At 37.5% G+C, this 128,792-nt stretch overlaps 1 protein-coding gene across 6 annotated transcripts; it reads left to right on the forward strand.

The window, feature by feature from the left end:
- The first annotated feature begins 50,695 nt into the window (after positions 1 to 50,695).
- On the forward strand, positions 50,696 to 121,661 carry ZNF395 (zinc finger protein 395). Of its 6 annotated transcripts, XM_031950935.1 has the most exons (11): positions 50,696 to 50,865; positions 78,531 to 78,583; positions 96,196 to 96,463; positions 98,877 to 99,106; positions 103,380 to 103,489; positions 109,426 to 109,661; positions 110,477 to 110,577; positions 111,748 to 112,033; positions 115,450 to 115,542; positions 116,843 to 116,946; positions 117,563 to 121,661. In XM_031950935.1, the coding sequence occupies exons 2-11, from the start codon at positions 78,531 to 78,533 to the stop codon at positions 117,672 to 117,674; spliced, it is 1,593 nt and encodes a 530-aa protein (XP_031806795.1). In that variant the 5' UTR covers positions 50,696 to 50,865; the 3' UTR covers positions 117,675 to 121,661. The 6 variants fall into 6 exon arrangements, with proteins under 6 accessions (XP_031806795.1, XP_031806796.1, XP_031806797.1 ...); XM_031950936.1 differs by lacking the exon at positions 78,531 to 78,583; XM_031950937.1 differs by lacking the exon at positions 78,531 to 78,583 and having other exon boundaries at positions 96,201 to 96,463.
- The last annotated feature ends 7,131 nt before the right edge of the window (positions 121,662 to 128,792 follow it).

The following is a 128,792-nucleotide window of genomic DNA, read 5'->3' on the forward strand; positions in this document are numbered from 1 at the left end:
ATTCAGTCAATAAACATTTATTAAGTTCCTCCACTATTTCTGGTACTGGGCTAAGATGCTGGTGATATAAGCCAATCTGCTTTATTGGGGGAGGGGTGGAAGTGGGGGTGGAGGTAGTTCTAGCTAAGACTGTTGTCTCCAGTCACCTACATCAACCCCTCAGCTGCTTCTCTTTAAGGCCACCCCATCTCCCCAAAAAATCAGTGTCCCAGATTTTGTTAAAAAAGAAGACAGATCCTCTACTAAGCAAAATGGCAATAGTTCGGCCTGAGGCTGGGGGGGGGGGGGGGAATAAAAGGAATGCAGATTAGCCAGAAGAATTTTAATCTCTGGGTCAGGGGCTTGATAAATGAAGAGACTGGACACTAAAGAAATCAAAGACAAAGAGCAAGCACCTGGAAGGGATTATTTAATGCTTTAAACTGGAGTCAAGTAAACACAGTACTGTGTATTTACACTTGTGAGATTCCCCAAATGTGTCTATTTTTTCTCTCCTTTTTTAATTCTCACATACACTAGTAGTAAAGTTTTTATGCCAGGACCAACTGGGTATATTGGACTACAATGGAGAGAGTATTATTTAGGTCATTAACTGTGTTTCTGAAGTCAAAAAGAGTGGGCAAAGCCCGAGAGACAAGGCTTTGTTGTCTAATAAGTCCAGCTCATAGCAAAGGAATGTGGCCCCTAGTTAATGCCTTCTTTCCCCAACTAGCAGCTCTAGAGCAGAAGGAATGTCTTTATCAAGAGACTAGTGAGGATTCTGAGATCTCCTTGCTCAAGACTAAGGGAATGCTAGATCCAAACAGAACAGGAACCACTGAGAACCCATTGGTTGCTAAACTTTCAATGGAAGTATTTTTACTTGTGTGGTTGTTGTTGAGTTATTTTTAGTCATGTCCAATTATGTATGATGCCATTTGGGGTTTTCTTGGCAAAGACACTGGAGTGGTTGGCCACTTCCTTCTCCATCTCATTTTACAGATGAGGAAACTGAGGCAAACAGGATTAACTGACTTGTCCAGAGTCACACAGTGTCTGGGGCCAAATTTAAACTCAGAAAGATGAATGCCTGATTCCAAGTATCAAGCTCTATCCACTGCATCACCCTCACCAAATGCTACAAATAAGGGCTTGATTGGTTGTTTTGTGGAGATTTGATGAGAAAATGCTGATAAAATAGATTAATTTTAAAGAATGTATCAGGAGTTATAGAGAGCCAATTGTTAAGCTTTTATTAGCACCTTGCACCAGGATCACTTCTCCCACCTCCACCTCCCATGGAAATTGCACCTAATTTATCACTCAATCAATATTTATTAAATAGATTCCATAATGGATAGAGCTGGGGCCTGGTGTCAGGCAGTGCTGAGTTTTAATCTGGCTTCAGACACTTGTCAGCTGTGTGATCCTGGACAAGTCACTTAACCCTGTTTGCCTGAATTTCCTCATGTATAAAATGAGTTGGAGAAGGAAGTGGCAAACCATTCCAGTGTCTTTTCCAAGAAAACCCCAAAATGAGGTTAGGAAGAGGCAAACATGACTGAAAAATGACTGAACAAAGATGCCAGCTGTTGTGTTAAATACTAAGAATACAAAAGGAGCTCACAACCTAATGGAGACAACACATAAACAATTTTATACAAAACAAGCTATATACAGGATAAATAGGAAATATTTAACAAAGTACCACAGCCCTCCCTCCATTTCTACCAAATGCCTATTTAAGCACTTTAAGGCTTTCAAATATTTAAATATTCAAGATATTTTATACATATTTCCTCATTGACCACCATAACTCTGTGAGGTATCACATCATTCCCATTTTAACCTATCAGGGGCTGATAGTTTAAATGATTTGCCCAGGGTCACACATCTAATAACAAGTTTTCTGGGATAAGATTTGAATTAGGTCTTCCTGATTACAGGCATGTTGGAATCCTTACAAAGTGTTAAGTCATTAGAATTGATAGAGACAATAATTATCTAATTTAGCATGGTTCAGTATGATTGATCTGATCCTACAAGGAGATGGTATGGGCCAGAACTTGAAACAAGGTACTAAGTGGAATTGAGGAGACAATGTTTAAATCTAGTTTAGCATTAATCATACAACAAATAATGGTTTCCCAGTGATATAATGATTGGTGTGTACTCAGTGTATAGCATATAAGCAAGAAGCTCTCAGGGCCAGGGACAGAAACCCATTCTTGGAGGCAGAGACAGAGTCATTCCATATCCCACCTTTATGCTGGCTGGAGACATTCGGAGGGAGCTAGGGGCTGAAGCTCAAGACTTTGAAGGACACAATAAAGGACTGGATTTTAACTCTTGGCTGCGTTTGAAGTGATTATTACTCTGAACTGAAACTAAGGCTGCCTCCAGAGAACCTCCCCAAGAAACCTGCTCCCAGAGAGAACCATTATATATTATAAAATAGAAGAGAACACCACACAGGCATATCAATCTTTCCTCTTCACCATTTAGTTGGTTCTATAATAATGGCAATAGCCTGCCATGTTTAAAGATCTAACTATCTCTTCCCATGAAACTCTTTACTGATATGTAAATAAAATGACCACAGATAACACCTAAATCCCCTATCTGTTACTATTTCCTCCATCTCTTTTACTGGATCTGAGAGTTTGGAACTCTAACCTTGCCTTTTTCAGGATTTTGGAAGCCCCTTTATTAGAGATGCATCTCCCAAACATAGAGAGGCACTGTTTCATCCTGCAATGCCTTAGTCCTTTACGACTGTTGAGTGTCCAGACATTAGGCCCCTTGATACTAGGAACTTCCATAGAATTAGAGTATCCATGAAAGGCATCAGGCTTTACAGGATCCATGTACACACTTCACATTCAGGTAATCATCTGACATAATCATTATCACCCATTATCTTCAGATGAAGCAAAAAACAAACAAACAACAACCCCAAACTCCCATGATCCTGAATATAAATTTGATTAGACCATTAGGGACCTGACCCCTAGCTATTTAATAACCCAGACTCCAATCTCATTTCCCTGTTGATTCAATCCCTACTTTTCTGTTCTTTGAGAGAAAACAAACTCATCAACACAGAATTGAGAATAGGAACTCCAGTTTGTTCAGTTCCTAGTCATATGCAAACCCCTTTCCCCTCCTCCTCTAATTACTGTCATTCAAAGACATTGTAGAATCTGTCAGTGGAAGTAAAAACCTGTTACTAGGCCATCACACTTGGATCTCTCATCCTCACCTTTCTCAGGCTTACCCCTATACGGCTCGGTTCTTTCTTCCCTTGTGCTCTGCGGAATTTTATGCTACTGTTAAGAAACTTCCCTTCATTGTAGACATTTTTCACGAAACTTCTTTTTTTCCTCTTACATGCATTCTTTCTATTTTCTTGCATTCATTGAAATCTGGTTACTTCTGGATGACAATGTACTCTTAGCTCTCCTCTCCAGCACTGGATATTCTTTCTCTCATCCTCCCTTCTACCTCCCTCCCAATATTCCCCCCACATATATCCTGGACTAAAAAAAGAAATAAATATACCTTGTGCCCCTTGTCACAAAATACAAACTGAGACAAGAATACAGGAAGTCAAGGGTCACTTAGATTTTACCGACTTTAACAGCTGGATACCATATTGAGGAAAAGGAGGGAAGAAGTAATACTGTGATACACATGCTTCTCTTCTTCAAACAACAGGAAAAGAACTGTTTTTAAGTGGAAGTAGTTAATCTAGGTTCTAAAAGTGAAAAGGAAAGAGATGACATAAGGTTTCAAAATGGCTAAATAGTGGTGCAATTGACAGAAATGTAATAGGCTTGAAAAGTTCAGTTTTGGACACTTTGAATTTGAAGTGGTGTGGGACCTCCAGTTAGAGATGTGGCTCTATATCTCCAAACTTTCTGCAAGTTTTTCTCCCCTTTTACTCTCTTCTGACAATTGGGCTTTCTGACTTATCATTCCAAAACTACTGAGCTCTCCAAAATTACTAATGATGTCTTAGTTGCCAAATCCAGTGACCTGTCCCGAGTCTTCATTCTCCTTGACTTCTCTGCAGCCTTTAAGACTTGTTGAGATTCTCCTCTCCCTGATGTTCTTTTTTCTTTGGGTTTTCAGGACATCCTTCTCTCCTGGTTTTCCTCCTATTTATATGACCACTCTTTCTCACTCTTCTTTGCTAGATTCTCCTCCCATGAAGTAATTTGTCCTTCAAGGTTGTCTTGGGCTCTCTTCTCTTCTCCCTCTATACTACTTCACTTGGTGATCTCATCAACTCCCAAGGATTTAATTACCCACTCTATGTTGATGATTCTCAAGTCTACCTATCCTGCCCCAAACTCTCTGCTGACAACCAATCTTGCATCTTCAACTGTCTTTTAGATATCTCAAACTGAATTCAGACATCTCAAAGACAACTTAAACTCAATATGTCCAAACCAGAACTCATTCTTTCCCTTTAAACCCTTCCCCAATTTTACATTCTTTGTTACCATAGAGAACAATTCCATCTTCCCAATCCTTCAGGATCTAAACCTAGGAATCATCCCAGATTTCTTACTTTCCCACCCTACCCCCTAATCAAACAGTTGCTAAAGTCTATGATTTCACTTTTGCAATATCTTTTTTATAGAGTCCCTTCTCCTTTCTGACACTGTCACCATTGTAGTGTAGGTCTTCATCACCTCATACTTGGATTATTGCAATAACTGATGGTGTATTTGCCTGCCTCAAGTCTTTCCCCAATCCAGAATATCCTCCATTCAGCCACTAAATGATTTTCCTAAAACACAGGTCTGATCATGTGATTTCTGGTCCCTCCCTCAAGAACTTCATTGGCCCCCAAGATCAAATACAAAATCCTTTATTTGGTATTCAAAGCTCTTCATATCCTACCCCTTCCTGCTTTTCCAGTTTTCTTACACCTTAACTCACCAAGTCATGCTCTTTTATCCATTATCACTGGATTTCTGACTGTTCCATGAACAGTCCATGAATAAGATACTCCATCTTCCAGCTTCTGACATTCTCTCCAGCTGTTCCCCATGCCTAGAAGGTTCTCCTTTCTCCATGCTGACTGCTGACTTCCCTAGCCTCCTTTAAATCCAACTAAAATCCCACCTTCTACGAGAAGCTTTCCCCAATCCCTTTTAGTTCCATTGCATCCTGAGCCATTGCCAGTCATTTTGACCTTTGCCTGACATTGTACTTTCATGACTCTGGAGGAGAGAATAAGGCTGATGAAGGACGAACAATAACAACAACTACCTGCTTAATTAATGAATTAAATTACTTCCCATTTATCTTGTAATATCCTGCTTTATATATATTTGTTCATATATAGTCTCCCTCATTAGATTATAAACTCCTTGAGGGGAGAGACTGTTTTTTTACTATTTTTGTATCCCCTGTGCCAAGCATAGTGCCTGGCACATAGGAGCCACTTAATAAATGCTTTTTTTTTCATTGATTGATTGATTCAATTTCTGTATCTTTAAATATGAATAATATTTATATTATCTACCTTATGGGGCTATTGTATAAAAGGTGTTCTGTGAAAACTCATATAGATATGAACTGGTTATTCAAGTTATTCAGTTCCCTAACATGTGTTAGGCCTTTTTAATCTCTTTAGACCATTGGATAAGTACCTAGCATGTAGTGGGGTACTCAATAATTGGGTGTTGATGATCTCACATATAAATGAAAAAATAGAGCAATCATTTCAGGATTAGGTGATCAGGAAAAATAATACAGAAGGAGTATCTGAACTGACTTCAAAGGGCAAGATTTCAATAAATGAAGTTAGGGTGGAGACATGAATGAGGGTAGAAGGTAAAGCATTCCAAGAGAAAGAAATGACACAATTGATGACTTGGAAATGGGAAAGCATAGGTATATTCTGGAAACAGTGGTAAAGCTAGAATGGCTAGAATAAAGAGTTAGTGCTGGGCAGTAAGACAACAATAATAGCTAGCTAGAATTTTATGTAACACTCTGAGAACTACAAAGTACTATCAGAAAGGGAGGGCTGAAGGACTTCAATGTCAAGTTAAGAAGTCTGCACTTGAGAGTGTGCAACTGTTCTTTCAGCCACTTTTCTAAAGGTCTTGTAGTTGTTATAGAATTCTCTTCTTCTGGAGTTCTATCTTGGAATTTTTAAGCCAGAAACTTTCAATTTTTCTGGCCCCAGGATTCTTTTACACTAAAAAATTATTGAGAACTCCAAAGAATTTTGTTTTATGTGAGATATATATCAATATTTATTATTTAGAAATGAATACATCTTAGTATTTTTTACATCAGGAATTCCCTGAGAGAGTTTCAGGGGAGCCCTGATAATGCTTTGAGAACCACCATTTCATACATACTATTTTTTTCTTTTCTTGCTCCTTTCTTTAATTGTGATTCTGGTTTTGGCTCTATCATTTTTCTGCATGGATTTAACTCATGGATTTCCTTCTGTAGTGTAATGGAAAAATCTTCAGTGAGCAGAGAAAAGAGACTAGATGCAAATGATACTGAAGGAGTAGAATCAACAATAATTGGCATCTGAGCTTCAAACTAGGCTGCAAATCTGTTTGCTGAGGAGATTTAGCTGTTGACTTCAAGCCTCTCCTACAAAGTTCTGAAATCTCAACTTCTCAGCAAAGATAGCTGCAACTGTTACCTGCTTAATTAATGAATTAAATTACTTCCCATTTATCTTGTAATATCCTGCTTTATATATATTTGTTCACATATACTCTCTTGTTGGGGGGTTTCACACTTGCTGATAGTCACAGGAGTCTCCTAGAAGTACCTGGAACCCTGGCTACCCCTATCCAGAGTACTGATTTGAGAGTAATCAGAAGAGTGGAAACCACAGAGCACCCCTTTCCTGTATTTTTCTCCACTGAAAGATTTACTTAGTAATCATTTTTTCCCTCCCCTTTATTTTTGTTGTTCTTTTAAAATGTTAATTGGTACATTTCTTATGGTTCTGAGGTTATGACTGGGAGCTGGGTTTAGGCACAATCTCTCACTTAGCCATAACTTCCTCACTCAGGTTTTTTTTCTAGTGAGGGAAGTGGTACTTTAGGAAAGTTAATCAGGATGAAGTATGGAGCATGGAATGGGAAACAGTCTGGTGACAAAGCAATCAGTTAAGAGCTTCTCGAAATTGTCTAGACATGGAACTGATCTTAGTTGGTGGTACTGGGAATGGAAAAGGACAAGATATATAAGAGATTTAAAAAGAACTGCTGGTACTTGGCAATTGCTTGAATGGATGAGGGATAGAGCAAAGAGGGGAAGTTCAAAAGAAAAGAAAGAATCTAAAATCATTTTGAGATTTCCTTGCTTAGCTGACAGGGAATGCTTACTCAATGAATAGAATTGGGAAGTCATAACTGCTTGCTGTTTTGGAAGGGGAAATGAGTTTGGTTTTAGATGGCTGTTTGGGGTATCAACAGAACATCCAATTGGAAATAAATGTTTAGTTGGAATTATAGGGCTGGAATTCAGGAGATAAAGCAAAGCTGGCGATAATAGATTTTTGATTCATGTACAAAGAGGAAATGTTTGAAACCCTGGATGTTATCTCTTCAGGGAAGTATTATAAGGAAGGCAAAAGAAGACCAAGAATAGAACTTTGGAAAAAGAAAAGGAAAACACCAGTGAAGACTGAAAATGAGCAATCAGAAAATAAAAACATTTCAAAGAGGGAATTGTGGATGAGACCATGATGAAAAAAGATCAAATGAAATGAAGGCTATTATATTTATGGGAGGAAGTGATTGTACAGGGAACAGATTGGAGAGTCACTGACAACAGTGTTAATGCAAGAGACGAGGTGCTGTTGTTGTGTCCAATTCACTGTGATCCCATTTGGGGTTTTCTTGGCAAAGATACTGGAGTGATTTATCATTTCCTTCTCTCCAGCTCATTTTTGCAAATGAGGAAACTGAGGCAAATAGGGTTAATTGACTAGCCCATGATAATATAGCTAAGTAAGTGTCTGAGCTTAGATTTGAACTCAGGAAGATGAGTTTATCTGACTTCAGACCTGGAACTATCTACCTTACTGCCTAGGTGGCTAGAGACAAGATAATATAAAGGGAAAAGCATTCTCATTTGGAATTATTAGGATGTGGGTTCAAATCCTACCCCGATACTTAGTTTAAAAATCCTGAACAAGTCACTGACCCTCCATATCCACAAAACTCCAAGGATTGTCATGAGACTTATATGAGAAAATGTTTGAAACCTTAAATCACTCTACTTTCTTTAAGAATGAGAATGTGGTAAAGGAAAGGTAAATGAACATTGCTTATAGAAATAGAATTCTAAAGCTGAAAGGGATTCTAGAGGTCACAAAAAAAAAAAAAAAAAAAGAATTTCCTGGAGAAATTTGGCAGTGAAAAGAAATGGGATGATGTTGGCCTGGGGAAGTAGAAGGGTCAAAGAAATGTTCTTTAGGACAAAGGGATTCTTTGTATTTCCTCCCTTAGTAATCTCACTAGCAATCATATCTTCAACTATCATCTCTCTCTAGAAGATTTCCAATTGCAGCCCTCATATCTCATCTCCCTGCCAGGTCATATTTCACCTACCTGGATTCCATGTAGGTACTCAAAAGTGAAATGTCCAAAACAGAACTTATTTTTTTCCCTCAGCCCCTCTCAGCCTCCACCTCACCTGGGACTCACCAGTGACAATCCCAAGTGAACCCTATACCCCATCTACCATAATTAAATGTCCTAGTCATCCAGCCATCGGATCATTCTCCATAATACAGTTGTGCTCTGCCACAACTCAAAGCCCCTTTTCTAGGATTTTGAGATACTGCAGACATAATCTTATACTTGAGAGCCCTATTTATACCCTTCAGGATCTGTTGGCCAAAATTCTAGAATTTGAGCTCCTATACATTCCTTGGTCACCACTCCCAGCTATCCCTTCAGAAATACCAAATGGCTTCAGCTTTCTTGGGATTCTCATAATCACAAACCCAGGGACCCTCTTGTTCCTAAGCACTTAAGAAACACTGTTTGACATCAGAGCTCCATTAAAGGAAGGACTGAGTCTTTGCATATCTTCTCTATTTCATCCCCAAATTCTGGCCATTGAGAGTGAAAGGAAAAAGCTAGAATATAAACTGAAGCTTCAAGTCTCTTGAGTCTCTCTGTTTTACTTTGGGTTAAGGGTCCCAGAACAGGGCAGGAGGAGGGATTCGAGAATTCAGAATTGAGTTCCCAAGGTCTTACTCAGGTATCCCTGAGCCAGAGGCTAGCACATTTTATCCTTTTGTTCTGTCCATAGTTTCCTTCATCCTCTCCAAGGGACAACCACTTGGGCCTACATCACAGGGCTAGACTTGGTGTCTGACACATTCTCCCAGTGCTTCCCTTTAAGTTTCTGTTCAAGTACCTTGTCCAAAGGCCTTAGTTGATTCTGCTCTTCGTCATTTCACTTGTCCCTACTCATAATCATTTTGCATTTACTTAAAAATTGTGCTTTATAGTAGAGAGTATAAATCCTTTGAGGGCAAAGTTAGTTTCACATTTGTCTGCCACCTCAAACTCAGCCCCCTGTAACATAGAGGAACTTACTTTATCCTCTTTGATTGACTAACATAGACGGATAAAAGTTGATGGAAAAAACTTCAGCCATGTCCAACTTACTATGATTCCATTTCGGGTTTATTTAGCAAAAAATATGAGAGTGGTTTGCCATTTCCTTCTTCAGTATTTTGACAGATGAGGAAATTGAGGCAAACAGAGTTAAGTGACTTGCTTGGAACTACTCAGCTAGCAAGCATTTGAGACCAGATTTATCTCAGAAAGATAAATCTTCCTGATTTCAAGTCTGGTATTCTCTGCATTGTGCTACTTGGCTGCCCCAGTGGGAAGATGGATTAACTGATATAAAGTTTCTGAAAAAGTAGGAAATGAGGGCTCAAGAGCACAGGCAGAAGTAGAGACAAGTTCAAATGTTTTCATTCAACAAATATTTAAGCACCTACTGTGTGTCAGGTGCTGTGCTATCAACTAGGGTTAGTCACAAAGACAAAAAAGGGAGTCTTTATTCTTTGGGGGGAGAAATACATGTATGCAGATAAATAAATATAAAAATAATTAGTGAAAAAGAGTTCTAGCAGCTGGAGTGGGGGTGAGCAAAAGGATCATAAGTTAGCTGAGCTTTGTAATTCTTCAAATTTGAAATGAAGGAGTCTATTTCTCTGACAGGAGATAAGAAGACATTTTGAAAATACAGTGCTAATAAAGGTCTCTGGTCCCAGGTGGCAAAACTACTTGCTGTACAAAGAAAACATTTCTGGGGCCTGTTGCTGAGGCCTGACCAACAGACCATAGCCAGGCTCTGGCTAGCACCCCAGGGGGCTGCAAATTCCTTCAGACGCCTACACACTGCTTTGTAAATCCTAGCACACTACAGAAGTGTGAGCTATTCCTATCCGCTCAAAAGAGGGAAAAACTGACAAATGCTTTTTCTTCCCATAGCAGAGACCCCCTAACCTCCACATACGAAAAGATTCTAACTCTTATTTAAAAAAAAATCATTCTAAGGCTCAAAAAAGGCGTTTCTCTGGACAAAGGCACAAAAAGAAATTCTAAAAACAACATAGACTTCCCATTAGTGGCAAGAGACAGTTTTCCTGGCTAGCCATTCCTGCCTGCTTCCAACCCCAACTCTCCCCCACCCCACCCCCAGCCTCCCAAGAGTGGAATGAGCAAGGGGAGAGGGGGAGGTTGGAATGGCAGAAGCTCCCTTCCTCTGTCCCAGCCCGCTTCTAAGAAGGAGCCGGACAGAACAGCAGAAGCAGCAGCAACAACGTGACGGAGCGCGCGTGCTCGCAGCTTCCCTCTACTTCATTCCTCCCCCTCTCCCAGCCCAATCCTGGCCCTGCCAGGAGCAACCCGGAGCGGGTAGGGCGGAGGCAGGAGGGGGGCTGTGGGATGTCCTGGCGAAGTTCCTGTGTCTTTCACGTGGTCCCCAGCACGTCTGCCGCGAAATTCCCTCTTTTGCTCTGCTGGTATCCTCTTCGGTCAGCGCAGCCGAGTGCGTAGGGAGCGTTGCGCGTAATTTCTTCTTGGTGGGGCTAGTGTTTGTACTAGATTCCTTCCAACCTCCAACTAAGTTCGTGATTCTCCTCCTTCTCCTTTCAGGGTTCTGAACATAATGTTCCCTTATCCCAACCCCCAGCCCCAGAGAGTGGAAAATGATCGGAATGAAACCGTGTCCAGACTCCAATCTAACATGGAGAAAACCATCTCGCAGCAAAGCCTCCCTAGTGAGGGGAAACAGGCAGCTAGCGTCTCCACCCCCTGGCTGGTGTGGTGTTAGGGGGAGGAAGTGAGGGCAAGGCTTGTTGGCTGCCAGAGACGGAGCGTGAACTGGTGGGGATCCCGTTCCATTCGATAAGTACATTCTAAACCGCCTCCTTTGAGTTCAAGGCACGTATGGAATAAATAAGACAGCCCCTGGCCTCAGGAAGTTGTAAGATGCAGAGCGTTCTTGAAAACCAGCCCTGCGTAGAAAGGGGGTAGTTTGTGTACAACTAAGAGAATAGGGCTGCTTTAAAACAGACTCTGCCCACTTCACTCCCAGCTCCTTTACCCTGAGGAGGTAGGAGGGGCCAGAAATTGGATCGGAGTGGCAGTCCTCCTCCGCCTCCTCCTGCTTCGTTCCTTACTCCGCTGTTCTTCCTCCTTCTCCTCCCTCCGCCATCCTGTTTTCTATTGGAAGCCTTTTTTTTTTTTTTTCCAGCCACCCCCACAGGGACTCAGTTCAGCTCCCCTAATTTCACTTCATACCCCAGACGACTTGAACTGAAAGGAAGTGTAGGCTTTGGAGAGAAATTACATCCTGAACCCAGGAGTTGGAGAAAAGATTGGGCATCCACTGAAGTGGATTAGGATCGAAAGAATATAAGAGTAAAAGTCAGATACGCTGGATTTGAACCCTGGCACTTGCTCTCTGTGTAATATCTAGCTAGTCAAACTCAATCTGACCCAACATTTATAAAGCACCTACTTTGTGCAAAGCGTCCATAGTTCAAATTATATTTGGACCTTCAGGCTCTCTTTTCAGCTGCCACAGCTGGAGCAGATGAGTCCAAATGACTGAAGCACCTACGCATTATGTGTTAGTTAAAGTAAACCTCCTCCATCACCACCTCCTGTCACACCTGGTTAGACACATCACAGCACCCGGTGCAGAAGAGATCAAAGATAATAACAGCGGCCCTCCCAGACAGCCCTGCTTTTAGATGGGCCCGAAGTCATTCCAATCCAGGAGAACAATCCCTGTAGCAATACAACGATCAACCTGCTGCTGCAGTACACCTGGAAAGAAAGTTCTCACCAAAGTCCTTGGTTTTGCCAAATGATTCAGAAATGGAATGTTTTGCTTTTTTTTTTTTTTTTAAATCAATGGAAATGGTTTCTCAATGGAAATGAAATTAACAAATTTGGTGAATATCTCCATATCTTCTCCCTGCACAGCAAGGACCACAGATGGATCCTTTTCATCTTTTTTACTGCTTAAACATCTGTTTGGGAATCCAATGACTCCTGAAGAATCCTCCATTAGATTGTAAATTCCTTCCTTCCTTCCTTCCTTCTTTCCTTTCTTCCTTCCTTCCTTCCTTCCTCCCTCCTTCCCTCCCCCCTTCCCTCTCTTCCTTCTTCCCTCCTTTCCTCCCTCTCTCCTTCCCTCTCTTCCTTCCTTTCTCCTTCCCTCCCTCCTTTCCTTCCTTCCTTCCTTCCTTCCTTCCTTCCTTCCTTCCTTCCTTCCTTCCTTCCTTCCTTCCTTCCTTCCTTCCTTCCTTCCTTCCTTCCTTCCTTCCTTCTACTATATTTGTGCCAGATTTAAAAAGGACATTCAATAGTATTAGCCTTCTGCTGCACAGAATTGATAAACCACCCTTCTCAAATGAGGAATTACAAGTGTTTGATGCCATTCTCAACTACAATCTTACGTTTCTAGTCAAAGCTGGAGCTTTTAAGCAGAGTGCTTTGCACATAGTAAGAGTTTAGTTTTTTTTTCAATTATTTCATTCAGTCTATGAAATTTTACTATTGAATGATTGCTGATTGAACACTGCCTCATATTTTCCTTAAGATGAGTTAGGGAGATTATAGACCAATCTCCCTAATGAATATTGATGCTAAAATCTTAAATAAGATATTAGCCAAAAGACTACAGAAAATAATCCCCAGGATAATACACCATGATCAAATAGGATTTATACCAGGAATGCAGGGTTGGTTCAATATTAGGAAAACTATTAGTATAATTGACCATATTAATAACCAAATTAACAAAAACCATATGATCATCTCAATAGATGCAGGAAAAGCATTTGATAAAATCCAACATCTATTCCTATTAAAAACACTTGAGAGTATAGGAAGAAATGGACTTTTCCTTAAAATAATTAGTAGTATCTATTTAAAACCATTAGTAAGCATATGTAATGGGGATAAATTGGAACCATTCCCATTAAGAACAGGAGTGAAACAAGGTTGCCCACTATCACCAATACTATTTAATATTGTATTAGAAATGCTAGCTTTGGCAATAAGAGTTGAGAAAGAGATTAAAGGAATTAGAGTAGGTAATGAGGAAACCAAATTATCACTCTTTGTTGATGATATGATGGTATACTTAGAGAACCCCAGAGATTCTACTAAAAAGCTATTAGAAATAATCCACACCTTTAGCAAAATTACAGGATACAAAATGAGTCATTAGCATTCTTATATATCACTAACAAAATCCAATACTTAGAGTTACAAAAAGAAATTCCATTTAAAGTAACTACCAATAGTATAAAATATTTAGGAATCTATCTGCCAAGGGAAAATCAGGAACTATATGAGCAAAACTACAAAACACTTTCCACACAAATAAAGTCAGATCTAACCAACTGGAAAAATATCAAATGCTCTTGGATAGGGCAAGCAAATATAATAAAGATGACGATACTACCTATTTATTTAGCGCTATACCAATCAAACTCCCAAAAAACTATTTTAATGACCTAGAAAAAATAACAACAAAGTTCATATGGAAAAACAAAAGGTCAAGAATTTCAAGGGAATTAATGAAAAAAAAAATCAAATGAAGGTGGCCTAGCTGTACCAGATCTAAAATTATATTACAAAGCAGCAGTTACCAAAACCATTTGGTATTGGCTAAGAAATAGACTAGCTGATCAGTGGAATAGGTTAGGCTCAAAGGACAAAACAATCAATAACTTTAATAATATAGTTTTTGACAAACCAAAAGACCCCAGCTTTTGGGGAACTTACTGTTTGACAAAAATTGCTGGGAAAATTGGAAATTAGTATGGCAGAAACTAGGCACTGACCCACACTTAACACCGTACACCAAGATAAGGTCAAAATGGGTTCATGACCTAGGCATAAAGACTGAGATTATAAATAAATTAGAGGAACACAGGATAGTTTACCTCTCAGACCTGTGGAAGAGGAAGGAATTTATAACCAAAGAAGAACTAGAGATCATTATTGATCACAAAATAGAACATTTTGATTACATCAAATTGAAAAGTTTTTGTACAAACAAAACTAATGTAGACAAGATTAGAAGGGAAGCAATAAACTGGGAAAACATTTTTATAGTCAAAGGTTCTGATAAAGGCCTCATTTCCAAAATATATAGAGAATTGGCTCTAATTTATAAGAAATCAAGCCATTCTCCAATTGATAAATGGTCAAAAGATATGAACAGACAATTCTCAGACGAAGAAATTGAAACTATTTCTAGCCATATGAAAAGATGTTCCACGTCATTATTAATCAGAGAAATGCAAATTAAGACAACTCTGAGTCTGATTCTTTTTGTACAGCAAAATAACGTTTTGGTCATGTATACTTATTGTGTATCTAATTTATATTTTAATATATTTAACATCTACTGGTCATCCTGCCATCTAGGAGAGGGGGTGGGGGGGTAAGAGGTGAAAAATTGGAACAAGAGGTTTGGCAATTGTTAATGCTGTAAAGTTACCCATGTATATATCCTGTAAATAAAAGGCTATTAAAAAAAAAAAAAAAAAAGACAATTCTGAGATACCACTACACACCTGTCAGATTGGCTAGAATGACAAGGAAAGATAATGCGGAATGTTGAAGGGAATGTGGGAAAACTGGGACACTAATACATTGTTGGTGGAATTGTGAATACATCCAACCATTCTGGAGAGAAATTTGGAACTATTTCCAAAAAGTTATCAAACTGTGCATACCCTTTGATCTAGCAGTGTTTACTGGGCTTATATCCCAAAGAGATCTTAAAGGAGGGAAAGGGACTTGTATGTGCAAGAATATTTATGGCAGTCCTCTTTGTAGTGACCAGAAATTGGAAACTGAGTGGATGCCCATCAATTGGAGAATGGCTGAATATGAATATTATGGAATATTATTGTTCTGTAAGAAATGACCAGCAGGAGGATTTCAGAAAGGCCTGGAGTGACTTACATGAACTGATGCTGAGTGAAATGAGCAAGATTAGGAGATCATTATATACTTCAACAACAATATGATGATCAATTCTGATGGACGTGGCTCTCTTCAACAATGAGATAAACCAAATCAGTTCCAATAGAGCAGTAATGAATTGAACCAGTTACACCCAGCATAAGGACTCTGGGAGATGACTATGAACCACTACATAGAATTCCCAATCCCTCTATTTTTGTCTGCCTGCATTTTTTATTTCCTTCACAGGCTAATTGTACACTATTTCAAAGTCTGATTCTTTTTGTACAGCAAAATAACTGTATGGACATGTATACATATATTGTAGTTATACTTTAACATATTTAACATGTATTGGTCAGCCTGCCATCTGGGGGAGAGGGTAGGGGGAAGGAGGAGAAAAGTTGGAACAAAAGGTTTTGCAACTGTCAATGCTGAAAAATTACCCATGTATATATCTTGTAAATAAAAAGCTATTTAAAAAAAAAATGAGTTAGGAAGACCAGATGTGGATACCTCCTTTTTATAGATGGGGAAATATGCCGTGATGAAGCAATGTCTGTAAAGTACTTTGAGATTCAGTTTGGTTCAATTGAATTTGCTAATTTAAGTGCCCAATAAATGCTAGGTATTATGCCAAGTGCTAAGGCTACAAATAAGAAAGAGAGAGAGAGAGAGGGGAGAGAGAGAGTAGAGAGAGTGTGTGTGTTCTGTCCTCAAGAAGAGAGTAATATTGTACTCATCTCTTTTTGGAAGAAAGTTTGCCTACTAAATGTAGGACTGCTCTCCCCTATAGTAGTACCTCTCTTTTCATAGACATTTATATTGTCTTAAGGCTGAGGGGAAAGTAGTGCCAACATTATTAGCCCCATTTTGAAGATATGGAGACTAAGGGTAATAAAGTTTAACTGACTTGCCTAGCATCTACATAGTTATTAAGTAGCAAAACTCCAGGTCTTGTGACTTCAAGGTCAGTGCATTTTCAGGACCTGGAAAAGCATCTCACTTAATAGTAGCAAACTAGGACAATATAGGCAGGATTACTAAGGTGCATGGGGCCCCTCCTAAACTACATGTCCCAGAATCTCATATTCTTCTGCCCCACTATCAATTTCATCCAGCCTGACACACAGGCTAGGTGAGGAATCTCAAACCAGGAATAAAAGGTAACCCATAACCCACCAATTAGATGGATGGTGGTGTGATAGTGGGCATCTTCCTGTTTCCCTTAATTTTGGTTCACATTCTCTGCCAGGAGAGCACCCAGAGTCTCATACGTCTAGTCTCAGGGTCATAACTAGGAGCACTTCTGAAAGCTAACACCAGAGGCTATGAGAATAGAAAGGGAGTGTTGAAAAAGAAATTGTGTCTACAGAGAAGTGCTATATGTGTTTAGATTCCTTTCCAAAATGTATGCAAATTAATGAAGCACATACATGTTTCAGATGTGTGTGTGTATGTAAAATATAAATTTGAACCAATTAGAAAACATTTGCCTAAGGGCCTATTCGGTTTAGGTGTCTACCCTAATATATGCCTTCAGTAGCTCCCATAACTTGCAGATCACATAATTGAAAGTGGAAGAAACCTGTAAAAAGGAACAAAAAGTTCCTCTATAACCTCCAAGAAATGGTCATCCAGTGTTTTCTTGGACAGTGGGTGGAGAGGATTCCATTCCATTTTTTTGATAGTTCTAATTGTCAGGAACTTTCCCTCTTAAATATACTAAATCTGTTTCTTTATAGTTTTCATCTATTTCCCTCTGGGCTCAAACAGAACAAGCCTAATTTCTTTTCCACATAACAAACTCTTTAAATATCTCAAAATTGCTACTATATTCCTCTCCGTTATTTTCTTTTTCTCCAAGATAAATATCTTCAGTTTCTTTAATTGATCTCTCATCATAGCATAGCTTGATCTCTAGTTCTCATATCATTTTTATTATCTTATTCTGTAGTTTTCTTTTTTTATTTTTTCATAACTATAACTTTTTATTGACAGAACCCATGCCTGTGTAATTTTTTACAACATTATCCCTTGTACTCACTTCTGTTCTGACTTTTCCCCTTCCTCCCTCCACCCCCTCCCCCAGATGTCAAGTAGTCCTATACATGTTAAATATAGCACAGTATATCCTAGACAATATATGTGTGCAGAACTGAACAGTTCTCTTGAAGAATTGATTCAGAAGGTAAAAATAACCCGGGAAGAAAAACAAAAATGCAAACAGTTTACATTCATTTCCCAGTGTTCTTTCTTACGGTGTAGCTGCTTCTGTCCATCATTAATCAATTGAAACTGAGTTAGATCTTCTTTTTGTTGAAGAAATCCACTTCCATCAGAATACATCCTCATACAGTATCATTGTTGAAGTATATAATGATCTCCTGGTTCTGCTCATTTCACTTAGCATCAGTTCATGTAAGTCTCTCCAAGCCTCTCTGTATTCATCCTGCTGGTCATTTCTTACAGAACAATAATATTGTTCTGTATTCATTCACATTCATATACCACAAATTTACCCAACCATTCTCCAATTGATGGGCATCCATTCATTTTCCAGTTTCTAGCCACTACAAACAGGGCTGCCACAAACATTTTGGCACATATAGGTCCCTTTCCCTTCTTTAGTATCTCTTTGGGGTATAAGCCCAGTAGTTATTCTGTAGTTTTCCAGCTATCTATATCCTCAAAATGTTCTGCCTGGAAGCATGAATTGATATTTTGCTGAAATTTAAGTATATTGTGTCTATGGTATCTATTGTCTGACCTACTATTAGTCAAGTTATCCCATTCCGGCAAAAATAAGATTAGTTTAGAATAACCTGTTCTTGATGAAGTCATCACAGCTTTTAGTGATCACTGCTGGTTCATCTCCTTTTTGGAAAAAATAATTCATTTTTATTAACAATCAGCAACAAATATATTTCCATGTGCAAATAAAAACAGGAAAGAGGATTAATTACATATTACTCTTTAATATCTTTCATATCACTTCTCTTACAAAATTCAAGGTGCCTTCTCATGCCCAATATGCATTTTGCCATTGTTTGCTGGGTGATTTACAATTTCAATTCTTTGGAGACTGTGGAATGGGAGTCTATGTTTTATATCCATCTAATCTTATATCATAGTCTGAATAATAGCCATTCTTCTTTACCTTGGTTTTTTTTTCCCCTGTGGATAATTATGCTTAATTGGCTTATTACTATTCAAAAAAGTGATCAAGAAAATGTCATAGGCTTATAGCATAATAGATCTAGAACTGGAAGGAATCTTAATTAATGACCCAAATTCATTTTCCTGTCTCAAAATCTTTATGAGGCGTTAAGGGCATTCCTTGGCAGAGATCTGAAATAGGAATAGGCAGACTTTCACAAACAAGATTCTGTGACAGACAACATCTTTATGGTCATACAATTGATGAAAAGATGTAAGGATATAAGATCCCACTTTGCTAATTGCTTGTTGAGTATAAGAAAGCATTTAATTCAGTAGAAGAAAATATTACCTTAAAAGTTTTTTTCCATCAAGATGTCTTTCATACATATATACAAATTATAGAAGATTTCTTGGACAGAGGTGACTTTGGTGATGTTTTGATTATTAATGAGAAAAAAGGCATAAAACAAAGATATATATTCAATAAAAGGTGTTTGTCACTATCCTATAGAATATCCACCATAGTGTCCAAATCTAAGACAGATTTCCTATAGATGATAAGGTCCTCCCAATCTCCTATTTGTGGATAACATTATGCTGATTGAATCAAATTCTGGATTGTCCTAGAACCTCCCTACCATTAAATACACAAGAAAAAACAAGTAGATGAACATAATACTTATTGTACAGACTACAAACTAAAGTTGGATAGGTAATCTATAGAGTTTGTTCATAAATCTTTTTTTGGAAATCTGTAGTATCTTTGATAGACACTGTAAATGGACAATAAACTAGACCCTAAATCGAACAGGAGTAGCAGTACAAACTAAAATGCTTTGAAGGAAATAATACTTTTAACGACTTAAAATTTCTCCCTGGAACAAAGGTGATGTATAGCTGAGTCAAGGAATACCTTGGGCTCCAAAAAATTGAATCATATGTTCACTCAAAGGATCTGGGAAGAGCAGACAAAGGGAGAAATATATAACAAATGAAAAATTGTACGGAGGAGATGCCTTGGTCATATAAGAGCAAGAGATGACTGGTGAGTAACTTGCGATGTTAAGAGCTCTAGAGAAAGTAGCCCATATGACAGATTTACAGGTTATGAATAAGAGATGTACGTAATAGAAAGACATGGAGGGGATGCAATCTCAATCACTGGAGGAAAGTTACATTGTTGAAATCACAGATCCATCAAGGATTAATATAAAATGGAATGAATGATTAGAGCTTTCGTTTCTTTATTTGGTAATCTTTTCTTTTTGAATCACCATTACTTCCCCCCAAACTCCTCTTCTTTTGTATCCCTTACTCCCTATTTCAGAAATCTTTCTTTTTACAAAGAAATATTAGTCAAGCATAACAAATCAACATGTTGGCTAAGTCTGAAAATGGATCTCTCATTCTACAACTAGAGTTGATCAACTTCATCAATCAACAAACATTTATTAAGCACCTACTATGTGTAATACTGTGGGATTTGGATACAAGGGAAGGTACAAAAAAACCCAAAACAACAACAAAAAAAACAAGGCAAAGGAAAGTCCCTGCCATCAAGGAGATTAGAATCTAATGGGGGAAGACAACATGCAAATAAACATATACAAAGCAGGGTATAAACAGATAAACAGGAAATAATAGGTCATAGGTCAAAGTTTTGAACTTTTTCAGAACTTTTGCTTTTCTTGTTTTCTCTTGGTTCTGATCATTTTACTCTGCATCATTTCATGCAAGTCTTTCCAAATTAATAATTCAAGATTCAAGGGAAAGTGATAGTTAATTGTTCCGTGTTAAGACTTTCTAATCTCTTTCCTAGATATAACTACTGCCACTGCCTAATCCTTCTCCTATCCATTTTTCTAGACCTAGCCTAGGAGCAGTATTATGTGTTCTTCAAAATTTACCTTATTTCTTCCCTCACTGTATGATCTAGTAACATGGGTTTTCTGAGTCTTTTTCACTACCTGTCCTTTCATTTTTAGAATGTTTGCCCTCTTCACTTCTGCCTTCTGGCCTACTTTTTGAAGAAGCCTTTCCAGGTCCCCCAGTAATGATAATGCCTTCTTCCTGAGATCATTTTCCATTTTCATTGTAAATATCAAATATATTTATAACATGTTGTCTCCTCTATTAGAATGTAAGTTCTAGAGAACTTGTTTTTGCCTTTCTTTGTATCCCCAGTATTTAGCACAGTACCTCATACAGTAAATGCTTCATAAATGCTTATTAGCTTACTTATACCAAGTACCAACCACACACATCTTACCCATTCCGATACAGCCAAGGCCATAGTGCCCTATAGACAGTGTCTCTCCACTGGATTCCAATGCCAACTATCTGCTCTAGTCTGGTTCAAGGTGAGCCAAAAAATATTTTAGAAGAACTGACAGTGAGCAGAGGGGTGAGGTGGTAATAATGAATCCCTACCATCAAGGGGGAGAGGAGATACAAAGTTTAAATAATAATGAATCCTTACCATCAAGGGGGAGAGGAGATACAAAATTCAAATAATAATGAATCCCTACCATCAAGGGGGAGAGGAGATACAAAGTTTAAATAATAATGAATCCCTACCATCAAGGGGGAGAGGAGATACAAAGTTTAAGTAAGAATGAATCCCTACCATCAACATTCTAGGAGAGGGATAAGACACATAGGCTAATGGGTTATCTCACATTTCATAGTGCTTCTGGATTTACAAAGATCTTTCATCTTACACATCCTTAAGAAGCAGGCAGTACAATTACTGTAATTTTACAGTTAAGGAAATTGAAGCTTAAACATAGGTTAAGTCACTTTCCTTTGGCCACACAGCTAGTAAGTATAGTATCCAGGTATGATTCGATTCTAATTTGCCTTTTCTGACTTCAATTCTAGATTCTGTATACTACACCAGGGATCATAGGTGCATTGAAAGAGTGCAAAACAAAGTATTATGTGATATCTGATCTGGAAAGCCCTTACCTTCTTCTGTCTGTTTCAGACCTTTCTTCAGCAGTCTCTCCCTCCTGATTCCAATTCCCAAAGTCCAGATCTTCTGACTTAGCTGCTGGCTGCCGAGTGCAGACGGCCCTGATGTTGCCTCAATAGAGGCATCTGGAGATGCATTATCCTGTATATATCTCCTTTATTACATATAATTGTTTACAGAAATAATGAGAGGATTATTTTTTTCCAAAAAGGAGCCATTTGGAAAATGTTCTTAGGGGTGGACTATTCACTTCAATCAGTCAGTAAGCACTTATTAAATGCCAGATAGTCGTTAAACACTGGGGATACAAAGAAATGCAAAACTAGTCCCAGTCCTCAACAATCTCACTTTCCAAAGGACTCCCGGTCCAACTACTATGTATAACGAACAAGATATATACAGGGTAAATTGGAGGCAGTATTTGAGGAAAGATATTAGCATTGAGGGTTAGGGAGGAATTTTTGCAGGACGGATTTTAGCTGAGACTTGAAGGAAGCCTGGGAAGGTGAACCGCGCCCACCTCTGAAAGTCCTACTGTTTTAACGTGACTTCGGGAAAATTGGAGCCACCTCCTTCAGGGTGATATTCTGAACTAGCAAAGTGTAGACGTGGGTTCAGGACTGGTCTGTGCCCTGGGAGCCTTCATATGCATCGAGGCTGGAAGGCAACTCATGAATGCAGCAGGAAGAGCTGCAAGTTGGCTTAGCTTCGGGGGAGGAGAGCCTATTTACATGTAGAAGTTTCGTGCAATGTCGGATGCTTGCATATGTAGCGGGGACTCCGGCGGGCGAGGAAGAATCCTCTCTGCGCGGTGGCCGGGCGTGGCAAGGCCTGGCGAGCTATAGGGACGTGAATAATGTGGCCTGTGTGCCCACCACTGGAGCGCACAAGGGACAGGGTGTGTGTGTGCGCGCGCGCGCGTGCGGCGGGGGAGCAGAGGCCCGAGCCTGATGCCAGCGGGCTGGAAGCCAGCGCGGGGGCCCAGGCAGGCCAGCAGGCCGCAAAGGAGGGAAGAACGCTAGGCCCCAGGCGGGCTCTAGGGAATGTAAAGGGGGGCAAGGCCAAGGACGTGCCCCCGCCCCTTCCTGCAGCTGGCGCTCCCGACCCCCCACCTCCCGTCCCCAACCCGGAGAGGGAGGGAGGGAGGGAGGGAGGGGGGCAAACGCGGCCTGGGGGAAAGCGCTTGGACACCCCGGGGAGGAGGGCGGGGCTCTGCCTCAGTAGGGCTGGGGGGTGGGGAGGGGAGAAGAGAAGGAGGGAGAGACTGGCGGCTACTCCGAACCGACGCGGGAGCGCTGGGGAGAAGGCGGCGGCGCGCGCTGGACCCGGAGGGTGCCCCGCCTCCTGCCCGAGACGGGCGGGAAGGCGGGGCCTGTAGTTAGGGGCGGAGCCTGTTGCTAGTTTTGGGGCAGGAAACGGGAAGAAAGGGGCAGGTCCAACCGGGCTGCTTGGTTAGACCGCTTGTTTACTCCCGGCGGGGGAGCTTTAACCCTGGGGGCGGAGAAGGCTGGAGAAAAGCAAAACGCGGATTCCGGAGCAGATGGGATTGGCTGGAAGGCGGGGAAAGGAGCTAGAGTTTATAGAACGGTGCTATGGCTGGCTGGATGTCTCGATAGAGGCATGCATGGATGGACGCATGGATATTCAGCCAGTCTTTCCCCCCCCCTCTCCAGCTACAACTCTTCTTGCCTTTCTGTAAAGGATGCGTAACAAACTGTCGCAATCTTTCCCATCATGAGATTCCTTCTCCTTAAGATGGGCTTTGGGAGGAGGAGTGACACAGACAACCCAAGCTGCTGGCAGTACCCCTTGCCTTATGTGGGTGGATGCCCGTGAATGTGTCCCTGAACACGTTTTTACTGCTCTTCAAATCCAGGAAATTATTCAACTGCAGTTTCCTCACCAAAAGATGGCATTTTAAGTAGCTCAGTGTGGCCACAGTTTGCGCAAATTGAATTCCTCATTTTTCATACCTGGAAGTCTCTTGACCTCAGTTTTTGGACTAAAGCAACTCGTAGCAGTCAACAGAGTACAGACATTCAAAACAAGAAACAGGCTGCAGGCTGCATGCATAGTCTGTAACACTCCAATAGTTGTATTTAGAGGGTAATTTTAATTCCAAATAAGCTGAGTCTTCATCACAGACTTGTAAATTACATTCCATTAGCCCATACCGCACTATGCACCCATGGAACAGGTACTTTCAGCTTTGTGGGAGGAGGGAAAGCTTTTTTTTTTTTTTTTTTTTGCAGCAAAACCGTATCTGGATATAAAGATAAAAACATTCAACTTGTAAATGACTAGTGTGTAGCAACATTGCTCTCTGGCATGGGAAGAAAAAGGGGGATCTTCAAGTTCAGTAGTAGAGGAAGATAAAAATATGTCAAGGAGAGGAACAACTAACTAAAAGAAGCTAACTTAGTGTTAAACTCTTGGTCAAAGTTGACCTACCTATCTGGTGGCCCCCCTGCCCCAAAATATGTTTTATCATATTGCCAGAATAATATCATTTGATTTTCTCCTTGGAGTTTTTGAACTTTATTTTTTCCATTTTGATAACTCTCTTAATAGAAGTAGATGCATAGTCTGTAACACTCCAATAATTTTTACATTTAATACTTTTTTATATTTACATTTTTATACATTTAAAATTTTTTAGAAAGGGTTATTAATTAATTAATATTATTATTAGAGGTTTATTTGTTTTGATACTGTTTAAGGTCTTAATCAACCACACTGAGTGACTGGATAAGTGTATATAGATTATTTTCCTCCTCATCCTTGGAAAAGATTGTCCTTCATGGAAGGAATGAGAAAGAAAAGTATTGTCATACCTTTCCCATTTTTTGACTGTCCCCATCTCAGATTCTGATATATTGAGGGTTGGCATAAGAAATTAAATGGGAATTTTTTGGGTGTTTTTCAGAAGTCACAGTTGATATACAAAGGCCAGCAGATAACACAGAAAGTTTTTAGAAACTCAGAAATGTATAGTATATGTGTATCGTATTAAATAATATCAATGTATTTAATCTTTGAATACCATAATAATTCAGACTTCTTCTCTGGTACAAAGGAAGGGTCAAAAAATTTACTTACATTTTCTAGATCACAAGCCCCTAGCATATGGAAGGTATAACTGTAGTTGATATTGGAAAGAAGAAAAATAGGTGATTTTGGAGCTAGGACTAGAACCCAAGTCTCAACTCCTAATGATGGATAAAGTAAAGGCTAACTGAGATGTTAAACTGAGCAGAAGGAAACAGAGGAGCAGTCCCTTCTTCCTAGACTGTGAGAGAGCAGAAATAGATCTTTCAGAACAAGGTCATATCATGGGAGAACTCAATGGTAAACTCAATGAGTGAGAATTAATGGTCAGAACTGCTAATTGGCCCTCAGTGGCTAAATTTCATCTCCACTGCTTCTCTAGATTGAGTTAGCTATCTTAGGTCTTTGTTAGCACCAATCTTAGTCTCTGTAACTGTTTCTGCCTGTCTTCCACCTCTACTCTTTCTTCTGGCTTGTTTGGTTAATATTATTTATTTTTCCCACAAGTAGTGATAGGAGTTGGATGGGGGCCATGGCTAAAGTCTGTTCAATCTCCCATTATACTTGATGCAGTCAGGTATAGTGAAAAGAATATTGGACTTCAAGTTAGGGGTTTAAATTCTGCATTTATCATTTACTATGGATCTTGTATAAAATTGTTTAACCCCCTCTATGCCTCAGTTTACCCTCTGAAATGGAAATAGATATTCCTATTTCCTGTATCCTAGGGATGTACCCTAATGTCTGAGGAGAGAGCAAGAAACTAGATTCTATCACATGATCTCATGCCTCACCAGGCAATTTCCTTTTACTTGGTGCAATGGGAGACAAATGACTTGAATCAGTGAAACCCACTAATACTAAAACTCATTTAAATTGATAGTTTCAAATTTTACCTGAAGTGTTAACTTGTAACAAAACCAACAATTTTGTGTCTCCTTTCCTTTTCTTTCCTTTATCTATTATCTGGAGAAGGTATTAATGAATAAAGCAGAAAATAGGAAACATCCAAATTAATGGAGTAAGCCTAAATTAAATAACCTCAAACAATCCCAGAACTACAAAATCCTAAGAATTTGAAAGGACCTTAGAGGCCATATCTTGTCCGACTCTCACACAAAAGGAATCCCCACTATAACATACCAGACAAAGGGTCATCTAACTTGTGCAAGAAGGCCTCTATGGAGAGCCACCACTTCTCAAAGTAGCTACTAATTGGACAGCTCTAATTGTTCAGAGGCTTTTCCTGAAGTTTAACCTAAATTGACCCTTTTACATCTTCCATTCATTGCCCCTAGTCCAGTGTTCTGAGGTCAAACAAAGCAAGCCTAGTCATTAGTTGATTATAAATGAGCTATGGAGCTATGAATTGTTGAGATAAGGCATGTAAAACTATGACTTGACTGATCTAGGTGGGATGCAAAAGTTTTGCTTCTTCTTCTTTTTTTTTTTTAATATGTCACAGCTGGAAACAAGACTGAGAAATACTGATGTGATAAGATTGTATGAGGGAGACAAAGGAATGAATGATCATAGGGAATTGGAGGATATGAAGAGAAGAGTGGAACTAATGGATTTCCAATCTAAAACCATGCTGCTTTGCTTTTGCAAAGCTTCTTAAATTGTGGGTTGTGGGTTGCAAGTGTAGGACCCTGAGCAAGTCTGTTTGCTCTGTTTGCTTTAGTTTCTTCACTTATAAAGTGAGCTGGAGAAAGAAATGACAAATTATTTTAGTGTCTTTGTCAAGAAAACCCCAAATGAGGTCTTAAAAAGTCAGACACAACTCAAACAGCTGAACCAAAAAAACAAAACTAATACTCTAAAATTAATTACATAGCTTACATTCCAAGGGACTTCACACTTTACTTGAGCACAAACTATCCAGACGTCTTTGAAGGGAACTCTGATCTTGAAAAGTGGCTTGATAAGTGAGGCAGAAGCTATCCTAAAAAGGTAAAACAAAAAAACAAAACAAAACAAAAAAAAAAAGAGGAAGAATCTGACCTTGGTAAAGGTAAACCAGAATGGTATCTCAGCTGGAGTCTGCATGCTGAACTTGATCACTATGCTTTGAGGTGAGTGTTTCTCTCATGTAAGTCCCCTCCTCTCTACTCACATAGCTGCCATCCTGGTACAGGTCCTCAAAACCTCACATCTAGACCATTGCAGTGGCCTTCTGATTGGTCACTGCCTCAAATCTCTCCTCAATCTATTCCATCTTTCACTTGACTGCCAAAGTGTTCTTCCTAAAGCACAAATCTGACCATGTCACCACTCCCCCCACTCAATACATTAATTACCTCTAGGATCTTGAAATAATATTTAGCTTTTAAATTCTTTTATAACCTGTTCCCTTCATATCTTTCCAGTCTTCTTTCATTTTATTCTCTTTTACATGCTCCATTGGTTTACTCATTATTCTTCTCAAGTGATAACTCCTGTATGCCAATTCCATGACTTTTCACAGGTTGTCCTCCCCTGTTTAGAATTTTTTCCTTTCTCACTTCTGCCTCTTCCCTTTTCAGGCTTCAAGACTCTGCCCAAATTCTACCTTCAGCAAAACAAAATAAAAAACTGGCTTTCTTCTTTCCCATCCCAACCTAAGTGCCTGCCCTCTGAGAATATGTTTTTACATCCATTATTGTATTTTGGATATTCTTTTTTTTTTGTATATTAATTTTTTTGTCTTACCCTTAAAAAATGAGCTTCTTGAGGATAGAGGCTCTCTTTTTCCTTTTTCTGTATTTCCAATACTTGTTGACTGACTGACTTCTGTCAGACATTGAATTGACTCAAGAATAGTGTTCAACTTTGGAGACCTCAAATTAATGTGATATGGTGAAAAGACTACTGGTTTTGGAGTCAGTGTTTAATCCTGTTCAGGAGCTCTCTACTGCTAAACAGAGGTGAGGCTTTCTGTAGATTAGCCTTAAGGAAGAGACTACAGGTTGACTCCAATTCTCCATTAGGAAAAGATCCAGCATATTATTATTAAATAATTATAAGTAATGTCTTTTGTGGACTTAATTATATGGGCTCCTAAGCCATATAACTTCCTGGATTATATCTTTTCTAATTTTCTGATTGGAAATGTTTCCAGTGGTGTTTCAGGGAGTTGTGCCGACAATGAAGGATCCTTTACAGTTACTCAAATCTTTTGTTTATTTAACATTTCATATGTTTATGGCTGTGGTTATAATTCAAAGAGACTATGAGCAGTACTATTTTTATTTCCTTATATCTCCTTAAAGTACATAATTCCATGTTTTGTTCATAGTTGATGCTTAATATTTGTCTAATTGAGTTAGGGTCCAACGGAGCAAGATAGGATTCTTGGATCTCTCAAAGACCTAGGTTAAGGAGAGCAAGAAACACCAGAGTTCTGGGGTAGGTGAACAACCTAACTTTATGAATTTGTTGTGGAGAGTGTCACATAATGTGAAGCTTTTTTTTTTTTTTTTTAATAAGACTATAATCTTGGCCTGAATTTCCTCTTCACCTCTACCTGGCCTTGGTTTCTTTTATGCTTTTTTTTTCAGCATGTATCTGAAACTTTGTGGCATCTCTTATGCAGCAAATCTCAAGTCTGGCAGATTATCATGTCATTGAAATGCAGAATGTAAAAATATTTCTGGCACAGTTGGTCTGGGTTTTGAGGATCAGGCCTTCTTACCAGGCCCCATTTTAAGGGTCCCATATAGATAGAATATCTTGAATTTAGCTGTGTTCTGAATTCTACTCTGATTAAAAAAATGTTCAAATTAGAGTACTGAATCTGGGTTGGTGAGCACAATTAGCATTTTCCTTTGCCCAATTTGATTTGGGGCCAAGGTTGTGTTTAGTTAATCTTGCAAAATCAAACACAATTTCAGAGACTGAAAAGGCATTAGGGGCCACCCAGTTTAACTCCTACTTGACCAAAAATTTCCCTCCACAATGTTCCCAGTAAATCATCTAGTCTTGAAGGGGAACCCCCTAGTTCTTGAAGTTCTATTCCACTTTTAGATAATATTGATTATTAGGATGTTTTTTTTCTTTCATAAATTCTAGATTTGTTCTCCGCAAACCTTTTGCCCATTACCATTAGATCTGCCTTCTGGGGGTTAAGTAGAACATCTTGTTTCCTTCTTCCACATGACAGCCCTTCAAATATTTAAAGACAGTTATCATCTTTCCATTATTTTACCCTTCCCCCCCAAACTTCTCCAACTATCATTAGTTCCTTTAACTGAACTTCATATATGGCATGATCTTAAGATACTTTACCATCCTGGTTGCTATCCATTAATGCTCTCTAGATAATCAATGTTCTTACCAAAATTTGGCACCTAGAACTTAATATGATATTCCAGGTATAATGTAAGAGCACAGAATAATGATCAGAATGAAATGGGATTATCTATCACTTTGCCCATTCAGGAGACTGTTTTTTTTTTTTTTTTTTTTTTTTTTTTTTTTTTTTTTTTTTAACGCAGCTCAAGATTACATTGGTTTTTTTGTCTATCATCTTTTTTATTTTCTTTTCAGATGAACTGCTTTTTAGTCAGAGTTCTTATATTGTGTAAAGCTGATTCAAAAAAACAAATCTCAGGCATAAGCCTTTGCATTTATTTCTATAGTGGAGGGCTTGATTAGAACATTTTTAATGGGGCTGAGCATGCATACTTTGGTTTCATGGGAAGGGATTCATGTTTCTTGGCCTTTTGCTAAAAAGGGCATGCCGGACCAGAAGCTCTTGGTTGGGTCACATGGTTCTTGTAACTGGGCTTTCATATCAATGAGAAATCAGTGACTAAATCAGGGTGAACAATCTATTCATTGAGTTTTTAAAGGAAAGGATAAAATAATATGCCTATCTTTTTTTTCTCCTTTGTTTTGAGCATTTTACTTGGGATTTGTTTAGCTCTCTTCTCAAAGTCTACTGAGGGAAGGAATTTTCCTTTCATCTCCCTGGTAGCCCCTATGGTAGTTACACACATGTAGCAATGTGAACACGTTCTTTCCTAGATGAGCTTAGAACTGAACCTCAAGCCCCTAACTGCCTTTTCTATTGCCTGTTTCTTCCTCTGGGCATAAGTGACAGAACAAGCATCTTGAAAGATGGATGTTTCTAGCCCTTAAGGCTAATTTGAGAGTTTGAGAGGTCAGCAGTTCTTGGGTGCCCCAGTCATGAAGTTTCAACTATAGCGCTTCTGAGAGGAAAAAAAGAAAGTATTACATCAAGAGGATTCTGTAGCCCAAGAGATAAAGTCTCAATTATACCCTGGCTTATCAAGAAATCTGGACTTGTGAGCAGTATATATTGTGTTGGTCACAGGTGAAAGTGAAATCCTCACTCAGCAACCCTACAAAGGATTTAATCTTTTAAGTATTTGCTAATATGAACTTATGAATATTTTGTATTTTAGACACTTTTTAATGAGAGAAATAATTATCTTATACTTGATATTTAGTATAGTTTTATATCTTTCTGAAAGTGAGCCTGCTAGTATTTTTTGAGTAGATCGTAGATATGAGACATTTCTAAGCTTTGTTTAACAGATTTTCCCTGGTATTCTCCATATGGGCTTAATGAACCAGCCTAAGAAAACCCTTGAATCACATTCTTTTGTGATCAATTCTCCTAGGACTGGATCCAGTCTACTCAAATTGAGAGCTGAAGTCTTTTGTTGGATAAAGTCATCCTCTGAACCAGTGGGTAATATCTTTGTTAAATTTAATCTTGTTAATTAGAAGGGAAGCAATAAACTGGGAAAATTTTTTAATTTTTTTTCTGTCTGGGTGGGGGGAGTTTGGTTCTCAAATAAATATGTTGTTCAACCATTCCCTAGTCAAAGAAATATGCACTGACTTGGTCTGTGTGTAGTTTATTCTTTATTTGCTATTGTGTGAGTGATTTTGTCATTTGAAAGAGCTGTATCAAAAACACATCTATAGCATCACTTGTCACATTGTCAGTAAAGCTTTTTATTTTCAAAACATATGCATGGATAATTTGATATCATTGATCCTTGTTTCAGATGTTCTTCTTCCCCCCACCCCTTCCCCTATATGGCAAACAATCCAACATAAGTTAAACATGTTAAAATACATGTCAAATCCAATATGTATAAATATATTTATACAATTCTCTTGCTGCACAAGAAAAATCAGGTAAAAAAAAAGTAAATGAGTAAGAAAACGAAATGCAAGCGAATAATAAAAAGAATGAGAATGTTATGTTGTGATCCACATTCAGTTCCCACAATCCTCTTTCTGAGTATAAATGGCTTTCTTCATCACAAGATCATTGGAACTGACATCAGTCATCTCATTGTTGGAAAGAGTCATGTTCATCAGAATTGATTCTCATATAATATCGATGTTGCCGTGTACAATGATCTCCTGGTTCTGCTCATTTCACTCAGCATCAATCATGGAAGTCTCTCCAGACCTCTCTAAAATCATCTTCCTGATCATTTCTTATAGAACAAAAAAATTCATTCATATGCCATTCATATACCATATTCATATACCACATTCATATACCATAATTTATTTAGCCATTTTCCAACTGATGAGCATCCACTCAGTTTCCAGTTTCTTGACACTATGAAAAGGCCTGCCACAAACATTGAAAAATTTTTTACATCCAAGGGTTTTGATAAAGACTTCATTTTAAAAATATATAGAATTGACTCAAGTTTATAAGTCATTCTTTAATTGATAAATGGTCAAAGAATATGAACAGACAATTTTTAGATGAGGAAATTAAAACCATTTGTGGTAATATGAAAAAATAAATCACCATTGATCAGAGAAATGCAAATTAAGACAATCCTGAGGTATCATCACACACCTCTCAGACTGGCTAAGATGAAAGGAAAAGATAATGATGAATGATGGAGGGGATATGGGAAACCTGGGACACTAATACATTGGTCAAGTTGTGAACTAATCTAGCCATTCTGGGGAGCAATATGGAACTATACCCAAAGGGCTATCAAACTGTGCATACCCTTTGATCCAACAGTGTCTCTACTGCACCTGTATCCCAGAGCTCATAAAGGAGGGAAAGGGACTCACCTGTACAAAGATGTTTGTAGCATCCCTTTTTTGTAGTGGCAAGAAACTAGAAATTGAGTGGATACCACCAATTCAGTATGGCTGAATAAGTTATGGTATATAAATGTTATGTTATGGAATATTATTGTTGATCTTCAGGATGATTTAGCAGGATGATTTAGAAAGCCCTGAAGAGACGTATATGAACTGATGCTAAGTGAAGTGAGTAAAACCAAGAGATCATTGTATACTAGTAAAAAAAGATTATATGATAATCAATTCTGATGGAAGTGACTTTTTTCAACAATGAGGTCATTCAGGACAGTTCCAAAGGTCTTGTGATGAAAAGTCATCTGCACCCAGAGAGAGGACTGTGAGGACTGAATGAGTATCACAACATAGTATATTCATTCTTTTTGTTATTTGCTTGTATTTTGTTTTCTTTTTCATTTTTTTTTCCTTTTTGATCTGATTTTATAGGTTATCTAGTCTAATCCTCTCATGTATAGAAGGAACTCATTGAGTTTAGGGTAGTAAGTGGCACAGAACGAATGTAAAATTGTTCCATTGACTTCCAAGTTCAGTAGTGCTTTTTTCCATAGCACCTACCTCCTAAGGTTATTGTCTGGATCAAATGAGACAATACATATACATCATACATAGTAAGTATTTAAGAAAGGCCTATTTCCCTCTTCATTCCTTTTGTTCATTTTTTCCTATCTTCTTGCCTGCTTTTACCTTCCGCTATTCTACTTTTTCATTATCCAAGTCATTGGTACAATTATTAAAGGAAGGTCAGATTTTGAAATTCCCTTCTAGAAATTAAGCTGCAACTGGGCTTGATCTGATAAGTTTAAAAGTCTGGTCCCAGTTCTGAATTTACCTAATTGTACTATCATCTAGCCCAGAATTGTAGAACACTCAGGCTCTGCCAAATATGGCTACAAAAGTCAGGGGTGCTGCTGAGCCAGATTAAAATGTAATTGAGAAATATTTTTAAAAATAAATAAAAGTACAATAGAACATAGATAATGTTAATATGTGGTTTTCTAAGTCAATATGTGGGCCAAAGATATCCTTTGTTATTGTTTAATGGTTCCTTTTTCTGTTGGAATGGCTCCCACTTCTACTTGGGGCAGCTAGGTAGTAGAGTGAATGAAGTGTCAGTCTTAGAGTCAGAAAGACTCAATTTTCTGAGTTCAAATCTGGCCTCAGACACTTATTAGCTTTGTGGCCCTGGGCAAATCACTTAACCCTATTTGCCTGAGGTTTCTCATCTGTAAGATAAGCTGGAAAAGGAAATGGCGAACTACTTCAGTACCTGTCCAAAAAAAAAAAACCAAAATGAGGTCACAAAGAGTAGACATGACTGAAGAAATGACTGAACAACAACAATTTCTATTTGAATTTGATATCACCGGCCTAGCTCATTTATTTTTATTTTGTTCAAAAGGATAAGAGGGACTTTGTTAGCCGGGTTTTTTGTTTTTTGTTTTTTGTTTTTTAACCCATCTAGCTGTAAACCTCTCCAATCAAAGTCAAAGTTACATTCCTCTGGGAAATCTTAAGCCTGACACAGAATACTATCAAATTAGAGAATCATAAATGTTTGTATTACAAAGTAGCTCCTTGGGGCAGCTAGGAAAGTGCAATGGATAGAGTACCAGCCCTGAAGCAGGAGGACTTGAGTTCAAATGTGACCTTAGACACTTAATACTTCCTGGCTGTGTGACCCTGGGCAAGTCACTTAACCCCAATTGCCTCAGGGAAAAAAAAAAGAAAGAAAGAAAAGAAAAGAAGGTGCTTCCTAGATCATTTAGTTCAATTCTATCATTTACAATTTAGGAAAGAGTCAGGAAGTTTTTTTTTCCCTTAAAAGCCATAGTTATTAGAATTGTAAATAGAAAAGTTAATATCAGAATTGTAAGTAGAAATGAAGTCTCTTGACTTGTTTTATGTACTGTATTCTTTATTATTTATTCCAAGAGCATGCCAAATTCTAGCTAAAAGCATTTAGGGACATAGCCTACTATAAAGTCCATATTCCTTCATCTTCCTCATAGACCTCATCCTACTCTTAGTAGAGAGAGAAATCCTAATTTGTTTCCTATTTCATGCCTAAAAAACTAGAAATGTTTTACGGCAAATTTCTTACTTCAAAGACCTAAGTAAGCTGAGACATAAATGGAAAAAAAAATGCTAATATGCATACAGATAAATATTCTGTCAATTAGTCAATCATCAACAAGGGTTTATTAAACTCCTGCTTTGTATCAGGTGCTAGGTACTGTACCTAAGCTAAGGTAAGGTGCTATTTGCATTTATTTATTTATTCGCATGCTCAACAAGATACGTAAAAATGAAAACTTAATTATCCAATGTATTTAGTTTTTCTCCTTATCTGAGTTTACATACTTATGTCATAAGAGCATAAATATAACTAACAATTTTTCTGCCTAGGGCAAGCAGCATGAAGTATCCCCTCTGTGGGTGTGTAAATTATCTCATGAGTTCAGTTAATCAACAAGGATTTATTAAATATCTGCAGTGTTAAAAGCATTGTGCTAGGTGCTGGAGAGATAGATAAAACAGCTCCTTTGACCAAAGAGCTTAAATTCTATTTGGGGAAAGATGTGTGTTTGTATATGTGTGTGTGTGTGTGTGTGTGTGTGTGTATACATACATATATACACATACAGACATATGTATATATATACATAGAAACATGCACACAAACATATGTGACATAAAATAATAATATAAAAATATAGACATAAAATAAATATATAAGTACAAGAGGGAAGGGGGAAAGTACTAGCAAAATGGGGATAAGGAAAGGTTTTATGCAGAAAGTAATGCTTGTGCTGACTTTGAAAAAAAACTAGTGATTTATGAGGTGGAGGTAAAGAAAGAGTACATTTCTGGAAGGGGAGGCTGGCCTATGTGAAAGCACAATTACGGGACATGAAATGTCATGCATTGTTGTTTTTGTTCATCCTTTGTTCTCAGAGAGAACTGATGATGTCACATGGGTGATGTTTTGACTTGCAAATGAATTGCATTTAAGTGAGGCAGAAGCACATTGTCATCTCTCTCTCTTCCAGAGTAATGGAAGTCTGGTGGCAAGACAAAAATAGAGATAACTGATGGTGGCCAGGATGCAGTGGGTAATCTTGACCTTTCTAAATTAAAACCTCTCTTAGATCTCATTGTATCTGAGGCAACTTCTATTGAATAATTGAGGGCTAGGTAAGAATTGAGACAAAAGATGGCCTACTTTACTATCATAAAAATATCAGTCTGGGAGAAGACCCTCAGAGTTGTAGGGCCAGGAGGACCGTTGACCTACAGTGTACATGAAAAGAAATAATGTAAAATCTGAAACAGAAATTCCAGGTCATTGGCACAAAGCTGCTGTGGAAGCCATTAAGCAGAAGATGGATGAGAAAGGCAGGGATGAGGAAGAATTCTGTTTTTTTTTTCTTTCTTAATAGCATTTTATTTTTTCAAATACAGGTAAAGATGGTTTTCAGCATTCATTTCTGTAAGATTTTGTGTTCCCAATTTTTTTCTCTCTCCCTCTTATATCTTCCCCCTCCTCATGACAACAAATAATCTGATATAGGTTAAATATGTACAATTTTTAAAAACATATTTCCATATTTGCCACGTTTTTAAAGAAAAATCAGAACAAAAAGGAAAAAAATTCGCGAAAGAAAAAGCAAACAATAACAACAACAAAAAAAATTCTATCCTTCAGTCTTAATAGTTCTTTCTCTGGATATTTTCCATATCCAGATGGTATTTTCCATAACAAGTCTCTTGGAATTGTCCTGGATCACCACATTGTTGAGAAGAGATAAGTCATAGTTGATCATCATATAATCTTGTTGTTACTGTGTACAATGTTCTCCTGGTTCTTCTTTCTCCATTCATCATCAATTCACATAAGTCTTTCCAGTCTTTTCTGAAATCAGTCTGTTCATTATTTCTTATAGAACAATAATATTCTATTATATTTATATATCATAACTTAGCTATTCCCCAGTTGATGGGCATCCACTCAATTTTTAATTCCTTGCTACTACAAAAAGAGCTGCTACAAACATTTTTTGCACATGTAGGTTCTTTTCCAATGATGAAAAATTTTTAACTCAATGTCCTGGCTGCTAGCTTCCTATTTTAATTATTTTTCTTGCTATTTGGTGTTAAGTTCTTTTTTTTCCCCTAAATTTTAGTATAGTTAATAGTCCCAAATTCTGAATACTTCCTTAGTGATTTGAGGAGATTTAAACATTGTTTTTTTTTTTCCCAGTATTTGTTGACAATGTCAAAAAGTGCTAAAAAGCTTTACCATATCCCCATTCTAGTAATAATAATAGCAATAGTATTAACATCTCACATTTCTATAATGCTTTAAGTAAGGTCTACAGAGCACATCTTAGTTTTCATAAGCAGGACCCAGTTGGTGACATTTTTTCCTGCCAGAGGATCACAAGTGCTGCAATGTTGAAATTGGGTACTTTTGCCATAAGTACTTGAAGTTCCTGGGGACAATGGATTCAAGCTTAGAAAGCACCTGTGACCAAAAGGTAAATTCACATCTCCTGGTTATTGGAAATCTTTTTCTTTAGTTTGGTGGGATCTTCATCCCACCAAAGTGTTATTAAGTTAAGTATTTATTTATTTAAGTATTTATTATTTAAGTTAAGTTATTATGTTAAGTATTAATAACACCTTAAGTGTTATTCTTTTTTGAGATCCATGCATTGGTTTCTTTATAGAGTCCTTGGTTTATCTATTTTGTTCTTGGTGTGCACTCAACTCTAACTGCAGATGTGATTGTCATCTCTACTTGCTCCAGGGTAGTCATTACTGACTACTTGAAGACATTGCAGCTGACATAAATGGGAATTCTGGGTTTTCTAACTTTTCAAATTATAAAACTCTCTTTTCTCTTTTCTTTTTTGGAATAAATCCCTCCTTAGGATTTTTCTGCTTCATGTTTTGGCTGCTTATCTCTTTAACCAACCATAAGATATTTCCTATGTGGTATTATCTGCTTTTATCCAATGACTTTAAACCCTATAGTCCTTTTAAATTGATTGAAGACTTATTCATGCCCAGTTTACTTTTGATTGATTATTGATTGATTCAGTTGAGATGTCTGGAATTTTGTGATTTATTAGAGGCTTAAGAGCTCTCTTATATTCTCTTCCCAGTTAATCATTTCCTGCCCTCAGCTAATCAACTGAAGTATTTTTAGTATAGTTAATAGTCCCAAATTCTGAATATTTCCTTAGTGATTTGAGGAGATTTAAACATTGGTTTTTTTTTTTTTTCAGTATTTGTTGACTTAATGTCAAAAAGTGCCAAAAATCTTTACCATATCCCCATTCTAGTAATAATAATAGCAATAGTATTAACATCTCACATTTTTATAATGCTTTAAGTAAGGTCTACAGAGCGCATCTTAGTTTTCATAAGCAGGACCCAATTGGTGACATGAAAACAGGATCTTAGGGTTGAAAGTGACCTCAGATATTATCCCATCCAACCCAAACTTAAAAATCACCTCTATAACATTTCTCCAAAGGAGTCATCCAGCCTTTCTTTGGAGATCTCCGTGAAGAGGAACAAACTTTGTATTGAGGCAGATCATTCTATTTTTAGACAACTCGTTATTAGGAACATTTTCCCTATATAAAAACTTTTTTAAAAGTTTTTTCCCTTTGCAATTTCTCCCCATAATTCCTATTTTTTCCCTCTGGGGCCCAGCAGAGCAAGTATAATTCTTCTAAGTGTCAGTCCTTTAAATACTTGAAGATAGCTATCATGTCCTATCCCTCCCCCATTCTACACCCCCAATCTTATCTTCTCCAGACTAAACATCCTCAGTTCCTTTGACTGAATCTCATATCATATGACAAGATCTTGATGTCCCTCATCCCTCTGATCTTTTTCTCCTGGGTTCTCTCTAGCTATCAGTGACCTTCTTGTAATGTCCAGTTTTCAGGGTAATAGGAATTGCACGGAGTTTTCAGTGAGTGACCTTTTGTCTTTCCAACCTGGTTCTGGATTATCCCTTATAAAGGACCCTTCCCCCCCAGGAGAACAGATTAATTCTAAGATGGTCCCAAGGATTGCAAGCCTAGTTTAGATGAGGTTTAAGGATTTTGTTAAATTTGTAAACTTCAGAGCCAACTTATACTAGTCTTAAAATTGACTAGAGGCTCTAAGATAGCTTTGAATTAGCTTTCCAGCTGAGGGAAGGTAGGATTTCCTAGAGCCCTAGGAGGGTGTCCTGGAGCTAGCTCGAATAGCTCCTGAAGACTGATTATTAAAGTTAGTGTGAAAGTTTATACCTTCAGAAAATCAGCAAGAATGTTTAAGAAAGGCAGCATTGGGTTTGGAATCAGGAAGTTTTCCTGAGTTCAAATCTGGCTTCAGGCATTTCCTAGCTGTGTAACCTTAGGCAAGGTATTTAAAACCCTGTTTACCTCAGTTTCCTCATCTGTAAGATGAACTGGAGAAGGAAATGCCAAAACACTCCAATATCTTTGCCAAAACAACAACAACAACAACAACAACAACAACAACAACAACAACAACAACAACAAAACTCTAAATGGGATCATGAAGAGGCAGACAGGGCTGAAATGACGAACAATAAAATTTTAAGAAAATCGCGGAGAGTGTATAATTATGCAGATTAAAAATTACCTACTCCACAGAACTGTTTTGAAGAGAATTCTTTGAAAACCTTAAAGGACTCTATGAGAAGCAGTTGGGGTAGTAAGTAGAGAGGATACCTTGAAGCATGCTTGAAAAGATCATTGGATTCGAAGTCATCCTACTGTCTGTGTGACCCAGGCATTTACTCAGCTTCTGGGTGATTTCCAGCTCTTAAGAATATAAGTTCCAAGTGTTGATTTGCTTTGGCAGGGGAGTTTCCTATGCTAAAGAAATTGAAGATCTAGTTTTTTTAAGTGCTTTGTAAGCAGGAGTTATTATTATTATTCTAGGAGGGAAGTGGAAAGAGGCCCAGATTTTTTCTAGCCTTCTATTTTGTCATATTATCTATTTTCTCAGAAAGGATAGAGACTGTTTTGCTTTTGTATTTGTATGTCTAGTAGCTAGTTCAATTTCTGGCTTATAGTTAGATTGAATAAATGCTTATTGATTGATTGACTGATTGAGATACAAGACAAAAAGTTCCTTCTAGCTCTAGACTTATAATGCCATTACACAGATTGCAATGTGTTGAGCAAGAGTGATTGCATTTGCTGGGAAGGCAGAGATGCTCACAGTACAGAATGGGAGCATAAATTTGTGTTGATTTATACAAGTATTCCTTACAGGAAAATGCTATTTTGTCTGTTTCTCTTTTGATTTGTGCATGTGACCGGGAGATGATTGGTACTAAGCTTTTGTGTCAGCAAGAGCTTCCCATCTTCTGATTCTGACAAGCCCTGAGAAAGTGGGAACAGTTCAGAGGGGACTATTAGGGATTCAGGCTATGTTGACCATAGGACAGAGATTCATAAGATTATAGCCAAAGTTGGAAGGGGCCTTGAACATCATCTTCCTTTTTCATCATCTCTAGCTGGCTTCAAGATTGAAAGCCTCCAGTGAAAGAGAATCCATTATATTTTGAGGCAAGCTGTTCTGTCTTTGGACAGGAAGCATTTTCTTTATATTGCGGGCCACTCTGCCTTTTATATCTGTTGCTCTAGGGTCCCTTGGGCCCAAGAAAAACCAATCAAATCCTCCTCTCATATAACAGCCTTCCAAATATTTGACCACATTTACCCTGTCCATCCCAAGTTTTCTCTTCTCCAGCCTAAACAGCTCCAATTCCATGAACATATCTTTGTATTGCAAGGTTTCACATCCCCTTATTATGCTGGTTGCCCTTCTCTGGAAGTTTTCCAGCTTATCAGAAGCCTTGATCAATGCCATGCTGAACACAGCCAGAACTGAACACAATACTTTAGATAGGATCTCACCAGGAAAGCTATAGAGTGAAGCTATCACCTCAGTCATTCTGGACACTGTTTCTGTTAATGTAGGCTAATGTCATGTTAACTTTGTTGTGATATGACTCATTGAGTTAGGAGCTTGCTGAAAATCTCCAGGTGTTCTATCTCCCAAACCTAATCTTTCCCTTCTTAATCTCAGATAAACTACAGTTTAAGCAGCTTCTCATTTACTTTAAAAAACCCCACAAACCTTCAAGTATAGCAATATTGTAGAATAGAAGGAGTGCTGAATTTGGACCCACAAGATTTGAGCAAGCCTCTGACTCTCAGTTTGCTCATCTGCAAAATGGGGATAATTCATTCGTTCATTCATTTTTATTTTTTTTCTAGTAAATTTATTTATTTTTAATACATATTGCTTTGTGAATCATGTTGGGAGAGAAAAATCAGAACAAAAGAGAAAAATCATAGGAGTGATAAAAAAAAAATCCAGAAAAAATGAAGTGAACATAACATGTGTTGATTTACATTCAGTCTCCTTATTTCTTTTTCTGCTTGCAGATGGTATTTTGTGTCCAAAGTCTGTTGGGATTGTTTTGGATCACTGAACCACTGAGAAGAACTAAGTTTTTCAGAGTTGATCATTGGACATTCTTGTTCTTATTGTGTACAATGTATTCCTGGTTCTGCTTGTTTTGCTCGGGATCAGTTTGTGTAAATCTTTCAGGCCTTTCTAAAATCAGCTTGTTCATTTTTATAGAACAATAATGTTCCATTACCTTCATATACCACAATTTGTTCAGCCATTCAAAATAAGGATAATATTTCTACATACCACAAGACTTATGGGGCAACTGGAGGCCATCTCCAGTTGTCTTGACCTAAGCCTTGCTACTGGACTTTGATGACTTTGTAGGAGAAAGTGAGGTTGGTGACTTTGCACAGTCCTCCCTCAATTACATCCAATTCACTTGAAAGTCAAAACTTCACTCGCCTGATGTCATTAGTCCTCTCTGACTTCAGTTTCCTCACCAGTAAAAATGAGTTGGAGAAGGAAATGGCAAACCACTCCAGTTGGATACAATTGAAAATGACTAAACAACAACAACAAAACAGGACTTAACAGTGTGATTAGGAGGTTCAAATAGAAAATGTAAAGCACTTTGCAGAGCTAAAAATGTTCTATAGAAATATTAGTTATTTTTCTCCAATGGGACCTTGAACAACTAGATTAATTTCTCTGGGCCTCAATTTTTTAGAAGTATAAAATGAAGACATTGGACCAGATTTCTGAGGTCCTTTCCAGCTCAGTCTATGTTAGTCAATCAGTAAGCACTTATTATGTGCCCACTATGTGCCAGACACTGTGCTAAGTATTAAGAATATAAAGAAAGTAAAAAACATAGCCGTTGTCCTCAAAGATTCATGGTGTATGATGCATATACCTCTATTAAATTGATCTCATTAGATTTCAGTTCATTGTTCTAGCTTATCATTTTTGGGGTATAAGGGAGATTTTGATTTTGTCATCAATTGTATTAGCTTTATGTCATCTATAAATTTGATAATAATGTTATCTAAGAAAATAAAGTTAGACTTAAGACAAAGCCCCATGGTGGTCTACTACAGTGGGGTGCTTCACCTTTTCTTGTGTTACGGATCCCTCTGGCCAACTGGTGAAATCTACAGGCCCCTTATCAGAATAAAGATTGTTGCTTACATTCATAATAGAAATAAATGCTAAACTTCAGTTAAAGGCTAGTAGAAATAAAGATATAATTCCCCCCTCCCTGATCTGAGTTCATGGACCCCTGAAATGTATCCACTGACCTAGAGATCCCCTGTACTGGGGATTTCCCTTCAAAGTTCACACTGCACCATTAATCACCGCTGTCTAGGTCTGGTCATTCAAACAGATCTGATTTCGCCTAGCTCTACTGGCCTTCAGCCCATATCTCTCCACTTTGGGCAAGAGTATGTTATTAGAGACTTCTAGGATTTAAGATCATTAGCATTAGAGCCAGCGGGAAGCTTAGAGGTCATTTAGTTCACTCCCTCATGGAATAAATGAACAGGAGACCTAGGAAGTGATATGAAGCCCAAGATCACAAAGATAGTATAAATTGCAGGACTGGGCTTGAACCCAGGTCCTTTGATCACAAATATAGTGTCCTTTCCACTGTTGGAGGAGTCTTTAGTGGTCATCTGATTTTATTCAGCATCATTGTTTTATACATGATGAAACTGAGTCCTAAAAATTTTAATTAAAATGTCCAAGGTCACATAGTGTAAGAGTCAGGAGTAGAATCCAGTTCCTTTATCTCCTAATTCCTTCCTTTTAATGTCTCTTTTCCCTATACTGCACTTGCCTCTTTGTCAAATGTCTTGCTGACACTGAGGCTTATTTAAGCCATAGTATTTTCATCTACCAGTTTAATAACACTGTTGGAAAGGGAAATAAGGTTAAACAGTCACTACACATTCTTGATAATTGTCTAAGTGCATTGTGATCATCTCTTGCTAATCCAAACCCTCATAAATATTCCCTTTAATGATGTATCCTGGAATTTTGTCAGGAATGAAAGTTAAATTTGACAGTCTAGAATTGGAAGATCCATTCTTTTTTGAAAATTGGCCCATTTGCTGTTGAATGTCATCCATGTTCATCCTGCCTGCTATATGTATGTTAGCTCCACCCAAGGCTCTTCCCTTGAATCTTTTTTCCCCCTTCCCTAAACATCCTTTTTTGTTTTTTAGTGCTCTCAGTAGCTTCCATGGTTCATTTTGATTATCTCTATACAGTTGATTGTCAAGTCTTCTTAGCCTTCATCTCTCTCTTGAACTGCAGTCCAGTATCATCAACTGCCTGTCCTGGACTCAACACATTTAAAACAAAAGTTATCATTCCTACTCTCCCACTCTCAAAGAGACCCTTTCCCAGACTTTGTTATTTCTGCCAAGGATGCTGCCATCTTTCAAACCAGTCATTCTGGTATGCATCCTTTATATCATCTTTCAAACCATCTCTTTCTCCCCTCACAAAGCCCTTATTCTAGTTCACCCTCATTACCTCTCATCTGGTTTATTGCAATAAATATCCAGATAATTGGTCTCCTTATATCTAGCCTTTCCCCTTTCTAATCCATCTTCCACGCAGCTGTGAAGTTGATATTCCTAAAGCAATATCTGACTACATCATGACTATCACATGGTTTCCATTGCCTTGAGGATAAAATGCAAACTCATCTGTTTGGTATTTAAAACTCTTTACACCATAGCTCCAAACTGTCTTTCCAGATTTAATATGCTTTAACTCTTCCTCATTCAGTCTATGTCCTACCAAATGGAGCTTGAGGTTCCCTATCCATGATATTAGTACCTGGTATACAGTATTGTTGTGAGGATCAAATGAAATCATAATTGTAAAGCACTTAATACAGTGCCTGACATGTGGTAGGTGCTTAATAAATGCTTATTTCCCATCCCCTCATTTATTTTTGAATCAGCTCATTATATTTCTAATTAAGATTTACAAATTAAGCCCTATTCCCTTTCCTGTGTTCTAGCCTCTTATTACCAATTGCCTATTGAAGATTTCAAAATAGATGTCTCATATTCAACATGTCCACAACAGAAGTAATAATCTTCACCATAATCCCCCAATCCACTTCTCCTTTCCCTTTTCCTTTTCCAAACATTAATTTCTGTTGAGGGTCCTTTTACCTACTTTCTTTGTTTCATTCATGATTCCTTATCCTCACCCCACTTATCTATTATCATTACTGCCCCTACTTTGCTCACATTTAGACAGCTACCAGCCTTAGTCCAGGCTCTCCTCATCTCTCTCTAGAATTATTGCCATAGCCTCCTACTTGGTCTTCTCACTTCAAGTATCTCTCCACTCCAGTCCATCTCCACACAACTTCTTAAGTGATTTTCCTAAAGTGCTCCTTTACTTTATAAACTTTAGTAGCTTCTTTATTGCCTTTAGGATTAAATATAAACTCCATTTGCCATTTATATCCCTTACCAACTTGGTCTGGATCTCTTTTTCTAATCCAGTTATTCATTACTTCCCTTCACATACTCTACAATCCAGTTAGATTGGCCCTATTGTCCTATAGGAAGCCTTTCCTGATTCTCACAACTGCCCCATTATCTCATATTTTGTGTGTGTGTGTGTGTGTGTGTGTGTGTATGTGTGTATATATATATATATATATATATATATATATATGTTTTCTTTTCAATTTTGAAAATTCAGTTTTAATTGTTTTGTGGTGGTTGTTCTATTCAATTACATATATTATACAGATTTGGTTGTTGTTCTTTATTTTTATATTGCCTACTTTTTTCTCTGTATAACTCCCCTTCTCTTTCCTTGAAAACCCTCTCTTATAATAAATATCGTTTTAAAGGAAGAATAAGAGAGAAAAAAGATCCTCAAAAACTACACTGAAAATTATCTGACTTTATACATGGTACTTCATACACATGGATCCCAACCTCTTCAGTGAAGAAGTGGGCAAGGTGTTTTCTCATATTTTTTCTTTAGGATCCAAGTTTTTTCTTTTCAATTTTGAAAATTCAGTTTTAATTGTTTTGTGGTGGTTGTTCTATTCAATTACATTGTTGAAGCATATGGTTGTAGCATCATTATGCATAATAGTTTCCTGGCTAACTTTCCTTAATGTTAATTTACAGATCTTTCAGTATATTTGCTATGTATTGACTACACCAATAGAATGTAAGCTCCTTGATGTCTGGGATAGTTCCACATTTGTATTTATATCTTTGAATAGTAACTGGCATATTATTGTTTAGCCAATTCACATCTGACTCTTTGTGATCCTATTTAGGGTTTCCTTGACAAACATACTAGAATGCGTTGCCATTTCCTTTTCCAACTCATTTTACAGATGAGAAAACTGAGGCAAACAGGGTTAAGTGATTTGCTCAGAGTTATACATCTAGTAAGTGTCTGAGGCTAGATTGGAATTTCTAATTCCTGGCATGATAGTTTATCCATCTCACCATTTAGCTGCTCTGACTATATAGTAGACAATAAATACTTGTTGATAGATTGTCTAGTCTATAGTGGATGTTTAATAAGAACTTCATTTTAAATGAATTTAGAACATCTAGACTATATCTGGATAGTTGAAGTTGCTCATCATCCTAAGTGCCAATTTTGGGATCTGCTTCTAAGGTTTATTATCCACTTTCTTTTTCTAGAAGGCCTGTAACATTTTCATATCTCAGTATCATTTCTATTATCCCCCCATTGACCCTCACCCAAATGGACTCCACCATGCTTCTATATCCCTGTTTCATGAATTTTCCTAAATGAATATATCTTAGAGAAATCCCAGTACCCTATCAATGACTCTTTTTATCTAATCTCTTCCTTTGGAATGCTCTACCCTTCTGTGGCAAAATTCCAGTAGTGAGTCAGATTTTACCAAGTCTTAGTAATGACACTTTTGAGGTCAAATTCACTTTCTTGTGTTAAAATCTCAAGTGGCCCTTGAGACAGGGTTTACTCTTCAGAGTTATTCACCACAACTGTCGCCTCCTTGTCTTCACAACTCATCAGTACGCTACCATTTTTATTTAATGGTGCCTGTGATTAAAGAATAGGTATTCTATGTGTAATGGAAGAATCTATTCCTTCAGTGTGTATTCTCAGCATAGGACTCAAACTTAATAAAAACCTCCTTTGATCTGGGACTTGGAGACTTTCAGGATATTTTGACATTCTCATTTTGTTGTTTTAGTATTGTTTAGAAAATGTATAGGCCATGCCTCATAATGAGTAGAATTAACCTTGGATTCTCAAAGGCTACATAGCCTTGGAGGCAGCGAGGTGGTATGGTGGATAGAGTTCTGGACCTGGAATCAGGAAGACCTGAGTTCAAATCCAGCCTCCTATATCTCTTAGCTGTGTGACTCTGGACAAGTCATTGAACCTCTGGTTTGCCTTGGTTTCCTCAACCGGAAAAAGGGAACAATGATTCCTACTCCCCACAGTTGTTGTGAGGATTAAATGAGCTAATATATGTAAAGCACTTAGCACAGTGCCAGACACATAGTTCATTCTTCATTTTCAAAGAGGATCAATGACATCTTGAGTGATGTCTTGATTTGCTTGTGAAGCAAATTTAAATGAGAGAGAGTCTCTTCCTAAGTCATTGAGATCCAGGGGCAGGACCAAAGTCAAGATGACTGATGATGTCCCAGGCTGCAGTGACGGTATCTTTGATGTCTGACCAAGCTCTAAGTGCTCCACAGAGCCTGCTTAAGCTGCCTTCATGGATGTTGGAACAAATTAATCTCATTTACCTATTCTGCTGGGGCATGTCTTCACATGCTAATTCTCCCTGAATATTCCATACATTCTTGGCACATAGTAGGCGCAATATAAAAATGTTTATTCCCTTTCTTTCTGTCCTTCCCTGATATCAGTAAAGTAGATGTCCTGACTATTCTTACTAAGGTGAAAAAGGTTTTGACTATGGGCTCAATAAACTATCGTACATTTGTTTCTTAGGATCAACTTGGATAAATTTGAAAAGTTCTGGTTGGTTATAAGGTACAGAATTTTTTGTCCATAATCAGAATCATAGCTCAAGTGGATCAACATGGTCTTTCCCCTGGGCAATGATATCTGGGTGGCTTTCCAGTCTCTCAGCTCTATACTTCATGATGCTTTCCTAGCCATATTCTTTGGCCCTCAGGCTACCATTGCTAGTCTTATCACCATTTGGACCCCTCTCCTGGGGCCATGTCCCCTCCAGCCAACTTTCTTTACTTTCTCCAACTGAATTTTGTTATAGCATGGAAATAACTAGTTATAGTTAGTTTATCCATGTGGACAAAATTAAAGAAACTGGAAGTTTTAAAATTTACATATTTTGTGACCAGTTCAAACTGATTTTATTTTTGTCTCCTTAAATTTTATATATATAAAAAAAAAATCATTGACAGACAGGCACGGAAGTTCATTTGCAAGATTACATGTTTTTTTCTTAAAGAAAGTTTTATTATTTCCTTTTGTTTTTATATTACAATCATTTTTAGAAATATTCTTCCTCTCCTCTGACTTTCAATGGGTCTCCCTTTTAACAAAGAAAAAGTTAAATGAAACCAGCTGACATAGTGAATGTTTAACAACATATGGAATGTTCCATACACATAGTTCCCACCTCTTAGGGGAAAAAAAGGAGTATGCTAATTGGTCTCCAAGCCTTCAAGGTGGCACAGAAGGTAAGAGTATGGGACCTGAAGTCAGTAAGACCTGAGTTCAAGTCCAGCCTTGGATATTTACTAGCTTTGTGACTTTGGGCAAGTGACTTAATGTTGTGTGCCTTAATTTCCTCATCTGTAAAATGAGGTGCAGAAGGAAATAGCAAGCCACTCTATTATCTTTGCTAAAAAAAAAACCAAAAACCAAAAAACAAAACAAAACAAAAAAAACAAATGGAGTCACAAAGGTTAGATACGTTTGAAAATGATTAAACAACAACTCCTTGCCTTCAGTCACTCCCCTCTCCAATTCATCTCTTAACTGATATTCTTAAAACACAAGTCTGACCATGTGATGCCCTCTTCTCAGGAAGCTACAGTACTTTCCTTTTGCTTCCAGGATCAAATATAGATTTGTTTATTAGATGTTTGAAACCTTTAACAACTTGGTTTTGGACTCCCCTTCTGGACTTAATATACATTAGTCCTTTTCTTACTCTCTATTGGGACCAGACTGGCTTATTGGTGCTTTTGAGAACATGAAATTCCATCTCTTATCTCCATACATCTGCATAAACTGTTTCTCTAGAATCGGAAGACACTCCTCACTTCCATCTAGTAGCATCCCCAAGTTTTTTCAAAGCTCATGTTAAGTGGTATCATGGAAAATAATGGAAATAGGGCTTTTTCTGATTCCCTCCCCAAGCTGTTAATTGCCCATTCCCCAATTACTTTATATTTTGTATCTACTTATGATGGGTAAGTATCATTTCCTTGAACAGAACGTGAGCTTCTTGCTGACAGGAACCATTTAAATGTCTTGATTAACTTAGTCCCTATCTAGTACAGGGCCTGACTCTGTAATTCAATCTTCATGATAAGTTTGTTGATTGATTATTCCTATATTGGGTTTTTGTTTTGCTTATTTTCATGTTATTTTACATACTGGTTGTATCAAATCACACCTCTACCACAACATTCTATTCACTGGTGTGTGTGTCATCCTAGGCCCTCTTCAATATTATTTTCATCTTTTGTCATCTTCTCTTGATTTGCATGTGGGCAAAACCTCAGTGTTGTTTTAATGGGCTTTTCTCTCATTATTAATGATTTGGAGTAATATTTCATAGTTGCTGATAGTTTGCAATCATAAAAATCATTTGTACATATCCTTGGATCGCTTATCTAATGGGAAGATTAGATAACCTTCTTTCTGGTCTAGCTGTGGTCCTGCTTTTCCGGCCAACCTGGTAGTGATTGAGTGTTCCTTTCTCTGAAGAGCTTTTAGAGTTTTAACATTGAGCTGTGCATCTTTTGGGTTCTACTTTAATTATTACTTATCTTCAGTCTTCTCTCTTCAGCTAGACAGGGAAGATCCATGAGTATTGAGAATGTGCCATACTCCTTCTGTATCCTCCTAGCACCTTAACACAGTATCTATCCCTTAATCCAACTGGAAAAATATCTGATAACTTAAGGAAAACTTGAGAACAAGGAACCTAAAATGCAAATTAGTCAATAAGGAAAAATAAACTAATATTTGAATGATAAATAATAAAAATAAACTTCAGTTCTATTGTGGGCAGCAGGGAGATGTAGTTGGTTTGGAATTGTTAGTTATTTAATTGGTGTAGAGTATTCCCTAATTTAGAGTAATAATTTCTCTAATTTAGTTTTATATAGTTGGCTGGGGGGCATTGTAGATAGAGCCCTGGGCTTGGAATAAGGAATACTAATCTTTCAGAGTTCAACAGCCTCAGACACTTAACTAGCTATATGACTCTGGGCAAGTTACTTGACCTGTTTGCCTCAATTCCTCATCTGTAAAATGAGTTGAAGAAGGAGATGGCAACAATTCTAATATTTTTGCCAAGAAAACCCCAAATGGAGTCATAAAGAACTGGACATGACTGAAATGACTGAACAACTGAGAAGCTAAATGATTTGTCCATGGTCTCACATCTAGTGTGTGCCAGTTGAGGGATTTGGACTGGTTATTCCTGACTGATGAAGCAGCTAGATGGCTCAGTAGATATCGTATTAGGACTGGAGTCAGAAAGACCTGAGTTCAAATATGACCTTACTAGATGTGTTACCCGGAAGGTCTTTTAACTTCCGTTAATTAAATGACAAACCATGCCAGTATCTTTTTCAAAAAAATCCCATGGACAATACTGGTGTGATTTTTTTCCCCAGAGACATGACTGAACAAATTCCTGATGCCAAGGCTATGTCCACTAATGTTGCCTCTCAATTCTATATTTTGGTCAAGTAATGGAAATAATATAAAATGAATTACCTTAATGCTTGCCTTATCGGGGAATGTTTTAAACGTTTGTTTATTCAGGATGCTGTCTTAAGTTTGCACTGATTCCCTTGATGACAGGAAGGAAAAAAAAAACCCACTCCTCTTAACTAGTAATTTGCTAAATGATAATAAATCCTCCTTAGGAGTTTAGGCTCTGTCCATGTTTTTCCTTTTTCTTTTGGATCTGTGACTATCATTTGGGAAGCCTTGATATGGAATTCACTCCCTTATAGAGAAAGGCTGCTCATCTGTAGTTCAGCCTTTCATAGTTGCCTTGGGCCCTGAAAAAGGTTAAGTGATTTGCCCGTAGATACACAGTCAGCATATTACTTCCAAAAAAAATTTTTTTTAGGGAGAAAAATAACATGCAAAACACTGAACTAAATGGTTTGCATATAAAGAGTGTTCCCGAATTTTTGCCAAAGTATTTCTTAAGGGGTGGTGGTGGTGGTCAATATTTTGTTAATTGTAGTGAATGATTTGTTTTTATTTAAGTATTCACCTGGACACCCGAGGGGGGTCCCCAGCTGTTTGATCTGGTCTGGTCTCTGCAAAGCGGAGAATCGAAGTTACTTCTGCTAGTGGCATCAATTCTCTCTAGGTCACAAATATTCCCGTCACACGTTGGGGGGGAAAGGAACCAATATTGTGTATGAAAAGGCTTCCTTTCCCCTCTCCTATCGGTTCTAGAAACACTAAAGGAACCTCTCTGGAAAGGGCAAACGAGTCAACCCGGCCTGATTCTGTTAGGGAAAGAGAAGGAGAGAGAAAAGAAAGAGGCTGGTTAGCCTTCCACCCACCCCCGCCTCCCTAAATCACCCCTCCCCCCACAGCTGGCCAGCAGCCCAGGTCCAGCCCGGTGGCCTGGGCCCCTCTCCCATCCGAGACACAGTTTCTGGCTTTCGTCCTGGCCCCGAGCCTCAGCCCCATACTCGGGGAAGGAAACGCCTAAGCACGACCATTATTATTTTTTTTCTTTTCTTTTTTAAACACTAAACTGGACAACCAACTTTGGTCGGGTTTGTGATTCAGCCAAAAAACAACCACCACCCGACACTTTGCTGAATTCAGTTAGGGGGTTCAGCAAATCAACACGCCTCCTTCCGAGTTTTGGCTCCCAGTGCGGGCAGGTTTGGGCTTAGGTTTCAGCGGGAGGGGCGGGAGGAGAGGGGGCCGAAGTCGTGCGTGCAGCGCATGTGCAGGAGGAACCGGGAACACCAGCACTTATTGAGCGCCCGCTGTGTACCCGGGAGCCCGAGCCGGGAGCTGCTTCGGGGGGAGGTGTGTACGAGCCGCCAACTGCGTGCGTGCGTGTCCGGAGGAGGAGGCGTGGGTCTCGCTCGCGCGGGGCGGGGAGGAGGTGGAGGAGGAGGGATAGGGAGCAGACAGGGGGAGGAGGAGGAGAGGGGTGGGTTGGGGGTGTGTCTCTCCTCCGCTCCCTTCCCGGGGCGGGAAATCCGGGCCGGGTTGTGGCCGCGGCCGCGTACGTGAGCACTGTGTCCCGGCGAAAGGCTGGCCAGGTGGGCGCGCACGGAGCCGAGGCGGGCGGGCTGCGCGGGGCCGGGCCGGCGGCGCTGGACGAGCGGGGCGAGCTGCGCGGTAACTTCCCACGCTCGGGGACCCGGGGAGTGGCGCGGGACGGCACAGGCCCGGCGTGGCCGGAGCAGAGGCAGACTGGGATAGGGGTCGGGACTGGGGTGGTTGCTGGGGGGGAGGGGGGGCGATGCGGCGGTGCCCCCGACAGGCGGAGAGGTGGGGGGGGGGGTGCCTGCCCCTCGCCTGCCGCCCGCTTCTCTCTCCTTTGGTCCCCGACACCGGCTTCCTCCTCCTCTCCAACTTTGCGCCCCTTTTCTCCCCCCTCCCCCGACGACTAGCGTTCAAGGGCGCCCCCGGCCCCCAGGCGCAGCGCTCGCTCCTCCCGCCCGCTGCTTCCAATCTCCACCCACCCTCGGGAGCCTGGCTCCTGGATGCCTCCCGCCGCCGGTCCCACCCTCCTCTCCCGCCCTTCCCTTCGCTCGGGGTCCCCTCCCCGCCCCCACTGTGCTCCCCCTCGGCCCTCCGCCGCGCTCCCCGCTAGCTCTGCACAGTTTCCTCCTTCCTCCCTGGCCCCTCGACTCTCGGCCCGGGCGGGGCGGGGGCGGGGGGGGGAGTTGCTAGAAGGGAGTTTGTGCGGTGCAAACAGCATTGGAACCATAGAATTCCCCTGCTCTCCCTTCTGGGGGGGATCACTCCGAGTTGGAGGTTTTTAACTCCTTCACCTTGGGCTTGGCTCTGAACGTGGGCAAGTGTGGGTGGGGGAGTGGGGTGTGTGTGCTGTGTGTCTTAGTGTTTTCCCTGCAGGACGAGGCAATTTGTAACAGCTAACTCCCGCTCCCAAAGGGGCTGATAGCATTTTGACCAAGCAGGCCGGTCCCATTCCCATGATATTAAGGCACCGAGGTTACAGTACTGCTTACCACTTTTCTGAAAATGAGCAAAAAGTCCATTCCTTCCGTCAGTCATCTGTAGATCCTGGGTAGAAAAAGCATTTATTAAGCACACTGTGCACAGAGAGACTCCTGAGAGCATACTCTGGGCAGAGTCCTGGGCTGGGGAAATGGAAGGCCTGGTTCCTATTGTCAAAGGAATTTACAATTCAAGATTCTGAATTAGGCAGCTTGGCTCCAATATTTATCGAGTGCCTACTATGTGCCAAGCCCTGTGGGGGTACCAAAAAAAGTATTAAAAACCTCAACCTCTACGTGAGTACACTATTTGAAGCAGACGAGGGAAACGGGGAGGGAACAGGTATTTATTAAGTGCACAGTCTGTGTCAGGCGCGGTGCTAAGGGCTTTATGGATAGTCTCCTGACAAGACCACTGCAAATGATGAATGCATAAATAACTTGAGGAAATAAAAAAAAGAGAGAGAGCTCATTGGAGTGAGTTTTATTTCCAGGAGGAGGTGAATTTTGAAAGATACACAAACTGGAAGAGCAAAATAATCTATGGAGGAGATGGTAAACAAATTTATTTATCAGCAAGCATTTATTAAGCACCTCCTCAGTGCCCAACTTGCATTAGGCTTGGAGGATACGATGAGAAAAATTAAAATATTTTCTTTCAGGGCATTTACCTTCTATTGGTGAAAGGACAGGTACATGTATTAAATAGAAAGTCATTGTGGTGGGGAAGCACCAGCAAACTGGGGGAGGAGATTAGGAAAGACCTCATGGTAAGAGTTGAAGAGCTATTCATTTATTTAACAAATGAGGGCTACAAAAGAAGTATTAAGGCATAGTTACAATACTTGAGGAGTTTATAATCTTATTGGGGAGACAATAAATGTAGTACCAATTAACATTAAAAGGCATTATAAAATTAAATGTTAAAACTATGTTACCAGAATGTGCAACAGCAGTTAAAGGAATGGATTGATTGTTATAGGTAAAAAATAGACACGTTATTGCCTCAGTTTTTCAGCAGTTAAGCAAAAATAAGTACCTAATATATACAGAATACTAGGCACTGGTGGGAGATATCAATATAAATAAGACAAGTTCCCACCCTTCTTGTAACTTATGGTTGAATAGGTGAATGTAACACCTACATATGTGATCTAGCCTTTTCCAGATTTAAATGTATAAAACTATAAACTAAACAACTAATGAAAAAATAGAATGTATTAAAAGGACATGAAACTTGGAGGAAGGTGAGAGGTAAACTAGGTCTTTAAGGATAAATGAGATTTCATTAGAGATAGGGAGGAGGTTGTTTTTTGGTGTGTTGGGTCTTGTGGAGGTGGAAATAAATATGACTACTTTGGGGCACAGTGAAGTGACCACCTTGGCTGTAACAGAGGATACCTGTTGAATAGGTACTTTGGGACTAATTTGAGAAGGTACTTGAATGCCAGACTGAAATTTTGAACTGTATAAGTCACAGTGAGCCATTGAAGGTTGTACAGTATATGGGACCAAATGTAAGAGGAATAAATAAGCATTTATATAGCAGCTACTATATGCTAGGTGTGCCTGAGTGCTTTACAAATATTATCTCATTGGATTCTTAAAATAATCCTGGGAGATAGGCAGTATTATTATCGCCATTTTACAGATGAGGAAACTGAGGCAGATAGGTTAAGTGATTTGCCCAGGGTCATACAGGTAGGAAGTATTTGAGGCTAGGTTTGAACTCATATCTTCCTGGTTCTAGTATTAGCTTTTGAACTCTGACTCATTTAAAGGAATTGTTTGTAGGATATTCCCCTGAAGGCTTCTGATTCCTCATTGTGGCTGGGCAATGACCTTGGGTTCTAGAAGGCATTGTCAGAGGACAAATTTTTCTGGATAGGACTCTTAATCTAGAAGGCATTCCCATTGACAGGCTGTATGCTTGTCACCCAAAGATCAGCCTTCTTTGGGGAGGCTTAGTATCAGTTGACAGTAGGAGAATGTAATTTTTAAAATCTATAACAAATCATGAGGTATTTATGGGGGCAAAAAGGGTTACCATCTGCCTTGTCTAATCTCCCTGCACTAGAAAAAGCATTGATCCTTGTATTGCTTTTAGGACCAATTTGAACAGCAAGATCTTGGAAACAACCAAGAAGGAAAGAGATTATTATAATATTCTGGGTATAAGATAATAAAGCCTTGGAGTAGGGTGAAGATTGTAGAAATGGAAAATTAAGGCAAGAGAGAAAGTGCTGACAATGAGTAAAAATTGGTTTCAAACCTGGGAGACTAGGAAGGTGGAGTTACTTTTGGAGGTAATGGGGAAATTAGGAAGGCATGTCTGTTTGGGGGAGGTATGATTGACTTGAATTTTAGAAGTTTCAGCTGTTTGGCAAAGCATTTACATGGAGGGAAGTTTTTATTAGGCACCAGGAGATGTCATCCTGGTGAGAAGACAGAACTGCAGATGTCAGTTTTTTGAGTGGCATTTAAACTACATGAGTAGATGATGAGCCCTTGAAAGGGAATATATGAGATGTATGGGATAGTACAGCCCAAGTCAGATTCATTAGGGCCAAATTTCAGCTTGCTTTTAGCTCCAATCCCAGGTTCAGTGTCAGCTCCCAAAGGATATACCTGGCTGAGACATGGAAGTGAGGCAAGAATAAGAAAGTTAAGTTGAAAAGGAGAGGAACCTAGAGTCAGGAAGCTCAGCAACTGCCTTGGGATTTGGGATTTCCTGAGAGAAAGTTGATTACATCGTTTGGAAGTAGATTGGCTTTAGGTGATCTTGGCTGAGTCCCTAACATCCCCAAATTCTTAATGCATGCTTGCAGTTCATTGACAATAGTTCCACTTGATCCTATCTTGGGAAGTAGAGTTAGGAGGTTTGGTCAAAGGCAAAAGTTGGTGGGGAGAAAAATAAGTAATATTCCATACAGTTTTTGTTCCTTTTAGTCTTTAATCCTGAAGTGTTTATTTTCTCAATGGGAAGATTGTTATATAGGTATATGTGTATGTGTTTATATATCTTTCATTATGTGTGTGTGTATATATATATATATATATATATATATATATACACATACATACACATTTATGATCTATGAGGGACATACTTTACTAAAGACCTACTGTAGTTAAGGAATCTAGAGTTCTTTGCTTTTTCTCCTTTTAAAGATTTGAGAATCCTTATATTGGACTGGGCACCCCACCCAGATTGAAGGGTTGGAAAAGGATCCTAAGTCTAGGAAACACTGTACTCTCCAGGGCTGGTGTCTTTCCTGTTCCACACTGTTTGCTTATGAACTGGGATTGGGGCGATCAGTGGCTTAAACACAGAGGGGGACTGTACTTCCTGTGGCCTGAGCTCTGCCAACCTTTCACTAGGTTGATTTAGTATTGCTTAGTTGCTTCCTTCAGTCTCAACTTGCAACATCTGAGAGTTGAGGGTTGTGGGGGGATGTTTAAGAAAAGATTGCGGAATAAAGATCAAGGACTTTTGCTGATCCTAACTTCGGCTGATTCTAAAATATCCAGGGTGCTAACGGCGTCACCACAATTGCGGAGTTGCAGGATGAGTAACATGCTATCCTGTTGTGGGGTTGGATATGAATTTGTGGCTACTAATCCTCTTGTCTTTCTGAAGACAAGGGCAGTGAATTGTCAAGTGAGAAGTACTTTATACAGTCATATGTTACTCAGTATTATGAAAAAAAGTATTACATGAATGGCAAGAAATATAAGTCCTACTGAATTACTCATTGTAAGAAATTTTCATTCCTGTTTGAGTGTCTGTTGCTATTCTTCCTGGGTGTTGTGAGAGAGGAAATATAAGAAAAGGGCCCTCCCCTCGATGAGTTTACATTCTGATTTGGGTTGTATCACACTCTGGGACTCAGTTTCCTCATCTGTAAAATGCACAGATTGGAGTGGATTGTTTCTAAGTTAAGGATTCAGTGATTGTACTGTAGAAGTTAAGGGAAAGGGTAGAGAGAACATTTTCAAGTTAAAGTCTTATAGAGGTGGTAAGATTTGAATTGATTCTCTGAAGAGTAGGTTTAAAGTCAGGGTTGGGTGTAGCATATATTTGAATCAAGAAATAGAGCTGAAATACTTGTAAATAGTAACAAGTAGCATTTATGTTAACCTTTAGTTTGCAAGTTTGCAAAGCAGTGTCCAGATGTTAACAGATTTAATCCTCAACAATAACCCTGGGAGGTAAGTATTAACACCCCCATTTTTCCAGAAGAGAAAACTGAGGTCGGTGGAAGTTATGACCTGCCCAGTCACACAGTAAGTGCCTGAGGATATTTTGACCCCCGATCTTCCTGATTCCAGGACCAGTGCCCTAACTACTGTACCCTCTAGCTGCCTTTCTGGGGAATGATGGGAAACAAAATTAGTATGATTGGTGAAAGCTGCATCACAGAAGGTCTTGAAGGCTAGGCCAAGCTTTATTTACTTCATCTGCTAGGAATGAGGAGAATATTAGAAGTTCTTTAGTGGTAAAGTAATTTTTTGAAAACTGGCTAGAGAGAAGAAGGAAAGGAAGAGAAAGGGGAGGAAAAAATGAGAGAGAGAAAGAGTGAAGAGAGAGGGAGAGAAAGAGAAAAAGAGAGAAGGAGGGAGAGAGAAAAAGAGGGAGGGAGGGAGAGAGAGAGTGTGATTGATTGATTGTGTAGGATTGATATGTTGTAATCAGATCAGTGGAACACTGAACCATTGGTTGAGATTTTTGTAATGTTTTTAGTTTGAAATTTTCATTCGAAGTGGTCATTCTAGGGGGATTTGATCAGCACTTTGTATTTTAAAGGTTGCCTCTTGGGTGCTGAAGTTACTCTGTCTTTCTTTCACATGTTCATAGAATGATTCTTGTTGTGCACCAACTCTGTGAGGTCGTTCAGTTGCTTGGTGTGTCCAGATTGCTTGGCATTAGATTCTCAGGAGTTATTCAGAAGGTATGAAATTCACCAACTCCTAACCCCCCTTCCAGCATGAAAAAAATGAAATCGGGAAAGATGATTATATGGCCATCTCTCTCTATATCCCCTAGGAACTGTTTCATTACAGGGTAAGTGAGGATTGAAGTCCTGCAAGGCAGACAAATATAATTACATAAAAATTCAGAGTTTCTTCAGGATATCTGATTCAACCCTAGGTTATTTCTGGTCAGGAAACCAGATTAATTTTGGTTTGTAATTAGGTTGGTTTAGAGTGGAACTGCTGTGGCTGTCTAGAGAATCAAAATCTTTTCCGTGGCTCTAGAATTGATGTCATCTTCCAGATGTTGTGATAGAGGCACATTGTTCATGCTGCCATTTGTAAGGCAGAAAAACTGAGGGTTTTAAAAATTGGATTTTTAAACATTTTCATGAGAATATCTTTTAAAAATTATTTAGTTAAAAATACCCCAGTAGTTATGAAGATGGGATATAAAGCTAGATCACTAGAAACTAACATGGGTACATTAAGAACAAATCAATGCTACACTAACTCATTTCTTCTAAAATTTATAAAGGACCTCATTAAATTGTTAGATTATGGAAAAGACATAATGGGTTTTGTTTTGAGCAAGGTATTTCACAAAATTGTAGTTTTAGTCATCAAGATGACTAAAATATATGTAGACTGATAGTATCTTTAGGTCAGGATCAGCATCTGTGCACTAGCCATGTAGAGTTTTGTTTTTTTTTTTTTTTTTTTTAAATGTGTATCTCTTTTAGTCTATCTGTGGCTATTTTAGTTAAACATGAATTAGTAGTTCTGCTCATTACATTAACAGGGAAATGAATTACTTTGAGCATTGGGTTGCCAATATATTAGGTAAGTAAAGTCTTAGGATTGGACTACTACCACCCTACCACCATTAGATTGTTGTACATGGGCCTCTTCTTAGTTGTTGGCCCTATTTACATGTGTTCCTCTCCCTTTTCCACCTTGGCTTCCTTCTTACTTTCATTCTCTCTTGTTCATATCTCATAGATGGATGCCTAGGTTCTCTCTGCTTTTCAAAGTGACAATTAGCTAATTTGATTACTTCATGGAGAAGGATCTATTACCTCTCCCAAATTCTTGATTAATTCCTGAGCAGCACATTCATATTATAACAAGGACCTTTTGGAGTCGATCAGTAATTGATTTGGCTTTATTGTCATATTAACTTGTATAAATTAAACAGAAAAATAAAAAGCTATAACTAGGTATAAATAAGATGGTAAAAAATTTTTTCTGGTGCTGTTTGGAAAAAATATAAAACATAATATGGCTTTTCAAAAAGACTTACTTTGGGGGAAGGCGGGGAGAGGCAGCTAGGTGGTGTAGTGGATAGAGCACCAACCCTGAAGTCAGGAGGAGCTGAGTTCAAATATGTCCTCAGACACTTAAATATGTCCTAGTTGTGTGACCCTGGGCAAGTCACTTAACCCCAATTGCCTTAGCAAAAAAAAAAAATTACTTTTGAAGAACAGTATAAACTCAAGTGAGTTGCTGATAGCTTTGTTAGGGGAATTCAAAACTTGTTTAATTCAGTAAGTTATACTCAAAAAATATTGATTAACAATTCTTTGTCAGGAGAGAGTGATGTTTCCCTATCAGAGTGTGACAGAATTCTTTATCTGCTCCTTTTTTGTTTGACAGTTTTATTATTGACTCCCTTAAAAAAAAGAAGAAGAAAAAGAAGAAGTTCTGCTTACCAGATTGGCAGTAGACAGAAGGTTGAAAGGGCTGCCTGATGACATATTAGAGGTAGTTGATATGATAGATGGCTGAATCAAGATGCAAAATGATCCCCGCAGAATGGAATGTTGGGTCGAAACCAACATGGAATTGAGCAGACCTAAATAGAATATATCTAGTTCATGTGGCACAAATCTGGGAGGTATGCTCATGTATAGATCACAGGAAATAATAGTTATATGGCACTATTATTTTGTTTAAACTACACCTGGTTTCTTGGGTTGAATTTTGAGATATACTTTTTAAGATGAAAATGCACAGAGTTCTGAGAAGAGTCATGAAGAAAGGATGGAAGAACTGGGAACGTTTAGAAGAAAAGGAGTTGGTAATTAACTTCAAGTACTTGGCAGGTTGTCTTGTAGAAGACAGCTCAGAATTGTAGGCTGTCAGGGCTGCAAGAGCTCTAGATATTGAGATTAGGATCAATGGGTGGGTTTTGACATAACTAAATTTCCTTTCAATGTAAGGAGGAAAAAGCTTAAAATATCATCAGAGAGATGAATAACTAGAAAAGAGAAGATTATGTAGTGAGAGACAAGATGACTGATGGAAGAACTTTAGTAATGGGGAGCCTACAACCTCCTTGGACAACCTGTTTCACTTTGGACAACTCTCGTTTTTAGGAAGTTTCTTACATTTTGGAAGGATGTTGATGAGTTTTTGAGAGTGTTCAAAGAAAGGCTACAAAGGTGGTGGAGGATCTTGAGTTCTTGCCAGATGAAGATCAGTTGAAAGAACTAAGAATTATAATTGCCTTCTATCCTGGAGAAATGAAGACCTGGAATAGTGTGATTGATAGCCATAGTAAAACATTAGAAGGACTGTTATTTGGAAAGCATGCATTAGGCCTACTCTGCTTGGCTCCCAGATTGAATCTAGGATTTAGAACTGGAATCTTAGGGGTCATATAATTCAATCCCTTCATTTTACATATGAGGAAACTGAGGCTCAGAAAGGTTTTGTTGATTTGTCCAGGTATCAGTAGTGGCAGCTGGTTCCAAGTCCATCATTATTTTTACCCTTGTCTCCAGATGTGAGCTAAACTAAGGTAAAGTACAACAGAACTACCACCTTTCACCATATATATCTTTGTAACAGATTTGAGTTAGCTTATTTGGCTGCTGTATCGCACAACAAATACAAGTACTTTATACCTTGAGTTACCTTACAAATGTCACTTCCTTGTTGAAATCCATCAGAATATATTGGAATGACTACTTTTGGTCTTGAAGTTGGGAAAGATTAGATTCAAGTCTTGCCTCCTGAAAGCATATTGCAGAAAAACTTACTAGGTTGGAATACAGTGGGGCAATTTCCTCTTTAGTCCTAGTGGGCCTCTTTGCCACTCTGTTTATAGCCTAAGGTCACATTAGGTTTTTTTGGCTCCTGTATATGCCACTGTTCACTCACATTAAACTTGTCATCCTCTCAAAACTTTCAGATCTTATCTAGCAAACTGATATCCAGTCAGACCTCTCCTTCTTGTATACAGGAAGTTGTCTTTTTGACAGGATAAGACTTCACTTTTATTCTTGATAAATTTCATTCTGCTAAATCTAGCCCAACATTCTAAATTGTCAGGATGTTTTTGGATCTTTGTGCTATCATCCAGTATGTTAGGTATATTTCCTAGGTTTGTTAAAGTGAAATGTGATAAAATATGCCTAGATCTTTATTCAAATTTTTTATTATGACAACAGAGAAACAATTATAGATCCCTGGGACAATCCACTAGAGCCTGTCCCATATTTCCCTTCCCTTAATCATTAAGGTTTGGTGATTCAGTTGCTTCCAAATCTATACAATTAGACAGGTAGACCATCATTGGGGTGGTGCTGTGGATAGAAGACTGGGCTGGAAAGCAAGAAGATTCATTTTCATGAGTTCAAGTCTGGCCTCAGACACTTACCAGTGTGACCTTGGGCAAATCACTTAAACCTGTTTACTTTAATTCCTCTTCTGTAAGATGAATTAGAGAAGGAAATGGCAAACTCCTCTAGTACCTTGTCAAGAAAACCCCAAATGAGGTCATGATGAATTGGATATGACTGAAAAACAACTGAACAGGTAGCTCACTATTTTCTGTGTTGTCTTCAAGGATATCATGAAACCTTTGTCATGTTTTGCTGTAATCTGGGTAAACTTTATCCTAGAGAGCAGCTGCTAGATGGCTCAGTGGACAGAATACTGGACCTTGAGACTGGAAGATGGAGTTCAGATTTGGTCTCAGACACTTAACACTGTGATTCTGGTCAAGCCACTTAATCTGTTTGCCTTGATTTCTTCAACTATAGGATGGGGACAATACTTAGAACATACTTCACAGGCTTGTTGTGAGAATCACATGAGATAATATTTGTAGAAGTGTTTGATACAGTGTCTAGCACATACTGTAGGCACTATGGAAAAGCTTATTTAAGTTTCTGATGTGGAAGCAGGAAGACCCATTCTAAACTTGCCTCTGATGCTTACTAGCTATGTGATCGTGGGTAGGACATTTATTTAACTTCTTTGAATTTCAGTATCCTCATCTGTAAAAAGGGAATAATATCAGTATCTTTAGCAGAGTTATTGGAAAGGTCAAATGAGATTATGTTTTTCCTCATCAAAAAAGAGACACAGTTAGGCTGGCATGATCTGTTCTTGATGAAGCCATCTTGTTTCTTTACCATTACAGTTTTCATTTCTAGATGTTTGCTAATTTAATAATTACATTCTAGGATTTTGCTAGAAATTAGATCCAGATTCATTGGCCTATAGTTTGTAGACTCCACTTTCTAACTTTAAAAAGAAACAAAAAACATGACATTTGTACTGCAGCACCTTATGTTTTTTGCATTATTCCAAAGGTCACTGACATTGTCTCAGCAAATGTATTTGTCAATTTTTTCCCCCTGTAAGTATCTTGGATTGTAGTTTGTCCTGCCTGGTCAATGAACTCATTACTGGCTAAATGCTTTCATATCACTTCACTTATCTTGGGTTTCAACTCCCTGTTAACCATTTTCTGCCCAATTCTTTCTAGTCTATTGGGAGCCAGAACTCATCAATTATATAATGGGAGTGGATAGCCTATAGTCAAAGGCTATATTTGCTATTTTATAACGTTACTAACTTAAAGTTGCACCAATACCTTCAGAACAGTCTATGTTTGATTTCTTAGGTGACATGTCATTTCTGCCTCCCTACTTTGTGTATAAGTGGTCCCGCATATCAGATATGTGCTCCTTCCTCCTATCAGTCGGATGGGATCCTTAGATTCCTTCGAAGCACACAGCACCGATGCCACCTGATGTAATCCACATGCATTCATTAATTGCTTACTATATGCCAGGCGTTGTACTGTAGATAGAAATACAAAAGTGAGAGTTCTGCCCTCAAGGAACTTACATTTTGTCTGGAGGTGGGGGCAATATATTTGGGAAAATATAAACAGAGACTTTATACAAAATAATTTGGAGGAAGAAAAGATAACAACTAGGTAAATCAGGAAAAGCCTGTTGAGAAACATGGTTCCAATGGGGGTACGCCTTGTGCAAAGATATCTTGTATGGGTTAGACTGTTTTGGCTGGGATGTCGAACATGAGCAAAAGTAATGCATAATCAATTGGGAAAGATAGGCTAGATTTTTGATTGTGAAGGGCTTTGAATGCCATTCCAGGGAGTTTGAGTTTTATCCCAGATGTAATAAGGAGCCTTTGGAATTTTTTGAGCAAGAGAATGATATAGATTAAACCCATGCTTTAGGAAAATCACATTAGCAACTTTGTATTGACTTGATTGAAGAAAGGAAAGCCTAGACGCAGAGAGATCACATAGGAGCCTCTTGTAATCATCTGAGTGGGAGGTGATGTGGAATTGAGGAATTGTTTGTGGAATGAATGAAAGGAAATGGCCAGACTTGGCAGCACTGATTGAGGCGGTAACAGTGACAGTAAATGACATTGGCGGTAACATTTGCCAGTTGGTTAGATGAAGGAGGCTTTCCCCCACATTTGTTAAAACTCTTTCTTGAAATTACTTTGTATCGCTTTCTATATACTTTGTTTTCATTAAACATATGATGTATCTTCTCTTCTTTTTACCAGAATATAAATCCTCTGAAGGCAGGGACAGCTTATTTGTTTGTTTGTTTGTTTATTTATTTATTTGTTGTGTTCCCTCTCTATAAAAGTATCTTACATAGAGATGTGCCTAGAAAATTGTTCATTGAATTCAGTTTGTCAATTCTTTCCCCTTAAATAAATGAGTTAGGTATTAGCATTTTGGGAAGAAATGAGGTTATTGTCAGTGCTGGTGAATTCTGATCTTATCTTTTGTCTAAATCAACAGTTCTCAAGCTTTTGGTCTCAGAACCCTTTTTAAAAAATTAATAGACATATCATTAGAACCTTTTGTTTACATGGGCGCTATATTTATTGATATTTACCATAACTGAAATTAAAATTATTCTTGTTATAAAAATAGTTTTGCCCCTACAAACCTCCTGGAAAGGGTCTTGGGCACTTATCCCTTGTTCTAGAGTCTTTTTGAGCACAAAAGGTATGCTTGGTTTCATTTTTAGAGACATTATTCCTATTAAATTGCTGTAAAAATATATATACATACATATTTATATATATGACTGAATGAAAAACAATATATTCAATCATGAATGCCTTTTTTGCAAATTTGTTTTTTTTTTTTTTTTTGTAAAATAGTTGAATAGGGAATTATTGGACCACTAGATATGGGCAAAGATAAAATATGGAGATAAAAAACTGCAAAGAAGAAAAGGTATAGAGAAACTCCGAGTAAAAATATTTCAAAAGAATGTTACCCTCTGTTTTTTCTTCTATGAAATACGGGAGTTGGACTTTGATGATCTCAGAAGTTTCTTCCAGCTTGAATATTCTGGGCTTCTTATTTAGACTATATCAGAAAATAAGATTGTCAATTGATTTGAATCATCAGTCTTTTTTATGTTTTCTTTCTTGACTGGTAGGACAATTTAATTAAATATAATCATCTTGCTTCATTTTAAATTTGGTTTACGCATATGATTTATATAAGCTCTTTCCTGACCTTTTTCTTGGTTGAACTTCAAATATGACCCTTAAAAAAAGACAGTGAGCTAGAGAAGACAAAGCACAGGGGAAGATATTATAGAGAGAAAGCCCTGTAAGGTAATGGAAGTGAAGGTTTGTCAAGTCTAAGCTGCAATTTGGGAAATGTTCAGGTTGATTTCTCAGCAAAATGTCTTTCTCTGTTTCTATCTCCTTCCCTTCTTCTTCTCTTTCTCCCCTTCTTCCCTCTTTTCTTCTTCCCTTTCTTCTTTCTTCCTTCCCTTTCTCTTCCCTTCTCTTTGCCCCCTCCCTTCCACCTCTTCCACTTGGAAACATACTGTACCGTACTGTAGTTAGCAACCTCAGGAATCAGAGCTTCATACTGAGTAAAATAATAATGGGAAAAGAGCTGTTGGGGGAAAGGAGTGAATTTTAGAAGTCACAGCTTTTAGAGAGAGATGGATTTATTTCAAGTTGAAGTGTATAAGGAATCAACAGGTATATCATGTCCTAGGATAAGCATTAAGAATCCTTGCTGTATTTTAGTTTGTCAGTGCTTTGCTGGAATGGACCCAGTGAATAAAGTGTGTTGTCTGCTATTGCTTGCTGAAAAAGAAAGCAAAAAGGGAGCAAGAAATAATAGAAACACATGGCAATTATTATCCATTGAAGGTCAGGAGACTATAAACTCTTTTTGACAGGAGTAATTAGATCTAGGGAGAATTTTTCATAGTGTAAAAATTCATAGACATACATCTCCTTTTTTTTTTTTTTAACTGAAAATGAATTGCTCTTGGTGTGCTGTTTTTAAATTCATTATATCCTCCATCCAATTTAATCTTATTGCCTATTTTTATGGTGACTGTCTCCATGGTACTCAAACTCTTTGCATAGCACAACAGAGATTTCACATATTGGATAGGACAGCTCAAAGTTCTCCTAGTTCCTGAAGGACAGTCTCTAAACATTCTATTAGAGTTATTCTGGATTTCTGTTAAGACTTTTTAATTATGTACTGCTTATAGATTTTTAAAAAATTCTTGGTCCTACACAACATTTCTTTAAGGCAGGTAGTCAGTTTTATTATTCTTAATCTTGTCTGGAGGAGATGAGGTCCTCTATGCTTAAAAATCTTAAAAATTTCTGTTTTTAATTCCCAATCTATGGTAATGTGCTACAAATGTTTGAGATTTGATGATAGCAAAATAATAGGTCTAGTGCTATGCAGCTTTTCAAAGCATTCATATACATTTCAGTTAAAGATTGCAGCTCTATGACAGACTGGTTGGGGGTATCATTATTATCATTTTACCATTTAGGGGAAACAAGACCTAGAGAGGCTAAGCGACTTTTTCAAAATTTAAAAAGGTAATGGCAGCTCAGGACTATAATCTAGCTTTTGTAACTCCAGATCCATTTTTGTTGTTATATACCTTTTATTATTATATACCAAATTGTCTTTATTGGGCCCTCTGAGCCTTCCAAACTCTTAGAATTAAGTGTGTTAGTCAGTTTGGATTGAGTATGTTGGGACCGAGAGTTGCTATAGAAGGTATATATGGACTTCTCAGAATGGCTAAAATGACAGGAAAAGATAATGATAAATATTTTAGGGGATGTGAGAAAACTGCGATACTAATACATTGTTGGTGGAGTTCTGAACTGATTCAACCATTCTGGAGAGCAATTTGAACTATCCCAAAGAGATCATAAAAAAGAGAAAAGGTCTCACATAGGCAGAAATATTTGTAGCAGCCCTTTTTGTAGTGGCAAGGAACTGGAAAGTTAGAAGATACCCATCATTTAGGGAAGGCAGAATAAGTTATGGTATATGAATGTAATAGAATATTGATCAGCAAGATGATTTCATAAAGGCTCTTGATGCTAATTGAAGTGAGTAGAACCAAGAGAACATTGTACATAGCAACAAGAAGATTATGTGGTGATCAAATCTGACGGACTTGGCCCTTTTCAGTGGCGAGGTGATTCAGGCCAATTCCAACAAACTTGTGATGGAGAGAGCCATCTGCATCCAGAGAGAGAACTGTGGGGATGGAGTGTGGATTGCAAGATAATATTTTCACCTTTTTTGTTGTTGTTTGCTTGTTTTTCTTTCTCATTTTTTTCTTTTTTGATCTGATTTTTCTTGTGAAACATGATAAATATGGAAATATGTATAGAAGAATTGCACATGTTTACTATATATTGGATTATTTGCTGTCTAAGGAGGTGTAAGAGGAAGGGAGGGAGAAAAAATTAGAACACAAGTTTTTGCAAAGGTGATGTTGAAAACTCCCTTTGCATGTATTTCGGAAAAAAAAAAAACTATTAAAAAAAGAAGGTATATATGAAATACTGGAAGAGTTGGAAGAACTCAAAAAGCATTGGAATATTCCTGTATGATTCCTGTGACACCCCTTTAACATTCTCTCTGTCTCTCTCTATATCTCTCTCTGTCTCTGTCTTTCTCTCTCTCTCTGCCTCCTCCTTGAACTAGCAATAAACTTCACAGTTTGCAGGGCTATAGGGCCAGGCATGTGATGTTGAAACAAGATCCTGTGTTTCAAAGCACAGGGTCGACTAGAACCAGATGTGTTCTCCATTGTTAACTCCTTGCCTCTTTGAATCATGGTGTCAGGTTATTGTACTCCCCCAAGCCCCTCCCAAAATAGAATAACCTAAGAAATCTTCTAAAAACAATACACTACTTCAACATCTCATTGTTTCTTTGGACAAGTTCTGCATTTTAATAATCTGGGCAAATCAAAAATATCAGAGTATACTCTGAGGGATTCTTTGACGTTGGTATGACTATGGAATGAAATGGAAGAAATATTTATGAAGCATCTATTACATTCAAGGTATTGTGATAATCTGTAAATATAAAAACCAAAATGATTCCTTTCCAAAAGAAATTTCAGTTCTGCTTAGAGGTATTATAGGAGGGGATTTATAGGAGAAGGGGATTTTGTGTGGCCAAGAACATAGGCACAGGTATATTTAGTATATGTTCAATGCATATTGAGACCTTCTTACTATAGCGTTTCATTCAGCCTCTGGGAGAGGTGGGTGGAAGTAGAGTGCTGTTACTGAAAAAGATTTTTCTGTGTGTCTTACAATTAACTCCATTGTCATGGCATGCCAGCTTTCTATAGGACTTTGGCCCCTGTCTTAGAGGGTGTGTAAAGGAAAAAAGCTGGACGGTTAAGCAGCCACCTGTAACTCTTAGTCTAGAAATTATGACACCCACTTTAATTTAAGTGGTTAGGGCTCCTAGGAAGTATGGTAAAGATTTTTACTATTTTGGGGAGCAGATTTTCCACATGGGTTATTTTATTAATTATTTGTTAAAAGGTTATGGTTCTTACCTCCTTTGTTTTTTCATTTCTTAGCATCATTAAAATTAAAGAAATATCAGAGCCTGAAGAGATCTTAGAGATCATTTCTGTATTTTATGGGAAGCAGAATAACATGTTATATTTCATATTTTTATCTTTTATCCCTGCTTTGGTGATGTTTGTACCTTGTCTTTGGAATTTGATGGATAATTTTTTGCTTACCTTATCAGTACTATTCATGATTTTATATTCATATCCTTTTCAGTATTCTATCTTTTCAGTCTGAAAAGCTCCAGACTTTTTAATCTGCCACATATAACAGTGTTCACCCTCACCTCTTTCCCATTTCTATTATAATTTCATTTGATTTTCCTAGCTCTATTATGCCTTTTTGGAAGAATTAAAACCACAAACAGAACCTTAAACATCCCCTCCAATACTTATTGTTTTCCTTTTCTGTCAGATTAGCAATTTGATGGGTATGAGATTATAACTCAGTTATTTTAATTGCATTTCTCTAATCAATTGTGAGTTAGCAATTTTTCATATAACTATAGCTTTAATTTCTTTAACTGAAAAATTATTTTTAATTTTTTGACTATCATTTGAAGAATGACATATTCTTAAAAATTTGATTCTGTTCTCTATATATTTGAGAAATGAGGCATTTCCCAGAGATACTTGCTATTAAAAAATTTCCCCTCACCTTTCTTCTATTTCTTCCAATCTTGGTTGCACTGTTTTTTTTTTTTGGCACTTTTAATATTTAATATAATCAAAATTATCCATTTTATATCTTGTAATGCTCTCTTTCTCTTATTTGGTTATAAATTCTTCTCCTCATTTCCAGGACTGAATATAAAATGCTGTTTGGCATTAACAATCAAACATAACCTGTCTCCTTTCTATCTTTACGGTCTTATATTTTTGCTCCCCATTTACCCTATGATCTAGCAACATTGCCTTCCTTGCAAGTAACACTGTCTCCCCACCCTAGACTTTTTCACTTGGCTGTTGCCCATTCCTGGAATGCTCTCTGCATCCTGGCTTTTCTGGTTTCCTTCAAGTTCTAGCTAAATTCATACCTCTATGAAAAGTCTTTCTCCTTTTCCTTACTGTCATTCCCTCTGTTGATTATTTCTAATTTTTCCTAAAGATATCATGTTGTCTCTCTCATTAAATTGTGAGCTCTTTGAGAGCAGGGATTATCTTTTGCCATTACTTGCACCCCCTCAGTGCTTAGCACAGTGCTTGGCACATAATAAGCACTTGGTGAATGCTTGTTTGACAGATTATTAGATAATCATCAGGTTGGCTACTGGAATTTTCCAACCATAACACTTCTTAAAAGACTGTTTCCAGAATCTTAGAGGGGTTTCAGCAGACTTTTGAAGTGTTTATTTTGCTTGATGATGTTTAGCATTTCGGTAGTCATTTTGCAAGCCCAGTGTAAGTAAGAAAAGGCAGATTTTCTCAGGAAACAGTTGACCATGATTCTTGGGTCTCAGCCTCTTGTCTTTCATTTTGTATCTATAAATAATTTGGGTTTTTAAGTCCTCATATATTTCTCTGTTGTTACTTCCCTGCCTGGTTTATTGTGAAATCTGGTTGGGCTCTGATTCTGCTACTGATAACAACTAGCTTTGTTAGTGTGAGCATTGTTAGTCTGAACCTCTAGTGTACAGTACTTCATTCACAATGTTGTTTGAGATTCAGATAAACATAAAATGCTGGTCTAATTGTCATAGAGACTGACCCATTGGTTTGGTGCTCCCTGGAGAAACTTTCTGTCTCCCCATAAAGTTAGAGATTTCATTGTGTATCCTTTCCTTTAGATTATTTATGGAGATGTTAAATAAGACTGGCCCTATCACCAATTTCTAGTTTAGACAAGTGCCCACTTATCTCCTGGTATTTGTTTCCTATCTCTTAAGTCAAATTCCTCTCATCAGAGAAAAGCCTTTCCTAGCTTGTCTCACTTTTTTTTTTTTTTAAATAAACTTGGTGTAGAAATTTATCAATAACTTGGAATGTCTATGGGATTTATATCCACTGACAACCTTTTGATTTATATGTGTATTTATGTCCTCAAAGAGCTCTACTGAATTGGGTATAATTCTTATAGAATTATATATTTCTATATAATTCTTATAGAAATTCTTATTGCCTTTCCCCAGTAGGTTCTAATCTTTATTTGTGTTCAATGATTCTATCCTTTAGGATAGATTCTGTTAGTTTTTTTGGTATGGAGGTAAAACTCAGTGGTTCACAATTATCTGAGTTGACATTTCTCCTCAGGCTGACTCCTTTCCTCCCCTCTTATAAATAAGGAGTCCATTTGCAATCTTGGGTCCTTTGGAATAGCAACAGATTGTGATACGTAATTATACACTTTCCCAGTTAGATCCTTAAGAGCTCCCAAGTGGAAGTTTTCTGGTCTCTAGTGGCATATCTACATTTATTTTGATCCCCAAATATTCGAGACTGAAACTATCATAGGTGCATAATTTTAGTGTGTGAAAGGGCCTGGAGATCATTTACTTGACAGAAGAAGAAACAGGCCTTACAAGGTAAAGTGATATACCTGTGGTTTCTTCACAGGTAGTAAGAGGCAGAAATAGGATTTGAACTCAAGCCTACCGACTTTAAATCTAGTCATCTTTCCACCACACCATGACAAAGAAAGATTCTAAGCTCTGAGGTTTGGAGAAGGGGCTGTTGAGTAGCTGTAAAGAATTGAGAATTTGTGCTCCTTTGGATATTGATCTTTGAGACTTAGCCCCAGTTACCTCATTTTAGTTCTATTTCTGAGTTGTAACAGATGAGTAGCAAAGATTAATCCTTTTACTTCTTTATCATTCTGCCCAATGATTGACGTATAGTGAGCAGCAAATAGTTAATGGAGAGAGAAAAGAGGAAAAAAAGGGATAATGGGCTCATGGAAATATCAAAATAGGTAAATCTGTTATAATATAGTACAATTATTTATTCCAAGAGTATTGCAGGAATTTGTTAGATTAATTTTCTCTTGTAAGGGTAAGTGACTTATTCTTTTCTTTTCAAGCCTTCTAAAGATGGGAGTTTTTTCCTCAGAATAAAAATTGCCTCTGAAATTTCCCTAGCACAAAATCTAATTTGTGATGTAATTGAATATGACTATTTGTTGTAATAATAGTGTTTTTCTACTTAAGAGGATACTTTGAAAAGAGAAATTATTAATATTCTCAGTAGAGACTAAGGCAGAAAATTTATTCAATCTCTGTCTCCTTCTTCAACTGTAAGGCGAGTATAGTTTTATTAAGGAATCCCATGCAGAGTGATCTCTAGAGTCTCTTTTGGCTCCTTGGTTTCTGCTTTACACATGAGTTTCCATGTTTTTTTCACTTGTACTTTGCAAATACGTTTCCTGACATACTTTGTGAGTTTGTCAGTTCTTTCTGTTTTTACCTTGCAATAACTTTTTTGTCTCTCCTAGTTGTCCATTCAAGGCATTGTTTGGAGATCGTAATTTTTTCTTAATAATTAAGCTACTCCTTTCCTTGCATCTTAAATAGTGTCTGGGTTTTTATGGGTTGTTGTTATCCTACTTTGATACCTTATTGTGGTGTAGGATGACCTTGTGTTCTTAAAGACCATACCACTGAAGCACAAACTCTGGCAGGTTCTGCCATCTGTGTTGGACAGGTTTCAAGTACAGTCTTGCCAACAGATTGAGTCTGTTATCCAAGTCCCAGCCTAGTTAAGTAGGATGAGGCTCATCACTGATAGGCTGGCTATTTGGTGACAAATTCTTTGACCATGGTAACCATTGAAACAAAGAAAAATACAAAATGGCCCTCAGTCCTGTATGACCCACTTTTGCTTCTGTGTTGATAATGGCTGAGTGGTGGGAAAGGGTATAGAAGGTGATAAGAATTAGGTTTTTATCCAGTTTACAAACAACTTTTTTTGGTTAATCTAAATTTGACTAAGTGGATATGGTAGCATTGAAGCAACTTAATCATATCAGTTTTGTCATTCTTACTATAAGTGGACCTAGAAGATAAACTGAAGTAACAACTAAATGGAAACATGATTAATCAATAGGTTTTTCTCAGAGAAATAAAAGAAGGATTTGTCATAATTAGTTTAATTGAGTATCCAGTAAGAACATGAAACATTTTCAAGTGATGCGTAATCACCTCTTATTGAAATACTCAAATGTTTGCAAAAGGACCATGAATCTATGAAAATAATCTCAGCTTATGTACCAGTATCTGTTGTAGAATATGAGGAACAGAAATTCTCAGAAGAGCTCACTAAGACCCTCTAAATGAAGTAGTTTTTGTTGACTTGAATACAAAAGTGGACACAAGGGGAAAATGGCAAAATGCATGATTGACATTTGGAGTAAGAAATGAAACCGGACAAGGTTTAAAAGTCTATACGGAAATCTTTTGCCTATAGGTCAAAAATATCTCCTTCAAGAAGAGAATTAGGATGGGAGCCTCTAGATATGACAAGTACCAAAAAATCCACCAAAATGAAATTGATTACCTTTTGAAAGATGAAAGAAAAATGGCTTATTACTGATATGATAGTAATTTACAACTGGTCTATTAAGTTAGACCATTGAATTGTTAGAGCAAAAATAAAAATAAATGTCAGATTAGAATTCAGACTAAAAATGAGAAGCCATTATGCTGAAATGAAGGAACTCCAAAATGATTTAAACAATGTGTTGATGACTAAAAGCTCAGAAAAAGTTAATGGAACAGATATTGACACATTAATAAGCATTTCCTAAAATACTCAACATAATTGTTATAATGAGGAGGCTAACAGGATTAAAAAAAAAAAAAACCTTAACAAGCAAGAATTTCTTATGGAATAGAAAGATATAGCAGACAAGGACAACAACAAAAAATGAGAATACTACTTATATAGGATAGCATATGTCCAGAAAAGATAAGTGCTGAAGGCATTGAGAGATTGATGCCTTATTTTAACCCAAAAAAGGGAGCCAAGAAAGTATAAATAACTGAGAAAGTATAAATTAATACCTATTTTTCTGTCTCTGAAAAATCTTTGAAACTTATCTTTGTGTATATCAAAGGTAGTTTTGTTGCCATACATTTTCCCTAAAAGCGTATCTAGTTTGCTCTCTATCCTCTTCTTCAGTTTTGGGCCCAGTTCAGTGTCTAACCAAGACATACAAAGAATTGGACTAACTTGTATAGGTCGTCTGTCCATCTGAATAACATAGTCTGAGCATTCAGCATTTTATGCCCATGTGGTTTTTCCTATGTGGATTACTAGGCCAAACTCTCTTGAGCAATTATGGATCTCATTTCATAAGTTGTGTAATGCTTTGGGACTTGATGTAATCTTCAACAAAAAAGAGCATCTAGAGAACCTGTCATCTATAAGAAATCACGTCTTTATTTGGATTCTGTAATGATATCCTCCATGATAGTGATAAATACCTTTGACAAGCATTTGTCTCCTATTTTATGCCTCACTTGAGATTAATAATAGAGATTTTGACAAAGTTATCCCTGTTTTACACATTATAAGGAGTACTGTATGATTTTAACATGTGCAAGATAATTTGCTGCTCTTCCAAATAATTTTTTTAAATACTAAAAAGTCAAGACTTTTCTGTTAATCTTGTCTTTTTTTTTTTTTTTTTTGTAAATGTGATTAATTATAAAACAGTTTGTGTTGCAATCACTGTTATTTAATAGCTCACACATGGCCACTTTCTAGATGGGTCTCATTTTCATTATTTAGGACCATATCTTGCATGTTCTTCTTTAGCAGCAGCCTCTTAAATTGCCAATTCTAGAACACAGTTACCTCCACTTCTTCCTAATGCAACATCTGGTAGTTCTATGTTTAAAGTCTCCCATGTTCACTGTCCTATCCAATTTTGAAGTTTTTTTTTTTTTTTTGTCATGTAGTGTTTTTATATAATTGCACTAGTCTATTCATATAGTCTTTAATATATCCCTATTGTTAAGTTTAATATATGAATTTAGAAGATTTATCTCAGAGATTTCATAGTTTGTTCTTTCTTTTTTTTTCCCTGGATACTATTTTTACCCTGTTACGGTTTATGGTAGCCCTCCTCCCATCCACCTGTCTCCATCCATCTGTGAACTCTAGATCTTGCAGCCACTGAGTCCCATTGACTACCTTCCTGCCACTGCATCTCTAAGATGCCAACTATGTCAAGACTCCTGTTTGTTGCCAAGCATGCCAGTTCAGCCATCTCATTTTGACTTCTAGCATGGACCTAGAAGCATTTATATAGCCTAGCTTTGGCTATTTTGCTTTTTTTTCAGTGCCCATTTAATGTCCACTTTGATGGATTGACTTCTCCATTTCATTTATTTTAATATTGCGGGGCTTTTTTCTCAGCTGCTCTAGATGAGTTTACATGAATCTGAGATGCATTTTTCTGGGTTCTTATTTCTCCAATTTTTGGTTTGAACATTATCCTGTAGATCAGTTTTTAGTGCTACAACTATGATGTCATTTTGGTTCAGGAGGACATCTTGGTGAGATAATCCTTCCTTTGTCTTCTTTATCTGCATCTTCTAGTTACTAAGAAAACCCTAATACCCTTCCCTTCATGAACTTGTCATCCATTCCTTAACTCTCTGTCTTGAGGCTTTGGATGGGGAAAGGGAGTTCTTAGAAGGACATTCCTAAGAGTAGGGATTCTTTAACTTTTTTTGTATTGTGGACAATACACAATATTTGGCAATATAAAGCCTGTGGACCCCTTCTCAGAATAATGTTTTTCATGAAAATGTTTTACATGAAAAAAATACAATACATAGTATTACAGAAGAAACCAATTTTATTGAAATAAATAATTGAAATTAAAAACAAGTTCATAGAATCCCAAGTTAAGAACCCCTGCTCCAGAGATCTTAGATTCTAATCATCTTTCTATAGCTTAAATTCTCTTCTATATATATATATATATGTATATATATGCATATATATATGTATGTATACATAAATAACTATTTATTGCAATAGTTTTCTCCATCTGCACCTCTCTGTCTCACTCGTCTTTCTGTCTGTTTCATTCTCTCTTGTCTCTTCCCACCAATGTATACCATGGCCACTAATACCTCCTGTTGTAATGTGGCATTTTATAATTGATAGCATATTGGACTTGGACTCAGAAAGATCTGGATTTAAATGTCACTTCAGACACCACTTATTTGAGTCTGGGCAATTTATTTAACCTTTCTCTATCTCAATTGCCTAGTTTGTAAAACAAGGGATTAGATTCTGTGACCTCCAAGGTCCATTTCAGCTCTAAATGAGTGATCTGTTAAAAAGCCATTGATTCTTTCATTTAGGACCTTACTCAATCTTACTCAGATTGCTTGCACTTTGAAAGGATTATCATAAACTTAGGTTTATGTTCTCAGCTTGTCAGGTTCAAAACTTTCTTTCTGTTAACCCACTTAGTGAGTGATTAGGCCCTGGGATGTTGGCTTGAATGTAACTGTCTCAGAAGAGAGAGATTTAGACAGTAAAAATCAGTTATTAATTTAAATGAAAATATGACTGCCAAGGAGTCTGGAATGTTCATATCAAGTAGTTAACCCAGTCCCTTCATGGTGGGAAAGTCCCACTGGGAAACCCAATTAGAATTCAGAATTGCTTGTTAAGCACAGTCAGAATACTAGACATTAGCTGATCTTAGGGGATGGTATCATTTAAGCCTTGACAGCCTGGGGAAACTTTCTCCACTGCAGGGAAAATATTTGCCAAGTATCAGCTTGTGTAGGACAGTAAGTAAGTGCCCTTTCAGCAGGGACTGGAAAAACAAATTGGTCCTGTCAATTTCCTCTTCAGTTTTTCGCAGATCACCAGAATTATTTGTTCTTCCTACTACTTTACTTTATTTATATCTTCCTTAAAAATTCCTCCCACCCATATTCATATCTTTTTTGTAACAAAATAGAATTTCCATAAATATAATTTATTTATATATTAGATTAGAATTAATTAGATTCAGAAGGCTGGCCATTGTTAGGGCCTTCTCTCTATCCCCTATTTAGTTGGGGGAACATTTCTGTAGATGCCTAATTTCCATTCTTTGTGTGTGTGTTGATTTTTGTTAGTTTCTCTATCATAGGGTGATATTTTCTCATTTTGATTCCGGATAGGGGTAGGGGAAGTATTTTATTTAAGGGCTCTCCCTACCATAGCCCTAGCACTATACACAACTGATCAAGAATGATAAGTTTTTCTCTTGACAATCAAGTTACCAGTTTCTCTTGTGTGTATTAGAATATAAAAGGTGGTGCAATTGGGGGATGAGTGATTCAAGATAAATACATTTTTCAGATAGCACTGCACTGTCTGAGAGAAAGAGTTCCTCACACCAATCAAATCACAAATTTCATCAAAAATTAAGTTTAACCTCATTTAGGCTTCCATACTACTCCCCTTCCATTTTTAACTGTCCTACCCATTTTATCCTTTTAGAAAGATAGATTTTTTCTGAAAATAATTTGCACTATTCTTTGTTTTCTTAAACGCCATTATCCTTCGTTGAGTCAGCAGAGTTGTAACGAGCTTTGAGTCAAGAAGACTTGGGTTCAAATATTGTCAGATCTTTGACTCTTAATAAGTAGCTGTGATTCTGGGGAAGATATTTATTTTTGTATCCCAGTCAGTTTCTTAGGATTTAATAAATTATAGAAAGTTAAAATCTGCTTTGAAGGGTGTTGTTGGGTAAAATTTCCATATAGGAGCCTGCTAGGTGTGAATACTCATTACAGTGATATCCTTAGGAACTTGAGGTGGAAAAACAATTTCCCCCTGTATTAAATAACCTCATTCTGACAGTTTTTTGGAGATCTTTCAAATCAATAAGCATTTATTAAGTTCTTACTGTGTGCTGGAGATTCAAAGAAAAGAAAAAACAAATCAAGCTCTGAAGACATTGTTCACAATCTAAGGAAGACAACATGTAAACAAGTGCATATAAACAACAAGTTGTAGATAATCAAAGAGGGAAAGTGCTATAATGGAGGACTGAGAAAGACTTCTTGTAGAAAGTGGGGATTTAGCTGAGACTTTTAAAAGAAGCCAAGGAAACCAGGAGCGAAGATGAAGAGATGAGACATAGGAGATAGTGAGTGAGAATTCTCAGAACTGAGAACTGGACTGTCATGTTGGAGAAACAGGAAGGAGACTGATGTCCCCTGATCAGAGAAAGTTGTAAGAAGGCTTGAAAGGTAAGGTAGAAAGGAGTCAGGTTATAATAAAAGACTAAAAATTAAACAGATGATTTTCCATTTATCTTGGAGGCAGTAGTGAGCCTCTGGAGTTTATTGATTAGTGGTGATTTCTTTGTCTTAGGAACATCAATTGGATGGCTGAGTGGAGGGGTAGCACAGACTTGAGGTAGTAGGAAGATCACTTGGCAGGCTGCTGTAGTAGTGCAATTATAAGATGATGAGGACTTGTATGATGGTGGTAGCAGGGTCAGAGAAGAGAAGGGGGCATAAATGAGAAATAACAAAGATAGAATTGGCAGAATTTGGCAGATGATTTGATATAGCTAGTGAGAAATTGGTGACCCCAAAGTTGGGAGCCAGGGTGATTGAAGAAAAGATGATGGTATCCAGGATAGTAATAGGGAAATCAGGAAAAAGGAAGAATTTTTTGGGGAAAGAACTTGTGCCTACTTTTTATAGTTTTCTTGTTTTTTTTACTTTACTGCTTTATCTTTATAAATATTTTACTGCTATATCTTAATGCTATTATCTATCTCCATTAACACCTCTCCTCTCTCCAATTTTGCTTTTTGGAGTAGAAATTAGATAGTTTATTAGGATTGCATGTAAAGTAATAAATAGGATTTGAGTGAACAGCTGCCCTGTGATTAAAAAAGGTGGTACTTGAACTTTGACATCTAGTCTGACTTCTTAGAGACTTACTCTTCTTTCTTTTGCTTTCTTCATTGAATTTAAAATATTTAGTGAATAAAAAATAAATATGTTGCTTTGAAATTGTCTTCATGAGCTAGAACTGAAATGGAATTGGGGTCCTGCTTCTCTGTAGTAATTTAGCAGCTGAAAGTCTTCCTTTTGGAGAGTTGGAACTCCCAAGTATTTTGTGCATTCTGTAGTTATTTTAAGTAGAATTTGTTTATCTTTTCCTGCTTTGTTCTATTAGTTAGTTTTATGTAGAAATGCTAAAATGTGTAGACTTGTATATGCTGCAAGTTTGCTCAGGTTAAATTTTAGTTGACTTTTTAAGAATCTTTGAATAAACTATCATATCTTATCAGTGATAATTTTGTTTCTTCCAAAGATAGGTAGGTGGCTCTTTGGGATAAAGTTCTGATTTGCCCTTAGATGCTTACTATCTGAATGGGCAAATTAAAAAAAACAAAAACAAACAAACCTCAATATATCTGTTTTCCTATCTGTAAAATAAGGCTAATTAGAGCATTTCCCTTGTTAAGGTCATTGTAAAGATCAAATAAGATAATATTTATAAAGTGCACAACACAGTTCCTGGAACATATTTAGTGCTTAATAAATGATTATTCCCCTTCCCTTTCCCTTCTCTACCTATGATTACTTCTCAATTTCTTTTTTGTCTCTTTATTATAGTCATTTTTTTGTACTATGTCAAATAGAAGTATCCTTCTTCCTTGTGTGCATCCTTGTGTAATCCTTGATTTAATTGGAGAGAATATCATTTATTTCTGTTACATATATTGATAGATTTTATTTATTTTAATGAAAAGACCATCTATTCCAATTTAGCAAGACCAACATAACCTATAGATAGTCTTAACAGGCTTGGTAAAAGATATAGTTCATTTTTAAAACAAAAAGAGTTAATACAAAACATTTTAAAGCTTAAATTCAGGTATTCAGTAGTATAATTTCTACCTGATGGAGTTGAGAAAATTATTTATTCCCCCATCTATAGTAGGGACAGAACTTTCGTACTAAACCTTTTTTTTCTTACTTGTTACAAGCAGGGCCATAACAGTAGATCTTTGCAAAAGAGGGGTGTGGGTGTGGGTGTTGTATTGTGTTGTGTATAGCTATGTTCTTTGGTTGGTGATGGGTTTGAGTCTGTTCATACTCATGTATTTTTTTATTGTCCTTTTGGGGAAATCTCAAAAAAAAAAAAAAAGAATTCATTGTGAACTTCAGCCCTAGTGCTTGATTTCTTTAATTGTACTAAAATTATATTCAAATGGACATATTTTATTGCTTTAAATTTCCTTTTTAGGAACTGGTCTTTTTTTGCTTTTCTTTGTATCCCTATGGCTTAGCCTAATGCCTGGCACACAATGGGTGCTTTAACGAATGAATGCTACTCGATTTGACTGAGTTAGAGATGAAACAGTTGATGCCCAGGTTTTTTGAAGTGAATTAGCAAGTACTCTGACCGTAGGAGAAAGAAGAGAGATATGTCATATATATGTATACCTTCAAACCTCAGTCCTTTTCTTTTCAAATACCTAAGTGTTTATCTCAGAATTTGGAACAGAAGTTGGGGAGAGGAACAAGCATTTAAGGACCTACTGTGTGCCAAGCACTGTGCTAATAGTTTTACAGATACCTCATGTGATCCTCACTATACCCTTGGGAGGTAGTTACTGTTATCTCTGTCTTATAATTGAGACCAGGAAGATTATTCACTCATCCTCTTCATTTTACAGATGAGGAAGCTCATGCCTGAAGAAGTTATGGCTTCCCAAAGGTCATCCTCCTAGTAAGTTATGGACTCGGGGGTCTAACCTAGGACCAAATCTAGTATTTTACCTTACCATGTGTTTAAGGATGTATTTTTTCATGTCAGAACATGTGATTGAAATATTGGATTGGGAAGAAAGTAAGGGAAGTTGGGTAATTGGAGAAATAATAGGCAGAGTAACAGATATTCCAATGAGCCATTAAGAAAAAAGTTATATTGCATTCAGTTTCTTTTAAGAAGTTGGTAAAATAGATAATCCATTTTAAAAACAAATAAAAAGATGTAAATAGAAAATATTTTAGAGTTTAAATGCTTAAATTCAGGAATTCAGTAGTGTAATTGCTATCTGGTGGAGTTGAGAAAATTATTTATTTTCCCTTCTATAATAGGCACAGAATTTTCTTACTAAATCTTTTTTCCTTCCTTGTTATGAGCACGGCCACAGCAGTGGTTTTCTAAAGGTATGCGGAAGCATACTTGTTTCGGGGAAGGGAATAAGATTTATTAAGCTCCTACTATGTGTCAAGCATACTGGGGTATGCTATGAATTATAAGGAATTTAGGCTTATAATAATTTAAAAAAAAAAAAAAAGGAGCCTCACTAGAATTGTAACACTGTGTTGTGAGCACTGGGTTAGAGAAAGTATTCCTTGAGCCAAGATCATTTGTTGTAGAGAATTTACTGTAATCAGATTGACAAAAGATACTGTTACTATGGCCCATCTGCCATAATTTGGTATAACATTGTTATTCTGGAAAACCGCCTGTAACAACAGGCTGTTCACTATAGAGGAAACATTTGCAATCAATCAACAAGCATTTAGTAATATAACATAGCAGAGAGAACACAATGAATTTGAATCCAAATAGGCTTAATTTGATTCAATGGTGGCATCTTGAGTATTTTTTATATTGGCTCACAAAAGCCCCATTTTGAAGGCAACATGGCCATATAGTGGCTTCAGAATCAGCAAAAATGTGTGTATGTACATATATATGTTTGTGCATATATATATGTGTGTGTGTGTACACATATATATGTATGTCTGCATGTGTACTTCTATGTTTAATCATTTCAATCTTGCTGACTTTTGTGATCCCATTTGAAGTTTTCTTGGTAGATATTGAAATGGTTTGCTATTTCCTTCTCCAGCTCATTTAACAGATGAAAAAATTGAGGCAAATAAGAGTAAGTGACTTGCTCAGGGTCACATAACTAGTAAATGTCTGAGACCCAGATTTAAAATCAGGAAGATGTGTTTTTGTAGTCCAAGCTTGGTACTCTATCCAGTGTGCTATCTAACTCTGTGTGTGTGTGTGTATGTATGTGTGTGTGTGTGTGTGTGTGTGTAGTATATGTTGTGTTCCAATTTCAATAAAGGCTTCTTAATTGATGGATAGCACTTATTGGAGCAAGAAGTATCCCACAGAGCAAAGATATCCAAAGATATTCCCTAATTCTTAGAAAGCATCCCACCAGATGTGAAATTTGAGAACACTGAATAGTAATGGTGGTGGGGAAGTTAGGAGCATACTAGTTAGAATCTTATCATGTTAGAGCTGGATGGAACCTTAAAGATGATTGAATTGAACTCTCTCTATTTGTAGAAGCAGAAACAGAACCTAGGGGAAGTGAAAGTAAGTAGCTTTTCCCATGGGCACTAGGCAAGTTAGTGGAAAAACTGTCTTTTGGTGATGGGGATATAAACTGTTACCGTTATTCAAAAATAAGGAGATCTCAGATGAATTTATATGTAATGAATGTAATCCCCTCATGAAAAAAAAAAAAACTTTAAGGAAGATTTAATGTATGTCAAGGGTCGATCCCTCAGTAGATAAATCCTCAGGTTATTGGACTGTCAAAAGTAGGGTTTGAGAAGACAGTATGTTAAATGGACCAGAGTGCAAGATTAAAAGTTGGATTTGAATCCTGCTTTTGACCTTTTCAGACTGTGTGGTCCTGGGTAAGAGTTTCTTAATCTTTTAAATGATTGGATTGGACTTGATGACCCTCTAAAATCTCTTTCAGCAATTAAATCTATGATCCTATGACTTGATGAATCCAAATATCTTCCATTCCATGCTGAGCCTTCTACAGATTTGTTCTTGGATTACTTTATCCTTATTAGAAATATTTTTAAGTGGATTTGAGTGGATTGTGTGAAGTGAAACTTCTCTTTTGAGGGTTGACATCTGTTACAAAATCAGAAAGTTTGCTCCATATTGTTTTGACCTTTGGAGATACTGTTTCATGATGTTAAACTCTCATCTTTGGAACTAGAGTCTAAGGCCACTGAGGTATTGCAGTACTTGCTGTGTGTCCCCATTGTGGATTCATCACTGCAGTCCTGTTGGTCAATAATGACTGATACTTGGCTTCTTTCTAGACATATTGCTCACTAACCACTATAACAGTTGGTTATAGTATCTGTGGATGAATGGCATGACATAGTAGATAGGGACATTCAGTCTTTTTCCCTCCCTTCTTAATGGAGGCGTTGTCTAGTGTCAGCTGGGACATGGACTTGTCTGGCACCTGTTGAATGTCAAATAGCAACTGGACAGATTATTGTAGTAGATGGAGCTTGTTCTTACTTCTGTTCCTTTTATTCAATTGATGGTGGGTATCTTCATGCTTTTAGTATAACACACTGATATTTGTTGAGCCTGAGAAAATATTGATCATTTTGAGGATATTGTCTAGAACCTACATATTGGGGGAGAGGAGTGAAATGGTACCTTGTTATACTTTTAAGTTTTGGGAAATACTCTTAGGAAAACAGTGTAGATATGTAGTGTGTGTGTGTGTGTGTGTGTGTGTGTGTGTGTGTGTAGAGAGAGAGAGGAATCAAGAAGCCTTGGGTCCCATTTCAGATTTAAAAAAGATGATTGTGGTGAAGTGTAAAGAATGTTGGTTCTGAAATTTGAGGTCTTGGATTTGAATATTGGCTCCTATAAGTTTAGAATTCTACTGAGTGAATTTCTGTTAGTTAAGAATGCCTGAAGTGGCTTTTCCCTCTTTCCATTCTTGCCAGGCTAAAATGTGATCTTTGCTACCCTGCAGGCTTAGTCCTCTCTTTTCTATCCTGTAATTGCATGGCAGAGTCTTCAGATAGATGAGTAGGTAATGTGGGCCACTTATTAACTCTGAAGAAAAAAGATGGGGGATATGTAGAGGAAAAGAGGATAATTGGTATAAGGGAAGTTGTATCATAATTTAAGTATGGTAGGAGAACTACAGACTAGGCACAAAACAACAGGAGATTGGTTCTGTAAAATGCTGGATGGGCCTGAAGTAACTTGGGAAGGAGGGCATTGTTATTTGTTTTTATATTCCTAAGGAACACTTATCTGTTGTTTTCTCTATAAGGCCATATATTTTTAGTAAATATGAAACTGTTTGTTTATACTGTCATTGTTCATTAACATAAAGAAATAAATTCTGTTACTATTAGAGGATCCTACCCTACTTTTCTTCTAACAGACCCTTAGTATTTGTTTTAATTGAATTGAATTTATTCTTGGAGATTTTTCATTGTCTTATTCTTACCATAAAATTGGGTAAAGCTTTGATTAAAATTTTAGGATGATCACATTTTCTCTCAGTGCCCTTTAAGAAAGTAAGCAATGTTTAAAGGTCTCTCCAGACCTACTAAATCATTAACAGTGATTTAGTCTGTTTACCAATGTTGGCATAAGGCATTGACCTTTAACTTGAGGATAGACAGTTGGTAGAGTGGAAAAATTGTAGAAGGAAAATGCATGAATCAATTAAATTATAAATTTGTGGAATAGTTATTCTTTGGACATTTAATTGGTGTTTTGATTTTTAATTGAGGAAACAAATATAAAGGGACCTAGTATTTTAAAAGGCTCCATTACATAAATAGGGTTTGTTTTGGCCACTCTATATTGTGGCCAGTAAAAATAAGATGGGGGAAAAGAAGAGGAAGAAATATAAAGGGAGAGAGTAACCTGGTGGCAGATAGGAGCTTAAAGAGAACTGGTAGATTCACTAACTTTGTGGGGAGATTTCATAAGAAAATAAGGTAATAAATACTCCACTGAGTCTGTATTTATGAAAATAAAATTGAGGGGCGAAGAGGGAACACATTTTCTGTATTGCCACAGGTAGACCTTATCCATGGTTCTGTGAAAACAAATTAGGTGAAACAGTATTCTAGGGAACAGTGCCATAGAAACAAATTGTGTGCCTGAGGCACTTAACTGAGCCACAGCTTTGTTTGGATTGTGTTTATTGCTTTGAAAGAATTAAGATCTTTTAATTTTGTTTTAAATGTTATCTGCAATTATTACTTGTTTTTTGTCCTGCTTAAGATTTAGAAGGATAAGTATTTTCAAGATTTTCAAGATGCTTTTTCTCCTCTCTTATTCTGTGCAGAAGAAGCCTAACTTTTTGCTCAAGAAAATGTTACATTTTATTTTGTAGAGAAAAATATCTGCTTTTGTGGAGTAACACTGCCACCTTGTGGTTATTTAGGGTACACCAGCCTGGGCCATTTGGATGGAATTAAATTAAGCTAAAATTGAGATAACTCCTTGAGCAGGAGGAGTGAGATGGGAGAAAACATTTTTTGGGGAAAAAAGTAGTCTGTCCCTCAGTTTAAAATGTTTGTTTCTACTTTAACTTTTGGAATTCTGGATTCCCTTTTTATTCTTTGGAAGTTTTAGGGGAAAGTATACTCATTTTATTGAATATACTAATTCACATTTCATGTAGTTCTTTTAAAAGTAGAGTATTTTAGTTGGGAATTAGTATAATTATTTTATAGTTGAGGAAACTGGTTCTCTGGGAGATTAAAATTATTTTCAACAGAGTTATACTAAGTGACACAGCTGAATTCATGCTCAGGTTCTTCAATTCTAGTATTCATTCCATTAGACTATGATAGTTTCTATGGATATATAAGGTCAGACATCTAAATTGGAACTAAATTGTTTAGTGACATTGATTTTTGTTAATAGTAACTTTTGTTTTTCACAGGGTTCATATTAAGCCCCTTTTCAGTTCCTTGCTCTATCTCTAATCATCTCTGTGACTATAAACCAGTACCTTAGTTTTCCCATTTGTAAAATGAAGGGGATGAGATAGACATTCTCTTCCAGTTCTAAAATCTTGTGCTATCTATTCCTTGAGATCCTGAACAGAATCCAGGAAGAGAAACTTGTTTTAATGATACTTTACTTGTGAAGCTTAATGTAACAGTCTGGGAAAGATATAGTATATATATCCTTCAACTATGAACTCTTCAGAACTAGAAAGTACTCTAAAGATAAAGGTCATAGCTGAAAACCTCAAATCTCTATGATTTCTATTTAAATTATATCCTACAGAGTATTGTGTTCTGTTTCTTCTATGTCTCATTCTCTTCAAGCACATAACATTTTTCTTAGTATTTATAGTTGAATTGTTATTATTTTTTAATCCAGAAATCAACTTTTTGTGTAAGCTCTCTTTCCAAATAATGATGCCATCACCAATGTGGAGCAGAGTAGTGGTGAGATAGGATCCATAAAGTTAAAAAATATATAATAAAATAAGCTAAGAAGTATTTGGCCCCATATTGATCATGATGGTTGAAGCCTAACTTAGCAGTTGATAAGGATCTTGTATTCTAGACAGTTATCCAAACTGATGCCTATCCAATTCTCCTACCAACTGTCTGCCTTATTCTGATTTTTTTTTTAAGATGACAAACTAAGTTTTATATATGGAGTGTGAAAAGTATTTAACTTTATAGAGCTTTGCCAAACACGTTAAAGAGAGAAAACAATGAGAAATTTCAATTTGTATCTGCTCAGTATTTCCCCATTTTGAAGTATTTTAGATGTAGAAAGAGAGAAATGAAGATGGATGAATCTCATTTTTGACCCATCCTCTTGCCTATCAGTCATGTTGTTTATGTGATGTTGGCAAATTCATTTGACTTTTATTACTTTATCTGTAAGATAAGGCTGAAACTAACAATAGCCTGGAGAGGATGTAATATATACTTCTTCAGCTATGAAATCTTCAGAATTAGAAAGTACTCTATAGATAAGATAATAGCTGGAAGCCTCCAATCTCTGGATGGTTTCTATTTAAATTAAAATACTTCTACAAAGTATTGTGCTGTATTTCTTCTATATCTTATTTCCCCCAGGCAGACTGGAAGTTTCTTAAAGGCAAGGACCACATTACCAATTCACTTGAATTAAATTCAATCCAACATGTATGTGCAAGGTCCCTTCCAGCATGAAGTCTATGATCGATCTTCCTCGATCTAGTGAGATAGACATGCTTGTGATGGTACAATAGTGAGGAGATCATTTTTTTTTATGAAACTGCATTTTATAGGAAGATTTATTGAACATTTAGCAGGGAAATAGAACTGGGTTGGGCAGCAGGGCTGGATCAGTAGCTTTATGAAACCAGAGAGAAAGGAGGTGGATTCATGACATACTCCCAAATAGACTGAGAAGACACTAGAACCACAAAAATACACAAGTCTCTTTATATATTAGTGATCATTAATGCAGGATGGTTCATAGAAGTTAGGCTTTGCCAAAGTCTAAGTTAGCATCTAAAAGAACCTGGATTTTGCTTTTTCAGAAAACCTGGATGCAAGTGTGGCTTGTTCCATAGAAAGCAGCACAATGGGATAAGAGTGCTTCATTAGGAGTCCGGAAGATCTGGATTTAAATTTTGTCTCTCACACTTATTACATACAGGTCACTTAATCTCTCTGTCTCTTGTCTCTCCCTATTTCTACCCCTTGGCAGTCAGGGTTAAGTGAGTGTTCCCAAATTCACCTTGCTAGTAAGTGTCATATGTCTAAACAAGTCTTCCTGACTTCAAGCTTAGTCCTCTATCCACTGTGCTAACTAGTTGCTCCTCACTTAATCTCTTAACTTCAGTGTCCTCATAGGACCTTCTTCATAGGGTTATTGTGAAATTCAAAGAAGATAAGAGTGTGTAAAATATTTCATATTGTATACTGGTTTTTATCTCTTATTTAGTACTTTGTGACTGATCACATTTTTTCATCCTCTATACTTTCTTGCTGAGATCATCACATCTTATAGGTCAGCTATCATCTCTATTGCAGATAAATCTTGTCTATTGTAGGAACTAAAGCCCTGCATATCCAAGTGTCCATTGAACATCTCCAGTTGGATGTCCTATAGGCAATTTAACATTTAAGGAATTTACAATTAGCTTGGGGAGAATGAGACATAGAAGAAACAGAGACTGTAATTTTAATAGAAACTATCTGAGATTGGAGACTTCTGGCTATGATCTTATCTGCAGAGTACTTTAGTTTTGAAGAGGTCATGATGGAATAAAAGTATATACTATATCCTTCCCAGACTGTTCTGTTAAGCCTAACAAGTATCATTAAGTGGACCTGTAGATTGTTATTTTGGACTGAGTAGTTGACCTCTTTATTGACTCTATACATAGAATTGTTATTTGGGAGATGGAAAAAGCCTTTGACATTTTTTAGTCCATCTTCCTCATGAAAGTGACTTGCCCCAAGATCAGTATTACTGGACCTATCTCAAGTTGATGATCAGTTTAACATTGCAGAAAATTCCATATAAACTGTCTTGCTTTTTTCCCCCATTAATTAAAGCTCCTTCTCCCCCCACTCCTTTCACTAGGGGAGGTGTCATTTCTTTGTTACTAATATCATTCTTATTCTCATTGTGCTTTTATATGCATCTTTTCTTTATACTATCTTCCCCTTTGCCATTTCTTGTGCCATAAGACAAATTCCCAAACTATAGGATTCTCATGTTTCCTGGGGCTGACAGAGAATATCAGAGTCAGGAGTTTTCTTAGAGAAAGGGTCTACTCCAACCATGTCATTTTATAGATGAGAAAGAAGGTCAGAGAAGTGAATTTTCTTGCCTGAGATAGCTGAGCTGGGATTTAGATGGTTGGTAGAGGTCATGGCTCCTAGTCCAGTAACCTTTACCCTCCTTTGCTTTAATCTTTTGGCACACCAATCATTTCTGTGCTTATTTCCTCTCTTTTAAAAAAAAAAAAAAACAACCCCAGAATATGTGGCCATTAGTCATTTTGTTGATACTGCATAAATTTTGTGGGCACAGGATTGTGAAATCAAGGGAGGGGAGCTCAGAATTCAAGCACGTAGACTTTTATTCCATGGCATAGTTTTGCTGATACAGCATAAATCACATATGTACGTGGTCATGTAGGGTGGGAAGGCAATTCTATCCAAATTAGGTGACAGTTTGTCAGATTATTTGGAATACTTCTGATCTCTCTACAAATAGAAAAAGAATCAATGAAGGTTGTTGCTGATCTGGTCAGACCTCCTTTTGGGTCCAATTCTAGATATGATTTAGGAAGATATTAATAAACTAGAGAAAAAATGGAAACAGTGATGGAAAGGACTCAAAATTGCACCATCCAATGAGGAATGGACATGTTTAGCCCAAAGATAAAAGGAGTGAAGTACATTTAAAGCCTCATAAAAAGAGGTTCATAGATTGAGAGAAGGTATCTCAGTGATCATCTAGTTCAATTTTCTAATTAATAAAATTAAGAAATCGAGGCCCAGAGAACTCAAATAACTTGTCCAAGGTCTGAAAGGCAAGTTAGATATTAAGGTCTTTGAAACTCAGGAATTAGTGTCTTTCAACTGTACTCAGCATTTGAAGGATTCCCTTGTAAAAGAGGGATTAGGTTTATTTTGCTTTGAACCATTGGGTAGAAATGAAAGGAACTGATTTTGGGCCAGTATTAGGAAAAGTTTCCTAAAAAAATAGGGCTGCCCAGAAATGGAATGGGCTACTTCAAAGAGTACTGAATTATTAATGAAATTCTTCAAATAAAACTTAGATGAGCATTTCTGTGGAGATTTTTCTCTGCTCTTATAGTGTATACTACAGAAGACATCTTTTTTTTTGGGGGGGGGGTGTAGGTCAACAATAGAGGTCAAATGATATAGCTAGCAAGAGTCTGAGGATTTGAACTTGGATCCTCCTGACTCCAGGACCATTGTATCACTAGATACCCTTCACAGGGGATATCTTAAAAAAAAAAAAAAAAAAAAAAAAAAAAAAAAAAAAGGACCAGCTGAATTAGGTAAGTCTGAGGGTCCTTCCAACTTTGGGAGTCCATAATTTTAAGTAGTCAATCAGAAAACTTTTATTAAGTTTTTTATTTGCCACAGGCTGTGTTAAGTAAGCACTGGGAATGCAAAGAAAAGCAAAAAGAGGGTTCCTATCTTTAAGAAGGTCATTATTCTATTAGTTCATATCTTAAGTTCAGAGAGGAGGAATAACCCAAAGATAGCATAGAATTTCAAAAGTTAAGAAAAGAGATAATTTGAAGGGTGAGATGATAAACTGTCAGATGCCTGTGATATCAAAGAACACCAGAACCAAAAAAATACTATAGGTTTTGGCAAAGAGGAAGTTATTAATAGCTTTCAAGGCAGCAGTTTCAGAAAGGAATAGATGCTGAAGCCAGATTGCAAAGTTAAGGGAGGTTAGTGAAGAAATAGGAACCAAGTAAACTGTATATTATAGCATAATCCTAGAATAATATGTTATAGTAGTAACTACATTTTCATTTTAGAATTTTAACAGTGAAAGGAAGAAAAAGTCTTAGTGACCAGGTATATAGAGTCACAGTGGGGAATTAGACATATTATATAGTAGAGAATGTTGTATGTTTTAGGGATCACAGATCTGTTGTTGTAAGAGTTCTTAAATGTTGTCTAGTTCAATTCCCCTCTCATTTTATACATGGGAAGACTGAAGCCAAAACATGTTTAAGTGACTTGTTCAAAATCACATAGCAAGAGTTTAATAAGTACCTGAAGGAATTTGAACTCAGGTTCTTTCTCTGCCTGTTTCTGACAAGTCCAATTGTTAATACTTATTCTGGTACCTTAGTACTTTGGGGATCTTTGATTTCTTCTGTGACAATTTTGATATCTTCTTTGTCCGTGGTTTCACAAGTTGCTATGGTCAAAAAAAATTCATCATCTAGTCACTTCTGCTAATAGGCTTCTTTGCACCAAGCAAGGCTGATCTTTTGGCAAAAGGCCTATAATCCATCATTGGGCATATACTTGATATCTTTTTTTATTTTGGGACTTACTAGAGTTTGTACTCTGTTCTTAAAGATTTTGAGATCTCAGATTTCCTCCATCTAAAGAACTAACATCCCAGGACTTAAGGATTCACAGGTTAGTTTATGTCACAGACCGGTGATTTTTGCCAGTTGGGTACTCCTTTTACTAATTCAGATTATAGTCTGTTACAGCTTTACATGTTACTGAAGCTCAACAAAAGAGCCCATGTTTAATCAGTGAGGCAATACGTTTTTGTTAAATGCTAGGAATTGTGAATACAAATCCAAAAGTGAAACAATCTCTGCTCATACACTCTGAGTAAGACAAATGAGAGCATATAAAAACATATGCAGCATAAATATAAAATGAATAAACAGAAATTTATGCAAAATAATTAAATACAGAGTAATTTGGAAAAGGAGGGAGGGTGCTAGCAGTTGAGGGGGAAATAAACATTTATATTGTACTTACTATATAATTAGCACTATATCAACCACTTTAAAAATATCTCATTTAATCCTCATTTCAACCATAGGAAGTAGGTGCTATTATTATCATCCCAGTTTTACATTTGAGTAAATTGAGGCAGAAAGAGACTAAATGATGATTTGCCCAGAGCCCTACAGCACAAAAGTGTCTGATTAGATTTAAACCTTAGGTAGGACTTCTGACTCCAGACCCCGTACTTTATCCACTCTGTTACCAGGTGCCTCTAGGATCAAGAGAGATTTCATGGAAAAAAATGGTGCTGGAGCTAGGATTCTATGAGGTGGCACCAGGATTAGGTGTTGAACTCAGACCTTCCTGATCATTTCTTACCCAGTACTCTTTCCTGAAATATGTAAGATTTGCAAAGCTCCTTATAGACATTATTTCTGTTGATCTTCATGAGGGGCTATTGTTGTCTCCATTTGACAGATGAGGAAATTGAAGCTCAACTAAGTGACTTGTGGATCCCACAACACAGCTAATAAGTCCATGAAGTGAAATTTGAGCTTGAATCATCTTGATTCCAATTTCAAAGCATTAAATAAACAAAATCTTAGTTCTTGTGGAGCAAGAGTATTAAAAAGAGATATATGAGGCTTATACAAGCCAGTGGAATATATATGGGTACTGGAATGTCAGAACTAAACTCATGCTCATTTGATAACTTTGAGTCCCTGTCTTTTATTCTTTTGGGGGGGGAAAGTCAGTTTAATCACCATCATAACAGATTTATGATGGGGGCTTGTTTTTTAGGTCCTTGACATCTCCAAGGTTTTTTTTATAAAAGAGAGATGGTAGGGGGCAAGTCTCAACATCCGAAACACACATTAAAGTGTTTCTTGGGGTAATTTTTGAAGCTGAACAAATATAAGATGGAAGAATAATCATTCTTGTATTAAAATGGCAGAAAAAGAGCTTTGGGTCATAGTGATCTTCTGATCATGATATAGAAGTGTCGCATTGTTTGTTAATCCCAAAATTAAGTCTGATATTGGAATATAAAAATTAAACCAGTCAGGCTGTAGGAACCATGAGGTAATCTTTATTTTACACAATACTGACTTTATTTAAAACATAATACTGTTTTAGAATTTTGCAGCCAAAGGGGAACCCGGGATATTTGGATAATTTTCAAAGAAGACGCTACACAGATGACTAAGGGCTTGAAAAATAAGACCTGAGAGAAAAAAGGGCTATTTATTCAGCTTGGAGAAGATAAGAATGAGAATATTTAATTATACTTTTCAGGGATCTGAAGGATTATTCTAATGAGAGCTTACCATACCCAGGCTAGTGACCAAATGTTCATCTCAACCGAGAATAGAATTGGATTAAACTTTAGTGTGAGGGATATAGGTTAGATGAAAGGAAGAATTTCTTTTTTGAGGAAAAAGTTATAATTATATTTGTATTGTATTTTAATCTCTCTGGGCTTCAGTTCCTCATCAGCAAAGTAAGGAGCTAGACTACATAGCTTCCAGTGTTTCTTCTAGCTCTAAACCTATGATCACGTTTGCATATTGGTGACTCATGTGCAGCACAGATATAGTAACTGTATTAATTAGAATATATTTTCTTTATTGAAATCCCCGACTACTCTGAATAAAACTGAATCCCCAACTATGAATAAAACTGAATCCCCAACTACTCTGAATAAAACTGAATTTATTATATAATTTGCATGGTAGGGTTGGCTCCGGACTTGGAAGAATTTCTTTACAATGACATTTTTATTTTTTTCAGAGAAATTAGAGTTTTATTAGGTGGTCATAGTGAAGGGATTCTTTTTTTTTTGGAAGTAATTAGGATTAAGTGATTTGATCAGTACCACACAGCTAGTAAATGTTTGAGGTCATATTTGAATTCAGGTCCTTCTTGATTCCAAAGCCAGCTCTCCAGCCACAGTGCTGCCTCTAAGGAAGGGATTCTTTTTAAAATTATCATAACTTTTTATTGACAGAACATATGCTTGGGTAATTTTTCAACATTGTCCCTTGTACTCACTTCTGTTCCAGCTTTTCCCTTCCCTCCCTCCACTTCCTCCCCTAGATGGCAGGCAGTCTCATACATGTTAAATATGTTAAAGTATATCTTAAATACAATATATGTGTACAGATCCATACAGTTTTCTTGTTGCACAAGAAAAATCGGATTCAGAAGGTAAAAATAATCTGGGAAGAAAAACAAAAATGCAAGCAGTCCACGTTCATTTCCCAGTGTTCTTTCTTTGGGTGTAGCTGATTCTGTCCATCATACAATGACATTTTAAAACATGGATATATATTTTGAAGGAATTTGTAGAATTAATTTCATCTGTTCAGGAGATATGATAGGCTCTTAAAGGTAGAGAGATTGGGTTGGGGACCAGCAATGGCAGGCCATGATGAGCTGAAAGCTCCCTCTGCTTGAGTTTTTAAACTGATAATTTTGTATGGCCTGTGAATGATGTTATAAATATCCAAATGGCCCTTGGCAGAAAAAAAGATTCCTCACCCTTTGGCTAAATGAATCAACAAACATTATGAGGCAGGCAGCATGCTGAACACTGGTGGTACAAAGAAAAAAATAGAATAATTTTTACCCTCACAGTGCTTACTTTCTTTTGGTGATTTATAAATATAAATAAAGGAAACAAGGTAAGGTGGCACTAGCAGCAGGAAGGATATGAAAAGACCTCATTGGAGGGGAACTTTGAACAAAATTAGGATTCTATAGGTAGGGGTGAAGAGGGAATGAATACCAGACATGGAAATGGTTGTTCTGAAAACATGGAGATAGTAGGTAGAATCTTCTACAAAAGAAACAGCAAGACCAACTTATTGGACTAAATTGTATGTGTGTGTGTGTGTGTGTGTGTGTGTGTGTGAATAACATAATGCTAGAAAGGTAGGTTGGAACCTGTGAAATGCTTAAAATTTCCAACAGGAATTTTTATTTGATCTAGAGGGAGCTATTGTGTTAAGCTTGGGCTTTAAAAAAATCATTTCAGCAGCTGTTTTGAGGAGGGATTGGACAGGAGAGATCTGAAACCAATTAGGAGGCTATTACAATAGTCCAGGTAACAAGCGATGAAAACTTGGACTAATGTGACGATTGTGAATGGAAAGAAGGGGATGAATGTGAGCTGTATTATGGAGATAGCCTTGAGTGATGCTGAGTAACTACTTGGACACATTGTGTAGGTGTGTGAGGTGTGAGGTGGGGAATCTTTCACATCTTGAAACGGTGGTGTGCCGGTGACAGAAATGTACAAGTTTGCAATAGAGATGACATTTTGGGGAAAGAGAATGAATTTTGTTTTGTACATGTTAAGTTTGAGAAGTCTCTAGGACATCCAATTTGAAATGTATAGTAGGCCTTTGGTAATGTGGGACTGACCCTCTGAAAAGAGATTAGTGCTTGGCCATATGTAGACTTCTGGGAGAGAGAATCCTTGGACCTGGAGCACTGAGGGGGGATTATCCAGAGAATGAGAAAATCACAGAGGCTGGGGTGTGCCCACAATTAGAGAGTTTGATATGGATGATAAAATAATAATGGAAACTGAGAAAGTTCAGGTAGGTATGAAAAGAACCTGTGATTCAGTGAGAACCATTCTTAGATTATGTAAGCACTTCACAAGTGCTCTCTCTGCCAGCCGCTGTCCTAAGCACTAGAGATACAAATACAAGTAACTAAAATGGTACTTGCTCTCAAGAGCTCCCATTCTAATGAGAGAAGACAATTCATAAAGGGCAGCTGAAAGGTATAGAAGAGGTAACCAATTTGTGCTGGTAAATGTTTAATGACCAACTGGTTCTCAGGGGGAGAAAGTGTCAGTTTAATCACTATCGTTAATATTTTCTCCATTACTTAAATCAACAGAACAATATATCAAACCCTGATTTATAGCATTTGCCAATTTCTAAGTCGTAAATGGTCACACTGAAAATTTTACAACCTGCTCATTTGCCAGAGGTATAAATGCTGGTTGCACTGGAAGTTTAATAACTTGATCATTTGCTAGAGATGTAAGTGCTTACATTGACGATTTAATAAACTGCTTGGGCAGGTAAGGGCTGGCTCCAGGACACACCTGGTTGGCATAATGTGTGGAAGGCAGAGAAGAATCCCAAATCATTGGGATTCTGCCCAACAGAATAACAAGATTCAATCAAAAACGTAGCAAAGACTCTATAGAATAAGAACATCACTACTAAGATGGGCATGCTAATTGCATGAAGGAGCCAAGAAAACATGCCATTTTAAAATTAAAATATTTGTTCTTTGTGTATTTTCTTTGTTCCTTTAGTTTAAACTTAGTTTTTGTTCTCTCTCTCTCTCTGTGTGTGTGTGTGTGTGTATCTGTGCATGTACAGAGACATACACATTTCATGTCAAACCATTCAAAGCTTAACAGGGAGCCTGGGCCAGGAGTGGACTTAAAAACTTTTGAAGAATATTTATCATGAAATAAGATGTCATTAAGTCTTGTGGTATGGCTGAAAAAGAATGACCCATATTGTAAAAAACTTGCCTGTCACATTACATTCACGTACTTATACACTTCATTGGGAGGCTTCATTGGGAGAAAGAGAAGGTTGAAGCTCATCTGTCAAAATCTGGTCCCAGGTGCAGAGAGCAAGGTTCAGACAGGGACAGGGAAGTCTAATAGTGTGAGTGATGGAGGAAGCATGACAGCTTTGAAAAACTTGCTGCTGCTTCTGGCCTTGGGTCACATTGGACACATATTGTTCTCACTAGGTTTTTGTTTATTTTTTTTACTGCTAAAGTTTTCCTCTAGAAATGAGGGAGAACAAAAATGGTTTATAGGGAGACTGTTGCCCAAGTTAAGTAAGAAGATAATCGGATAAATTTGAATCACCTAGATCAGAGGAACTGTTTAGACCAGCAGATATGATTGGTATCAGGAATATCTGAATGAACATGGAGGATAGAAGAGATACTGTGGCACTAGGGAAGGGTAGAATGTCCTGATTTTCAAAAAGGGAAGAATGCAAACACTAAGTCAGTAAGATTGATTTCTGTTTCTGGGGAGGATCAAATGCAAATCACTAAAGAGGTGGTTAGTGAATATCTAGAAAAGGAAGCAGCGATTACAAAAAGCTAGGATGGCTTCATGACAAATTAGCCTTAATGTTTTTTGGAGACTTTTTACACTAGTAAGCTCAGGAAAATCTTGTAGATAAAATTTATCCAGGAAACATTTAATAAAGAACTTCATGCTCTCCTTTTGGAAGAAATAAGAGTTATATTGATTTACATGATATTACATAATTAATTGGGTTTGGAACTAGTCAAATGTCCAGATTCTAAACAAGCAACCATTAATAATTTGGCAAGGTGGCTCTAGATCTTGCCAAGAATCTGTTTGGCTCTGTGCTGCCTGGCATTTTAATTTGTATGTTTCATTTATCTGCCCATCTCCCATTTATTTTGATCAGTGATAAAAGCATAGATGATTATTCTTGTCAAAAAACAAGGGACAGCCGACACAAGTAGATGACAGAATCAGGATCCCAAAATATCTTGATTGGCCAGAGCACACTGGGCTGAATCTAATAAAATGAAACCAATAGGGATAAGTGTAAAATCTTACATTTATGTTCAGAAATCATCTTCTAGCGAACTAGATGGAGGAGCTGTGGTAAGGAAGCAATTTGTGTGTGAAAGATCTGGAAGTGTGGATTGCAAACAGTGTGATGTAGCAGCTGAAAAACTATTGTGATCTTAGGCTGAGTAAAGAGAGTATTAACTTCCAGGAATGAGATAGAAGAGTTCATCTCTATTCTCCCTTGGTCAGACTACATCTGGAATATTTGTTTAGATTTAGGCATCATGCTGATGGACATGGATAGAATGGACACTGATAAACTGGAGGATTTTGAGACCATGTGATAAGAGAATCACTTGAAGAACTTGGGAGTGAGAAGTGTATTCTGTCCTGTAGAAGAGAGATTATACTTTTTCTGTTTAATCCTTGAGGTGGAACCAGGAATAATGTATGGAAGGTGCCAAAGAATCAGATTTAGACTTGATATCAGCACCAAAAATTCCTGAAAATTAGTGTTGTCTGGATTTGGTAGGGGCTCTCAGGAGGCAGTGGATTTCCCTTCATTATTGTTGCATTGTTTCAGTCGTGTCCTATTCTTCGTAATCCTATTTGGAATTTTCTTGGCAGAGATACTGGAATGGTTTGCCATTTCCTCTGCAGCTTATTTTACAAATGAGGAAATAGGGAAACAGAGTTAAGTGACCTACCCAGGCTCACATAGATAGTATGTATCTAAGGCTAGATTTGAACTCAGGAAGATGACACTTTCCACTGTGTTACTTAGTTGCCCTCGATGGTAGGTTTTCAAATATTGGACTACTACTTGCTTGTCATATAATGGCGATTATTCTTTTTCTTGTATAGTTCTTGGAGACTTATAAGTTAAAACTTACAAGGAGCCCATTAAAAGAAGGTACAAATAAAACAGTTGTCATTAGTTTTGGAAAAAAAGCTTTTGGAAAGTTTTTACAAAAATGATCAATAAATTAGTTTTCTCTATGATAACTGAACTGACGTGAGTTAGGTATATTGTATTCTTTGATTTATATTTAAAGAAGCTAGGATATTAGGAGGATGAAAAATGGAACAGCATGTTTATTATGGTCATAAATTTTGAGTTTCTTCTGAATGCTTTTGAGCAGGGCTTCTTAAACTTTTCCCACTCATGACCTCTTTTTGCCTGAGAAATTTTTACTTGTCTCTAAATATATAGGTATATAAAATAGGTATACAAATCAAATATTTGCTGCTAATAAAAATAATTACACAATTCTCATATTCAGACCCTATATGGGATTGCAAACCACAGTTTAAGAAGCTGACTTTATTAGGACAAAGAAAAACACATCTTTATTTTTCAAATCTAAGAAATACATGAAAGGCTCAAATCCTTTCTTGGAACTTTAGACCCTAATGCCCTTTTGGTTTCTGGACATAGTTTCAATTATTTCTCTTCTCATTTTTCTTTTCAGTACAGGAGGCAGAATGGCAAGTGTATTGTCACGGCGCCTTGGCAAGCGATCCCTCTTGGGAGCCCGAGTATCTGTCCCCAATGCTTCTGGAGAGGGCTTAGCAGCAGCAGTACAACCCTCGGGTTCCCATGCTGAGCTGGTTGGGGTGGTTGCCCCCCAACCCTTCCCTGCCTACAAGGACAACCACTGCCAGGAACATTCTAAGGAGATCCTCATGGCTCCTGGTGTTCCAGGTCTACAGCAAGTGGTATTTCAGCCAGGGCAAAAGGTAAGTCAGGGAACAGTATGGGTGGAAGTGTGTTTCTATCTCCTTAGGCTTGGAGTTGGAATGCTCAGAATCTTTACTCTCAGTTTGGGGATGAGATTGGATACAGCGAGAGGAGTCATGGATGCTGTTTTTCCTCTCAAACCACTCATTTCTGATCTCTCCTATATTTGTCATAAGAGAAGCATACTTTCTTTACTGTATACAGTGATCTTTTGATTCTGCTTACTTCACTATGTATCAGTTCATATATGTTTTCCCAAGTTTTTCTGAAACCACCCCCTCATCATTTCTTATAGAACAATAATATTCCACCACAAATATATACTACCCCTTGTTCAGACATTCCCCAATTGATGGCATCTCCTCAATTTCCAATTCTTTGCTACCACAAAAAGAGCTACTACAAATATTTTTGTACATATGGATCCTTTTCCTTTTTTGTTTTTGATTCTCTTTGGGATATAGACTTAGTAGTGGTATTGTTGGTCAAAGGATATGCTTAATTTGATAGTACTTTGGACCTAGTTAATAATTGTTCTCCAGAATAATTGAATCATTTCATAACTCTGCCAACAGTTCATTACTGTACCTATTTTCTTGTATCCTCTAAGAGAGAAATTTTAGGACTTAAGTCTGGATATTTGTACTACAGACCTTCTGCTGCCTGTGGGTACACCATATTACAATCCATCATACCTCCTGCCTCTCTGTTGAATGAAGTGCTTCCAAAGTCCACTGAACTGAGTTATTGGTATGTCTTAGACTGTCCCAGAGTCTTCCCAGATACTAATGAAGTGAATGCTATTTGTCTTAAATATTTGCAAAGACTAGATGGCATATACATTGGTATAGGAGCCAGCAAACCTTTAAAAATTAGATACCAATGTTTTCTTTAATGCTGTTTTTTTCTCACTGGAATGTGTACCAAGTGAACTTTTAACATTAGGGGTAAGAGGAATACTGACTCATTGTGGATAGTTAGCTGTAGGCTGTTTATGGAAGATACAAAGAATCTAGGTGCTGTGAAGCTGTGATGGCGGTGAATGACAGCCATTGTTTTGTGTTAAGGATCCTCATGATATAGATTACAAAACCCAACTTTAGTTTATAAAGTCTCTCTTTGACCATGCCTTGGAGGCTTTGGGTACATGTAGAAACTTCTGCTTCCTTTCCTATGTTATGACTTTTCCTTCCTCTTCTTTCCTATTATGGGTAGGGTTGGATGTGGTGGAAGTTTTTTATGTTAATGAATCTTGAGATAAGTGATTGGCTGCCTTCTTTCTTTTGTGCTGTCAGAGCGCTTGGATCCTCCAATGCTGTGTACTCTTTTTTGGGAAGTGGGGAAGGGAAGAGCAAATGACCCTTTAGAATCAAGGAGCCATTTGGTCTTGAAGTTTGTTTGTTTTAAAGAGGTACTTTGGGATCAATCTCTGGTCATTCAGGAATCACGGACAGCAGCAGGTGAGATTCAAGGGCTGAATGAGATTAGCAATATAGACTAGAGGTTAGGTTCCCCTGTCCCCCAGGAGCAGACCTAGAGTAGAGATCAAAGGCCATTTGTTAAGTCAGAACCAAGTATATCATCTCAGCCTGGGAATGTTGTCAGATATTAGAGAGAGTGTGTTGTGTAACGGACAGAGTATTGGTTCAGGAGTGTGGGTCAGACAGCATTCAGATTCCACCTCTGACAGTAACAACTGCCTTAACTAAAGGCTTAATTTTCATGAGTCTACATTTCCCGTAAAATGGAGATAATTCCTCTACTGATTACTGCCTTAACTAAGGGCTTCATTTTCATTAGTCTCCATTTCCCTCTGTAAAATGGAGATAATTTCTATACTGATTACCTCACAAGTTCTTAGGAGTATCAGGTGGAATTAATACTTACAGAGTGATTTGTGAAGTTTAAAAATGCTGGGAAGATGTCTCCATTCAATCCTCTCTCTGTCATCTAAAGGGAGAGTTGGTAGGCTATAGGTATGGAATAACATGACTTATTTATGTTTCTTATTTATGTTATCTTATGTTTCTTATGTTATCTTATGTTTCTATCTTATGTTCTTTTGAAGAAGAATTCTATTAGGTACAAGAAGGAAGGCCAGAAAAGTTGTTGGGAACTGACAAGGAGGCGTTATTGTTGTTGTTTTTCTTAAAGAGCATCAATAAAATACTTATGTTTTTGTAAAGAACCCTTATTAGGGAGCCATCTCTTTGCCTTGACTTAGAACTTTTATGTGGTTTTTCTTGAGACAAGGAGAAATGCAGGGTGTTTAGTGTGGGCCCTGGCTAAGGGGAAAGGTGTGAGCATGGGGAGGCAGCAGGTGAGTCTGGACACCTGAACTTGAGGGGGTATTAGAATCCCAGGAGGAAATCTACAGGACTGACGGTGGGCTTCCCTTGTTCTCTCTCCCAGGTCTGCGTGTGGCATGAGGGCCAGGAGTGTATGGGATTAGTGGAGCAGCACAGCTGGGCAGAGGATAAGGTGACTGTTCTGCTGCTGGACCAGAAATTGCAAATCTGCTGCAAATCGGAGGAGGTGTGGCTGCCAGAGCTGAAGGGATCTGGGCCGCCCCCAGCCATGGAACAGACAGCTCCTACTACAGTGTACAGATCTGTCTCTAGGAATATTGATGTCCCAAAAAGGTTTGTATGAGAAGGACCTCCATCCCTGCATGTGTGGGTAGCTGTGTATGTCACGGGGATGCTTAATGAAAAGAGTTTTGGTTAGGATGACAAAGATTTAAGGGGGTCCCTTTAGGCAACCCTTTGGCTGTGGGCTGTGTGCCCCAAGTTTTAGGGATGGGACCCTGGCTCGAGGCTCTCTCTCCCTCACCCAGATTTAATTTGAGGGAATTTTGATTTTGGGCTCTTTCTCTATCAGCTAATAATAATAACTAACAAGGATATATAACAAGTATATAGCCTTTAGATTTTCAAAGTGCTTTATGTATTTTATCTCACCAGAATCTCATAACTCTATGAAATAGGTAACTATTGTTATCCTCATTTTATAGCTGAGGAAAGTGAGACTGAAAGAACCTGAATGACTTGTTCAGGGTCCCTGAGCTGGTAAGTGTCTGCTGTGGCAGGATTTGAATTCAGGTCTTTCTCGCTCCAAGTCCAGTCTTTTGTTCCTAGTGATATATTGCTGCCCTGGGACATCACCTCACTATAAAGAGGGCTAAATAAGCAAGTGCTTTATCACAGCCTTCTCTGAGAGGAGGGCGACGTTCATCCTTCCTCTGGCTTCTTTCTTTGTCCTCCTCGCCTATATATTCCATTGGTTTTTTGTCTTAGTAGAAGGGAATTTGGTGATATGGATGACCCTAAGCATCATAGAATGGATACTTGGTTTTTTGCTTTAAGGCAGCTAAGTGTGCAGTAGGTAGAGTGTTGGGTCTGGAGAGGGGAAGCACTGAGTTCAAAGGCAACCTCAGACACTCAATAGCTATGTGACTCTGAGTAAATCACTCAACTCTGTTTGCTTCAGTTACCTCATCTATAAAATGAGCTGGAGAAGGAAATAGCAAATCACTGGAGTGATTTGCCAGGAAATGAATTGGGTCACAAAGAATTGGACATGACTGAAATAACTGAACAACAACTTAACTTTAGGTTCCGTGGTATAATTTTCTTCTCCCAGAACTCCAAAAGAGTTACCTTTTTAATTGCCACATACTATAGTATAAATTGATCTATCAAGGTTAAACAAATTAAGGAATCTTCCTCTCTTTGGGATGGATATATTGGGTAGATTGACAGCAGAGGCTTACATCCCTCTGTATTGTTAGCAATGGCTGGTTTGTAAGATGCAGTCTCATCACCTTGTTTTCCTCAGCTCTTAATATTCAGTTTATAATTTGGCATTAGGTGGTATTTGTGATGGTTTTATTGCCTGCTGCTTCATAGTCATAGTGGTGGCCAGATGGCTCAGTGGAGAGAGGGCCAGACCTGGAATCAGACCTGAATTCAAACCCAGTCTGAGACACTAGTTGTGTGACCCTCGGCAAGTTACCTCTGTTTGATTCAAGTTCCTCAATTGTAAAACTGGGTAAATAATAACCCTGTGAGAGCTAAATGAGATATTGTTCATAAAGCACTTTACCATAGGGTCTGGAGTAAGTGCTATATAGATGCTTATTCTCTTTTCCTCTAGTTTGTAACTTCTTTTCATCAAATTCACGAAAGGTGATGACTTCCTATGAAATTAAATATTTGAGGGATTTTCTCTAAGAAGCAATATGGTAGAAAGAGCACTGGCTCTGGGGATAGATGTCCTGAATTCAAATCCCAATTCTGACACTATCTACTTATATGACCTTCACCCCAAATCATTTAGTCTCTGCGGGCGTCAGTTTCCTCAAATGAAAAATGAGGGGATTGGATTAGATAACCTTCCCTTTCAGTTCTGAATCCAGGATTCTATTGTGCTAAGTGGCAGCTCAGTCTCTTGTTGCTTCAGATGCTATTAAAACAGTTTGATGTGCTTGGGTGTTAGCAAATAAAAGACATATTGTTTACTACTTTATATAACACATTCCTGTTACTTTTGCCTATCATTTAACCTTGTACACTGTTATTTATCATTCCTGGTGTGAGTGGAAGAGGAAAAACTTTGCTCGTAGTCTTTTCTAAAGCAAAATTTTACAAACCTTTTGACCAAGCAGCAGAAAATGATGTGATGTTTGGGGTTTAAATTTGGAGACAAATATTTTTGTGTTCAGATCTACAAAGCACTATATGTGGACTAATATTTAGTGGGTTTTTTGTTTTTGTCTAGAAATTTGTTGGGGATTCCCAATATGGAAATATTCATTCACCCATGTTGTCAGTTTGTGTATAACTTACAATTTCCTTGGGCATTGAGAGGTTATTTAAGCTATTATTGATCCAGAATTAGGTAGGATGTATTAGAAATAGGACTTGAATCCAGGGTTTCCTGGATTCTGAGGCTTATAGCTTCTCATTCAGTAGATATAAGTAAATGAATAAAGAAGCATTTAAGTGCTTAACTCTGCAAATCACTGTGCTCACTACTGGGGATATAAATGGAAAACTGAATTCATGTTCTAATAGAGAGTCTTAGGAGGCAGTGGTTCTTGGGGGGGAAGGGGAGGAGGAATAGTGTCAGGACAGATGGAATGCCTGGGAGTTTGGAAGATTCAGAAACAAAGCTGTGGTAAGATCCTGTGTTCCAGATGGCAAGTGATCTAGTTTGACTAGGGTGTAAAGAAGGGAGAAGATTAATATAGAAAATCATCTTTTTGAATGTCATTTTGATTAAGAAGATCATAGTCATTTCTGATATTGAACCATTTAATAGTGCCAAGGATTTAGGGGGTGAGAAAAACCTTTCTTTTTCAGGTTTTAAGTATCTGTGGTTTGGGGATTACCATGTTAGCTGAGGCATTTCTTAGGGTCTTGAAACATCTTTAATGGAGTTGCTTGCTCCCCTGCATGATGGTGGCAGGATCAAACTGGAAGTAAAGATAAGGCATACTGTTAGTCACAGGATTCTTGGGCATAAAATCCTAGGTGGTGTATCTGTGGGGGCCTGAGATGGGGTAGCATGGCTGGTAATCTGTTTTTCTTCCATGTCTTAATGAAAGAAAATTTTAAATTATGTAACAAGGTGTTAATGTTAGCTTCATACCATAAATTATTATTTTTTTGGTGGAATGAAATTGAGGTGGATCTCTTATCAAATATTGGAATTCTGGAATACTTTCCAGAAGTTTATTTCAAAATATGTCTCAACCTTTTCTTTTGGTAATTTCAAGTTTAACTCATAGATATAATTTTATTCTCAAAGAACTTATTATTTATTTATTATTGTTATTATTATTTTTGAAACAGTTTTGTAGAATTTTAAAGATTTTATCAGTATGGAGGAATTTGATCATTGAAATTTGGTTTAGGGAATTTTTATTTAAAGATCTTAAAATGTCTTTAGTTTGTGGGACTATTGTCTTAAGAAATAGGTCCTGTTGACATTCACAATTGATAATTTGATTGATTTCTTTGGAGGGATAAACCTAGTTTTTTTTAGTTATGTCCTTTTGTGTGGAAGTATGGAGCAAAACCTGCCCCTTCTCAAAAAGAGGTGGGAGAATGATTTGAATATTTAAAATTTTCTATAGGCTTCTTTGCCATCATCTTATATTTTTCATCATTTTTGTCTCTGAATAAATCAGTGTGTATCATATAATAGAAAGATTAGACTGGGATTCCACAAGACCTACATTCAGATTCTGCCTGTGACCTTTATTAAAATAATTATATGACCATGATCCATTCACTTTATCAGCCTAAGCCTCAATTTCAACATCTGTAAAATGGCAATAGTACCTGCAGTACTAGCCTCTTGAGGTTACCTTGTTGATTTAATGATAGTATGTGAGTTTATGGGCCTAGACTCCAGCAGGTCATTTGGGATTGGTTTGAAGTTTGCACTTGTCTACTTACACTAGCAATAAAACTCACAACATGAGTTGTGAAAAAGTTGTAAAAAGAAAGAAATCTGATCTGCGTGCTGTACATGTCTTGTGCAAAATATGTTATATGTTAGGGACAACCAGGAACCATTGGTGAACCTTAGTTTTCTCATGTGTAAAATGAGGAAACAATAGTGTCTACCTCCGAGGCTTGTTCTGAAATATTTATAAAGTGTATAGCACAGTGCCTGGCACAAAGTAGAAGCTTAATAAATAGTTGTTCCCTTCTCTCTTCTATCGATTTTGGTCTTGTTCCTCAAGTAACCACAAACATTGCAGAATGTATCCTAGAATTGTAGGATTGCAGTAAATCTCTAGAGTGGATAATACACATGCAAACAGTCGTCAGGAGGATTATGGAGCTCTTTGGGACCATCTTAATCTTTATTACCCTCCTTCCTCCTCTCTGTCTTTGAATTCAGGAAGTCAGATGCAGTGGAGATGGATGAGATGATGGCAGCCATGGTCCTGACTACATTGTCTTGCAGCCCAGTAGTGCAAAGTCCTCCTGGCATTGAGTGCAATTTACCTGGTGAGTCTTCCCACCAACCCCACCTCAGAAAAGGACTGATTGGGTATTTGGTTTGGAGGGGGCCCCTTAAATTTAACTTTTTTTTTTAGCCACCATATGCAAGGAACACTGGCCTGGACATCAGGATTCTTGAATTCTGTTTGCAGTCACATTCCACCTCATGCTTTTCTGAGTGATCCTGTGTTAGTTCCTCCCTTCTCTTTCCTCAGTTTGCTCACCTGGGGAGGAGGATCCTGGAGCATTTTGAAGATGAATGAGAGCACTGGACAGAGTCTCATTGGCCAGATGAGTAAGTTCTTCCATGGGAGTAAGTGAGGCACTTAAGGTGGGAAACTTGAAATAGGCCAGCAGAGGGATATTTGGTTTACTAGAAAAATAGTGTATGTGGCCTCCAAACATTCATATCCCTCTCCAAGTGTCTTAATTCAGTCTTGTAAACCAGGACATTCCTGCAGGGCCTAACCCCAAAAGAAATTAATTTAAGCCTGAAATCAGTCCAGGTATGGGCAAAAAAAAATTTAATAGAAAGTAAAAATATGACCTCATAGCAAATTGATTTGGTTCTTTTTCTGAATGCTTTTGGTACTATTTGAAACATGCCATTGCCATAACTATGGGGAATGGTTGGTGAATATTAGTAGTTTGATCAGATTTGTTGTGTGGGCCTGAAGGTTTTAAATTAAATTGTAAGGCTGGCCTGAAACTTACTCCCAGGGAACAACTTTATTTACTGGAACAGTCAGTCTAACTTAATTGCCAATTATTCTGAGTTTTGTGGGGCAACATGACATTTTTGGTAAGAAAAGTGACTGTATAAACTCCTTATATTTATATAATTGATTAACTTATCAGTTACTTAAAATAAGTCTGACATTCAGGTATTTTATTCTTTCTTAATATCAGGGAATAAATTGATGTACATAATTTAGTCAATAGAATGTCTTTTATTGGTTCTGTAAACACATCTTAACTACTTCAACAAGAGGAAGAATGTAGCCAAAGTTCTGCACTTGTAAGAATGGAGGATATGCATTCACATATGTATGCATATATGCTATAATATAGAAATAGAAAGAAAAATGTAGTAGATATTATGATATAAATATTATGTACTATTATCATATTATATAAATACAACATAAATATATAAATGATAACATAAGTATATACCATATATAACACATACATGTACATGTGTATGTGTAAGAATGTGTGTGTATTTTAAATGTATTTATTTTAAATGTGTTTTTCCCAGTGATGGTGGCAAAGCCCTAGAAGTATTTAGTACAAAACCCACAGGAAATTGGTACAAAGGGAAAGTAGATGGTTATAAAGACATCAAGTCCTATCAATTCGTTGTACTCTGCTTTTGTACTCCCAACTGGCCACGCTTCCAGTCACCATCTTATCTCTTTCTCTGAAATGTTTTCAGGTTCTCTTTAGGAATTAACTATTTTAAAATCAGAAAAGATAGCTGATTATCATTGAAATAAATGGGCAAATAGCATTCATTTGATGGCTAATTTTCCTGAAATGCATTTATTATATAAAGCAATATATAATCTGCCAATCTTCTAAAACTGGGTTCTATTTAAGAGTATTCTTTAAATTCTGAAAGTTATCCTTGGCTTTTTTCTTTAGGATTGCTTCGTGAGCATTGATTTTTGTATAGGGAAAGACGGTAAGGATTATTGTAGAGTTAGTGGCAATAGAAATTGTCTAGAAAACAATGTTCTATTATAGTCTGTTATAAGCACATAAAAGTAACACCCTTTTTTTTTTTTTTTAAACAGATTTTCAGTAGTTAGCACATAGCACTTTAATAAATGCTTATTTAAGGGCACATAGGCAGCACAGAAGATAGAGCAGCAGCCCTGGATTCAGGAGGACCAGAATTTAAATCTGTCTTCAGACACTTATTATCTGTGTGACCCTGGGCAAGTCACTTTACTCTGACTCAAAAAATAGGCTTATTTGTTCATTTACAGAGTTTTGATACTGTACTGATGATAAACAGAATATATACATGTTTAGTCCTGATTTTTAAAGAACCTGCTAAGGTGACATGACATGTATGTGTTATCTACCTAATATAAGCAGAAATTATTTTTTGGCTTTTAATTTTTCACCTGTTAAAAAAACACTTTATTTGCCCCCTTTAAAACTTCAAGTGTATACAGAGTTACTTCAGGTGTAGACGGTTGGGAAGAACAAGTATATGTGGAGGATTTGGGATCTTGACTTCCTTTTATTTTTATCCTTGATTCTTGAACCAGATCCCTTCTGTGTTTCCTAAATTTTGCCTGATGATCCCCATCGGGATTAAACTCTGTGCATGCTTCCTGATATTTGACTTAAACCAGGAATCAATATTTGAGCTGCTTTGGAACTCCTTTAATGCAGTGGGTTGTGCTAGTTTCAAGGTCTTAAAATTTGGAAACATGACTCATTTACTCAGCCTGTAATTTTCCTGCAAGGGGGTGGGATTTGAGGGAAGCCTTAAGTAGGAAACTATATTAGGTATATGGGACAAAAAAGTGGGATAAAGGCAGGAATGTGTTGCTACCATAAATGTCGTGACAGTGTGCTTTGAAACCCACTATGAGGAGGTCTGATGTAATTTTAATGGCAATGGAAGAGTTGATAAGAGGGCTTTCCTATTTTATCTTACAGAACATTGGGTAACTGTAAGATTCTTGTTTCCTGCCTTATTTGAAAAATAAGTCATTGTCTAAGCTTTTCACACCCATGATCTACTTATTGCCATGCTACAAGTTATCCTGAGCCAAGTATTTGAGAAAAATTGGACTTACCCCTCAACAAGAAACAGGCAGGAATGATTATAAAAACTGAAGGTGCAACATTGGCACTGCGTCTAAAGATTGGTGAATACCTGCATTCTCCCACTGTCTCTGAGTCGTAGAGAATGGATACAGAAAAGTTTTACAATCCAAAAACTTTCCCAGGGGAGATAATCTGAGATAGCATGGGGTAGTCTTCCCCTATGGTGCTGGTCTCCATCGTTTGCCCAATGTTACTATCTCCATGGGACATATCACTTTTTTCTTAATTTCTTGTCTCTTTCACATTACCTGACAGTTCTTTATTGTTAGTCCAGACTAAATCTAGAACAATAATAGTTTTCATTTTTACTTCATCTTTATTGTTACTTTCATCTCCCAGAATGGGAAGTCATTAATCTCCCAGATATTCCGCTTGAAGCACAATTCGATTTCCAGAAGATATTAGAGAGTTAAAGTCCTTTTTGGCTGCCATATGTTATCTCTTGGCCAAGTTCATAATCTGCATTAGGAAAGTGTCACTTATGTTTTCTGTGTCTGGACAATCCAACAATATTTTCCACACAATGTTATCATAGCAGTAGAGCTAGAAGGAACTGCAGAAGTCATTCTAGTTCAAACTCCAGATGAAGAAACGGGGTTCAGAGAGGTTGTGTTTTGCCTAAGGTCCCATAGATATTAAGCATCTAAAGTGAGACTAGAATCTGATTCTGGAGGGCAGTGTCCCTTCCACCCTGCCACAGTAGACCATCTAATGTCTCCGGTCACGCTTCCTTTCTCAGGTTTGTCTTACTTAGATACAATGCAACCTTATTCCTATATAAATACATATTTTAAACAAAATATATTCTCCACTTTACTTAATGTATTGCAGTCATGAGTCCTTTCCTATTATTTAATGATATCATGATTACCTTGTACTTCTATTTTTTGCTTTGTTGTCTAAACTTTGTATTAGCATGTACAAATCAGAGGTGATATCTATTTAGCCCAAGTAACTTCTTTGTGTTTTCACTTGGAAATTATTTGACTAAGTTGCTTTCTTCTTTATCACGTGTTTATAGTATTATTTGGAACAGTTTATTTAGGCATTTTTCTCCCTCTTTATGTTTCAAAGTTTACCTTAAAGTCATCTTGATCAAGTTACTAAATCTTTTGCTAAATATGTTATTCCCAGTATTGATGAACTATATTTCATTCTTTATCAGGAGCCATTATGGCATCCTAGGCCAAATATTCTTTGACACTATTTATGTAATCAGCTGTTCACTTCCCATATTATTCTTTCTTTCTCAAACCTTTGGCTTGAAAAAGTAAAAATAACACCTGCTTCCCTAAGTCTTTCTGATTCTTTATGTAGGACTTTGAAGGAAGCAGTCATTTATTAAATTCTTATTATTTTCCAAGCACAAACACAAACTAAAAAGAAAGTAACCAAAGGTCATTTTTATGCATTTTTTTTGATGATAATCAGTTTTTTCTTACATAAATTAGAGGAGGCAGGTAGTGTTTGGTGGATTTGAGAAATATTGGCAAGACCTCTGCCATATTTTGGATATGCACCCTGGGGAGACAATATACCTTGTCAGCCATGTTGGCTTTAGACACAGCTGCTTCTAAATGTCTTAGAGGTGGGTGCTCCATCTGTTTCTCCTGGGCGCCGTAACAAGATTTCTCCCCACTTACCAGTGGTTCTTCAGGTGCTATATCCTATAGGACAGAGCCTTTTCAGTTTGCTCATGAATACTTTTTCATAAGGACAGCTTCCATATCAACTGTAGAATTCTCTGGTGGACGGTTTATTTTTGTTTGTTTTCACATTCATGTCTTCTCCCTTAACCCTTCCTTTTTTGTTGATCAGAATCAGAACCCAGAATGGCACTTAACCTGGGTTACAACTTCTATCTTTGAAGAATCTTTAAAGCTGTCTTACTTTCACAATTTAAAGCCAGCCCTTAGAATATAAAATGAAGCTAAGTCAACGGCATTGTCTTATAACTGAGTTTGGACCTAAGATCTATTTACTCTCTCTTTTCCCTCTTTCCCTCCTCTGCCTATTTGTTTTTGGTGCCCTCCATTCTTTGATACCCATAGAACTTGGCTTGTATAGTAATAGCCAACTGTTAACTAATCAGCTGTTTGAGATTTTTCCTGAAGCCTCTCTGAAATTGCCTGTGTCTACTTTGCATGGATTTTGTATCTTCTTATATGTGTATGTAGTTTTTCCTTTAATAGGTTATAGTTGTTTAGGGACAGAGAGGACTTCATTTTTGCTTTGTGATCCTAGCCTCTGGCATATTGGTAGGCATTTAATAAATGCTTGTTGATTGATTGATATCTTTAAACTTTGAATTGTCCACTATCAAGTCTTCCATGTTGCTAGAAGTTTGCAAGAGTTCTTAACTTGGGGTCTGGGAATCTTTTTTTTCTTTATATATAAAATGGGAATAATAATGACAACAGAATTTGTCTCGTAGGGTTGTTGTGAGGATCAAATGAGATAATAAGTATGAAACACTGAAAAATTTAAAGCATTGTAGAAATGTTAGTAATTATTATTATTATGAATAATAAAAATAATGATATTCATCTTGACTGTGATAAGAATTTGAATTGCTTGTAAACCATTAGCCCTTGGTAAGATACCTTTATATTTTGAAAATATTTATGATCATTCTTTTCAAGAAACCCTGGTTGTAAACAAGATAACTTGATGTTTCCATCCTTTCTCAGATGGGAAAGATGTTTATGTAATGCTTTTCCCAGGTGTTATTGCTCTGTATTTTAATTCTCTGCTCTCATTCATCCTTATATTTACCCTTAGGGGCCTGTGAAGATCTCTTCCAGCTTTTTTGGGACTCAGAAAGATAGGTCACCTCCTAGAAGATCCAGTAAGCCAATATCATAAACAGGAATGAGATCTAGAAACCCAGATTTCCAGGCTAGAATTCACAGTCATTTTGTCTCTGTCACCCAGTGTTTGGGGCTTTATTGTTTGGGATAAATATGTACATGTGGAAAAGAGGAAGCTGTTTGCAGTTGGCATGGAGATATATGCCAAATCTCAGGTATTCTATGGGGTGACCATACCTAAAGCCCTTTGGGGCTCTAATCTTCTCTTTCTTTTCTGCTCAGCATCCCGAACAGCTTGTGACCCATGGAAGGAGAGTGGAGATGTGTCAGATAGTGGCAGCAGCACCACCAGTGGGCATTGGAGTGGGGGCAGTGGGATCTCCACTCCATCTCCTCCCCATCCTCAAGCGAGCCCCAAATATTCAAGCGAGGCCTTTGGCTCACCAAAAGCGGACAATGGCTTTGAGACAGACCCTGATCCTTTCCTGATGGATGAACCAGCCCCACGCAAGAGAAAGGTACTGGCGGGGGATTGTGTGTGTGTGTGTATGAGAGAGCGAAAGAGAGAGTTTAACTTTACAATTTTTATTTTTCATTTTTCTCTCCTGCTTCAGACTTTTTTTTAAAATTTATTTTTATTTTGGCAAGGCAATTGGAGTCAGACAACTAGTAAGTGTTAGGTGTCTGAGGCTGAATTTAAAATCAATTCCTTCTGACTCCAGAGCCAGTGCTCTCTTCTCTATGCCATCTAGCTGGCCCATTATAATTTTTTTTTTAATTTGAGTTCCAAATTCTCTCCTTCTCACCTTTCATTTTTCCCCAACCCATTGAGAAAGCAAGAAGTGTGTTATCAGTTACAGTTACACATATGAAATCACGCAAAACATTTTGTCCCCTTTTGCTTTAATGTCAAAGTTTCCTTAATCTTATAGCCTTCTTAGGACCTTCATTATCCTCTTCTCAGAGCTCTCATGTCCCTGTTGTATTTTTAGACTTCTGCTTTTAAAGGCAAAGGTGGATTGCTTTTTTGTTTTTTATTCCCAGTGTCTAGAAAGGAGCTGATGATTGATTTGTAGTTTTCACGCTAATCTCTGCATTATTGCTCATATCCCTACATAGAGATTTCTCATATTTATTTTTTCTCTTCGTACCAACCATCACACAAACCTCTAGGACATATCTGTCGCCCAGGGCCCAAGCTTTTCAGCAAGCAGACCCCAGTCTTGAAAATGGACGGGTGAAGCAGCATCTTGCCACACTGTCTCTTAGGTGGGAAAGTGAATATAAAGAAAAAGAAGTGTCCCCTAATGCCTAGGATTTCTTTTCTCTCCAGAACTCTGTGAAGGTGATGTATAAGTGTCTTTGGCCAAATTGTGGCAAAGTCCTGCGCTCCATTGTGGGTATCAAGAGGCATGTCAAGACCCTCCACCTGGGGTAAGTCAAGAGGCAGGTACAAGGTCTTACCTTAGGGCTCATCTTTCAGGTGTTCCTTCTCTTTCCTTGGAGTCCTTGTAGTTTTTTTATAGCCTTTAGCCCCAGGATGCTTTTGAGAAGTTGGCACCTCTGCCTTCTTTCTTGTTCCTAGCACATGCTCCTCCTGGTTTCTGGTGCCTCTTCTTAGAGACTATCAGAAACTATTTCCTTCATTCCCAATGGGGAAAAAAAAAGGAAATTTGCTGAATGAGTGTCTGTATTATTTGTGTTTCCAAGGGCCACCTATGGATATCTTTTCCTTTCCTTGCTGAATTAACTGTTATTTTAATGGTCCCAACTTTCTGAGTGGGGGAAGAGAGAGGAGTTGGTTGGATTTGATAGCTCCTAACACAAGCTAGTTAAGGCCCAGTAATTGGGTTCTTTGCTGGCTCTTTCTGAGGAAAACTGAGACTATTAATTTTTGACACTTTTAGACCAGGAGAAACTGCCTCCCTATAAAGCTGAGCCAGGTTCAGTAGAGCTTCTCATCATGGTGGAAACCCACTCACAATTCTTGAGGAAAGAAATACTGACTCAAGAAGAGGATTTCTTCTGAAGAAGAAATACTGACTCAGTGGCAGTTCTTTAACAGGGAGTCAGATGAAGGCTACAGTAAAGGAAGATTTTTGTATTTTTTAGTATCAGGGGAAACAGTTCTTAGATTATTCTATAAGTTCCTTGAGAGTAGGGGCTATTTTTACTTAGTTCAGCACCTGGCGTGCTTGCTGACTTGTTGAATAGTCTAAAATAATGGCATTAGGCTGAGAGAGAAGACTTCTGTTTTTCTTCTGGTTCTATCCCTGATTTGCTCTGTAACCTCCATGCAAATTACTTCCCATTCACACCTGAGTTCCCATGGTATTGTGGGATTAGGAAGTTGAAGGTGAAGATGGCTAGTTTCTTCCTAAGGGGGATCCTTCTGCCTTTGGAATCAGTCTAGAACTCATAGACATTCTTCATATTGCCAGTTTGGGATATTTCCCCCCTTCTCCTTGGAAGCCTATTGAGTTTCTCCTTTTACTTACTCCTCTGCCTCCATCTTCCTGGTAGACTACTTTGACTTTCCCAAAGTGTGGATGTCTGCTCTCTTAACTGAATCCTTATGAGACCTCCCTTTCCTTCTTCCAATAGGGACAGTGTGGACTCTGACCAGTGGAAACGGGAAGAGGATTTCTACTACACAGAGGTGCAGATGAAGGAGGAAGCTGCTGCTGTGGCGGTTGCGACTCCGACGGCTGAGACAGTTCCTGTCCAGAGTCTGACCAACCCACCCCTTGCCATCATACCACCGCCTCTGCCCCAGGCCGAGTCGCTAGTCCTGGAACACCCTGTCTTGGAACCTTACTTGCCCACTGGTGCTCTCAGCAAGTCAGCCCCTGGCTCTTTTTGGCACATTCAGGCTGACCATGCATACCAGGTATGGGGAAACATGGGCCCAGACTGATCTTGGGTTGCCTTGAGTGATCCTGGGCACACGTGGTAGTCATTGGCACCTGCAGACTTGATTAATATTTGGGTACTCTGATCTAGAATCTAAATGACTTAAGGTTTAACCCATTAATCAAGCTTCTAATCCTTTCTATAAATAATTCTCCAGAACAATTCAGTTTATTCTCAAGGGAACTAGATTGGACTGGCTCCCTGGGGAAAAGAAATTCCCTTACCACAGTAACACTCTATAATGCCAGTTCATTACCTGACTTGGAGAAAAGTTGTAGATTTTGTCTAAACAACCCCCTGCAAAACATGGGGAAAATATTCAGAGCAGAGATGGATGACCACATTAGTATTGTTTTGTTTGTCTCTTAGCTGTAGAGGTAGTACATCATGAGGAGACCACAGATTATGCTAGATTTCAAGAAAGGGAAAAAAAACTATTAGTTTATAAGAATATGTAAATACAAAGAAACAATCCATCTTTTACAAAGCTGCCAAATTGATAGTCCTAACAGAGTCATCTGACGGTGCTGTTACTTATTCTAATATCTTCAGTGACTCCGTCCCTATTGCTGTTATGAGAAAATACAAACTTTTCAGTCTGAAATTTAAAACTCTCCATAGTGGCTTCCTGCTTTCCCAGTTAACTTCAACTCTCCATGTCAGTGAAGCTGATCTGCTAACTCTTTCCTATCTGCAATCTTCCATCTTCTGCCTTGCTTATATTTGCCCAAGTGGTCCCTCATGTCTAGAATTCATTTCTTTCTTACATCTTCCAACTTACCTTCTTCCAAAGCCTAGGTCCTGACACCTCCCACAGGAGGCATTTCTTGAATTCTCCCTGTTATTAAGTCTCTTCCTCATGAAATTATTTTATAGTAATTTCTAAACATAATAGAATGTTAAGTCAAGGATATGGGAATTGTTTCTTTTTTGTCTTTGTACCCTTACAATGGCCTGATCTTAGTAAGAATTTTACTAAATGCTTGCATTTTTTAAATTAACTTTTAAAAAATGTCTTTTGTACATTAGTATAGTTTCCCTCAGGCTGCTTTTCCAAAAGAGCTATCCCATGTGGCAAATAGTATAAACACTCCTCCCCCCCAAAAAGAGGAAAAAACTGATGAACTGATCAATATATTTAGAAAGTCTGAAAATATGTGCAATGTAAAATACCAAAGATCTCTCACCTCTGCAAAGAGGTGGCGTGGAATTACCTTCTTATCCACACGTTTGTTTTTGATAATTTAGCAACATAATTAAAAAAATATTTTTAATAATAGCTTTTAATTTTAAAAATACATGCAAATATAGTTTTCAACATTCATCTTTGCAAAACCTTGTGTTCCGAATTTTTCTCTCTCCCTATACATTTCCTTTCCTAGATAGCAAGCAATCCAATATAGGATAAACAGCAACATTAATTTTTAATTATTTTGTAGTTTTTCTCATCTGCATTGCTATAGTTAATTCATATGTTGGTTCTCTTGGTTCTGCTAACTTCATTTTACATCAGTTCATGTAGATGTTTCCATGCTTCTCTGTATTTATCACATACATCATTTGTTACAGCATAGGAATATTCATTTGTACTCGTGACACAATTTGGTTAAGTGTTCCTCAAATTAACAGGCACATATTTTATTTCCAATTTTTTTCTATCACCAGAAAAAAAATGCTGCTATAGGTATTTTAGTATATATGAGGACTTTCTTCTTCTCATTGCCCTTTTTAGAATATAAGCCTCAAGGAGGACTATCTTGGTCAAAGGAATGAGCACTTTTTGAATTGAGGAAGATATTACTGATAATCTGAAGAATCAGAAGCCTGAGGAGGCAAATAACATTATTAAGGGTGTCCCGACTCATAGTAGACACTATATAAATATTTATTTATTGTCTTTTCTTTCCTCCTCTCATTGGCAGCTTTCTGCTTTGCTCTAAATAGCCATTCTCAGGATTAAAGGTTATTATTCTGAGGGAAAAGGAAAGAAAAGGAAAAAGCAAGTATTAAACACTTCCTATATGCCGGACACCGAACTAAATGCTTTACAAATATCTTTATGCAAATATTTGTAATGTATATTTTTATAAAATAGAAGTATTAGCTACTATAAAGTCATGTGACTGATTTTTAAAAAATCTAGGATGTAGACATACAAATGAACAGTATAGCTACCTGAGGGGCTATGTACTTGTTTCAAAGATGCTGGCATTATTTAGACTATTTTTGGAACTAGGTTTTGGAAATTGCCTTTGGAGCCAAATGCAGTTCCTTTGAATGGCCTTAATTTTAGTAAACATTTGTTTTTTGAAAATGATTTTGCTTTTTGAAAACTACCTAAAGTCACTGGAGCCAAATTTGATGATTAAAATGAGTGATGTTCTTTAGAAACTGTTGATGAGATTGAGACTAATTTTCTTATCTGTCAGTCAGTAGGGCTTTATTAAGCACCAGCTGTGTACCAGGCACTAAGGATGCAAATAAAATAAAGGAAACAATCCCTGATTCCCAAGGAACTCATATTCTTATGTGGGCTGTAAACTGCTTCTGAAGACACTTTGCAAAGAGGAGCTGTGAGCAGGATGGTTTGAGCAGGGACCTGGATCGAGCCACTGCTAGGTCATTGTGGTCTGGTGGATAAATGCTAGATAAGATCTGAATTCAAATATGATCTCCTACTCTTACTAGCTATGGGAAATCACTTAACTTGTGTCTGTCTCAGTTTCATCAACTAAAAATGGGGATAATCCTGGCACCTACTTCACAGAGTTTGTTAGGGATAAAATGAGATAATTGTAAAGGGTTTAGCACAGTGCCCGGTACATCATAAGTTCTTAATAACTCCTTCCCTCCCTCTCAGGGTGTCTGTCCAGTTAAAAGTCCATTGGCCTTGCAGCCAGCAGATGTAAATGTGTATAACAGACTTCAGATTAGTTCTTTTGTTCCTCAAGCTTGAAGTTCTTTTCCTCTAAATGGAGGTCATCCTTTTATAATCTCCACCTCCTAGGGCTGCTGGGTGAAAGGTACTTAGTTATCCCTGAAGAGATATAGATGCAGGAGATGGCAGTAGTGATGGTGGGATTGGTGGACCTTGGTGGTATGTTCAGATGCATAAATTCTATCATTTTTTGGAGTGGCTTGGGAGAGAGTTTGGATGAATTCCTACCTTTACTCCCCCATCTTGGCTCCTTCCTAGAACATTTTCAGTTCTATTATTTTTTAATAACATTGTGTCAGGTCTTGTATCTCTACATTGTTTATAATATGAAAATTAGTTGGAAATAACTGTTTTTTAAAACTTCTTAAGATCTAGTCTTTATTAGATTTATTTTTTTTTACATATATTTAGCTTGATTATAATAATATCTATTTTACTTTTTTTTCTTCTCTCAGGCACTACCATCAATCCAGATCCCAGTCTCTCCACACATATATACCAGCATTAGCTGGGCTGCTGCCACTTCTACTATCCCATCCCTCTCTCCGGTAAGTCTCATTGTGGTTCTAAGGCAGTTTTCAGATATCTGGAAGATGGGAGAAAGGGAGGTGATATCTCAGAAACAGATGAAACCTGCTTCTTTCTTCTGAAATATGAAGTCCTTAGAAGATCACCCTGTCTCTCTGCCAAGTCCAACCCCAGTGAAACCAGAGAAAAAGTTTATCGTTGAGAAAATCTTTGGATGATATAAGAGATCAGAGAACCCCTTTGGCCCCAGATGATATTAGTGGAACTAAACTGGGCCTGCGGGTGTCAATGGCTGAGCTAACTTGCAGATGGCAACATGGCTTAATGTACCAAGAAAGTTGGAATTGTTGGCAAATATGGGACACATGGTGCATCCCTCAGAAAAATGGTGAAAAAAGTAGAAATTTGGTGTTAGAATAAAGGAAGAAGTTAGGAAAAAAATATTGATCGACATTTATGTAGTGGGTTAAAATTTGCAATGTGCTTTTTATACATTTTCTCATTTGAGAAACACTTGAGAAAAGATACCCAAGGAAAAAAAGCAGGTATATATGGTAAAAAAAGAGTATAGAGGGGGTCACCTCTCACTATACTTCCCACCAAAGCATGTTGCCTATGAAGAGGGAGACAACAGTACTGTATAAATAGTACTGTACTGTATAAATTAGTCTATAAATTAGACATATACTAAATGTCTAAGAAGGGAGCTGGAAGAGAAATTTGGCCTATCTAGTAAGGAGATGGACCATTAAACAGCTTTTAGAAAGTGCTTCAGGATCTAGCCAAAGCAGAGGGCAGGCTTTTTTTGCCAGTCTTGAACTCTCTAGCTGTTCATTAACACTCAAAGTAGGACTTCTTAATTTAGGGACCTTGGATAGATTTCATTGGGTCTGAATTTGGATGGGGGAAAAAAATTACATCTTTATTTTCTCTATGATTCACTATGATTTCACTGATTTCCTTTGTAATCCAATTACTTTATTTTATGCATTTAAAACCATTCTGAGAATGGATCAATTGGCTTTATCAATTACCAGAGGGATCTGTGATCCACAAAAGATTAAGAGCCCTTGGTTTAAAAGCTCGCACCTCCCTTTTTGTTCCCTTCACACTCAGTTTCACAACATTCTGTTCCAGCTAGACCCTTTTCAGCTTGAATATCCCTTCCTAAGATGCTAGCTTTCCCACCCCATAAAGAGAGAATATTTAGCATTCAGGACCTGGCGGGTTGAGTGAGTATTGCTTGATGCTTGAGAGTGTTAGCCTAGGTATACATATTGCTTCCCAACCTGAAGGCATCTTCCTTTTTCTTGTGTACAGGTCCGGAGCCGGTCACTAAGCTTCAGTGAACCCCAGCAGCCACCACCTACGTTGAAATCCCACCTGATTGTCACATCGCCACCCCGATCCCAGAGCAGCACCAGGTGAGTCTCCTACTGGGACCCCTCTTAACTTTTAGAAGATTTTAGTATAAATAGAATTTAAATATGTAGTAATAAACAGTGGTAGCCATTCCCCCGGAGTACCCCACAGATGGAGAGCCTGATTAAGAACTTAATGATGGAAAATTCTTTTTTTTAATCCCCACCCTGCCTGTTCCCCAGTTGGCCAGGTTAGTAACTGCCCAGCTGACACAGGGAACTTCCTGGCCCTCTTGGTTTATCTTTTGAACCATCCCATTGCCTGACCTTTATTTATACAGCCAGTCCCTTGGTGGATTAATCAGTAATCAATGGGCATTTCTTTAAGGGTCCACTACATATGCTGTGTGAGGCACTAGGATACAAATACAAAGAATGAAATATTCCCTGTTCTCATGGTACTTATAAGCAAAAACATATAAAAAGATGTACAGCATCAATATTAAAAGCAAACAAATATATCCAAAGTAGGTTTTGAGTCAAATCATCACACATTTATTCACTAGCCCTTGGAGGATTAGGAAAGGTTCATGCAAATAATAATAATGATAATAATTAAAATGCTCTCCTGGTGCGTTTTAATCACAGATGTCTGTCTCTCTCCACTCCCCTTTCTCAGGAAAGCCCGTGGAGAAGCCAAGAAGTGCCGTAAGGTATATGGCATTGAGCATCGGGACCAGTGGTGCACGGCCTGTCGGTGGAAAAAGGCCTGTCAACGGTTCCTGGATTGAACTTGTTGAACCTGCTCAACTTCTTACTTCCCTGGTCCCAGGGCCCACCCCCCAGGCCCTGACCTGGTAGCCCAGAGGAGGAAGTGACGCAGCAATGTCTCCAGAGCCTCCAGCAGTGGCCTAAAGATTCAAGTTCAGATTTTTGAGTGTGGGATGTTTTGGTCAAGGTTTAACTGGGTTTTTTTTCTTTCATTCTTCTTTTTTTTTGGTGGGGATTTTTTATTTTGTTTTTGGAAATGCAAAGGAAATGAGAGAATTTTTCCTTCCCATTGGTCACAGCAAACAGGAGAAAGTCAGAGCTGATGATTTGTGTGCTCTGTAGTGACTCAGAGACCAAAGAATTATTTTCTTTTTTTCCTTCTGTTATTTTCCCCCCATGCCGGGACAGGTTCTTCTGATGCTCATAGAAAGAGCAGCAATCTTGGGGTTGCTGCAGAGTTGGCAAATTTTCTCAGAAATCTTCTCAGAGGAACTGCTTTTGTTGCCCAGGAGAGGCAGGATGAATTTTTTTCAAAAGTGACTCCACTGGCCACATGAGGAAAGGAGGTTTTGATGCTGATAAAAATGGAAAGTCAAGAGAAAAGGATGCTTGGATATTTGTCCAAGTGCATTCTTTGAAGTGCGTGCTTCAGGAGAAGGAAGGATTTATTCTTTTTCATCAAGCAGCATCGATGGAAGTGAAAGGACTTTTTTTATCTTTTAGTAATACATTTGTTCAAGCTATTTTAATCTGGGTTCTTTTAGACATTGAGTTTCACCCCTAGCCCATCTCATTTGGTTCTTGAAAACCTGGCCTAATGGATTTTTAAGAGTCTCCAAGCCAAGCTAGGGCAGAGGGTAATTGCAAAGGGGAATCATCACTGCTTTGAGCATTTGTTTGTTTGTTTGTTTTTTTCCATTTCAATGAGGAAATGTTGGAGGTTCTTATAGCCTTCCCTGAAACCTCTGCTGCCACCCAAAGTGAAATTCCTTTATCTTTTACACCTCTCGTTATAGAAATATGTCACATTAAAAAACAAAAACAACAAAGAACCTCCTTGGGGTTTTTTTCCTTATGTTTTAGCTTGCTAACCTCATTTTCCCTTATTGATCTGTAAGAGACCATAGTAGATTCCTTAACCTCTCCCATTCTCATTTTGGACAGTCTTTCCCCTTTAATCTCTCTCCCAACTGCTAGAGATGTGACTGGTTCTAGCAGAGAGGGTGGGGTTGGGGGAAAATTAGGTGAAAAGATGATATGATAGATGGCAACTTGGGAATGGAGAAGGGAATTGAGGGGGACCCAAATTCTACTCTTGTCTAATTTGCCTCTCTGAGAAAAGAAGTTCTGATATCCAGTGTGAGCATCCTATGAACTCCCAACTTAGTAAAATTCTACATTGTGTTATCTGTGCTTTGTCAAAACCATGTGGAAGCATGGAGACAGTCATGAAACTTAGAAAGTCCCAATTTCTAAAGCTGATGGCAGGTAGGGTGGGATGTGGAAGAAAGGTAATTCTAAGGGATGTGAGATGAAAGTTGAAGGACTTATGTGAAGGCCATGTGGGATGGACCTAGGGACCATTGGAATACAAATTCTTTAAAGGTCTTTGGGGACCAAAACCCTTAGCTGCAGTGCCTTGCTTCTAGTGGTAGATGAGCAAAAATGGTGCAAGTTTAGGCATCAGGAGTTTGGGTCACTTGGAGATTCTACTAATGACTCGGCAGAGACATGGCTTGAGGGGGCTAAGGAAGTAAGGCACAATTCTTCCTCTTAGTTTCCTACCTTCCCTCTACTTTGGCACCCTATTTGACAAAGCCCAGATGGCAGGTATTCTCTGGAGCTCATCTGAATAGGCTGCCCAGTGCCTAGTTGCCCTAAGAGAAAACCTGGATGTAATTCTAGAGGGCTGAAACTCAGGGAACCACACCAAGCCACCTCAGCTGGAACTTTGTCAGAGCATTGCCTGCCCCTAGGTTCTAGACTGAGTTCTCACATCCCTACGAACACCCAGCCACCAAGGTTCATTTATTTACTCAAGTGAACTGTTTAAGTGGAAGTTTTGCTTAAATTTTCTCCTAACAAAACAAAACTGCAAAAGTAGCCATAGAGAGCATGCTATCATGACTCATCCGAGCAAGCTGGACTGGGGTGATAAGGAGGGAGAGAGGAAATCAGAGAAAACTGCCTTATAGCAGTGAAATATATTTTTGTAACTTTGTAAAATGCTTCTAAGTTGGAATTCTAGTTCCTGGTCAAGCTAGAAATTAGGCCAGAAAAAAAAGGGCCGCTTTCTTTCTCCCATGTGTCTGTCCTGGGTCAAAACTGAATTTGAGTCCAGAATAAAACTTTACTCAACTTATTTACTTTCTCCTCAATGTATGAGAAGAAACTAGTGCTTTCCTGTTACCTTGATCATCTGTAAAATCCCCCTGAAACAAAAGGACCATTCTGAGAAGTGGGAAGAGGTGGACCAATCTTCTCTTCCAAAGCCAAAATGTTCACTAGACCTCTCCTCTGAGACATCATTAGTGAAAAAGTTGCTTCTCAGGGTCTGGATAGTATAGATTAGCCAGCAATGAAGATTTTTTTCCTTTGGTGAGTTGCCCTTCGAGTGACATTGGTACAGCAGAAAACACTGGAGGCAGGAGAAGATACTGATGGAACCTGAAGAATAAAAATCCAAATAATTTTCAATTTAGCTTCTCCTTATTCCTCCTTTATTTCTTATTCCACTTTGGTGGTGGCGTATCTCCTGTCCTTCATTCTGTTTCTGTTGTGTTGGTTCTTAACTTTTGGTCTGTCCTTAGGGTAAAAAAAATCTCCCAATGTTTTTCCTCTGTGGGGATGGTTTATGAGTTGATCAAGTAAAAAACTATTTCCTTCAACTTTCTCTCTCCACTTCTCAGCCTCTCCAGGTGATGGATTCTGATTGTTGGAAGACAGGGTAGAAGGAACACTTCTCAGTAGAAGGCCTCTCAGCACTTCTTGAGTGTATGAGGTGTGACTTAGAATAATATTGCTTTAAAAAAAAACGACCACCACCACCATAAAAACCTAAATGTTCAAATGAACTACACTTCCCAGAAGTCACCTTAAGAGGGATGCACTTATTCCAGTGCTGCCGCTCAAAACATTTTTGGAATGAAATCCGTCACCCCCTTTTTTCAGTTATCTACAGAGCCGACATTCTTTTAGAAATCAGCAGTGGTGATAAATCCTTATTTGGGGGAGAGTGTGTTGGATTAAAAACAACAAAAGGCATTTAGGACCATGCCTGGGGAAAAAAATTGGGTTATCAGGCTAGGTTATATACTATTTGCTTAAAAACAAGGTGTGGTTATAAGGTAAATGAAAGCAGAGAGAGAGAGAGAGAAATTGATTCACTGATGCTTTTTGGAGACAATTCTTTTTGTCCTCATTTTAAAAAACTTTTTAATATCTTTTTTATATTCTCTATATTTCCCAGTTTATTTCTCAGGCCTCCTACTTCTGAGAGCCATCTCTTATAATGAAGAATAAAGAAGTAAGGGGGAAGAAAAGTTCAACAAAATTTACCAATACTTTGAAAAAGTTTGATATTGTCTGAAATATCATGGTCCCATCCATTTCTGCCAGTTGGAGACAGTTCTCAAGGAGGAATTCCAAAGCTGTTTTGAGCAGTGGTAACATCACTGAAATGATTGTATAGCCGCCTAATTAAGGAGAACACTCACTTGCATGCATGAGTTCTGGTCTGTTTAAACAATCCACCTCATTCTTTTATAGTCACACCTTGTAAAAATCGTGAATACCATCCTAGGGACTGGCCATTTACTAGAGGCAAGGAAGAGAAAAGGGGGATAAATCCTGGATCTGTGAATTTGTCTTACTGGAGCTTTTCCCCTTCCCAGCTGTCTTCCAAGTATTATTTTTATTGTTAAAAAATTTTTAAATGTGAAATGTAATGTTTTTACTGCAGCAATATGAAATATATTTTATAAGGAATAAAATGGAACATTGGCTGATTTCCTTTGTGCTAATTTTTCTCCCATCATCCATAAAAACGTAGGTGGTTACTGGCATTGGTCTGACCAGCAGATGATACTTCCCCATACTTCTTTTAGCACTGCTGATAGCAGAATTTATGCAGTCTTCTTAAGAAGGAAATGATATAGGTTGAATCATCTACACTCTCTCGAATCACGTTGCTCTATCTCCTGGTAGCTAGGACCCACTAATGGACAAATCTAAGATAAAGCAATTGGAGGAAATTATCTGCTCTTTTGGGCAGCTAAATTGCACAGTGGATAAGAGTGTCACGTCTGGAGTCAGGAAGACATCTTCATGAGTCCAAATGTGGCCTCAGATACTAGCTGTGTGACTCTGGGCAAGTCACTTAACCCTGTTTGCCTCTGTTTCCTCATCTGTAAAATGAACTGAGAAGGAAATGGCAAAGTTCTCCAGTATCTTTGTCAAGTAAATACCAATGGGATCATGAAAAATTAGGACTGAAAATAACTGAACAGCAACAACAACCTACACTTTGGGAGGCTGTAGCAAATCAGGGGAACTTTGGTCCGCATTGATGGGAGGAGACCCCACACCAACAAAATTGCAGATCCTCAAAATGAGTAGCTATAATGTATGGGATTATGTGTTCTAAGCTGTTAAGTCATGGCTTGGTAAAGAGAACTTGGGCAGTATTGTAGACATCCTAAGGACATCCTAAATGCTATTGTGGTCAAATTTTATTTAACAATGAGCTTTAAAAAAAAAAAAGGACTCACTCTTATATAGATCAAGACTTATTCTGTAATTTATAGTCTTAGTTGCCTATAACACTGAGAAATGATTTGGCTCAGGGTCACACAATCAATATGTAATCAGTATTTGAACCTGTCTTTCTGTCTCAGGCCAGCTCTCTATCCATTATACCTCTTTGACCAAAAGACCAAAAACTTGCTTGTTATTGGAATTAGAAATATGTTTCTTGGAAACGATTGGAAATAGAATAGAAGGCGTTATCCTTATCTGTCCTTACTGTATATTTGCAATTACTACATATCAAGACTGAATAAAGGAAGCTGCAGAACTTTGAAGGCACATCTGACATAGTAAGAATATGTAATATAGGAAACTAATAGAGGAACCATTATACTTGTTTTGTTCAAGATGTTTAAAATGCCGAGTAGGGGGAAAGTTTGGGTCCTTTAAGAAAAGCTTCTTAAAAATAAAATTAATAGAAGCATACAGGATTTCTAAAATCTAGTTATCTATATTTTAGTGTTTGATATTTTATATATAGGAGGCATAAAAGACTGAATTAGTCACAGAGATAGGCTAGGTACGTGGCTTTCAAGAGAGATAAAGAGCAAGAGCTTGGAAATATAAGACATTGCTTCCATGAGAAACTGGTCCAAGGTTTTGTTAATGGAGTTCTAAGAAACAAGGAGAATAAGTGACTGCCAGGGATGCTTAAGGTAGCAAACACAAACTGAGGAGGAACAGTTGTAACATTTTCTGTTGGGTACTTTGTAGCTCTAAAATGAAAATGACTTCTGTTACTGAGAAAAATATTTAAATTTGCAACCCAAGATTAAGTTAGTAACTGTAAAGGAGAAAAGGCAAGAGCAAGAAAGTATTAATGTGACTAAGTGTAAAAGTTTCTTTAAATCTTGCTCCAAAATGGCATATCCCCCTTAAATTTGGTAAATAAACATTGGTGGTTATGCAAAAACAGTAATAGCTTAGTAAAAAAAAAATTAAAAATTAAATAGGATATATATTTAAAATTTTATCTATGATTTTATGTAAAAGACAGGTTGATAGTATATGAACCCAGTCACCTACTCATGAGAACCCAGTCATCATCAGATCATGAGTCTGATTCAGGAACAGGAATATTTTTTTGTTTTTCTAAAGATCTTTAGGGTGGTGCAGTGGATAGAGCACCAGCCTTGGACGTCAGGAGGACCTGAATTAAAATCTGGCTTCAGTTAACATTTCCTAACTATGTGACCCTGGATAAGTCATTTAACTCCAATTGCCTCTGCCAAAAAACCCAAACCAAAACAGACAAAAAAACATTTAGAGAAGAGGTCCATAGGTCCAATATAAAAGGTTAAGCATCTCTGTGCTAACGGGTCATTAAATATGTAACTGAAACATTATGTACTAATAAGTTCAAATTTAATATATTAGCATCTATATATGTAAGGGGTTTTCTCCAGGTGTTGAGGATATAAAGAAGAATTATGATAACTTTTGCCTGGGAGGAGGAGCTCATGAAGGGAATCATACAAAAATAACTATAAGGTTACAGACCTGACTAATGGCCAGGCAAGCTATTGACAACCTCCTATAAATGATGGGGAATGTAGAGTCTCCCTTACACTAGTTTCAGTGCTAAGAAGGTGGCAGGCTCTGCAGACATGTATGGAGCAATTTAGAATACTTGGGCAGAAGTTTGCATCAGGGCTACTTACAGATGTTCTTCTGGATCTATAAGGAAATCTTCCCATCCACTTCCTCTCCAACTGATTTAAAGCAGTTAAACAGATGGAAGGAAACCAATAGTACTCAGCTGCTGACAGCCCTGCCGGAGAAATGATCATGAAATGTAGTCCCCTTTCCCCCAGGGCTCTAAAAGCTAATTCTGGCAGGTTATGTAGGTCATAGCCAGCTATTTGTTCCTTAGGTGCTTGGCTATTTCTCCCAACTATTAATACCAACTAGCTATATGGTTTTAGGTAAGTAATTCTCTTGGCTTTTGTGTCGTCATTTGTAAAATAAGGAATTTGGACAAGCTGATCTCTGAGGTCTTTTTTAGTCCTCACGTTTTATAATGTTTTGATTCTATCTTTTAATAAAGCAGAGCAGGCCAAAGGGGAAGTTTAATTGTATTCAAGAGGTGTGACTAATAGAGTTTGATAGTCTTTGTGACAATTATAAACGATAGTAAAAGTGATTGATGATTATAAGCCTGATCAAAGTAGCACAGTAGTGATGAAATCTGATTTAGTTAATTAACATGTCGAACCCTATTCATCCAACCAGAAAAGGTTTTAATTACAGAAGAGTAGGGAAAGAAATATGAAGGATGAATGTGACCTTAAGTCAATGTGGGAAGTCCAAACATAACACAGATAGAAGAAGCCACATTTGCATGAGCAATCGTGGGAAGATCAATGAAAGCAATTCCAGCTGCCACTGGAAGAGGGTTTTAAATCCAGGATCACAAAATGGGAGGACTGAAAAATCTGGAGGTTTCCAACCATTTCACTCCCCCAAAGAAACCTCCCTTGTAACAAATAAATATAGTCAAGCAAAAAAAAAAGTTGACATATTGGACCTGTCTGAAAAGTATATCTCATTCCACACTTGTAGCATACTACATCTCTATCGAGAGAGACTTCTGGACTTTTACCAGGAAAATAGTGGGTGCAAAAGCCAGAATTCATACCGTAGAAATGGACAAAATGGGTATACACATTAAAGTACTATATAAAATGTAAGGTATTATTATATTGAGAATAACTCACACCTAAGTACATAACACTTAACATAATTTTCAAAACACTATGCATATAATTATCCTTTGCACAGTATATACATTAAGGTTTCTGGGGGCTGCAGATAATTACTGGTGACTGACTATGAGTCTTATAGGCTTTCTAAGGCAGAAACCACCACCCTTAACTCTTCCATGACTCTAACCAGGGGAAAACTATAAAAGAAAATGTGCAGTGAAGAAATTGTTTTATTTTGCCATCTCGCCACCAGGAGACACTGTCTGCCCACATTTCACATTATTGAACTGTTCAGAAAGCAGATAGTTTTTGAGAAAGAAAAGTGTCTAGTCTAACTTTCTCCATTCTCTCATCCCCATTTTACAGAACAGGAAACTGAGTCATTGAGATTTTTAAAAAACAGTAATTTTTTTATATATTACAAACCGTGGCATAATATAAATGCTATAATTAAGCGATTAGTCTAAAATGACACATGTATTATTATAAGTTTATGCTTTTCCTCTCTGTATCTTTTGTTATCAGCTGGTCAACAATAAATAAGCATTCATTAAGCACTTGCTATGTGCCGGATACTGTGTACTAGAAATACAAAAAAAGAGGGGAAAACGCAATACTTGTCCACAAGGAATATATATTCTAACTCTAACTCTAACCCAGCTATCAGCTAGTTCTAAGGTCTTTTTCCTTTATGAAGGCATTTAAGCAATAACACTTTTTAGAGATTAAGAAAAGAACAATAGAAACTGCCAGTGCTTTTAATTCTCTGATTTATTATCTCCAGTTAATCCTGTTATATATCTTATTGGTATATAATTGCTTTCATGTTTTCTCTCCCATTATATTGTAAGTTTGTTGAGAGGAAGGGACTGTCTTTTCCATCTTTTGCTGTCATATCCCCTGAGGAAAGGTGACAATGGTCTGCCTGGGCTGACTTCCATATGCCCCAACTTGACTTTGTCCTATATGGGACTTCCCTCTGTATCTCAAGACTTCCATTTCCTGCTGTGTCCACCTGATCTCCAGCTATAGGAGATAAGAAGACCTTTCTCTGTTCTCTGACCAGGGACCATATTTTCCTGAGGGAAAACTACTACAGGCTACTAGAAGGACTTCCATATGTTCCAACACAAAGCAACTACCACCTCCCTCTGCTAGCCTGATCCCCCAAATTCAATACAGAAAGCCTCCAGTGCAAAAAGAAGAAACCTATACTTTATCTCAGTCTTTCAGTCTCTATCTACATCTGTCTCTTGAGGGAAGAAGAGGAACGTTAGTAGAGTATGGGACTTAATATCCTGTTATGAGCTATCTGTTTCAGAAAGAGAGTATGAAATGGAGATCCCACTTTTCCACCTGACTATGGGCTTTCCATCTCATGCTGTGCTTGTCTCCTACCTGATCTCTAACCTTCTCTGGGAAGAGGAATGGCTACTTTCACTCAGTGATGAACATTCTCACACCTAGTCATACTTTACACACCCCAGTGATTTGGAACTCTTCTAGATCATTAGCCAACTTCATTCTTCCTCCCCCATCACCTGATTCTTTTTTTTTTAAATTCATTTATTTTAAACTTAAATAGAAAATAAGAAAAGAAACAAAAAACATTGTCACATGTACAGCAGAACAAAAGAGAAGATTCAAAATATAAAGCAAAAAAATAAATTTCATTTCAAGAAGGTCTATATAATAAATATTATATGTTGCGTTCTGAGTTGTCTATCTTTGCTTCTTTGGAGGTTTTCTTTGTTCTTTGCTGTGTACTTTTTACTTTATTCTTTTTTTCCCCTTCTCCATTCACCAAAAAGACTACAATTAAAAGCAGGTACTCATACATACAAACAAACCCATATACAAATATACATATACACAAACATATATAAATACTTATACAGAGATATCTATATAATCATACACATATGCATTCATATGCATCCACAAAAGGCAGTATTGCATTTGTTTGTCCTCTGTTTCTCTGAAGGTGGATAACATCTTTCACAAGTTCAAATGTTTCCATATTTTTCTAATTCCAGCAGCTCCTCATTTCTTACACCCCAGCAAAATTCCAACCTTATACTGTCCAGATACTTTAAGTAGAAAAAAAAACCCAATATTGATTAATATGGCTGAAACATAATGTAGTTTCCCCATTTTTCTCTTTTGATTAAATTATTTTAGCTTTAACTTTGAGTTCATGATTATTACCCATTTTTACATAATAAATTCAACTCGACTTTTATTTTATGTTTGTGTATATCTCTTGTTTCCCATCCCTCCTGACTCCTTTGCTTGCCTTCTCTAGCTTACTTCTTGCTCTCTTCATACTTAACCTCTCTCCCTCCTCCAAGGAACCCTCCCTTATCCTCCCTCCTACCCTTTTCCCTTGACCTCTTGTTTTTATCGGAATTTAGAAGACTTTTATAGCCTTCCTATTTCCATTTCACTCTTTATCCCATTCCCATTAATCTACATACTTATGCCCACTCCCATTAACCTATATACCCTTCTATACACTCCCTTATCCCACTCCCTTGCCTTCTTATTTCTTTATAAATTTAGAAGACTTTTATTTCCTTCTAAATGTATATGTTGTTCTCTCTTTAGCCATGATTTGGTGTGAGTATGGATCTCTCTAAAAGTCTTTCCCTTATCTCCTCTCCTTCTCCATATATCCTCACCCTCTTAATTCTTTTTCAATTTAGAAAACTTTTATATCTATATATGTATGTATTATTTCCTCTTTAACCAATTCCTGAAGAGAATAGGTTTTCAGAACTACCAGCCCTCCTCCTCCATTTAATTACTCTGTGGCAGTTCTTCCTTTTGCACCTCATTTGTAGAAGATAATTACTCTTTTAATCTTTTACTACATAGTTCCACTTTTTTAGAATCACATCATACTCAACTCTACTTCAATCTTTCAACCTACTCAATTACTAGTGACAATCTTAGACATAGTTTATATTTTCACATATTTAAAAAACCTGTTTGTCCTTACTGAGTCCTTTACAATTTATTAGTCTTTGATGCTTACCTTGTATTTCTCTTGAATTTTGTATGTCAAATTTTCTATTATGTTAAGGACTTTTTGCAACAAATTCCTGAAAGTCTGGCAATTCACTGAATATATATTTTTAAAAATTCAGAATTATGCTTAACTTTGCTGGATATGATATATTCAACTTCCACCCCAATTCTTTTGCTCTTCAATATATAGTATTCTAAGATCTGTGGTCTTTTAATGTAGACACTTCTAGGTCTTATGTGATTCTAATTGTCTCTCTGTCATATTTAAATTATTTTTTTCTTGTTTCTCATAATATTTTCTTCTTGAGATAGAGGTTTTGGAATTTGACTATGATATGCCTGTAGGTTTTCTGTGCAGGATCTCTTTCTGGTAGTGATTGGTGGATTTTTTTTTTTTTCCTATTTCTACTTCCCCAACTCCACTCCCCTTATTCTAACACTTCAGGACAATTAAAAAATTGTTTCTTGAATTATTGTATCATTAAGATTCTTTTTTTTTTTATCATAGCTTTCAGGTTATTCAATTATTCTTATGTTTTTGTGATCCATTCTCCAGATCTGTTATTTTTTCTTATAAGATATCTCATATTCTTTTCA

Source organism: Sarcophilus harrisii, chromosome 2 (genome assembly GCF_902635505.1).
Source record: "Sarcophilus harrisii chromosome 2, mSarHar1.11, whole genome shotgun sequence".
NCBI classification, from domain to species: Eukaryota; Metazoa; Chordata; class Mammalia; order Dasyuromorphia; family Dasyuridae; genus Sarcophilus; species Sarcophilus harrisii.

Bases quoted from the DNA above. Each gene is read 5' to 3' on its own strand.
- ZNF395 (XM_031950935.1), top strand. From the start codon at position 78,531: ATGAGGAAGCTCATGCCTGAAGAAGTTATGGCTTCCCAAAGGTCATCC. The intron at 78,584-96,195 runs GTAAGTTATGGA...TTTTCTTTTCAG, and splicing joins TCCCAAAGGTCATCCTCCTA to TACAGGAGGCAGAATGGCAA. The intron at 115,543-116,842 runs GTAAGTCTCATT...TCTTGTGTACAG, and splicing joins CTATCCCATCCCTCTCTCCG to GTCCGGAGCCGGTCACTAAG.